Source organism: Protomyctophum parallelum (assembly GCF_964188405.1).
Source record: "Protomyctophum parallelum genome assembly, chromosome: 22".
Taxonomy (NCBI): domain Eukaryota; kingdom Metazoa; phylum Chordata; class Actinopteri; order Myctophiformes; family Myctophidae; genus Protomyctophum; species Protomyctophum parallelum.
In genome coordinates, this window is record NC_139714.1 from 2,741,539 (window position 1) to 2,885,717 (window position 144,179).

Consider the following 144,179-nt stretch of genomic DNA (forward strand, 5'->3'; position numbering starts at 1 on the left):
TGGACAAAGCGTTCCCCGGGTCTAACATGAACGTAAAATGAAGCCTGTAATAATATGCTAATTCCTGATGTAAGTCGCCATCTTTGGTACCAGCTGGCCATTGGCTGGCTCCGTTTTGTATACCAGCTGGTCATTGGCTGCCCAGACAACGAGGCGGGACTTCCCCCCTTCTTCTCCGTTGGTTTTTATTTTGACTCGAGTGGGAGGGGAATCCCGATCATAGACTGTAATGGTAGCCACGCCCCTCAGAACATACGCGATGTTTTTTTTTCTTTATGGTCATTTTTTTAATTAATGGGACCATAATTTTCCAAAAAGAATATTATGACATTAGAAATGAGACTTTAAACTAGTGACTGGAAGAAGAAAGTATTCATGACCATGTTTATTAAGGTAATACAGTCTAGGTGAAGTTGGGCCAAAATACATGGGCCTCTATGGAGCTATGGGGCTTTTTGGGTCCGGTCCAGCGCCACAACAGGCCATTATATGAACTACCGATTTCAAATGAGGCTTCACGAAATATCTGGCTGACTGCCCCCCTGGTTATAGCCCATTGTTTTTTGAAATTTTGAAAAAAAGAATTAACCTAGTTTTTCATCATTTTTCATCATTTTTGAGGATTTGAAAAAAATGAAAAAAAAAAAAAAAAAACATGGGTTATAGCCCATCGTTTTTTTTAAATTTGATTTTCTTTTTTAACCTCGTTTTTCATCATTTTTGATCATGGGCTATAGCCCATACCGTACGGCATACTATAGCACGCAGTTTTTCATCATTTTTGAGGATTTGAAAAAAAAAAAAAAAAAAAAAAAACATGGGTTATAGCCCATCGTTTTTTGAAAATTTGAGAAAAAAAATGACCTCGTTTTTCATCATTTTTGAACATGGGCTATAGCCCATACCGTACGGCATACTATAGCACGCCGTTTTTCATCATTTTTGAGGATTTGAAAAAAATGAAAAAAAAACTAAATATGGGTTATAGCCCATCGTTTTTTTTTTTTTTTTTGATAAAAGAATTAACCTCGTTTTTCATCATTTTTGAACATGGGCTATAGCCCATACCGTACGGCATACTATAGCACGCCGTTTTTCACCATTTTTGAGGATTTGAAAAAAATAAATAAATATGGGTTATAGCCCATCGTTTTTTTTTTTTTTTTGATAAAAAAATTAACCTCGTTTTTCATCATTTTTGATCATGGGCTATAGCCCATACCGTACGGCATACTATAGCACGCCGTTTTCCAACATTTTTGAGGATTAAAAAAAAAAAAAAAAAAAAAAAACATGGGTTATAGCCCATCGTTTTTTGAAATTTTGAAAAAAGAAATGACCTTGTTTTTCATCATTTTTGAACATGGGCTATAGCCCATACCGTACGGCATACTATAGCACGCCGTTTTTCATCATTTTTGAGGATTTGAAAAAAATGAAAAACAAAAAAAAAACATGGGTTATAGCCCATCGTTTTTTTAAATTTTGAAAAAAAAAATTAACCTCGTTTTCATCATTTTTGAACATGGGCTATAGCCCATACCGCACGGCATACTATAGCAAGCCGTTTTTCATCATTTTTGAGGATTTGAAAAAAATGAAAAAAGAAAAAAAAACATGGGTTATAGCCCATCGTTTTTTTTAATTTTGAAAAAAGAAATTAACCTCGTTTTTCATCATTTTTGAACATGGGCTATAGCCCATACCGTACGGCATACTATAGCACGCCGTTTTTCATCATTTTTGAGGATTAAAAAAATAAATGAAAAAAATAAAAACATGGGTTATAGCCCATCGTTTTTTTTAAATTAGATTTTCTTTTTTAACCTCATTTTCATCATTTTTGATCATGGGCTATAGCCCATACCGTACGGCATACTATAGCACGCCGTTTTTCATCATTTTTGAGGATTTGAAAAACATGAAAAAAAAATAAAAAACATGGGTTATAGCCCATCGTTTTTTGAAATTTTGAAAAAAGAAATGACCTTGTTTTTCATCATTTTTGAACATGGGCTATAGCCCATACCGTACGGCATACTATAGCACGCCGTTTTTCATCATTTTTGAGGATTTGAAAAAAATGAAAAAAAAAAAAAACATGGGTTATAGCCCATCGTTTTTTTAAATTTTGAAAAAAAAAAAATTAACCTTGTTTTCATCATTTTTGAACATGGGCTATAGCCCATACCGTACGGCATACTATAGCAAGCCGTTTTTCATCATTTTTGAGGATTTGAAAAAAAAAAAAAAAAAAAAAAACATGGGTTATAGCCCATCGTTTTTTGAAATTTTGAAAAAAGAAATTAACCTCGTTTTTCATCATTTTTGAACATGGGCTATAGCCCATACCGTACGGCATACTATAGCACGCCGTTTTTCATCATTCTTGAGTATTTGAAAAAAAATGAAAAAATGAAAAAAGATGGGTTATAGCCCATCGTTTTTTTATTTTTTTTATTGTATAGCAGTGGCTCACAGCCTCAGCCTGAGGCTGATACGATGTTGGCTTTCCACGTGGGAGACCAGGGTTCGATTCCCAGCTGTTACACTATCATATAAAAGAAGACCTCAACAGCGCTAAGAAACATCTGATTAATATGATTCTGTGTTATTTAAACTTTACTAACTGAAGGCTAACGCACAAAAGATCACTTCAAAATGACCAGGAGACTTTGCCTGAGAGTGTCTGACTGATGGTGCAATGGTCTAATCATCAGGCTTTCAGTACAGACATTCCATGTTCAAGTCCTGTTCCTCCTACAGCTCAATGCTGCAGTAATTTGAACTTTTCAAGGCTTGAATAAAAAATAAAAACTCAAAAGCACCAGGAGACATCTGCTGAATGCCCAAAGGTGCCTTGGCGTAATGGTGTGGAGCGCTTGACCCGTTGCCTCTGCTACAGGCAGTTGGCAGGTTCAAGTCCCATGTCATGACATCAAGGTGCTGGAGGACCATCGGGAGAGGGTGCTCTCTCCCCCTGTTTCCTGAGATGTAACGGTTGGGGCTTATGTCTGAAAGAACCCTGTCCAGCTAACCTTTTACCATGAAAATGTCCAATTTAACATACTCTTACCACCTCTCAGTGTGCCCTTTTCCAACTGGCCTGGAAGCCAGACATAAAAGAGGGACTTTCCAACCAAGTTTTGGGCCACCAATCAGGGCCCAGTATGCAAATACACAGACTGTCATCTGTCAGATGATGGGCCAAATTGCTATTTTATTTTTAAACGTTTGACCTAATTCTTATCTGTAAAATTTTAGGTGGACAGGGTTCTTTCAAACATAACCCCCAACTGCTACTTTTCAGGAAACAGGGGGAGAGAGCACCGTCTCCCGATGGTCCTCACTAGTACCTTGCATGGGACTTGAACCTGCCAGAGGCAGGAGGTAGCAGAGGCAACCGATCAAGCACACCACACCATTGAGCTAAGGCACCTTGGGGCAATCAGCACATGTCTCCTGGTGCTTATGAGTTTTTATTTTTTATTCTAGCCTTGAAAAGTTCAAATTACTGCAGCATTGGTTGAGTATTAGTTTTGAACCAGTAACCTTTGGATTATGAACCTCAGATTTATCTTTTGAGCCACATTGGCATGTAAGGTACAATCGGGAACTTATATTTAACCATCCGTTTAGAATTTAGATGGACAGTGAAAATGTTCTCAGGAGACTAGAACCCTGAATGTTCTGTTCATAAACGTCTAAAACAAGTCTAAAAATAGACGTGTTTTAGACGTCTATTTTTAGACGTTTTTTAGACGTCTATTTTTAGACGTTTTTTATCCCATTTTTAGACGCACGTCTAATAGCCGGCTATTGCTCAGTGGGATGGTAAAAAAATGATGTAAAACGAGGATTAAAAAAAAAATCAAAAAAACAATGGGCCGATGAAAAACGAGGATAATTTTTTTTCATCATTTTTGACCATGGGCTATAGCCCATACCGTACGGCATACTATAGCACGCCGTTTTTCATCATTTTTGAGGATTTGAAAAAAAAAAAAAAAAAAAACATGGGTTATAGCCCATCGTTTTTTGAAATTTTGAAAAAAAGAATTAACCTCGTTTTTCATCATTTTTTAACATGGGCTATAGCCCATACCATAGGGCATACTATAGCACGCCGTTTTTCATCATTTTTGAGGATTTGAAAAAAATGAAAAAAAAAAAAAATATGGGTTATAGCCCATCGTTTTTTTTTTTTATTTTGATAAAAAAATTAACCTCGTTTTTCATCATTTTTGATCATGGGCTATAGCCCATACCGTACGGCATACTATAGCACGCCGTTTTCCATCATTTTTGAGGATTTGAAAAAAAAAAAAAAAAAAAAACATGGGTTATAGCCCATCGTTTTTTTTAAATTTGATTTTCTTTTTTAACCTCGTTTTTCATCATTTTTGATCATGGGCTATAGCCCATACCGTACGGCATACTATAGCACGCCGTTTTTCATCATTTTTGAGGATTTGAAAAAAAATAAAAAAATAAATAAAACATGGGTTATAGCCCATCATTTTTTAAAATTTTGAAAAAAAAAAATAACCTCGTTTTCATCATTTTTGAACATGGGCTATAGCCCATACCGTACGGCATACTATAGCAAGCCGTTTTTCATCATTTTTGAGGATTTGAAAAAATGAAAAAAACAACAAAAAACATGGGTTATAGCCCATCGTTTTTTTTAAATTTGATTTTCTTTTTTAACCTCGTTTTTCATCATTTTTGATCATGGGCTATAGCCCATACCGTACGGCATACTATAGCACGCCGTTTTTCATCATTCTTGAGTATTCGAAAAAAAATGAAAAAATGAAAAAAGATGGGTTATAGCCCATCGTTTTTTGATTTTTTTTTATTGTATAGCAGTGGCTCACAGCCTCAGCCTGAGGCTGATACGATGTTGGCTTTCCACGTGGGAGACCAGGGTTCGATTCCCGGCTGTTACACTATCATATAAAATAAGACCTCAACAGCGCTAAGAAACATCTGATTAATATGATTCTGTGTTATTTAAACTTTACTAACTGAAGGCTAACGCACAAAAGATCACTTCAAAATGACCAGGAGACTTTGCCTGAGAGTGTCTGACTGATGGTGCAATGGTCTAATCATCAGGCTTTCAGTACAGACATTCCATGTTCAAGTCCTGTTCCTCCTACAGCTCAATGCTGCAGTAATTTGAACTTTTCAAGGCTTGAATAAAAAATTAAAACTCAAAAGCACCAGGAGACATCTGCTGAATGCCCAAAGGTTCCTTGGTGTAATGGTGTGGAGCGCTTGACCCGTTGCCTCTGCTACAGGCAGTTGGCAGGTTCAAGTCCCATGTCATGACATCAAGGTGCTGGAGGACCATCGGGAGAGGGTGCTCTCTCCCCCTGTTTCCTGAGATGTAACGGTTGGGGCTTATGTCTGAAAGAACCCTGTCCAGCTAACCTTTTACCATGAAAATGTCCAATTTAACATACTCTTACCACCTCTCAGTGTGCCCTTTTCCAACTGGCCTGGAAGCCAGACATAAAAGAGGGACTTTCCAAAAGTTTTGGGCCACCAATCAGGGCCCAGTATGCAAATACACAGACTATTCTGTCTGTCAGATGATGGGCCAAATTGCTATTTTATTTTTAAACGTTTGACCTAATTCTTATCTGTAAAATTTTAGGTGGACAGGGTTCTTTCAAACATAACCCCCAACTGCTACTTTTCAGGAAACAGGGGGAGAGAGCACCGTCTCCCGATGGTCCTCACTAGTAACTTGCATGGGACTTGAACCTGCCAGAGGCAGGAGGTAGCAGAGGCAACCGATCAAGCACACCACACCATTGAGCTAAGGCACCTTGGGGCAATCAGCACATGTCTCCTGGTGCTTATGAGTTTTTATTTTTTATTCTAGCCTTGAAAAGTTCAAATTACTGCAGCATTGGTTGAGTATTAGTTTTGAACCAGTAACCTTTGGATTATGAACCTCAGATTTATCTTTTGAGCCACATTGGCATGTAAGGTACAATCGGGAACTTATATTTAACCATCCGTTTACAATTTAGATGGACAGTGAAAATGTTCTCAGGAGACTAGTACCCTGAATGTTCTGTTTATAAACGTCTAAAACAAGTCTAAAAATAGACGTGTTTTAGACGTCTATTTTTAGACGTTTTTTAGACGTCTATTTTTAGACGTTTTTTATCCCATTTTTAGACGCACGTCTAATAGCCGGCTATTGCTCAGTGGGATGGTAAAAAAATGATGTAAAACGAGGATTAAAAAAAAATCAAAAAATCAAAAAAACAATGGGCTATAATCCATCGTTTTTTTCTTCTTTTTCATTTCTTCCAAATCCTTAAAAATGATGAAAAACGGCATGCTATAGTATGCCGTACGGTATGGGCTATAGCCCATGGTCAAAAATGATGAAAAACGAGGATAATTTTTTTTCATCATTTTTGACCATGGGCTATAGCCCATACCGTACGGCATACTATAGCACGCCGTTTTTCATCATTTTTGAGGATTTGAAAAAAATAAATAAAAATAAACATGGGTTATAGCCCATCGTTTTTTGAAATTTTGAAAAAAATAATTAACCTCGTTTTTCATCATTTTTGAACATGGGCTATAGCCCATACCGTACGGCATACTATAGCACGCCGTTTTTCATCATTTTTGAGGATTTGAAAAAAATGAAAAACAAAAAAAAACATGGGTTATAGCCCATTGTTTTTTGAAATTTTGAAAAAAAGAATTAACCTAGTTTTTCATCATTTTTCATCATTTTTGAGGATTTGAAAAAAAACAAAAAAAACAAAAAAAAACATGGGTTATAGCCCATCGTTTTTTTTTAATTTGATTTTCTTTTTTAACCTCGTTTTTCATCATTTTTGATCATGGGCTATAGCCCATACCGTACGGCATACTATAGCACGCCGTTTTTCATCATTTTTGAGGATTTGAAAAAAAAAAAAAAAAAAAAAAACATGGGTTATAGCCCATCGTTTTTTGAAAATTTGAGAAAAAAAATGACCTCGTTTTTCATCATTTTTGAACATGGGCTATAGCCCATACCGTACGGCATACTATAGCACGCCGTTTTTCATCATTTTTGAGGATTTGAAAAAAATGAAAAACAAAAAAAAACATGGGTTATAGCCCATTGTTTTTTGAAATTTTGAAAAAAAGAATTAACCTAGTTTTTCATCATTTTTGATCATGGGCTATAGCCCATACCGTACGGCATACTATAGCACGCCGTTTTCCATCATTTTTGAGGATTTGAAAAAAAAAAAAAAAAAAAAACATGGGTTATAGCCCATCGTTTTTTTTAAATTTGATTTTCTTTTTTAACCTCGTTTTTCATCATTTTTTATCATGGGCTATAGCCCATACCGTACGGCATACTATAGCACGCCGTTTTTCATCATTTTTGAGGATTTGAAAAAAATGAAAAAAAAAACAAAACATGGGTTATAGCCCATCGTTTTTTTAAATTTTGAAAAAAAAAATTAACCTCGTTTTCATCATTTTTGAACATGGGCTATAGCCCATACCGTACGGCATACTATAGCACGCCGTTTTTCATCATTTTTGAGGATTAAAAAAATAAATAAAAAAAATAAAAACATGGGTTATAGCCCATCGTTTTTTTTAAATTTGATTTTCTTTTTTAACCTCGTTTTTCATCATTTTTGATCATGGGCTATAGCCCATACCGTACGGCATACTATAGCACGCCGTTTTTCATCATTTTAGAGGATTTGAAAAAATGAAAAAAACAACAAAAAACATGGGTTATAGCCCATCGTTTTTTTAAATTTTGAAAAAAAAAATTAACCTCGTTTTCATCATTTTTGAACATGGGCTATAGCCCATACCGTACGGCATACTATAGCAAGCCGTTTTTCATCATTTTTGAGGATTTGAAAAAATGAAAAAAACAACAAAAAACATGGGTTATAGCCCATCGTTTTTTTTAATTTTGAAAAAAGAAATTAACCTCGTTTTTCATCATTTTGTAACATGGGCTATAGCCCATACCGTACGGCATACTATAGCACGCCGTTTTTCATCATTTTTGAGGATTAAAAAATAAATAAAAAAAATAAAAACATGGGTTATAGCCCATCGTTTTTTTTAAATTAGATTTTCTTTTTTAACCTCGTTTTTCATCATTTTTGATCATGGGCTATAGCCCATACCGTGCGGCATACTATAGCACGCCGTTTTTCATCATTTTTGAGGATTTGAAAAAAATGAAAAAAAAAAAAAAAAAACATGGGTTATAGCCCATCGTTTTTTGAAATTTTGAAAAAAGAAATGACCTTGTTTTTCATCATTTTTGAACATGGGCTATAGCCCATACCGTACGGCATACTATAGCACGCCGTTTTTCATCATTTTTGAGGTTTTGAAAAAAAAAAAAAAAAAAAAAAAACATGGGTTATAGCCCATCGTTTTTTTTAATTTTGAAAAAAAAAATTAACCTCGTTTTCATCATTTTTGAACATGGGCTATAGCCCATACCGTACGGCATACTATAGCAAGCCGTTTTTCATCATTTTTGAGGATTTGAAAAAAATGAAAAAAAAAAAAAAACATGGGTTATAGCCCATCGTTTTTTGAAATTTTGAAAAAAGAAATTAACCTCGTTTTTCATCATTTTTGAACATGGGCTATATCCCATACCGTACGGCATACTATAGCACGCCGTTTTTCATCATTCTTGAGTATTCGAAAAAAAATGAAAAAATGAAAAAAGATGGGTTATAGCCCATCGTTTTTTGATTTTTTTTTATTGTATAGCAGTGGCTCACAGCCTCAGCCTGAGGCTGATACGATGTTGGCTTTCCACGTGGGAGACCAGGGTTCGATTCCCGGCTGTTACACTATCATATAAAATAAGACCTCAACAGCGCTAAGAAACATCTGATTAATATGATTCTGTGTTATTTAAACTTTACTAACTGAAGGCTAACGCACAAAAGATCACTTCAAAATGACCAGGAGACTTTGCCTGAGAGTGTCTGACTGATGGTGCAATGGTCTAATCATCAGGCTTTCAGTACAGACATTCCATGTTCAAGTCCTGTTCCTCCTACAGCTCAATGCTGCAGTAATTTGAACTTTTCAAGGCTTGAATAAAAAATAAAAACTCAAAAGCACCAGGAGACATCTGCTGAATGCCCAAAGGTGCCTTGGTGTAATGGTGTGGAGCGCTTGACCCGTTGCCTCTGCTACAGGCAGTTGGCAGGTTCAAGTCCCATGTCATGACATCAAGGTGCTGGAGGACCATCGGGAGAGGGTGCTCTCTCCCCCTGTTTCCTGAGATGTAACGGTTGGGGCTTATGTCTGAAAGAACCCTGTCCAGCTAACCTTTTACAATGAAAATGTCCAATTTAACATACTCTTACCACCTCTCAGTGTGCCCTTTTCCAACTGGCCTGGAAGCCAGACATAAAAGAGGGACTTTCCAAAAGTTTTGGGCCACCAATCAGGGCCCAGTATGCAAATACACAGACTATTCTGTCTGTCAGATGATGGGCCAAATTGCTATTTTATTTTTAAACGTTTGACCTAATTCTTATCTGTAAAATTTTAGGTGGACAGGGTTCTTTCAAACATAACCCCCAACTGCTACTTTTCAGGAAACAGGGGGAGAGAGCACCGTCTCCCGATGGTCCTCACTAGTACCTTGCATGGGACTTGAACCTGCCAGAGGCAGGAGGTAGCAGAGGCAACCGATCAAGCACACCACACCATTGAGCTAAGGCACCTTGGGGCAATCAGCACATGTCTCCTGGTGCTTATGAGTTTTTATTTTTTATTCTAGCCTTGAAAAGTTCAAATTACTGCAGCATTGGTTGAGTATTAGTTTTGAACCAGTAACCTTTGGATTATGAACCTCAGATTTATCTTTTGAGCCACATTGGCATGTAAGGTACAATCGGGAACTTATATTTAACCAGCCGTTTAGAATTTAGATGGACAGTGAAAATGTTCTTCAGGAGACTTGAACCCAGAATGTTCTGCTTATAAACCCCAGGTTTATCTACTGTGCCACACCGGCATGTGAGGTACAATCGGGAACTTATATTTAACCATCCGTTTACAATTTAGATGGACAGTGAAAATGTTCTCAGGAGACTAGTACCCTGAATGTTCTGTTTATAAACGTCTAAAACAAGTCTAAAAATAGACGTGTTTTAGACGTCTATTTTTAGACGTTTTTTAGACGTATGGTCAAATGGTCAAAAATTATGAAAAACGAGGATAATTTTTTTTCATCATTTTTGACCATGGGCTATAGCCCATACCGTACGGCATACTATAGCACGCCGTTTTTCATCATTTTTGAGGATTTGAAAAAAATAAAAAAAAATAAACATGGGTTATAGCCCATCGTTTTTTGAAATTTTGAAAAAAATAATTAACCTCGTTTTTCATCATTTTTGAACATGGGCTATAGCCCATACCGTACGGCATACTATAGCACGCCGTTTTTCATCATTTTTGAGGATTTGAAAAAAATGAAAAACAAAACAAAACATGGGTTATAGCCATAGACTGTAAAAAATATGGACAAAGCGTTCCCCGGGTCTAACATGAACGTAAAATGAAGCCTGTAATAATATGCTAATTCCTGATGTAAGTCGCCATCTTTGGTACCAGCTGGCCATTGGCTGGCTCCGTTTTGTATACCAGCTGGTCATTGGCTGCCCAGACAACGAGGCGGGACTTCCCCCCTTCTTCTCCGTTGGTTTTTATTTTGACTCGAGTGGGAGGGGAATCCCGATCATAGACTGTAATGGTAGCCACGCCCCTCAGAACATACGCGATGTTTTTTTTTCTTTATGGTCATTTTTTTAATTAATGGGACCATAATTTTCCAAAAAGAATATTATGACATTAGAAATGAGACTTTAAACTAGTGACTGGAAGAAGAAAGTATTCATGACCATGTTTATTAAGGTAATACAGTCTAGGTGAAGTTGGGCCAAAATACATGGGCCTCTATGGAGCTATGGGGCTTTTTGGGTCCGGTCCAGCGCCACAACAGGCCATTATATGAACTACCGATTTCAAATGAGGCTTCACGAAATATCTGGCTGACTGCCCCCCTGGTTATAGCCCATTGTTTTTTGAAATTTTGAAAAAAAGAATTAACCTAGTTTTTCATCATTTTTCATCATTTTTGAGGATTTGAAAAAAATGAAAAAAAAAAAAAAAAAACATGGGTTATAGCCCATCGTTTTTTTTAAATTTGATTTTCTTTTTTAACCTCGTTTTTCATCATTTTTGATCATGGGCTATAGCCCATACCGTACGGCATACTATAGCACGCAGTTTTTCATCATTTTTGAGGATTTGAAAAAAAAAAAAAAAAAAAAAAAACATGGGTTATAGCCCATCGTTTTTTGAAAATTTGAGAAAAAAAATGACCTCGTTTTTCATCATTTTTGAACATGGGCTATAGCCCATACCGTACGGCATACTATAGCACGCCGTTTTTCATCATTTTTGAGGATTTGAAAAAAATGAAAAAAAAACTAAATATGGGTTATAGCCCATCGTTTTTTTTTTTTTTTTTGATAAAAGAATTAACCTCGTTTTTCATCATTTTTGATCATGGGCTATAGCCCATACCGTACGGCATACTATAGCACGCCGTTTTCCATCATTTTTGAGGATTAAAAAAAAAAAAAAAAAAAAAAACATGGGTTATAGCCCATCGTTTTTTTTAAATTTGATTTTCTTTTTTAACCTCGTTTTTCATCATTTTTTATCATGGGCTATAGCCCATACCGTACGGCATACTATAGCACGCCGTTTTTCATCATTTTTGAGGATTTGAAAAAAAAAAGAAAAAAAAAAAAACATGGGTTATAGCCCATCGTTTTTTTAAATTTTGAAAAAAAAAATTAACCTCGTTTTCATCATTTTTGAACATGGGCTATAGCCCATACCGTACGGCATACTATAGCAAGCCGTTTTTCATCATTTTTGAGGATTTGAAAAAAATGAAAAAAAAAAAAAAACATGGGTTATAGCCCATCGTTTTTTGAAATTTTGAAAAAAGAAATTAACCTCGTTTTTCATCATTTTTGAACATGGGCTATAGCCCATACCGTACGGCATACTATAGCACGCCGTTTTTCATCATTCTTGAGTATTTGAAAAAAAATGAAAAAATGAAAAAAGATGGGTTATAGCCCATCGTTTTTTGAAATTTTGAAAAAAGAAATGACCTTGTTTTTCATCATTTTTGAACATGGGCTATAGCCCATACCGTACGGCATACTATAGCACGCCGTTTTTCATCATTTTTGAGGATTTGAAAAAAAAAAAAAAAAAAAAAAAACATGGGTTATAGCCCATCGTTTTTTTAAATTTTGAAAAAAAAAATTAACCTCGTTTTCATCATTTTTGAACATGGGCTATAGCCCATACCGTACGGCATACTATAGCAAGCCGTTTTTCATCATTTTTGAGGATTTGAAAAAAATGAAAAAAAAACTAAATATGGGTTATAGCCCATCGTTTTTTTTTTTTTTTTTGATAAAAGAATTAACCTCGTTTTTCATCATTTTTGATCATGGGCTATAGCCCATACCGTACGGCATACTATAGCACGCCGTTTTCCATCATTTTTGAGGATTAAAAAAAAAAAAAAAAAAAAAAACATGGGTTATAGCCCATCGTTTTTTTTAAATTTGATTTTCTTTTTTAACCTCGTTTTTCATCATTTTTTATCATGGGCTATAGCCCATACCGTACGGCAGGGTTCCCCAATTAATTTTCCTCAAGGGCCATATTTTGACTAGCGTACGAGGCTGGGGGCCGAGTCTGCACGCGCGAGGTCGAGGTCTTGCCCTCAAAATTAATTTTCTGGGCAAGACCCCATTTGAAAAGGATGCCCAGTTTGACATGCATAGGCTACTGACCCCCATTTAATGCCATTTATATCTGGGACCCTTAAAAAAAAAGAAAAAAAAAAGAAAAAAATAACATTTTTTTTTTTTTGGAAATTATTTTATGGGCCACAAGGGGGCGCTCTGTGGGCCGCAAATGGCCCGCGGGCCGCCTATTGGGGTACCCTGCCGTACGGCATACTATAGCACGCCGTTTTTCATCATTTTTGAGGATTTGAAAAAAACGAAAAAAAAAAAAAAACATGGGTTATAGCCCATCGTTTTTTTTAATTTTGAAAAAAAAAATTAACCTCGTTTTCATCATTTTTGAACATGGGCTATAGCCCATACCGTACGGCATACTATAGCACGCCGTTTTTCATCATTTTTGAGGATTAAAAAAATAAATAAAAAAAATAAAAACATGGGTTATAGCCCATCGTTTTTTTTTAATTTGATTTTCTTTTTTAACCTCATTTTTCATCATTTTTGATCATGGGCTATAGCCCATACCGTACGGCATACTATAGCACGCCGTTTTTCATCATTCTTGAGTATTTGAAAAAAAATGAAAAAATGAAAAAAGATGGGTTATAGCCCATCGTTTTTTGAAATTTTGAAAAAAGAAATGACCTTGTTTTTCATCATTTTTGAACATGGGCTATAGCCCATACCGTACGGCATACTATAGCACGCCGTTTTTCATCATTTTTGAGGATTTAAAAAAAAAAAAAAAAAAAAAAAAACATGGGTTATAGCCCATCGTTTTTTTAAATTTTGAAAAAAAAAATTAACCTCGTTTTCATCATTTTTGAACATGGGCTATAGCCCATACCGTACGGCATACTATAGCAAGCCGTTTTTCATCATTTTTGAGGATTTGAAAAAAATGAAAAAAAAACTAAATATGGGTTATAGCCCATCGTTTTTTTTTTTTTTTTTGATAAAAGAATTAACCTCGTTTTTCATCATTTTTGATCATGGGCTATAGCCCATACCGTACGGCATACTATAGCACGCCGTTTTCCATCATTTTTGAGGATTAAAAAAAAAAAAAAAAAAAAAAACATGGGTTATAGCCCATCGTTTTTTTTAAATTTGATTTTCTTTTTTAACCTCGTTTTTCATCATTTTTTATCATGGGCTATAGCCCATACCGTACGGCATACTATAGCACGCCGTTTTTCATCATTTTTGAGGATTTGAAAAAAACGAAAAAAAAAAAAAAACATGGGTTATAGCCCATCGTTTTTTTTAATTTTGAAAAAAAAAATTAACCTCGTTTTCATCATTTTTGAACATGGGCTATAGCCGATACCGTACGGCATACTATAGCACGCCGTTTTTCATCATTTTTGAGGATTAAAAAAATAAATAAAAAAAATAAAAACATGGGTTATAGCCCATCGTTTTTTTTTTAATTTGATTTTCTTTTTTAACCTCATTTTTCATCATTTTTGATCATGGGCTATAGCCCATACCGTACGGCATACTATAGCACGCCGTTTTTCATCATTTTTGAGGATTTGAAAAAAAAAAAAAAAAAACATGGGTTATAGCCCATCGTTTTTTTAAATTTTGAAAAAAAAAATTAACCTCGTTTTCATCATTTTTGAACATGGGCTATAGCCCATACCGTACGGCATACTATAGCAAGCCGTTTTTCATCATTTTTGAGGATTTGAAAAAAATGAAAAAAAAAAAAAAACATGGGTTATAGCCCATCGTTTTTTGAAATTTTGAAAAAAGAAATTAACCTCGTTTTTCATCATTTTTGAACATGGGCTATAGCCCATACCGTACGGCATACTATAGCACGCCGTTTTTCATCATTCTTGAGTATTTGAAAAAAAATGAAAAAATGAAAAAAGATGGGTTATAGCCCATCGTTTTTTGAAATTTTGAAAAAAGAAATGACCTTGTTTTTCATCATTTTTGAACATGGGCTATAGCCCATACCGTACGGCATACTATAGCACGCCGTTTTTCATCATTTTTGAGGATTTGAAAAAAAAAAAAAAAAAAAAAAAACATGGGTTATAGCCCATCGTTTTTTTAAATTTTGAAAAAAAAAATTAACCTCGTTTTCATCATTTTTGAACATGGGCTATAGCCCATACCGTACGGCATACTATAGCAAGCCGTTTTTCATCATTTTTGAGGATTTGAAAAAAATGAAAAAAAAAAAAAAACATGGGTTATAGCCCATCGTTTTTTGAAATTTTGAAAAAAGAAATTAACCTCGTTTTTCATCATTTTTGAACATGGGCTATATCCCATACCGTACGGCATACTATAGCACGCCGTTTTTCATCATTCTTGAGTATTCGAAAAAAAATGAAAAAATGAAAAAAGATGGGTTATAGCCCATCGTTTTTTGGTTTTTTTTTATTGTATAGCAGTGGCTCACAGCCTCAGCCTGAGGCTGATACGATGTTGGCTTTCCACGTGGGAGACCAGGGTTCGATTCCCGGCTGTTACACTATCATATAAAATAAGACCTCAACAGCGCTAAGAAACATCTGATTAATATGATTCTGTGTTATTTAAACTTTACTAACTGAAGGCTAACGCACAAAAGATCACTTCAAAATGACCAGGAGACTTTGCCTGAGAGTGTCTGACTGATGGTGCAATGGTCTAATCATCAGGCTTTCAGTACAGACATTCCATGTTCAAGTCCTGTTCCTCCTACAGCTCAATGCTGCAGTAATTTGAACTTTTCAAGGCTTGAATAAAAAATAAAAACTCAAAAGCACCAGGAGACATCTGCTGAATGCCCAAAGGTGCCTTGGTGTAATGGTGTGGAGCGCTTGACCCGTTGCCTCTGCTACAGGCAGTTGGCAGGTTCAAGTCCCATGTCATGACATCAAGGTGCTGGAGGACCATCGGGAGAGGGTGCTCTCTCCCCCTGTTTCCTGAGATGTAACGGTTGGGGCTTATGTCTGAAAGAACCCTGTCCAGCTAACCTTTTACAATGAAAATGTCCAATTTAACATACTCTTACCACCTCTCAGTGTGCCCTTTTCCAACTGGCCTGGAAGCCAGACATAAAAGAGGGACTTTCCAAAAGTTTTGGGCCACCAATCAGGGCCCAGTATGCAAATACACAGACTATTCTGTCTGTCAGATGATGGGCCAAATTGCTATTTTATTTTTAAACGTTTGACCTAATTCTTATCTGTAAAATTTTAGGTGGACAGGGTTCTTTCAAACATAACCCCCAACTGCTACTTTTCAGGAAACAGGGGGAGAGAGCACCGTCTCCCGATGGTCCTCACTAGTACCTTGCATGGGACTTGAACCTGCCAGAGGCAGGAGGTAGCAGAGGCAACCGATCAAGCACACCACACCATTGAGCTAAGGCACCTTGGGGCAATCAGCACATGTCTCCTGGTGCTTATGAGTTTTTATTTTTTATTCTAGCCTTGAAAAGTTCAAATTACTGCAGCATTGGTTGAGTATTAGTTTTGAACCAGTAACCTTTGGATTATGAACCTCAGATTTATCTTTTGAGCCACATTGGCATGTAAGGTACAATCGGGAACTTATATTTAACCAGCCGTTTAGAATTTAGATGGACAGTGAAAATGTTCTTCAGGAGACTTGAACCCAGAATGTTCTGCTTATAAACCCCAGGTTTATCTACTGTGCCACACCGGCATGTGAGGTACAATCGGGAACTTATATTTAACCATCCGTTTACAATTTAGATGGACAGTGAAAATGTTCTCAGGAGACTAGTACCCTGAATGTTCTGTTTATAAACGTCTAAAACAAGTCTAAAAATAGACGTGTTTTAGACGTCTATTTTTAGACGTCTATTTTTAGACGTTTTTTATCCCATTTTTAGACGCACGTCTAATAGCCGGCTATTGCTCAGTGGGATGGTAAAAAAATGATGTAAAACGAGGATTAAAAAGAAAAATCAAAAAATCAAAAAAACAATGGGCTATAATCCATCGTTTTTTTCTTCTTTTTCATTTCTTTCAAATCCTTAAAAATGATGAAAAACGGCATGCTATAGTATGCCGTACGGTATGGGCTATAGCCCATGGTCAAAAATGATGAAAAACGAGGATAATTTTTTTTCATCATTTTTGAACATGGGCTATAGCCCATACCGTACGGCATACTATAGCACGCCGTTTTTCATCATTTTTGAGGATTTGAAAAAAATGAAAAAAAAGAAAAAACATGGGTTATAGCCCATCGTTTTTTTTTATTTTTATTTATTTTTTAACCTCGTTTTTCATCATTTTTGATCATGGGCTATAGCCCATACCGTACGGCATACCACAGCACGCCGTTTTTCATCATTTTTGAGGATTTGAAAAAATGAAAAAAAAAATGAAAAACATGGGTTATAGCCCATCGTTTTTTTAAATTTTGAAGAAAAAAAAAAAACCTTGTTTTTCATCATTTTTGAACATGGGCTATAGCCCATACCGTACGGCATACTATAGCACGCCGTTTTTCATCATTTTTGAGGATTTGAAAAAAAAGAAAAAAAAAAAAAGCATGGGTTATAGCCCATTGTTTTTTTGAATTTTGAAAAAAAAGATTAACCTCGTTTTTCATCATTTTTGAACATGGGCTATAGCCCATACCGTACGGCATACTATAGCACGCCGTTTTTCATCATTTTTGAGGATTTGAAAAAAATGAAGAAAAAAAACAAAACATGGGTTATAGCCCATCGTTTTTTTTTAATTTGAAAAAAGAAATTAACCTCGTTTTTCATCATTTTTGAACATGGGCTATAGCCCATACCGTACGGCATACTATAGCACGCCGTTTTTCATCGTTTTTGAGGATTTGAAAAAAAAGAAAAAAAAGAAAAACATGGGTTATAGCCCATCGTTTTTTGAAAATTTGATTTTCTTTTTTTAACCTTGTTTTTCATAATTTTTGATCATGGGCTATAGCCCATACCGTACGGCATACTATAGCACGCCGTTTTTCATCATTTTTGAGGATTTGAAAAAAATGAAAAAAAAACGATGGGTTATAGCCCATCTTTTATTTTTATTTTCACATCGAGATGAACCTGTGTAGTTTATGGCTGCTCAAACAGTAGTGGCAACATAAAAAATAAAAAAAACTGAATATCTAATATCCACCACGGTGGCTGAGACCAGAGCCATTGAGTAATGGTTGAGACGAAGCAGTGAAAGATACATAACGCCAGTCTTACCCAATACCAAATCTTTCTGTTTTATTAACACAAGGCTGCAGTACTTTATACCTCATACTTTAAAACCTTAGTATGAGGTATAAAATACAGCAGACTTGTGTTCATAAAACAGAAAGATTGGGTATTGTGTAAGACTGACATTGTGGGCCCAGGCCGTAGCGTAACGGTCTGGGCACCGGACTGGTGATCCAGTCACGGTGTGCTGCGGGTTCGACTCCCGGACCCGACACGGCCCTTACCGCATGTCATCCCCCCATCTCTCTCCCGTTTCCTGTCAGCCTACTATCTGTCCCTTAAAAAATCAATAAAAGGCGTAAGCCGCAAAAGAAATATCTTTAAAAAGACTGACATTGTGTATCTTTCAGGACCTTTCACTGCTTTGTCTCAACCATTACTCAATGGCTCTGGTCTCAGCCACCGCGGTGGATATTTTGACATTCCGTATTTATTTATTTTTTATGTTGCCACTACTGTTGGAGCAGCCATAAACTACACAGGTTCATCTTGATGTTCTGGACATCTTTGTAATGTTGTTAGTGTTGGTTCTTTTTAATAATTCATATTTTTTGTCCCACGATTTTGTAACCCGTTTTTCACCCCTGTGTCAATCATCCTGTGATGTGATCCTGGGCTCTACACACACCCTCCGCCAACCTAGGGAGAGCAACGGACTTAACTCATGCTTCCTTCATGCTTGAGTGTCCAAGTTGTTCCTTTACACCTGACAGGGGGGAGTTTCCCTGGTTGGACATAGCGCGTGGAAGGAACACGTTATTCCAACCAGTTCCTTTCCCCTCCATCAGGCGTCCCGGCTGGCCAGGGGGAGGCAGGTAGAGACCAGGATTTTGAATTTTGTACCATGGGCTATAGCCCATATCGTACGGCATACTATAGCACGCCGTTTTTCATCATTTTTGAGGATTTGATTTTTTTTTAAACGATGGGTTATAGCCCATCGTTTTTTGAATTTTTGAAAAAAAGAAATCCTTGTTTTTCATCATTTTGGACCATGGGCTATAGCCCATATCGTACGGCATACTATAGCACACCGTTTTCCATCATTTTTGAGAATTTGAAAAAAATTAAAAAAAAAAAAAAAAACGATGGGTTATAGCCCATCGTTTTTAGAATTTTTGATATATTTTTTTAATCCTCGTTTTTCATCATTTTGGACCATGGGCTATAGCCCATATCGTACGGCATACTATAGCACGCCGTTTTTCATCATTTTTGAGGATTTGAAAAAAATGAAAAAATGAAAAAAAATGATGGGTTATAGCCCATCGTTTTCTTTTTTTTTTTGAAAAAGAAATATCCTCGTTTTTCATCATTTTTGACCATGGGCTATAGCCCATATCGTACGGCATACTATAGCACACCGTTTTTCATCATTTTTGAGGATTTGAAAAAAATGAAAAAAACGATGGATTATAGCCCATCGTTTTTTTTTTTTAACCATTTTTCCTCGTTTTTCATCATTTTGGACCATGGGCTATAGCCCATATCGTACGGCATACTATAGCACACCGTTTTTCATCATTTTTGAGAATTTGAAAAAAATGAAAAAATGAAAAAAAAAAACGATGGGTTATAGCCCATCGTTTTTAGAATTTTTTATATATTTCTTTAATCCTCGTTTTTCATCATTTTGGACCATGGGCTATAGCCCATATCGTACGGCATACTATAGCACGCCGTTTTTCATCATTTTTGAGGATTTGAAAAAAATGAAAAAATGAAAAAGAAATGATGGGTTATAGCCCATCGTTTTTTTATTTTTTATTTTTTTTAAATATCCTCGTTTTTCATCATTTTTGACCATGGGCTATAGCCCATATCGTACGGCATACTATAGCACGCCGTTTTTCATCATTTTTGAGGATTTGAAAAAAATGAAAAAAACGATGGATTATAGCCCATCGTTTTTTTTTTTTTTTTTTAACAATTTTTTCCTCCTTTTTCATCATTTTGGACCATGGGCTATAGCCCATATACTACGGCATATTATAGCACGCTGTTTTTCATCATTTTTGAGGATTTGAAAAAAATGAAAAAATGAAAAAAAACGATGGGTTATAGGCTAAGCCCATCGGTTTTTTTTTTATTATTATTTTTATCCTCGTTTTTTAAATTTTGGACCATGGGCTATAGCCCATAATTATCGTACGGCATACTATAGCACGCCGTTTTTCATCATTTTTGAGGATTTGAAAAAATATAAAAAAACGATGGGTTATAGCCCATCGTTTTTTGGATTAAAATAAATATATATATCCTCGTTTTTCATCATTTTTGACCATGGGCTATAGCCCATATCGTACGGCATACTATAGCACACCGTTTTTCATCATTTTTGAGGATTTGAAAAAAATGAAAAAATGAAAAAAACGATGGGTTATAGCCCATCTTTTTTTTAATTTTTGAAAAAAAGAAAATCCTCGTTTTTTATCATTTTTGACCATGGGCTATAGCCCATATCGTACGGCATATTATAGCACGCAGTTTTTCATCATTTTTGAGGATTTGAAAAAAATTAAAAAATGAAAAAAACCGATGGGTTATGGCCCATGGTTTTTTTTATTTTTGAAAAAAAAAGAATATCCTCGTTTTTCATAATTTTGGATTATGGGCCATGAGTGGGGTTTGAACTCACCATCTCCCGATCATGTGGCATCATTCTAACACACTGAGCCACTGGGTCCAGATAATTCACACTGCTTTTTTGTCTGTTGTCTTCTTCTGAAATCAGTCTTCAAAGTAAAGATATGAGTGGGGTTTGAACTCACCATCTCCCGATCATGTGGCAGCATTCTAACACACTGAGCCACTGGGTCCAGACAATTCACACTGTTTTTTTGTTTGTTTTCTTCTTCTGAAATCGGTCTTGAAAGTAAAGACATAAGTGGGGTTTGAACTCACCATGTCCCAATCATGTGGCAGCGTTCTAACATGATGTTTTCAGTATTATCCATATCCATATTTGGAATTCTGGCCATTCTACCATACCAATCAACCATGATGTCAATATCTCTGTCCAATCGGTGCACCACCGTGATGCACCAACATTGGAGGTTTGTGAATATAAATACTGGTTGCACTGCCAAAAGTGGATAAATTAAGTATAGCAGTCAGTTTTTAGAGTATTCAAGTTTTCCAAACCCAGAGCAACATTAAATAAATCATATCTGCCATTATCAACGGACAACACTTCACCTACACTATTGGGACGATCAGCATTCGGTTTATGTATTTGCTTCCAATGCTTTGTGAGAACAAGCTGTTGTGCAGCTGTTGGAACCTGTTTTGTGGAAACTTGGGAGGAGGAGCTTTCAGTCACATGTTTTTCATGTCAGAGACCAAGTCCACTTCCAGTCATTTATGTCATCTCATTTCCAGACAGAGAATCCATCAAAATTATCTTTCAGGATCTGATTTTCTTATTGACAGTACTTAACATCAGCCAAAAAGCATGTCTATCAATATCAATCGCGGCGTGTCAGACCCATTCTACCGCTACAAGATGCCCCCTCTGTTTGCCAAGGTTGAAGGCAAAGGGAATGGAATCAAGACTGTCATTGTCAACATGGTTGACGTTGCAAAGGCATTGAAGAGACCTCCAACATACACAACCAAGTTTTTTGCTTGTGAACTCGGTGCTCAAACCCAGTGTGATGCGAAGAATGACCGCTACATTGTCAATGGCTCCCATGAGGCCAAAAAGTTACAGGACGTGCTTGATGGGTTCATCAGAAAATTTGTGTTGTGTCCGAAGTGTGACAACCCTGAGACTGACCTGCATGTCAACCCCAAGAAACTAACCATCAGCAACTCCTGTAAGGCTTGTGGATATTGTGGCATGGTTGACACCAGCCACAAACTCTGCACCTTCATCCTCAAAAACCCACCAAAGACAGCCGACAGTGGATCCACTTCTGTCCAGAAGGATAAAAAGAGGAATCGCAAGAAGGACAAAAAGAACGGTTCTGAGGCCGAAAACCATAGCGACATTGATGCTCCAGAGGCTGGGGATGGTGATGATGATGATGATAACTGGGTGGAGGAGACAACAGAGGAGGCACAGAGACGACGGATAGAGGATATCAGCGAGCATGTTAAAAGCTTTACCCTCAGTGAGGACCTGGAGAAACCCCTGGGGGAGAGGGTCAACTTGTTCTACACTTTTGTCAAACAAAAGAAGGACAATAAAACTATAGATGCTGCTGATAATGCAATCTTGGCTGAGGCAGAGCGTCTGGATGTGAAGGCCATGGGACCTCTCATCCTCAGCGAGCTTCTCTTCAATGAGAACATTGAGGACCAGATCAAGAAGTACAAGCGTCACTTTCTACAATTCTGTGATGACAAGAAGGCCCAGAAATATCTGCTGGGAGGTTTTGAATGCCTGGTGAAGCTATACCAGGCACAGCTGCTGCCACGAGTTCCACACATACTCGCAGACCTGTACGAGGCAGACCTGCTGCAAGAGGATGTCATAATATCCTGGGCAGAGAAGGTTTCTAAGAAATATGTCTCAAAGGAACTTGCCAAAGAGATACATGCCAAAGCCGCCCCGTTCATCAAATGGCTGAAAGAGGCAGAGGAGGAGAGCGATGAAAGGGAAGATGAAGATGATGACAATTTTGAAGTAGTGTACTCATCCTCTGCCCGAGAGCTGATGGTCGAGACTGTGAAGCCAGACAAAGCTGAGAAAGAAGAGGAAGACATTGATATTGACGCAATTTAAAACAACACAGCATCTAATAAAGGCGTGGCTTCCCATTTAATCTCTGTCCAATTCAAGGAATCATATTAATATTGTCAAAATAAAATCACAAAATGGTTTGTTGTGTAGTTTGCGAGATTAGCTGCAGACAGACACTGATGGACACGCAGACAGACACGGACACGCAGACAGACACAGACACACAGGGAACATACACACATACATTTTAATTGTGGCTTTGACTAAAAATGAAATCTTTACCCAAGTGGCTGGCCTTTTCCCTGCCAGACAGGATCAGGAGGAGGGAGGAGGCTAGTGGGGGAAGTCTGGTAACTGGGAGCCATGAGCACTTTACAAAGGCCAAGAACACAGTGAACATACTGTAAATACCCTACTGAAGCCCCAAGCAGACACACAACTGAGGAGCCCACAAAGAATAGGCCCACCTGGCAGACTCAGTCTACTCTTTTTATTTCCTGAGTTGAACTTGCCATGTAGATAACATCGGTAATGTTGTCTCTAGCAATAACCTCGACAGTCTGGCCGGCAAAGTGTTCTCGCTACTCATGTAATCCAGCTCATGGTCGGTTCTTACAACGGTGATCACTGATCATGCACCCTGCGGTGGCGATAAACAATCTCTGCTGTCGGGATCTCTCGTCCTGCCATGGATCAAGATGCATGAAGGACCAAGATGGTGGATCAGATGCCATGCTCCAACTCGACAGTAAACCTCACACGATTGGCTTCCAAAACTTCTCATGGATGAATGAATTCAAACGTTGACGGAGGGCCATTTGAAAACAAAGGTGGCTTGCTGTGGTTCGCCACAACAGAAATGTGCATGCATAGGGGTGACGGGCTGCCAATGTCTTTTGTTGTTTTTAGTTTTTCGCCCATGTCTTACAGATGCTAGACTGGGCAACATCTCATTTGACTGGACCTGTACCCGAGTGCCCCAATAGGACACTATGCTTCTGGTTTGAACCCCCACTAAGCTCTCAGGGTCTCTCCACCACAGCGATGTCATACCAATTGACTCAAACATAAACATTTTATTGCACTATAATTGCTCTAAAAAATGTCAAACCTTTAATTAACTATTAATTAATTAAATAACCTAATACTCAGTACAATAACTAGGTGCGAAACTATTTCTTCCATTTAAGAGGTGGCCAGGCTACTGAGTGTCCAGTGAGTGGCAGCAAGGAACAAGGACATTAAGAGAGATCTCCATATACATGCATTGGCATAACAAGGTCACTGGCAGACAGAGAATAGAGTGATATCCATACTGTCATTTGACATGACATGACAAGACAAACCAGACAGGTACAGCGGTGTCATTAGATGGCCACGGACTATTTCATAACAGTAGTTTTGCAGTGAACTACTGTGAACAGGAAGCTGAGAGAGAGACAAATGAGGGGGGCATTCAACATAGCTCCTGAGTCAAAATCAAAATGAGCAATGTTGCTGAATGTTGATCAACACATTATCTACTGTCTGCACTGCTCACCAACACTACTGTATGTACTTTCAACCTGGTGTCCCTATTTTATGTCATTATAGACAAAAACATTCAAAAACCTCTGTAAGATCAGATACAGTAGGCTAGATAGATAAATATAAGAAATATTAAAAATAGAATATCCACAAACTCAATGCATGATGATGCGATAGGTTGTGAGCTAGATTGTATATTTTCATCTATTTTTGCTATATTTAATTTTGTGCTCTACATTCAACCTTTCCTGCTTTTTAAAGCTATATGTATAGTACCCTGTAGGTCATATTATTACCTGCACAAATAACAAACCGCGATCTTCAGCCCAAAGTTTCAGTGGAATTCACCTAGAATTACACACAGATTAATATTTACAGCAGCCTACATAAAATGAAACAAGAACAACAACAACAATAATAATAATAATAATAATAATAATAATAATAATAATAATAATAATAATAATAATAATAATAATAATAATAATAATAATAATAATAATAATATTAACATGGTGAATCACATCTTGATGACATCATCAAGATGTGATTCACCATGTTAATGGTATTTGACTCTTTCAGACCTCTAGTTCTAGGAAACACAGAATGGGGGGACTTTTTTATTATTTCCACACAGCTCTAAGGTATATTAATGACAGTAAAATGTTGAACATTTGTGGTATATTTCCCTTTAATGTCAACGAAGTCAACACCCACAACACCAGAGGGAGTTCAACAAACCATGTTTGGCAGATTCGGCACAAACAAGGGGCTAAATGGCTCCTATGCCACCAAAATGTTGGAACGCCCTACCAACAGTCATTAAGACATGTGAATCCCTTGACTCCTTCAAAACTGCTCTCAAAGGGCACCTACAGCTACAATTCGAAACTGGCTCCTGTAAAATCTGAATCCCCCACCCTGATCCACCCCTTTCTCCCCTCACTGTATATGTTTCTTTTCCTTTTTTACCTCCTCTATGATGATTTCCTATAGAAGTGTATATATATTCGTACGTCTCTAATGTTTTGATGAATTGAAAATGGTGGGCCCTATTGTAAATTAGTACAAATGCTTATGGTATCGTCGACTCACAGTTAACAGTTTTTGTATTGAGTTGTACTTAAAATGTAGGCTACTGTAATTCTGCAAACTGTTAATAAATCAATAAATCAATCAATCAATCAATCAATCAAAAGCTCATTTAACAGCCCTGATTTAGGATTACTACTGTGTTCTATTGGTTCAATTTAAGCCACACATCTGTTCTGTATGCAATCAATATAGTTTTAAGAAAAACGTGTTTAATTCATAGTTCTATATTTAATTCACGAAGCTATTGAGAAATACTACACTACCCACAATCCTAAAGTGTAGCAACGTCGTCTGTCTCAGCCTATGGTCACAACAGATCCACACTGCCTGCACGTACGTGTTCTCGTGGACAAATAAGGGAGCTGTGAGTCACTGGGGTTGAAGCAAAGGACCAATGAGGGAGCTGCAAGTCACGAGGTGGGGGAAACTGACCAATGTGGAAGCGAGTCGTGGTGTTTAGGCTCAGGAATGCAAAACGTCAACATCTGATCGCTTTACTCTGCAGATCAGCTGTGACTGTGAGTCTTCTGTCTCAGTGTCTCTGACACCACAGGTACGTTTCATGCTTTTATTTGAACGAATTAGGCTGTTTATATCATTTAGCTAAATAAATAAATAATCAGTAAATTGACTGGGAATAACCACTTTCATCTTGATGTCCCTGGTATTTTGGGCGGGGAACACAGTGAATATAGCAGATCTGGCTAGCCTACCCCCCCCCCCCTATTCGTTGTATGACGTAATAGTGCTTAATAGCTAGGTTACAGTGAGTTTGGTTTGATGTGATCTCTGAAATACAGACATTTATATGTTTAAAGGCCACTGAAGTTATTAGACCGATTGCTCGTGTTGGTGGCACAAATCACTCTGAACAAATAAAGGTTAATGTGAATGTAGTGCAACAATTCAATGACGACTTTATTACATACTGTCAAATTGCTCATGGGGTCAAACTGTGCTTCTCTCACACCTAGGGTGAGGAGTGAAAGCAGCAATATGGCCACGGCACAGTCAGTGTTTCTTCTGGCAGTCCATATTCTGCTCATCTCAGAGTTCATCCTGGCTAAGAGAGACTACTATGACATACTGGGGCTCCCCAAGGATGCTTCGGAACGCCAGATCAAGAAGGCCTTCCACAAACTGGCCATGAAGTACCACCCCGACAGAAACAAGAGCCCTGACGCTGAGTCCAAGTTCAGAGAAATAGCAGAGGGTGAGTGAGTGAGCACTGTTGCTGCTTTAAATAGAGACAATTATTACTTGTTACCGGCAATTACCGATCAGGACTCTTCCTATGATGCATGACTGAATCAATATGATTCATTGATCATTGTTGGATTGTTTTTATTAGTGTGGTTGCAGCAATGCAGTAGGTAGGTAGTAAAGTAGCCTAATTGCCCAACTTTAAACGTTATGTTTACCTGTGAAGTCATGTGGGTCAATACATCATCATACATCATCATCATAATCTACTGTGAGCGGCTCGAGCATTGCGAATGTTTTAATTAGTATTTTTTGAGGGGCGCTCCTATGCAAAGATGTGTTTGTGTGAACACAAACATTGGCTTGTGATTGGCTGATCGACACCCCATAGCGATGATTTGACTGGCTGACATATTGAAGATAAAAGTGAGAGCAGAAAAGTGAAGATGCCAAAAGTGATTGGCCAGAACGACTTTTGTGATCATTTGATTCGCTGAGCATGGAATGTGATGAGAGCGCTCCTCACATTTTTTTAAGCAGTACAAAAAACGCTCCAACATCTGACTGTGTGTATGGGTGTGCATTAGTTAGTTGGATGTCTTATTAGTTGGGTAGCAGCCACGGTTACTGTGGTTACTGCATCTATACACCATCGTCATAATTCATCATCATGACAAAATGTGTGATTTTGTCTTCCTGGCATTAAAGGTATATTCAGTGATTTCACTTAATTCAAATATCACTTATTCTTTTGTTTTGTTGTGATAATCCTCTCTACTATAGAGTGTGCTGACCATATAAGGAGTTCCTCCCTGTCCCCAGTTAACCCCTGGGGGTCAAAAAACCGTAGGTTTCGTTTTTGACTCTCTATCCTGATTGGATGAAAGGCTTAGGTCCCAGCCAAAAAACGAAACCTAAGGTTTTTTGAGTGAAATCACTGAATATACCTTTAAGTTAACAACATACACTTTGTAGTGCCGTGGGAACACCTACTCAGCCACACTTGCATTAAAACAACATTGCGGGGACACCGATGGCTGAGAGGTTAAAGTGCATACCATATAGGCTCTGATGCAGCCTGACAGCTTGAGATTTTTAAAAATGTGGCATCTGGAGTTGCAATACCAACCCTTGACAGCCCATTCATCCAAACGGAAAAGTACGATCCGATTGTATTAGGCAATGTTAATTCATTAAACATTGCAGCTGTACGGAAAGCTTGGATTGTCCTCTTTGTATCCATCTGTTTTTGTTTAATAAAAATCCACCCTAGACATGTTATGAGCTACTAATTACATTCTGTGCAGATGATTATTTAAGTGTTTAAATCTTGGAGTTTGGAAACGCTCTTTGGAAATTCTCAACGGTCCGGTATACCACATGTTTTGAAATTGCACATAATGCGGAGGCAACAGAGCGTTGTGTAATTGAAAGCGTGTGCGAGAGAGAGGGATAGGCTATATTGTAGTTCAGTCAATAGTAGGCTAATAGGCTGCTTATGAATGTACAATGAAATGATCAATGCATCATCACCTGTGATTTGTAGTCCTTTGAGTTTACCTATGTTGTGGCTTTTCCAACAGTCAAACTAAAGCCACTGTTCTTGGTCAGGGGGTGTAGGCCATAGGCTGTTACTTGTGTCACTCTTTGTTTACAAATAATCAGAGATTGCATAGATCAGTCATTTATTTTTCAGCATCAAATAAGCATATCGTTGCTGTCGGGAGGAAACCACCTATCTCCATTTGAGGTTTTAGATTTATTTTTCCACAAATCAATGCTATTCCCTGTACAGTATGTCTGTGTTGGTTATAAAAAAATTGGAACAAATGAAAAGTATTAGTGCTTCAGACAAAACCTCTTAACTCCATTGGACCCTCAAACTGTCTGCTAAAGCAGCTAACCGCTCCCCCTCTCATGAAGTAATTGACAATACATAACTCACAATACTAACTCACTCACAATACCAACTTTGATAAGACAATAATATTACCTGATCAAAGTAACATTGTTTTGCTTTAAATACACGTTTTTCTTAATTTCCCAAGTTCAAGTTGTCCTGAAAAAATAACATTTTGGAGTTGGGTGGTTTCCTCCCGACAGCAGAGATATTAAAAAAGAGGCAAAACTTCTAACACTTATCCATGTCTCACCGTCATCCAATCTTATCAACCATTAATGCAGTCTGGTGATATTATCTTTCTATGCTACTCAATGACAGATGATGGAGGAGACCTCAACAAAATAAAACATTTCATATACCGGGTAATTATATCAATGAGAGGGAGAGAGCTCAGGGTATAGACAATTTATATTTTTCCTGTCCTTTATAATTGTGTAGTAGGCACGCTACTACATGAGAACATTAAACGATACCAACGGGCCGGCCGCACACCGTCTTAATGCTACCAAAGTAATTATTAATAGAGCCGTAAAAAAGAAAAATCACGTTTCGAAACCTCTGCGGCCTTTGTCCGGTGCACCAAGGGTTAACTCTAGATGCCAGATAGAAATATTTTAGAGTTGCTTGCGGCTACCTGACAGCAGGCCCTGGGTTTGATTCTTGAGCCCAGTGGACCTTTTTTTTTTCTTTTTAGATAATCCAGCTTTATTGATCCATTTTCCTTGATGCGATCTCCATCCGTGTGCTAAACATAATAAATGCTGTTTTGTCTCTACCAGCTTACGAGACCTTATCAGATGACAAGAGGAGGCAGGAGTATGACCGGTTTGGCCAAGGGCCCTCGCCAGGTGCGGGAGGCGGAAGAGGCAGCAACTACAACTTCCAGCAGCACTTCCAGTCGTTCAACTTTAACGACATGTTCAAAGACTTCAAGCCATTTGGGCAGCAGCAGCAACACCACCAGCACTTCCAGGCCCACCAGAAGAGTCACTTTGACGGCCACTTCAAGGCCCACCAGGAGGCCATGAACAGACACAAGAGCCAGTTCCAGCAGGGCTCGTTCGGCGGGAGAGCCTTCGACGATGTTTTTGAGGACTTGGAGAAGATGTTCTCCTTCAACGCGCACAGCACCAGGACTGGGAGCCAGTTTCATAGCTCAGGAAAGCAGCACTGCCGGACAGTGACCCAGCGCAGGGGGAACATGGTGTCTACTTATGTCGACTGCTCCTGAGGTCGACCGCAGTTAAATCAAAACATATATTTGCGGGCGCAGTTGTTGGGGACACCGATTAAGGCAAATATTTGTGGTTTTGAAATTGAATGTTAATTTATCGTTCAGATTTTGTTTTCACTATTTGACATTTGCCTCTAGGAACAAATATATATCTGGTGGAGCATATACGGTATGACGGCTTCTTCTGAACAATAATCCTCACAAATTGTGGTTCTTATTACAGATTGGACTTGGTTCTTGGTTCAAGCTACTCCACTATGTAGAATTTCAGTTTAATTTTGTTTACATACATTTTTGGAAAGGTATGCTGTGCTTATGTGAACATCCGAAATTCTCAGGTATGGCGGCCTAGAGTTTAACAGTATTTTTCCTTTTAGGAACAAGCATTTTTTATGGAAGCAATATCATCCACTCTGAAGCAATTTGTTATGCTGCGTACAGCATAATTACGAATGTGTTGCATCTTATTGAATGATACTGTCAAACCGAAGCAGGCTTAATCACCATAAAGTTAAACACTTTTTTAGCCCCTGTAGTCTAGAACTGGACTTGAGTTACAACTGTACCACTTTTTCCCAGTCTACACAATCGCTTCTCCAAACATAGCCGATATACAAGCTTACAATGCATCACAACGCATTGTGAGCTTGTAGATATGTTTTAGCCAATTTTCCCATCTGACACTCTGGACACTGGGGCAGTTCAATTGGTTAATTGGAAATTCAAGTCTAGAAAATGTCTACAAGGTACAGTAAACTCAATTTTAGTTGAATTGCAGCTGAACCATGTTATTCCTTTTTCTTTTTATCAACCGTTACCTCATTCTTTTTGTTCCTGAAGAGTTAGATTTGCCTGATCATAACGTGCAATATTTGGCACCTTTTACTCTTCATGCTGCCTACCTTTGACAGTGCTGTATAATTGTCCAATGTCTGCACTTTGTGTGTGTGTGTGTGTGTGTGTGCGTGCGATTGTGTGCGTGTGCTGTGCACGCATGTGGTGAGAGCACATTAAATATCGATTGATTGGTTGCAAAATATTTGGAATTAAAAATTCTGAAGAGCCAAATGTTTGAAAAAATGTAATGGTATTATGTGGAATTATGTAGTAAAAAAAACATTGTTAAACATGTTTTAGATTATTCAAAGTAACCACCTTTTCTCTTAAATCAGCCTCATGAGGTAGTCACCTCCAGAATGGGTTTCCAGCAGTCTTGAAGGAGTTCCCATAGGTGTTAAACTCGTCGGCTGCTTTCAGCCAATGGAAAAAGTACAATAATGTCTAACAATCATTTCCTGGTGGTCTTGGAGCGGAGCTCTCTGGTGACCATGAGGTGGTCGCTCTCAGACACTCGCCTGCATGGAGAATCCAACGAACCAAACTAGTGCGTCTCCTGCTGAAGCGATGAAATGTTACTCATAACTTCCAGATGTCAATAATTTACACGCTCGCCGAAAATGTCCTGCATGCAGTCATATATAGTCTCTTGAATAGTCTCTTATTTGCGCCGCCCTTGTTGAAAACAATGTATTTCTGCAGCTTGTCCCTCTCCAGACTGCATGAACAGTGTGTGAGTAGGTTTCTGGTTTCTCAGTCTCCTCCAGGCCCGGATGTAACCTTTCCCACTGCAGGAGAAAATGGTATGGGGGCTGCTTTGCGGTGCGGGCGGAAGAAAATTGGGAGGTTAAATCCCCCAAAATGCATAGAAAACTATGTATTTTACCACAGTTATACATATAACACACAATCATCTACAGTATCATCCATCCATTTTATTTAGCCACAAGATTTGTATCTTGTACAGGGCTTATTTAAGCAAGTAAGCATCAATAACAACATCAGTTATCTGCTTTTCTGTGAAAGCCCTAACAAATGCTTCCTTTGAAGTTAACATAATTGGATTTTCAACAATAATGTCAGTCACTTGGCATAGGCTAGCAGCACACAGCATGCATGCATTGTCAGGGAGCGTGTGAAATACACAACACAAACGTTAGCACATTTGTTTATTTGTGTTTCTTGTTGTGTCTTGAAATGAGCAGGGAAGTTATTAGGGCTGCAAATCTTTAGGTGTCCCACGATTCGATTCCGATTCTTGGGGTGACAATTCGATTCAAAAACGATCTTTTCGATTTTTCCGATTCTCAATTCAAAAAAGATTTTTTTTTCGATTCTAAAGCAGTTTTTTTTTTTTAATTAAAAACAATTAAATAGAATTTTAGCATGATCTACTCCAGTCTTCTGGCATGAAAGCAGAGTACATTTAGTAAAAAGCTTGTATAATTGTAAAAGATTTACGCCTACGGTATCAACTGAATGATTTAAACACACAAAGGTTAAATCCAAGAGTAAGAACATTTATTTAGCTTGCACAAATCCAGTACAAATCTCTTCTCACTCAATACATTAGTTGCACAAATTCTGTGCAAGAAAACAAAAAAAATATATATATTTTTGGAAAATGAGAATGAGAATGCCCATGCCTATATCCGGCCCTGGTCTCCTCAGTCCTTGGTTTGGAAGGTGGACGTCCCTTTGTCTCCACACCTCAGTTTGCTAATTAAAAAGAGACAATCACAATTTAGGACTATTGTGCATTACATTTCCTAGGCAATACTCTTGTTAGTGAGAAGTACTAAATCAATTATTAATATCAGTATGAATAAAATACACTGGGTTATGTTACCCAATTAAGGTCATCCTTTTATATTAAGACACTTTATTGATGTCCACAGATACTGTAGGGGGGTGGGGATAGATGTTGAGCTGGTAACTTTAAAAGTAGTTCTCATTCAAAAAACCCTCACGTAGTTCTCACGTTAACCCATTTTGGGCAGGAACCCCTGTTGGTGTTAGCATTACTTTATGCTTTAGCTATTGAAAGAAAATCGAAGAACGACTGACATAGAAACACAGCTTTTTCAGAAAACTGTCAGGATGTAGAAGACATTTTTAGAATCTGATCTCAGGTCAGAATGGGTTAAAAGAGTGTGGGCACCCCTGACATAAACACTCACCAGGCGATCGATGGTTCCTTGTAATTGAGGGCCTTATTCCTCAGTGGCCTCAAGGCTCTACCTGCTGTAGCAAAGAAAAAACAAATTCACATGAGCAATCTTGACAACTGTAATCATGAAGCACACATGTGGTTAAAGAAAGACTTGAACGGGGATGAAATATCAAAACCCAGTTTGAGAGACATTTGCCACATGACTAACAAGATCATTTGTACTTGATTTGGTGAAATGATTGCGTTTCTGTCCTAGTCAGGGGTCTACAACAGGGTGTCCTCAGAAAATCCCTGTTTTAACCACCGAGAACTTTTAGCCAAAAACAAAAAAAAGCTAATGATTGAAAACAAATAGGTGTTCCCAGGTCTAAATGGCTTAACATGAATCCAACATACACTGATGATAGTGCTGTCAAACAAGTGTACAAAGTTACTGTATCTATGAAATCTATCAAGAGCGTTGTGTATTTTTAATTATTCAGTTGATGTTGCACTACTTTTATTATACTCTCACTGTACTATTTACATTATTATTGTACTAAATTGTAGCTGCACTTTAACAATTAGTGTAATTTGTATGCATTTATTCGAGTACAGTGGTTCTCAACATTTTTATTTTCAAGGACCCCCATAACTCTGAGAGCCCTTTTCAGTTCATGAGCTTTTTCCATCGCAAGAGGCCTCAGGCAATGTGTGGCTGTTCTTCGATTTTGGGCCTCAATTTCTTTTGCACATAATGGTAAGTTTAAGTTATAATATTATATAGTAGTACAAAACCTCTCTCTATCCTGATTGTACACTCTGAGTTACAGACCTGTAAGGGTCCATTTGTAGTGTACACACCCTCAGAGGTACAGACCTGTAAGGGTCCATTTGGTTCCGTTTCTACTAGTGTACACTAATAGTTGCAGACCTGTTAAAGGCATAGTATCACACTGGCATATACTTTCTCAGTTTAATGACAAAGTTGTGATAATATTCGAAAATGCAACTATAAAGGTCATTACACACTGGCGAATTAGCGACGTGATGCGAATAAGCGATCTGAAAATGCGAAATATTGCATGTTGCAGTTCGCCTGCAAAATACGACACCAGAGCGAACAAATAAAAGCGAAAACGGTCGCATTTTCGCACATTCGCACATTCGCCACTGATGTGGAAGCTTGCATGGACTTCAATTGTTTTTTTTTTTAAATGCGAATTATTCGCACAAATATATCGCGTCGCCAATTCGCCAGTGTGTAATGACCTTAAGGCTGACTATACAGCCTGTTCAATGCTGTATGAAGTCAGAGCGGACTAGTGGCCACTACTCTGACAAATCCCTTCCACCACGCCGGAGAGGGCCGACCCAAAACAGCGTGTCATGGTGAGCTTCTATCCTACGTCATCCCATTGCAACCCATTGTAAAAGCCCTTTGGAATTTCACTATTATAGCGTCTTTATAATGAAGTAAATAAATAACTTTTTCGATTAACATGACCAATGACATGGCTGCTATTCACTCGAGATTTTTGTAGATAATGCGCCGGCCATTTTTTTCGTATCGATAGGGAAACAGAAATTGTACTGGCTTGGGGGCGTGTCCATCGCAACAGGCTGTTTCAGCCAGGGGACTCACGGCGGATCAGTTTGCCCACGATGAATGGTGTTCTCTGGGTGTAACTAGTGACATTACTCAGTGTCTTATTAATTAATACATATGAGTATGAGAGACAATTTACAATAAATAATTAAATAATTAGCCTATACTGTATACGTGATAACATATTTAATTTCAGTTTATATACCTTTCTTTTCATCGGATAGCGATGATTTATTTTTCTTTGAGAAACTAAAAAGGGATCCAGAATAGTTCTAAATCGATAAAACTGCATTTCTTTTATAGATAGAAACTTGTACCATACTTAATAATACTTTTTTACATGCATAAAGTAGGTAGGTAGGTAGCAAATAGTTCAAACTAATAATTCAACATTTCAAACGTTCCTTCACAGAGAAACTGAGATTTGACAGTTTGTAGCGGCCGAAAGTACTTGCGCGCTCTGCTTGCACACTAGTAGGCTATTTATGGCATACTAGTGTGCAACAAGCAAGCATGCACTCGACAGAGTGCAGTTCTAGTTCTGCCTGTTTTTTCCTGTACATTTTCCAGCCAGAGACCAACCATGGCAACCAACCATATGATAATGAATTATAAGTTATGCTGATTTTCCTGTTGATCTGAGTATTAATTGATTTACACTACAGCCTAATAACACCCTCTAAACCAGAATATATTATGACTGTGCTGTCATCGTGTCCTGATGAAAAAGTAGAACCCTGATGTAGTCTTAGTGCTTTTTTCTGTCAATCAATCAATCGTGACCTAGGGTTTTTTTTTTTTATAGATATGCATCATTATTTTTAAAAGGAAATGTCCCTGCTTCCCGCCGATTCTAAAAATAATTCCTTCTAAATCCTAACAGTTTTCTGAAAAACCTATGTTTGTCAGTGGTGCTCAACTTTTTTCATGTCAAGGACCACCAGAATTGGGAATGCAAGGCTGACGTCACAGTAGGCTGTCACACCTACCGGCGCCATTGTGATTGTGATGGCCTACAAGCCCTACATAGTAGATGTGCATCAAGTGTATAAAGTTGGTGTTTGAGTGTTTAGTGCACAGTGCTAGAGCTCTTTCAGTTCGCCGAAATTGGATTTATTGTTGTGTGAAATACAACAAGTAGGCTTCTGACCATAATTTTATCAGAATAAAGGGGATACAATAGATAATGGACAAAGAACGGCGGTGACAGTCAATGAGAGTCAAGCTCGGCTATAGGTGGCTAACACAACAAACTAGCCTGCAACATAAAACCTCTATTTATCTGGATGCAGACCCCCATCTAAAAATATGTTGTTCCAGGGACACCCCCAGAAGCAAAGATTTGAGTTCAAAACGTTCGCTGTGAAAGAATATATATTCAAACATTTGCGCCACATTTTCACGAAAATAAATAAATAAATAGCAGATCTACAAGCTCGTAGCGCGGCACTCGGTGCCGTGCTATGAGCTTGTAGAGCTGCTATTTTTCAATAGCTAAAGTATAACATAATGCTTAAAACACCAAAAGGGGTTCCCGCCCAGAATGGGTCCATTTGGAACTGAGAACCAATGTCCTAGATTTATTTTGTTTTAGGGGCGCTAGACCCTCCTATGCCCAGCTTTGTGTGTACCACATATTAGTGATGATTTGATTGGCTGAGCACGGAATGTGATGTATGATGATGTATGACGATAAATAAGACCACCCCGCACTTCACACAAGTGTGATTTTTGAGTGTCGCTAGCCCCTCTTATATACAGCTTTTTGTCCTAACTCGTGTCACATTTGCCAATGACAATGAAAGGAGCATTTACGTCATGTGTCTGAGCAAAATGGCTTTTTGTGCCAACACAAACATTAAATGCCATTGACAATGAACGGGGAATTTACGTCATATATGTCTGAGCAAATCAATATGTTACATCACTATGATGTACGATGATAAGAGCACCCCTCACTTCACACCGGTGTGATTTTTAATTACACACCGATGTCACATCGGTATCGGGAAGGAATACATGTTATCGGTACATCTCTATTGGTAAGTAAACCATGCATCATCACACCTGGAGATGCAGGTCTTTCCCTCACAGGTCTCGTCGTCAACGCCCTCTCTGCCATGACACACAGGATGAAACAATAAGTATTGTCACCATTTTGTTTTTGTACATATACAGCACAAATATAACCAAGAACTTTCTATCATCAGCTGGAAAGGGTGGAGACTATACACAAGAATGGTGTCACATGGACGCCTCCAGGAGGTCCCAATTCATGTTGTTGGGGGGAGGAAACAATTAAAGCCTGTTTAATACCTACAAGAAATACCATTACTGCATAAAACTTAAACAAACTATACTATGACAATTTGGCCGATCTACAAGCTCACAACGCCTCGCAAAGGAAGGCGTTGTTGTGAGCTTGTAGATAGGCTATATTGTTTTCCACAATATTCACCCGTGGAACAGAGTCATGTCATAATAAAGTCATTTTCCAAGTGACTCATCATCTTCATCACTTTCTCCTCCCTCTGTCGCTACCTCTCTTCCTGGCCGGTCCCTTCTCCTCTCCTCCTCCTGCTGCTGCTGCTGCTGCTGCTGCTACATGATTCGTCACCTCAATCCTGAGCCTCTTCAGCTCTGTCCGGAGCTCAGCCATCTCTAAACATAATGTAACACACATACGTTCACACAAACATTCAAAACAAATATCGAACATTATAAAGAATAGATTAAACACAGTAAGAGATGGATAGAGAAGGCACTTGAAAACACTGGTCATTTGTCTACCAGCAAACTCAGTAGGGGTGGGTCTGTGTGCATGTACGTACCTGCAGCTTGACGGTCAAACTGCTGCCTGCAAAAAAAACACACACACACACACACACACACACACACACACACACACACACACACACAGTTACATTCGTTCCCGCAACGAACTATCCCACAAATATTGTGAATATAGCAGATCTTGCAGAGCTTGTAGATCGGCTATGTAGCTCTAAATGTGTAGACTTCTTGTAAATTAAGCAATGCAGATTTTTAACAATAATTTAACTCTTGAGAAAATAACATGAAACCAAATGGACTCTCCTGGGTCAATTTGGTTACCAACTCTCCATAATTTAGCAGGGGACCACCTGTAACCCCCTCAAGGACCACTGGTGGTCTCCGGACCACTGGTTGAATACCACTGCTAAAAGTTACATACATGCAGTATGTCCGATTGGTTATTGAGTGCGTTTTCCTGTAGTCCTTCTCTCTCTGATGGAGGAGGACCTCCTCAAACTCCGCAACCGCCTCCGCTCTGACCTTGGCCTCCAGAACTAATGCGTCATTGCATTGACTGACAACGCATTGGCAGACCGACACAGCACCCGTCTGCTGGACCTGGAGACAGACAGACAGACAGACAACACATTAACATGGCTGAAAGCAAAATTTATAGGGGATTCACACTGAGACGGACTGAATCCGTTTCATTGGAACCGTTTCCGAATACGGTTGCCTGGTCCCCGATGGCCATGATTCACATTGCCCGAGATTCAACAACGCACCCGGGTACACTTGCATAACACACTTTAATCCTCCTGATGACGGTGTGCTTGATGGCTGGCGCGCACGGACACTGACCATCAACTGTGCGACATTGTCTCAAATAAATCCAGACACACTGAATTGCATTGCCTCTTTGGCTTTTTGCCGTTATACTACTTCACTGTCAGCCTGCCTGCTATTCACTGTGTCAGTCAGTTCTGTGCTCCAGTGTATTAGTTTGCTATGGATTCTACTTTAGCATTATTATTATTTTGTTTTACTTTGGAAACTGTGCCAAGCAAAGCCCAAGAGCCACGTGTAGTCCGCAGAATAAGATCAGCGCGGTGCTGCGCGTATAAGCAGATTCAACAGGAGAAGGGCGGCGTTGAGAAATGCGCTGGTGTTACGCATCGTGCAGAGGCTGTGTTTTTTTTTGTTGACGCTTGGCTCGTCGACTGCATGCATTCACATTGGAACGATCCGTATCTGAATACACTTCAACGGTGCAGAGACCCTCCCCCCATGCGGTCCCGGGGACGGTTGGGCGATCCGCTCCCGGGAACGGTACGCATCATTCACACTACCACAACATCTGCCAAGTGGTTCCGAGTGCGCACCCGGGACCATAGTGTGAATCCCCTATAAGTCTCACCGCTCAATCCTAATGAAGTCCAAATCTGTGATCATTAGAACGAAGGAGTTTCATAAACAATTTAGCACATCTAGAATTGTGTTCATGCACTCCCAATCTAAACACTTGCTGTTCTACGTTAAGCCAACCAGTTGAAGTAAGTAGACTGAGGTCGAGGCTTTAGCGGTTGTTTTTATGAAATATTTTTGAAGATGCTTCTGAATCTGAACGGGGCGTGTACTTTCTTTTTTTTTTACATTCAACTTTTGTTTAACTCTCACCAATGGCATGCCCAAAATATTAATTGATTATTAATCAATTTGAATAAAGTATCGGTTATTTGTTATAATATTTCAGTTCTATAAATATTGTCACCACGAGGCAAGCAAAGCTTTAGTACTGAGCCATGAACATCACCGTTTTGATCAGAAATCACAATCTAGGACAAGAATCCGAGATTAAAAGGTTTTAGATTTCAATTAGCATGGCAGTGGACGAGGGGGAATCATTTTTACTGGACGGATCATAGCCTAGCCAAACATTGCCTAGCAACGGACACTTAAGTGTCGCACCATCATAATTAATCATTAAAAACAAAAGAATCTCAATGGCCGCCGTCTCCCTTTGTTCCATAACAGTTACCTGCTTCACACTCTCTTCCTGTTTTTCCTCCTCATCTTCTTCATCTTCTTCATCTTCCTCCTCATCTCTCACGTCGTCCAGGCAGCTGGAGCTCTCCCAGGCGATGGTGTCCCTCCCCCTCGGTCGCCGAAGCCGACCCACATTGTCTATGTCTATCGACACTTCCCTGGACGCTCGCTGGGCCGCGACAGAGGGCTCGACGGGCCTCAGCGGCACAACCTACAGAAAGAGAGAGATGGAATAGGAGACAAAGTCAGAAATGGACAAAAAAATTAATAAAATGCTCAATAAGCCGTTGAGTTGAAACTGAGACTGAATTTGAGAGAAAAAAAAGACCATGCAATTAACATGATTCGTCACCTCAATCCTGAGCCTCTTCAGCTCTGTCCGGAGCTCAGCCATCTCTAAACATAATGTAACACACATACGTTCACACAAACATTCAAAACAAATATCGAACATTATAAAGAATAGATTAAACACAGTAAGAGATGGATAGAGAAGGCACTTGAAAACACTGGTCATTTGTCTACCAGCAAACTCAGTAGGGGTGGGTCTGTGTGCATGTACGTACCTGCAGCTTGACGGTCCAACTCCTGCCTGCAACACACACACACACACACACACACACACACACACACACACACACACACAGTTACATTCGTTCCCACAACGAACTATCCCACAAATATTGTGAATATAGCAGATCTTGCAGAGCTTGTAGATCGGCTATGTAGCTCTAAATGTGTAGACTTCTTGTAAATTAAGCAATGCAGATTTTTAACAATAATTTAACTCTTGGTTTCATGTTATGTTACGTTTCATTTTACACTCAAGATTTATAAGGATCCATTTAGTTACCAACTCTCCATAATTTAGCAGGGGACCACCTGTTACCCCCTCAAGGACCACTGGTGGTCCCCGGACCACTGGTTGAATACCACTGCTAAAAGTACATGTTACATACATGCAGTATGTCCGATTGGTTATATTTATTGACTGCGTTTACCTGTAGTCCTTCTCTCTCTGATGGAGGAGGACCTCAAACTCCGCGACCGCCTCCGCTCTGACCTTGGCCTCCAGAACTAATGCGTCATTGCATTGACCGACAACGCATTGGCAGACCGACACAGCACCCGTCTGCTGGACCTGGAGACAGACAGACAGACAGACAGACAACACATTAACATGGCTGAAAGCAAAATGAAGTCTCACCGCTCAATCCTAATGAAGTCCAAATCTGTGATCATTAGAACGAAGGAGTTTCATAAACAATATAGCTCATCTAGAATTGTGGTCATGCACTCCCGATCTAAACCTATGCACTTGCTGTTCTATGTTAAGCCAACCAGTTGAAGTAAGTAGAGGTCGAGGCTTTAGCGGTTGTTTTTATGAAATATCCCAAGACCCTTAGGGTTTTTTTTTAAGATGCTTCTGAATCTGAACAAGAGCGTGTACATTTTATTTTTTACATTCAACTTTTTTCTAACTCTCACCTATAATGGCATGCCCAAAATATGAATTGATTATTAATCAATTTGAATAAAGTATTGATTATTTGTTATAATATTTCAGTTCTATAAATATTGTCACCGCGAGGCAAGCAACACTTTAGTAATGAGCCGTGAACATCACCGTTGATCAGAAATCACAATCTAGGACAAGAATCCGAGATTAAAGGGTTTTAGATTTCAATTAGCATGGCAGTGGACGAGGGGGAATCATTTTTACTGGACGGATCATAGCCTAGCCAAACATTGCCTAGCAACGGACACTTAAGTGTCGCACCATCATAATTAATCATTAAAAACAAAAGAATCTCAATGGCCGCCGTCTCTCCTTGTTACCTCCTTCACACTCTCCTCCTGTTCTTCCTCCATGCAGCTGGAGTCTTCCGTCACGTTGTCCAGGGAGCTGCAGTCTCCCCTCACGTCGTCCAGGGAGCTGCAGTCTCCCCTCACGTCGTCCAGGGAGCTGCAGTCTCCCCTCACGTCGTCCAGGCAGCTGGAGCTCTCCCAGGCGATGGTGTCCCTCCCCCTCGGTCGCCGACCCACGTTGTCTATGCGCATCGACACTTCCCTGGACGCTCGCTGGGCGACAGAGGGCTCGACGGGCCTCAACGGCACAACCTGGAGAGACGGACGGTGGAGGGATACAGAGGAAATACCTGTCAGCCCATTTCATATGAAGGACGTTCATAAGACAAGAAAAACTTATCCAACAGTCGTTTTGTCCACGATTCCATGCTGTAACCCTTCTTCGGTAACCCTTCCTTTTACGGGACGGTAATGACCTGGTAATAATAGGTATAAGTACCTGGCATTACCGGGTAATTACTGTACCGTAAAATGAAGGGTTACCAATTCTTCTACATTCTCTCTAAATGTGTAGACTTCTTGAAAAATTAAGCAATGCAGATTTGTAACAATAATTGCTCTTGAGAGCGTAAAATTAAACCCCAGGAGGGTCCATTTAAATTTTTGAATGGGTGTCAATGCTTCCAACATTCATGAAATCACGCTGAAAGTGATTCAAATGAGATCATTGTCTATAGTTTTATCGTTACGCTGTCATCCATTTGAGTTAGAATCAATCTTAAAATGACATTTATAGTTATCGTCATTGTTATCCGGACCTTACCGTTAAATTCAAGGATCCATGAGAACCACTTCACTGGAGAAATGTACTGTGCATGGGGCACTGTGATAAAGCATGTGCTGTGCTCATCACTTGTACTTTACGTACATGTGGTGTGTGTACATTAATGTGTATGTCATTCCACTACATCATATCATACTATAATTAACCGAATGTCTGAGTGTGTGTCCGTGTGTGTGTGTGTGTGTCCGTGTGTGTGTCTGTCAGAAACAGTGCCGTAACTCCTTACTGCATGCACCCATCACTCCCACTTTTCACACAGGCATTGACCATATGCATATGGAGGGCGTAACGAAGCCCTTTTTTAGATTTGACACATTAATGATCATTAATTAATTTATTAGTCAATTACAAACGCACCCGGGCGCAGTACCCTTCACGGCCACAAGGGGGGGGGGGGGGGCAAATATCTCACAACGGGTAAGGACTAGTACAAATAACTTTTGCCCCCAACCCGATGTCAAGACCTACTGTACAGACGGCGGCATCACTTCAATGCAAAAGTTCTGAGTTGAAGGATTCATTTCTAACCAAGTCTCACAGAAGCAACTTTTTCTGTGAGTACGTGTGTGTGTGTGTGTGTGTACCTTCTGAGCGATGGCGGAGAACTTGAGAACATTCACTGTCTCATCGTGCGCACATGGGCTGGCGTTGACCAGCATGCATGCCTTTCCTCCGCCTGTGAAATAGGCCTGGATGAACCTTGTGAGCTTGGACTCTCTGAATGGGACATGCTGCTGGTTCCTAGAGAGAGAAAGACGTGTACGGACAGCGTTAGACGAGGATGAGGACTGAGGAGAGAGGCCCTTTATTTTATGCGTGCATTTACTTTGCCTGATGACTCACACACACAAAATGTGATCGCAACAAATGTTGTGAAATGGTGGTGTACAAAATATATTTTAAAAATAATTGTGGGGGAATATATATATATATATATATATATATATATATATATATATAGAGAGAGAGATAAAATGGTGATATTGATTTGAGGCCGTATCAACCACACACACACACACTTACTTCTTCTGTTGATTCAGCCTCAGGGCTTTCATGCACTTGCCCAGAGTGAACAGGGACATGTTAATGTTCCCTGCCTCCTTCAGCCTCTGTCCTCCAGTCTGGGTCTGAGCACTCCGTTCAGAGCCTGCCAGGTCACACAGCGAAAGCCTCACAAAACGAAAGCCACACACACACACACACACACACAGACACACACACACACACACACACACACACACACACACACACACACGTAAGTTACAACAATATGGACATGCATTTATACTGGTGATTTCACAGTGTACAGTAGGTTTAACACACAAACGTCTGTATTCATGATTTGTGAAGAGAGGACTTTGAAGTGATCGCATCATCGGATATTTTTCGGTATGTGACACCGACGCTCGTAGAATATTTAAAGATCTGTAAGCCTCGAACAAAGCCAACTCGGATCGTGACAAATCATAACAAACAATATTTTGGGCCGAACAAATAATTACAAAGAAGAAAAACAACAAAAAGTGTTGTACCCTGCACTTTTTTTCTTCCTTCTAATTATTTGTTCGGCCCAAAATATTGTGTTTGTTGTCATGATTTGTCACGATCCGAGTTGGCTTTGTTCGAGGCTTACAGATCTTTAAATAAATACATTTAGAAATGTCTATGGGAAAAATGCTTGGGGAATTATTTCCTGGGCCTGTCGTCGTCTTGAAAGGGTGCGGGACTGCAACGCTCTATATGGGGGACATTTGGTCCTCACAAGTGCAGTAATGCAAGTACATAAGCACACAGTGACTTACTCGCTGCTGTGCACTCCTCCTAACTCTATCCTGAGGATGCGGATGGAGAATATGCTGTGGCTGCAGAGAAAGAAACAATATTAATAACCCCACAGTGCTAAAGGTAGCATATCAGTGGGTTAACGCTGCTTCTGATAGACACATGGGGGACTACAAATTCACAGCCACCATTCTGGTCCGTTAGAACAGTCAACGGTGTACTGCAGCTGTCAATGCAATCCCTATATGAGGCGTCATAAACTACCGGAATTTCACAGATTACTGAGGCTGTAGCAATATTTGGGTGTTCTAATAAAAGTGTCCCATATGTTTGGTTTGTCGTTTTTTAATGTCACATACGGTACCTGTACCTGCCCCCTCAATATACAACGCACAATATACTCAGTGTGTCAAAATGCTAGCATCAGAAATATATAAAGTTGAAGTGGCCACATGTTACTGTATACACACCAAGGTCGCAATACCCAGATACATTTGTGTTTGGTTATAGGCTCATTTGTTTTTGGAAGATTATCCAAATAGCCTCTTGCAAGACTAATAGCAGTTGAGACGAATAACAGTCTAAGTCCATAATTTATTCTGACCCCTCCTCGAAAAGGCCAAGCTATCCTGACCCCTTATCCATGATTTATACATTATGGATAATTAGTGTGCACACTCATTTGGAAACCTTTTTATTCAAATCAATTGATTTGAATTTGTATTCTTATTTTAAAAGTAGGCTAACTACAGTAAAATTCCAATGGATTGGCCAGTACACCGTTCTAACGGACCAGAAGTGGTGGCGCCCGTGTGTCTCTATTGGCTGTGCCATGTCATACAAGCTGCTGATTGGCTGGTGTTACCTCCTGCTGGACATATGGTTGAGCCTGGTGGCAGAGATACTCTGGTTCCTCTTTCCGACCTTCATGACCCTGTAGGCCTCCTCTGATGATGTCACCTGCACCCACCGCAGGTCTGACACACACACACACACGCGATTAGTGGTGGAAAAAGTACTGCACGGTGATACATTTTACTTAAACGGATATTTTACTTTCATTTTAACCGGACAGTTTTTAAGTTGCTTGATTCAGTATTTTCACACACACACACACACACACACACACACACACACACACACACACACACACACACACACACACACACACACACACACACACACACACACACACACACACACACACACACACACACACACGATTAGTGGTGGAAAAAGTACTGCACGGTGATACATTTGACTTAAACGGATATTTTACTTTCATTTTAACCGGACAGTTTTTAAGTTGCTTGCTTAATTCAGTATTTAGAGATTTGGCCAATAATGTTATCAGACACACACACACAAGCAGCAGCACTCACACACACGGTCGGTGACTTGTGTTACCTTTGACAAAGGAGTGTCCCTGTTTGTCCTGAGACAGCTGCAGAACCGTCCTCTTAGAAGCTGTAGGACACTGTAGGACGACACCAAAGACCAAACATTCAGAACACTGACTGGAAATACTTCAAATAGCATTGCTGTCGGGAGGGGTGGGGGGGGTGGCTATATGCACAAAGAATAACCTTACTTCCGGGCTTGTGACCGATGAGGATGAATTAAGGCTCTGTTCCATTTGTCTGAACAGTGTGTTCTCGAAACCTTTTAATTTTGAGTTCCCCTTGAGTGTATAGAGCACCGAAGTCTGACGTCACTTTCCGTAGAGGGCGCCAGTACACAGGTTCATGTATTTTTTTAGTTGCATTATAATCCCCATAGGGGGGATTTTAGATCGCTTCATATAAGAACTATGTTTGAAAAATATTCCGACCACCCCGGCCTTTCGGTCAGGGGAGTGGCTGTGTGTCGTTAATGATGTTCATTAATATTTGATACAGCCAGTTTCTGGAGAAAATGGAATTAATGTGGCCGCAAAAGCCTTGAAACTTCATATGAAGGCAATGTCGCTGCTAATATACGTCACGCCCAGCAGTCAACACATTGCGTTCCTGAGATTCCTCGTTGACGTAAACTCAGCTGGTGGTGACTCAACTCGTACTAACCACGAAACATTAAATATCAATAAAATAAAAGTAAACGTAATTAACATTCAGTTTATGTTGTGCTACAGGCAGATGCAGCCACCCGCCTACCCGGAAATGTAGTCTCTGGGTTATTTGACTCGTTTCTAACTCTTATTTTGTTACTCTTTGGGTATATTTGTACATTTCCACCTTCAGTCGATGCTTCATATCCATATGAGTGAAAAGGCCGGGGTGATCAGTTTATTTTTCAAACGCAGTTCTTATGAAGAGATCTAAAATCCCCCTATGGGGATTATAATGCAAATAAAAAATACATGAACCTGGGGACGCCCTCTACCGACAGTGAGTCAGGACTTCGGTGCTCTATACTCTCAGAGTTATAGACCTGTACAGGGACATTTGGAACCCACTCAAGGACACCTTTAGACCCACTGGTGTAGCAGAGTGTTTCCAATGAGCCAACATGCACAATAGCAGCACCCTGACTCCGTTTGACCAAAATGGAAAAGAGCCTTCATTAGTATCATCAGTAACACCTGTGAAGGAAGTAGAGAAGTGGCCCAATTCTTTCCAAAATGGTGTGTATGCATAGAGCCCATTGAGGCCCTACTTGGTCATACTACAGCATCACACAAAAGTATGAAAAAATAGCAGATCTACAAACTCGAAACGCAGCTCGAAGCGACACGTTTTGAGCTCATCGAACTGCTATATATTTATTTTTATCCTGAAAAGTAACAGTGTCGGACATGAGGTTTCCACAGCCAGTGTTACGGGGACCACCAGTGGTCCTTGTAGAGGTTCCAGGTGGTTCCCAGATAAATGATGGATAGTTTAGTTGGTAACCAAATGGACCCTTATAGATCTTTAACTCTTGAGATTGTAACATTTTACATTCTCAACAGTTACATTATTGTTAAACATCTGTATTACTTAATTTACAAGAAGTCTACACAATTAGAGAATGTAGAAGAATTGTGATTCTTATCGTTTGCCCGTTATCTCTCCTATGGTACCAACATCAATTCAGTATGGAATTGTGCAACGTATGCAACAACAACAAAATATTCTTTAGTTTTGGGTCTGGGAGGATAAATCTCATCAAATGGTGGTCTGTAGCTCAAATGCTGAATAAATATGATATGAAAAAGGTTGAAAACCACTGCAGTATGACAATCAATAGTCAATACTCATGGAATAAAGCTAAATAAAAATTCTGGCTGAATGAGACCTACCATTCTAAACGTATGTTGCTGCTGTTCTAAACATGCATTCTAAGTTTGACCACTTCACAACATACCATTTCATCTTAAAATGACTAACGGAAAATAAGCCGACAGTGTAGATCAGTAGATCTGCAATTTTCGCTGGCGCTTTACAATCACATTTGTTTCACAAGGTTGTATTGTGAACCAGGCTGTGAATCAATACCGCCCCCATCTGGCCGAGTCAGGTTATGCTTCCACTGGGTTCTCCACACTTTACCAATGGATTTTCAAAACCTTTCCAGAATATTTAACCACATTTCCAGGCCTATATATAAAAATCATGCAGCGCAATAATGAGCCTCTTACTCCTATGCGCAATGCCCAAAGACAGTGTAGCAAAAATAAAGCTTAGAATATAGAATAGTGTACGATCATGCTGCAGCATGTTGTGAGATTGTAGATCTGTTTTTCGGTTACGTCCGGTACACATTAGGCTGCAATCACCCAGCCCTTTTCGGCAAAAAATGACTTTATGTTACATTCATGTAATGTTTTGGATGTTGTATTATTGAACAATGCATCGCCAAATATTTTTCCAGGGCCCTTGATAAATTCCAAACCTTTTCTAGGAAAATGTTTTGCCTAATTTAAAATATTTCCAGGAATTTCATGACCCTGGGGATCCTGCTTCCAATAGAAGACATGCAGGATTCTATGGAATCCAAATGACTGAAATCAGTCGTGGCGACAGATCCGCAGGTACTACAAGTAGGCCTAAGTAGTAATGGAAACAATACCAGTTGGAGTAGGAGCACTTAAATAAAACTGAACTTAACAGTAGCAGGAGTACTTAACGGTAGTAGTAAAGAGATAGCACTACAGTACATATATTAGTAGTGTTATCGCTAAATGTAGCGTTTTCCATCAGTAGCATTATGATAGTTACTTGTTCCAGCAGGTCGTGGATGTTCTCGTTGTAGATCTCGAAAAATGACACCCAGACAGAGAACTTGGATTCACTTGTGGCTCCTGCAACACACACACACACACACACACACACACACACACACACACACACACACACACACACACACACACACACACACACACACACACACACACACACACACACACACACACACACACACACACACACACACACACACACACACACACACACACACACACACACAATTAAGACATTTTTTCAAATATTACGTAAGATAGAGGCAAACATTGTGAAAATAGCCGATCTACAAGCACACCGCGCCTCTGTAGGCCTCCTCTGTGGAACCAGGGGAGCAGCAGTCAAACTATAATTTAACGTCTACAATTCCAAGTGCATGTCAGGGTGGGGGTCCCCAGTTCAAATATGATAATCTTTGGTGCGTTACGGACTAGTGGCCTGGAAAGGTCAAGAAGCACTGATCTAAGGTAACAACAACCCACAAAGTAAGCAATAAGCCATGAGGAGCACACAGATTACCAATTTAGGCATTTAGCTGACGAATATTAATTACATTTCCGTTTGCCTTTTAGGCACAGGGCAGATACAACGGATAACTGAAATATACCCAGACATTACTGACATTTTATACAAAAAAGGACAAATTAGCAGAAATATCCGATATACAAGCTTACATGTCACAGAGTGACGGCCTTGTAAGCTTGTAGATCTGCAAAATGTATGAGCAACCTTCAACATGGAAACGATGACGATATTATAATGACAAAAATTGCGATTATCTCAAATAATTGTGATTAGACAATTATGTAATAATTGTGAAAACCCAGGTCCACGAGTACATTTTAGGCTTATTTACCTTAAAGTGCAGTGCAAATACAAATATTACAAAAGTAAAACGTTCCAAAAACAAAATGAACACTTAAAGTTAACTATACTAAAGAAACAAGCAGGAACTGTTACAGGCTTTTCCCTGGCTTGCAGTTCTCCCCTGTTGTCTCTTACTAGACTCAAGTGAGACTGAACTGCCTTCACCTGCAGCAATCCTGCTCTTAAACAGGTGGGGCACACCGTCCTCTAATTAGTAAGTGGTCATTAGTTAACTCACCACACAGCTAACTAAACCTATCTGCCACCTGACATTAAAGGAATATTAAATTTACATTTCACAGGCCCAATTAATTGAGCCTAACACAAATAAGACATAATAAACATGAACAAACACCCCTCTTCCTCTAGTCTATGGTACTTGGCACCTTCCAATCTAGACCAACAGAAAATTTAATTACTTCACACAGTGACATTAAATCAACATTTAAAAAACATTTTAGTCCTTGTGGGAAATGTCAGATGTCCACTGTAAAGAAAACATGCAACACAACACCATTAACCCCATTTTAGGCGGGAACCCCTTTTGGTGTTAGCATTACGTTATAACGATTACAATAATAACAATTAGATAAATCAATTATAGCAAAAAATGAGGGAGGTGGTGGGACAGTTCAGAATAAAATCACTAAAGAAATCAGTAAATAAGTTTAACTGTAATTTATTAAATCAAATCTAAATAAAGTTTTCAATAGCAAAACGTTCACTTAATGAAATCAAAATAAAATAAAACTGCCTCAAAAAGAATGGGTGTAAATCTCAAGTGTCCTGGCACTGTCCAAAACTAACTTAAATGTCTCAAAATAAATCAAATGGAAACCAGTCTCCAGTATGCGCCGAGTGTAGCCAGTCTCCTCTGGCCACCCTTAAACTCCTTCGCAAAGTCTGGTCCAATATCCAATATCCAGGGAAATAATCCAAAATGGAAAGAAGGTCGGTAATCCAATGGTATAATCCACTATTCAGGAAAGTACTCCAGAAAGGAAATAAGGCAAGATCTTGGGAAATATTCCTCTTGCCTCTCCAGTAGCCTGTCTGTCTCTCTGTTCACCTTAGCCCTCCAAGCAGAACCCAAATGCTACTGAAGTTTCTGACATTTGTTCGACCCAGTGCATTGGGTCCTGTTCCACGTCGTCCATGCCACCTGATTAAAACATTTACTGGCTCATGTTTACATGTTTAACGCCTCCCCGCGCTCTTTGACGATATTCTTCAGTATGAGGCTTTCTGAATATGTAAAGTATAAGTACCCATACATGCCGCTGCGAATATCTCCTGTGGCGCGGAAGCCGTTAAGTATTTTTAATATATGTTTGCCCGATTTGGAAGCTTGGATTCTTCTTTTCCTTCCTTGTTTATTGACACCTCATTGTACCGCCTATCTGGCTAGCTAGTGGCGCTATAGCTATGACACAGCAGATCAGAGGCAGGGACGTAGCCTCACAAGCCAACCGCACACCGGGAGGCGGTACAATAAACGGTAAACAAACAAGAAGAAATAAAGCGACCAAATCGGTCAAACAAAGATTAAAAATACTTAACGGCTTCCGCGCCACAGGAGATATTCGCAGCTGGATGTATAGCTACTTAAAGTTACCGAATTCAGAATAACTCAAGGAAAATAATGGCGTCACATGCCGCGGGTCCTATTTTAGAGAGAATCTCCACATCCGCATATGGGAATTTCCATACGAAAATACAGTAGTGAGCAGGGACCCAACGTAATACTCAACAAAATATCAGAAAAGTTTTACGTAGGGTCCCGAAAGGGGCTATGTTCACCTCCACTCTGGACTGACAGACTCAATCTCTCCAGGTGGCCCAAACAATGTGATTGCCCCTCATCAGCCAGGTGAGCTGTGGGCGGGGCTTCACAATCACTGCCTGTTCTGTTACCATAGCAACACATGTATCTAGCTGGTTTCTAATGGCATAGTCCAGCAGATAACTAGAAAAAACGCATAGTGTGGCAGATAGGTGGAAAATAATAACATACATGAAAATAGTGCATAGCAAACGAACGTTTACAACGTTATGCTTTAGTTATTTAAAAATAGCAGATCTACAAACTCATAGCGCGCCACCGAGTGGCGCGCTACGAGCTTGTAGGTCTGCTATTTTTGAAAAATCAAAGAACGACTGACATAGAAACATAGCTTTTTCAGAAAACTGTCAGGATTTCGAAGACATTTTTAGAATCTGATCACAGGTCAGAATGGGTTAAACCCACACTTCCCAGCCGACTTGATGGTTTGGAATTACTATTGGAAGCAGCAGTGTAGTGTGTGTGCATGCATAGTTCCTCAGTACTACGGTCTATAGGGCATGAGCTGGCCTGTGACACACACACACTCTAACAGTTGAAATACACCAACCTTCCTGAAAAGTGGGTGCAGTGGAGGTCAGTGAAGACATGCCGCTGGCACCTTGCTGAAGGGGGAGAGACAGAGAGTAGAGAATAGATAAGAGTACTCTCATAAATAATAGTAACGCACAAAGTATAATTCAACTATAATTTAACGCCTTTACGTTTTTTTTAAGAGTTAAATATCTAATAATGGTCCATTTGGTAACCAACTCTTCATCATTTAGCTGGGGACCACCTGGAACCCCCTCAAGGACCCCCACCGGTCCCCGGACCACTGGCTGAAAACCACTGCTCTAAAAGCATGATATTAAATTATCAAATTAAACCATCTAACCAAAAACATATATCTAGCCATCCATGAAAATAAAATATCCATCTTCACCACACACGTCTATTCATATCTATCCAATCATCCATTAGTGATTGACTATAGGGGTGTAACGATACATTTTAACAGCGATACGTAGGGGTGTAACGATACATTTTAACAGTGATACGTAGGGGTGTAACGATACATTTTAACAGTGATACGTAGGGGTGTAACGATACATTTTAACAGTGATACGTAGGGGTGTAACGATACATTTTAACAGTGATACGTAGGGGTGTAACGATACATTTTAACAGTGATACGTAGGGGTGTAACGATACATTTTAACAGTGATACGTAGGGGTGTAACGATACATTTTAACAGTGATACGTAGGGGTGTAACGATACATTTTAACAGTGATACGTAGGGGTGTAACGATACATTTTAACAGTGATACGTAGGGGTGTAACGATACATTTTAACAGTGATACGTAGGGGTGTAACGATACATTTTAACAGTGATACGTAGGGGTGTAACGATACATTTTAACAGTGATACGTAGGGGTGTAACGATACATTTTAACAGTGATACGTAGGGGTGTAACGATACATTTTAACAGCGATACGTAGGGGTGTAACGATACATTTTAACAGTGATACGTAGGGGTGTAACGATACATTTTAACAGCGATACGATACGTATCACGATACATGGTTGACGATACGATACATGGACGATATTGGTTCATTATGGCGATACGATTCAATGATTTGAAATCGATACAATAACTATTTGAAATACATTGACATTATTTTAAACTACGGTAACTAATTAATCCCCTCTTTTTCTTTTATCTTCTAAAAATTGCTAAATACCATGCACAAAAATGTAGTATTGATACAATCGATTATTGGCATAGCAAAACGATTCGATACCGATTATTTGCATTGCAAAACGTTACGATACATAATCGATGTTGTCGTTTTCATTTCGATATACTTCGATTCATGAAATTAAAATCGATTTTTCGATGCAGTTACACCCCTACTATCGACCCATTCAAACATCTATCATCCATCCAATTATCTATCCATCCATCCAGTCACACATTTACAACTCAACAGCTCTCCACCCGGACGGTCCTCCTCACCTCCTTCACCAGACTCAGAAGCAGGTTCTTGGCATGGTCTTCCTGTGCCTGCTGCTTCTCACTGAGCCTGGTGAATTCGCTATATCGTAGCGGTTTTACGGTGCTCCGTGTGCACAGGGAGCACCGTAAAACCGCGAAGAGCAGCACCAGAGCCCTGGGCAGCAGACCGGGGTCAGTCTCTGGACCTGGAGAGAACGAGAGCAAGAGAACGAGAGAGAAAGAGCTTTCAAAAACACACAAAAAACATCAACCTTAATACTTAATTTTTGCCGGGGGAATTCTTCAAAATTATGGCGCTAGAGTGCCAGCAGATATGGTAGATTTTACTCTAAAAGCCCCGCCTTCTGTTCCCCCCCAAAAAAACCGGGAGGCATACTCTTACATTACTACTTCATGCTGGTCATGCTAAAGTCTCTCTAGAAGCGTTAATATTCCAAACGAATAAACTGCAGTCAGAAATGAAGAGAGAACCTTGTCCTTTTGGTCAAAACCATGGAGAGCTCCCTAGATTAGGAGTTACGAGCCATTCTTTTGGAGCCGTAAACAAGGAAGTGAACGGCAGTGTGCATGCGTGAAACAACAAGGAGTACACTGCAGTAGGAACATCTCTACAATATACGTGTTCAAACAATGTATCCGTGTCCCTGAGTTCACTGTTGTTGACAAAGGAACCGACTGTCTGGGTTTATGTAGTCTCCCGAGTCGCAAGCCAGACTGTTGCCTCCCACAAATTTAAATTGCAATCTGAAAATGATCAAGCGATAAAGCACATGCGACGCCTCCTCCCCATGTCCGTTTCATCCTTACTGTCATGCAGATTTATCCAAATATAAATCATCTAAGCATTCATTCATATATAGACCTATAGCGTGCTGCTTAGCAGAAATGAAAATAAAAAAATGCAATGTGAAGATATTTTAACTTCTTTTAAGATAAACTTTCCATGAATTGCGTCGGAAATGACGAACAGATAATAGCTTCCTGCCTCGGATGCCAGGAGGTGTAATACGAGAGAGGATAAATATAAAGCTGCATAAGGTTAGGCACAAAAGGTGGTAGCACTTTGGTAGGTCCGCAAAACAGCAACTATGTACATAGGACTAGACATTACAGCAATATAGCACCACTCAAAGGAATTATAACTGTGTGTGTGTGTGTGTGTGTGTGTGTGTGTGTGTGTGTGTGTGTGTGTGTGTGTGTGTGTGTGTGTGTGTGTGTGTGTGTGTGTGTGTGTGTGTGTGTGTGTGTGTGTGTGTGTGTGTGTGTCTGTCTCTACTCTAGGGACATAGGAAAAGAGAACACTCATTATGCTCCAAAAGATAAATGTATTGACGAAGTTTCGAGCCAAGGCTCTTCATCTGGTCAAACTCAAGATGTCAGTGATCCACCCACTTAAGTAGACACCCACGGGTCACGTTACTAGTCAGTGGGTGGAACCAACACAACATGTTGTTCAATTAATGAAATATCATTAAATACAGTGTTACACATTTCTCAAATCCACAACAGTGGAATAAGCAAAAGGACAGCATGATTATTATAGAATCCAAGACAGTGATTCACATAATCAGGTATTATTACTTGGGCAACAATTCAAATATATACAGCATAAAATAAAGAAATTATAAAAAATGGCTGATGGGGAAGTCCTCGTTCATTCCCTTTGGGGACATTGTATTTAAAGTGTAAATCCAAAAGGATTCACGTTGTAGCAACAATCTAATCTATTCAGATCCCCAACGTGAATCCTTTGGGATTAAAGTGGGTGGATCACTGACATCTTGAGTTTGACCAGATGAAGAGCCTTGGCTCGAAACGTCATCAATAAATGTATCTTTTGGAGCATATGAGTATGCGGGTTCCCTTCTCTTTTCCTATGACACTTTTTGAACGAAGCGCCTCCACGAAGTGATGTGCGTATTTCACTATAGTTTCTACTCTAGGGACCCCCTAGAGTTCTAGGGGGTCCCTAGTTCTAGCTAAATTAGAGATACCCTAACGGGTCCATTTGGTTCCATTTGTACACTCTCAGAGTTAAACCAGTAAGACTAATCTTGAGTGTACAGGATGTGATGAGGTCAGATCAAGATAATGGAATGTCAGAACAGGTCAGCTCCATATATGGAGATCTAAGGGTTGCAGCGGGGCAGTGTATAGAATTTACAGGGTTTGATAAGGGCCCAGGTATAGGACCAGGCCTTATTCTTCGGGCCTGTTGAGAACTCTAGTTTTCCCCGGCTGGCTGCACACATAACTTTGGGGCAGGCCCGTCTAGAGTATGAATGGACAGGGAGACATCGAAAAGGATATATGTCAGAACAGGTTCTGACATATATCTATATACTAATATTGATGACATCAGGGATCTCCATATATGGGCTTAATTGGGCGACTTGAGTTAGGTGACGTGTCAAAGTGACAGGGATTGTGAGTGAGGTGACAAAAAAGCAAGGTTTCATAGTTATCTGTGACAACAGTGATTATACAATATAAGTTGGGGTCGCAGAGATAGAGAAATACCATTAAATGGGGGTCCGTAGCCTAATGCATGTCAAACTGGGGGTCCTTGAAATGAAAATGGTTGATAATCACTGCTAGAGCCGTGAAAATCCTCTCTTATGGCGTATCTTTTCAAATGAGGGTCATGGACATGAACAAGTTTGAGAACCACTGCACTACAAGTTCAAATATGGAGGCCCGACGGCAACGATGTTCACGTTTGCAGCGTTACTGACCTAGAAATGTAAAGGTCTTTCCCGCATTTGTGACGCCATATGTGAAGAGGAGGGAGTTGCGTCCATCAATGGTATCCCTGACCAGGTGCTGCACTGTGCCCTGGAACAGCTGCTCCTGGCTGCACTCTGGTCCAAATACCTGAATACAGTGACAAACAGTGGTGGGAAAAGTACTCCATTTTGTTAAGCAAAAGTCAATACTGCTATATAGTAAAAGTCTGCAATTCAACATGTACTTATGCGTAAAAGTAGACATTGTGCAGAATGTCCCATTTAAAGATTTCAAATGAATTATGTTTTGAAAATGGCAAAACAAGCTGTTAATGCACCGCGATTGAGCTTGTAGATGTAGATGCGAGCTTGTAGATGTAGATGCGAAGTAAAAGTATTGGAAATACTCAAGTAAAGTATAAATACATCAAAATTGTACTTACAGTAGTTAAGTAAATGTACTTAGTTACTTTACACCACTGCACACAACATTAAACACCAGCTTCTGACTGCAGGAGGTAGGATGCAGTTACCCTACCAGCTAGCCTGGGATCAATACTGTTTTCGGTGTTACTGTTCTCAATCTCATCCAGTCTGGAGGGAAATAACTTCACGTCATCAGGTGGCCGGAACCAGCACCTCCACCAAAATGATTCCGCTAGTTTAAAATGTGTTTAGTTGGCATAATCATTTTAGTTCCTCTTGGTATTAAAATTGTTTGTTATATCCAGCTTTTATTCTAATCCAACTGACCCAAGAGCATTTATAGCTTGGTGAGTTCAGCACTAGTAAACACTGACTGGTCCTCGACCAATGAGAATAGAAGCACCGTGGTTACCGTTTGGCTTGGCGGTTTCTCTCATTGAGCCAACCAGTCCCAACGTATTACAGAATGTGAAATGAACAAAACACACCAGACACTGGCCACGAACATGGGAAACCTTGTCTTGTCTTGAGTTGGCTAAATCGCTTTTGTTGCATGCGTGTGGTTGTGTGTGTGTGTATGCGCTTACCTTTGTGAAGGTGAACCTATTTTCCACCCGGTTGGTTGGAGGCGGAGCATGGACCGTCACAGTGACAGCGTCCTCCACCGTCATTCCCTGCTGCAGAGGAAACCCAACATCAGCCTGTGTGCGCGTGTGTGTTTGTGCATGCGTGTAGCACTTTGCGGTTTGCACGCAGGTGTGTGTTATATTAGAGTCATCTAGAACATACATGGGCAACTGGCGGGCGGCCCAGGGGGGCCCAACTTCACTTAATGCGGCCCACAGGTTAATATCTGAATACCGATATATTAATGATTTCAACTGTTATAATTGCAAACATGGAAACATAACGCACTTTAATTACTGCAGTGTATATTAGTAGCTTAATGACTATTAAAATTGTATTGTCTTTTTTATGTCCAATATATTTGCATTTAAGTTCATAAAGTTAACATAAGTATAACTAAATGCATTTGAAAGTAAATACAATTTTTACTTTTCATGATTCCAATTAAAAAATAGCAAAAACAAAAATCAGGATTTCAATTCAAATATAGCAAAAAATAGCAGATCGACAAGCTCAAAATGCGTTGCAGTGCAACACGAGCTTGTAGATCTGCTATTTTTGATACTACGTACAGCATATGCAATGTGGCCCTCTGGACTGGAGTGAGTGTGGAACTATAGTGGAACCTCTCCATCTTCAAAGTCAAACCCACCCCTGATCTAGAATGTCTTTGATAGGGCTTGAAGATCGATTGAGAATTAATGCTGAAGCTTCATAGTGCGGTGCGTAAAGTTAAAGTATGCAGCATGTTAAAAGTGCAATCTGTCATTATTAGCTCCAAATGGGATTCGAACCCACCCAGGTCTACAATAAACTACAATCAAAATGCTGCTATAATATGCCTGTTTGTCACACTGCCTCACTAGCGTGTGTTGTTTTGTTGAGTGAATCTGTTAGCCTGAGAGTAACGGATGAGAGCTGAGCGCTAGATTTTGAAATGTAAAAATATCCTTACATGTTTATTTTATGAGGTGTGACTGTGTGTGTGTGTGTGTTGGAATGACCCTTATTCGGTGTACAATATGGATATGTGCGTGTGTGTGTGTGTGTGTTCAACTGTTTTACCTGCACTCCTTTGACTGTCTCCGAGGAGGTGAAGGGTCTGATTCGAAGGTACACCTGGAGGTTGTCCTTCTCCACCTCCCCGGAACTCTGATGAGAAAAACATTGATACCATTGTAACAGAGGGGAGGAGACAACATCAGACTTTTCATCGCCATTCTGACTCAGAGGTGATGAAATCAAAGCAAATCAAATGATTGCAAGTGTCAATGAACACAGCACACCTCCATCTCCTGGAATTCCCTCCATAAATTTCTCTTCACCAGGCCGAGGTCTGTCGGTCTCTTGGTTGTCCTGTATGAAAAAACAAATAATAATGAACCACGAACCACAATAAACTTGAGGGCCTCCACATAAAAAGCATTCACTGTGAAGAATATATTTAACCAAAATATCCTCATATGCCATGCCATGATTCTTTTCATATTTACTTGCCACAAACCTAGCCTAAAATCCTCTAAAAACGTTTGGACACAAAAAACCACAACCACCAATATTTACAAGCAATGTTACAGAACAACAAGGCCAACTTGTAATAGAAGTCACTTATAATAGAAGACATGGCAATACTGCTCTAGACTTGATTTATTTACGTGATCTTCTAAGACAAGGTAGTCCCCCGGTAAATGTTGGAGTTGCTAACCAAATGGGCCCATATAGATCTTTAACTCCTGAGTGTAAAATGGTAAAATGGTTTCATTTTACACTCTCAAGAGTTAAATTATTGTTACATCTCTCCTATGGTACCAACATCAATACAGAATGGAATTCTGGACAAAATGGCCTGAGAGGCCAAATGTTATCAAATGGTGGTCCGTGGCTCAAATACCCAATAAATAATGCCTTGTTAATATGAAAAGGGTTGAAAACCACTGTTCTAAGAAGATGAAGTCGTTAGAATAACATGATGTAAACATAATGTTGAAGGTCCACAATACAGTGGGGCACCCTTCATTGATTAATCAATTAAAAAAGAAATCACTTAATGTTAGAAGGTTCTATACTCTTAACCAACGTTCAAAGGATCACCTAAAACGCAGTGGTTCTCAAAGTGGGGGAGAGGGAGTTCCAGGGGGTCCCCAGAAAAATTATAGTTAGGAACCAAATGGACCATCCATTATGGGTCTGTAACTCGGAGAGTGTACACACGGAACCAAATAGACCCGTTAGTTACATTAACATTGATTTTACAATTTAAATTGGGGGTCCCATAGATAGAAATGCCATTAATTGGGGGGTCCGTAGACTAATGCATGTCAAACTGGTGGTCCTTGAAAGTAAACGGGTTGAGAATCTCTGCTAGAGCCGTAAAAGTCTTCTCTTAGTTATGGGGGTCCCTGGCACATCTCTTCAAATGGGGGTCCGCGGGCTAATAAATGTCAATTTGGGGGTCCTTGACATGGAAAAGTTGGAGAACCACTGACCTAAAACAACGAATGTCTAAGAATCATTCATCAGTTGTTGAGCAAACGGTTTTTTGAGGCGTTTGCTGGCCAGCAACTGGCCAGGCGTTTGCAACACAAAACCAACCAAAAACGACTGGTATACTGTACAACAAACAATAACGTTGCATAAACCACAACAAAGTAACAAACACCAACCAAAGGGCTAAAATCAATCAATATGATGTTGAATGCCGAACAACAAGAACAGAAATTCAAGCTAACGTTGTGTTGTACTATAGTTGTAAGTTGAAGACGTACGTTAACTGTCTTACACCATACTCGAATAAAGGTAAATTAACGGTAGACATTCGACAACATAACAAGCTTAATTTTGGTTATTAATTGTTTCATGGTTATTTTACTCACCTGTGCTGGGTGTGCCCACTTAGTTTGAGCCGTCCACCGTCCATCCATCTTGATCTTTTCCAAAAAAAACCCCACTAGAAACACGAGAAAAACTAGCGTCTAGCGGCCAGGACAGATGAGAGGAAAGTGGTGTTGCCGAACCTGGGTGCGCGGCGCTGCTAGTGCGCGTTCACGTTGAATAATAATAATACTAGTACTATACTACTACTACTAGTACTAATAATAATAATAATACTAGTACTACTACTAATAATAATAATAATAATAATAATAATAATAAATGTTATTTATAACACACTTTACATTTGAAACAAATCTCAAAGTGCTACAAAGCATACATATTCAAAAGGAGAATAAAAATGAAAACATGCATGCTCTCCCCGTGTCCCCTAGGGTAGGTACCCTCACAAAAAACATGCAGTAATCCTGGTCTCTAAACGATACCTCCCCCTGGCCAGCCGGGGCGCCTGATGGGGAGGAAAGGAACTGGCCGGGTAAGCTCCCCCTGCCAGGTGAAAAGAAGCAGCTTGGACTCCTCATGCATAGAAGGAAGCATGAGGTCACTCTGCTGCCCCCCCCCCCCCAGGTTGGCAGAGGAAGTGTAGCGTCCAGGATTACATTCGATAATTGACACTGGGTGAAAAAATGGGTTGCAAAATCGTGGGATAAAGTTTATATTAAAAAGAAGAAAAAGAAACGTGGAACCATTTGACGTGTAGTTGTTCACATTGTCCGACTATTAGGCCTACTAACTCTAGCCCACATTATACTTAAGTACTGTACTTAAGTACAGTTTTGAGGTATTTGTACTTTACGTGAGTACAAAATGTGAGTTTTCTAAAAAGTGCTGAGTCATGTTCCTACAGGGAGGCTCTAGGGCAGGAGCCTGAAATCGCACATAGACCCGTCCCACTCTTCTGTTTACCAATAGAATGACTACATAAGTGGGTTGCAATCCACCCCCTTCTCTCTCTCTCTCTCTCTCTCGCTTGTTCAGGCGCCTTTAAATCCCAGTTTTTACACACAGACTCGCAGAGGTGTCCATGAGAGGCTGATAGATTGTACTGGTAGTTCTACAGCAGCAAATCAAACCGACATCATGATACCGTCTGTCACACTCAACACCGGAGCAAAGATGCCTGTGGTGGGCCTAGGAACGTGGAGGGTAAGGCAAGACATTCAGTCGTTTCACTTGTATTCATTCAGACTTTGTCTGTTCAAGCTTGGAGCCTCATGTTTCAATGGTGCCTGTTGGTTTATTGTACATACTGTATGTCAATAGGTTACTGACATACGCTGCTTCATATTTAAAGTATGGTCTTTAACACTAAAGCCTTGGTCATATACAGCCATGCACTTGTAGAAATTCATAAAAGCCAAAGGGGACTTTTGTTTTCTAGCTGCAATATGGGCATTTAGTTTTAATTGACCAGAAAAAACAAAAAAAAACATTAGAATGCAGATTGCACACAGTAGTCAAAAGGATGACCCCAAAAAGTCAGTGAGCTTATTTCCATTGTGTAAATACCGAAGATGTAAATCTGTGACCTAGAAGAGAGGATCCGGATGCCGCCCCTCCCAAATTTCCACGGCAGTTGAATGTGGATACCCTGGCTAGAAATACTGTTTAGATTGACCTTTTGAGAAAAAATCTGAGAGCCATAGCCTACTCTCTCCAACTTATTGTCTGATATGCAATCTAAAGTGAGTGACGTCTCCCTTGACTGCAACACCATCTACCACTCTGAAACAAGGGGACCCCCCCCCCCCCCCAAGATGTAGCGATTGTCAGTGCAGTGGCGGTACATCAATCAAACTGATTTTTTCCTTCTGCATTTACTACTTGCACACATTCAGAACAAAGAATATCATTTCAAACTGATAACTGCCAAACACTGGATATGATGATTGATAGTGGCCACCACTGCCTCACAAAATAAAACAAGATTACACAAACAGAACAGCAGACTTAGAGACGACAAATACGCTACTGCTACTCAGTCAAATCCTCACAGTTAAACAGTGTTTTAACCTGTACGATCATTTTAGTCATCTGAAAAGTTGTAGTTTTAGTCTAATTTTAGTCGACTAAATAATATCATAAGATTTTATTTGACTAAATCTGATTTTGGTGGGCCTTGTGTCATAATGGCTTATTTTACATTTGGTTGAATACACACACACACACACACACACACACACAGTTTTAGTCGACTAAATTAACACTGGTACGATCTACGCACAAGCTGATAGAAATCTTGTATTCTGATGATTCCAGGCAGAGCCGGGAAATGTCCAAAAGGCCGTCACGGAGGCCATCTCTGCTGGCTATAGGCACATAGATTGTGCATACGTCTATGAGAATGAAGGGGAAGTGGGTGCTGGAATCCACGCCGTGATGGACCAAGGCCTGGTCAAAAGAGAGGAGCTGTTCATTGTAAGTAAGGTGAGTTGTGCAGAACGCAGTAATCGCAGTAAGTACAAGTACATGTTCATGTGGGAGTGCACCAAAGATGTGCACGGATGAATCCGACACGTTTCTTCAAGTAGGTCTTGGAATAGTTTGTTTGGTATGTCCATATTTTTGAGTGGTGCAACCACTCCCTTATGGAGCTATGTGTGTGGCTGGCTGGCTGGCTAGCTGGGTGGGTATGAGCACGAAAATAGCATGGTTGTTTTTCACCACCTGTGTGCAACCTAACACGCGCACAAACACACACACACACACACACATATTAACTGTATATATGATGATTTCAGGTGGGCCAGTACAGTACAGTGACAATACAGTACAGTACAGGGACCCCCACATGGTAATTAACTCACCGGAATCGGTCCGGCCCCCTGGGCACGTTCCTGGGGGTCTGGATGTTCCGGGGACTCCCCGGGGACCCCCACATGGTAACTGTCATTTCTCTACCGTTTCGGATGTGGGGCGGCTTGCCGGAACCGGGCCGGCACCCTGACCATGGTCCTGTGGGTCTGGAACTTCTGGGGACCCCCACACGGAGTTGCACCACTCACTTCACACGGGTGTGATTTTTTATTCCAACTCGTAGCGACTGGCGAGACTAAACACAAACGGGGTGGGACCAAAACAAAGGGTAACAGGTACGGTCGCCCCGTAGGATGGATGGGATCAACATATATGGATGTCAGAACAGGTCAGCTCCGTTTGGAGGTCAGATGTAGAGTTGCCGGCCAATATTGATGACATCAAGGATCTCCATCCCTGATGATGTCATGTGATGTCACATGCCTGACCAACACACTGACAGGAAATGCACGATTCCATAGTTAACTGTGACCTTCGGTGGAAAAAACGAGATAATAAGCTATAGAATTGAATGACAATGACAAAATCATATACCAATATAGTGTTAGGGCTATCTACTTGAAAAAGGGCTAATACTTTGCCATAGAATAATAATTATCATCGTTTCCACATGCATTAAATTCTGTTCATTCAAATATGCAAAGTGAAGCTTCAAAATGGGTTATACATAAAGTCATGGTGCCAGAAGGGTTCTCACCCAGGCCCGCCAAGTCTGTGTCAAAGTGTCCCTGAGACAGAGGGTATGCACGTGACATCATCATCATACCCGGAAGTTATGCGGGAACGCCTACTGAGTGGAAAAGAGTTACTTTCTGGCCTTGACAGCCCTTACATCCAAACAAACTATCTGATTGCATTAAACAACATTAAACTCACTTTGACACCATCAGCTGGGTGAAACGGAAACAATAAAGGTCTACCTCATTAATAGTTAACTATTAATAGTTGACTATTAATAACTATTGCACTGTATTATTGTTACACTGCCAGGTTTGATCTCATTTCACTACTACTAGTACTGTTACTGTATTACATACTGTGAGTCTGTGATTATACCAACAATCCAGAGAATTTGAGGCTTACTCTAATTCGGACTAAATCCAGGCTAAAACATTTAGCCTGGCAGTTTTTTTTCTCCACTGCCTTTAGTTACAAAGCATGCGTTTTATACTACCTTATTATGAGGACATACCTAAACCATATTTATTCTTTCTAAGTTCCATGATTTTTATATTCCACTAAGGGAGAATTGCTTTGCAGCTGATCTGATTGCATAGAGCCATAAGCCATATTGTTTATAAAGAGTCAGGAGACAAGATGTCAAATTATCTCCCGTGGAGTGACAAGCTTTGACTGCGAGGAAAGAATGTTGACATGCAACATGTCCTCCCTCCTTATGCAACTTTGAAACTATATAAACTAATGTTTTCTCTTATAGTTATGGTGCACCTTCCACATTCCTTCCCTGGTGAGGGGTGTGTGTGAGAAGACTATGAAGGCTCTCCAACTGGACTACCTGGACCTCTATTTGGTCCATTTTCCTATGGGCTTCCAGGTACAGACAGTAGGAATCAAAAAATGAAAAAGGTCAGGTATTTCTTTTCAACAGTGACACCATGTGGCGATGCAAGGTATCCCAGAACATCTGCTCTTATATCAAAATGCTAACACAGATGCAAGGTCTAGCAGAAATCTGTGGGTTTTTATGACATTGAGAAGTGGATGTCTGTGGATCAGATAAAGCTACACAAAATGGCAACATCATGATCACCACCACTACCACTACTACTACTACGACGAGCACTTATCCAAGCAAAGTTACAACAAAAACTGAAAAAACTATTCCATGCTACTGGCAAAAATTATTATTTGAATTATTTCATTTGCACAACATGTATACAAATACATATTCAATTAGTTATTATGTCCAAAGGAAAGATGACTGTTCAGTTGTTGTGCCGGTGAGGTGAGAAACACTAGAGGGGCTTATTTGAGAACCTCACCACTTACACTACATACAATTAGAATATATTAATCTGTACTTTCATCACTGCCCTCGGGCATGTGGTGTGGTGGCCTAGGAGGCTAGGAGTGAGTCCTGCGAGTCATTTTAATGTCCCTGGCATATTATATCTTAGGCCAATCGGGAAAAATGCAATTTCGTTTTTATTAGATTTTATTTGCTCAACATCCTGGGTTAATCTCTTGCTCTGACCTCCCGTTTGTGTTTATTATTTCTACATGTGCAGCCAGGAGACTCCCTATTTCCTCTTGATGAGGACGGCAAGGTCATTCCTGATGGCAGCAACTTATTGGACACCTGGGAGGTAAACAGTAAAGACTATAAAGGCAACTAAGGAGTGAGCGAATGAGTGAGTTTGGGAGGAAGTGTGGGGAAGCAACGGTATTAGTGAGGGAGCAAGTGAATGAGTGCACTGCCTTCACGCATGTGGAAGCATCACTGCACGATGAGAATGAGAAAGATACCACTCCACTACATTTTAACTGAAGAAGAAAATAATAATTCCAGCATTCCATTTGTCAAGGCAATGGAGCAGCTGGTGGATGCTGGCTTGGTCAGAGCCATCGGTATCTCCAACTTCAACAAGGCACAGACGGAATCCATTCTAAACAAGCCAGACCTCAAGTACAAGCCGGCCACGAACCAGGTGCACATAAAGTCATCAACACCCTTTATAACAGGCCAAAATAGAAGTAATTTTGACTCGTTCGGTCAAGGATGAAAGATCATGCCACGTGACGTTGATAAAATTGAGTGTGTGTCCCCCTCTAGATTGAGTGCCACCCGTATCTGACACAGGACAAGTTGATCAACTACTGCCACTCACAGGATATCTCAGTCACAGCCTACAGCCCCCTGGGGTCCCCTAACAGACCTTGGTGAGAGATGGCGAATAACCCATTCAGCCTGACCTCAGAATTAAAAAAATATATTCTAAATCCTCCAGTTCTCTGAAATAAATATTTTCACGATTTTTCAAAAAGAGCAGACCTACAAGCTCATACCGAGTGGCGCGCTATAAGCTTGTAGATCTGCCATTTTTCAATAGCTAAATTATAACATGTTTAAAACACCAAAAGGGGTTCCCGCCCAAAATGTGATAAAGCTAAAGTTGTGTTAGGTCAAATTGTTATGCATTATACAATAGTACAGCCTGATCTGCTAAGCTATGCTGTGTCATGTATTGTACATCTATGACATTTCCAAAAGGGCTCAACGAGATGAACCTACTCTGCTTGAGGAACCCAAGATCAAGGCCATCGCTGAGAAGTACAACAAAACCCCAGCACAGGTAGTAGAGCAAACCGTTGCTAAGTTTTAACATAATCATCATAATTTCGACCCCTGTTTTGGGTGCGTTTGTACAATTATTGTGTTCAGTCTTCTCTCCCAAGCTTGACATGAATTCAGCCACAACAAAAACTAATTTACCAAAACATATCTCCATTTTTTCATAGTCCTCTAACTCAAGGAAATCCCTACAAATACAGTAGAAGACATCTTGTTAACAAATACTTCTCTTTATGTCATCATATTTAGAGCAGTAAAACAGAAAGTGGATCTCATTTTCATATAACAAGCAGTATCTCTTCCTCTGGAGTGGCATTAAACCTGCCAGTCTCCAGTGCTAATGGCAATGTTCCAGACCGTATTTGAGCACAGAGGGATCGTTGTCTTTTGTTTAAGTTATACTACACACAAGATTCTGCAGTGTAGCTGCCCTTTATGAGACAATGCACAATTGTACATTTGCACAAAATGATGTCCTCTGCTTTTAAAGACGGTTTTAGCGCTGTCCCTGCGGTGTGATATGTCTTGTTGCACGTTGACCCACATTGACCAGTGATTCAACCAGGGGGGCAGTCAGCCAGATATTTCGTGAAGCCTCATTTGAAATCGGTAGTTCATATAATGGCCTGTTGTGGCGCTGGACTGGACCCAAAAAGCCCCATAGCTCCATAGAGGCCCATGTATTTTGGCCCAACTTCACCTAGACTGTATTATCTTAATAAACATGGTCATGAATACTTTCTTCTTCCAGTCACTAGTTTAAAGTCTCATTTCTAATGTCATAATATTCTTTTTGGAAAATTATGGTCCCATTAATTTAAAAAATGACCATAAAGTCGCGTATGTTCTGAGGGGCGTGGCTACCGTTACAGTCTATGATCGGGATTCCCCTCCCACTCAAGAGTCTTCTCCTCCCACTCGAGTCAAAATAAAAACCAACGGAGAAGAAGGGGGGAAGTCCCGCCTCGTTGTCTGGGCAGCCAATGACCAGCTGGTACAAAACGGAGCCAGCCAAAGGCCAGCTGGTACCAAACGGATCTAGAAAGATGGCGACTTACATCAGGAATTAGCATATTATTACAGGCTTCATTTTACGTTCATGTTAGACCCGGGGAACGCTTTGTCCATATTTTTTACAGTCTATGGCTTCAACGTATGGAACTCAATGGCCCAAACCACACCAAAGGGTCAAGACAGTTTTAGCATTAACTCCTTGCAACCGTTTGGACCCAAGGAGTTGCATGTGACCCTGTGGTGTGGTTAGGGCTTAACTCATCCTAACTATTGGGAGCAGTGGGGAAGTGCAGGGATGGATCTCACATATTACAGATGCATTCTGATGTCTCCAGTAGGTACATTAAAGTGTCTGTCCTTACAATAGAACGAAACGTTTCAGGTAATACATTAGCAAAAGTCACCCTTTAACCAATTAATTCTTTTTTTTTTCTTCTTCTAGCTAGTATTACTGTGTAGTACAGTAAGCGTACAGTACACTGTAATGGTAACCGGATAGGTGGGCTCTAGTCAAAGTAGCCAATCTACAAGCTCACAACACTTTGCATTGTGATGCATTCTTAGCTTGTAGACCTGTAATTTCTGAAGTGTAGAAAAACCTTGAGATAAAAAAGGAAAACATCATGCTCAATATGAACTACATAGCTAGCTGGAATCTCAAGGTCCAGGCACCTACCCATCTGAGAATGTGTTACTTTACTCTAGCAAATTTAAACTTGCATTCTGTAGCTACAGTACGAGAGGGTTAAACCTCTTCTCAGGAGGTAGTTACATTTTACTGTATTTAATATTTATTTAACCAGGCAGGGCAAGATTATTTAACCAGGCAGGGCAAGATTAAGAACAAATTCTTAGTAGTTGCTCAATACCATGAGGCTGTGTAGCTAATAACATCCCTAACTAAGCACACATGCATACAGTATAGGATCTTTACAGAAACATAATCAAAGGACGTTTTCATCAAACAAGCCAAAGCTGGCCTTTCACGCCGTTTGCATATATGAAGGGTCCCGTTATGTTTGTCTAGGCACCAAGCAGTCTGCGTTCAAGCCAATTTTAAAAGATTAGATTATTTTGTTTCTCTAGGTTCTTATCAGGTTCCATATCGAGAGGAACGTGATCGCCATTCCCAAATCTGTGACGCCACATCGAATCAAGGAGAACTTCCAGGTAATTGACTGTGCAATCACATTGTGGAACAAAAACCCCTGATGGAGGATGGGGGGGGTACAGTAAGTCATTGCATGATTGAATGTACAATAGCAAGAGATTCCTTAGCTCCTTATTGCAGATCTGCCGACTCTGTTGTCCTTCTGTGTCTGTCTGTCTGTCTGTCTGTCTCTCGCTCAGGTGTTTGACTTCAAGTTGAGTGAAGAAGACATGGAGACCATTCAGAGTTTTAACAGGAACTGGAGAGGTTTCCCCATGAACTGGTGAGTGGACATACTCATGTACTGTACAATAAATAATATATGTAATATTGTTTATTGGTGACAATGTATAATTTACAAAATGCCTTATGGATGTGGATGTATTTGTGTCGGATGTTTAATTTATTTTAATAGAAACTAGACCGTGCCCATTGGGCACCAATCTACTAGGGAACGATGCAAATTGGGAATCCATGCCCCGCCCGGTTATGCAATACATATCTGCATATCTATCGGATCGGTCTCCATATATGCCTATACACTACTTTACATGTAAAGGTGTGTTGCAGTAGAGACCTCTAATCTAAGTTCCTCTTCTGTTCTCTACAGGGGCTCAAACCACAAAGATTTTCCACTGAATGCAGAATACTAATTCATCAGGGGCTTGACCGCATTTAGGACCGAAGACTGAAGTTCTGTCCGTTTGCGGGAAAATAGTCATGTACCCTAGCGTCCCTATTCTGGGGCAAGAGTTAAAAAAAAAAAAGCTTGCATTGAGACGCATGGTGAGTTGTAGATCAGATACTTTTGGTGAAGAGATTTGGTGTAGAGGGGGCCGGGGGGGGGGGGGGGAGGAAGAGCGAACCAAGTATATAGCCATAGGTGACCCGGGTCAAGTACATTTATAAGGTTAGAAGTGATTAATGGACTGTACCAGCCAGATTTGTTGTTCCTAGCATAACCGTTGGGTTGTGTACAATGTACACATACAGTATGTGTATATGCAGTGTATTCTTAAATGCCACAATTCATGTTGAAAGTGTTTAAAAACACTAGTTTTTTTAACTATGTGGCTGATATTGATGTTTAGAGATTTAGTCAGTCGTTTGTATGAATATCTAGTTTGTTTTATATTGTGATGTTTTATGTGGCCCCCAGGAAGACTAGCTACTGCGACAGTGGACGCTAATGGGGATCCAAATCCGAATAAAGAATGAAAGAATAAAGTAGACAATGGAATGTAATAACACAGGCTTGACCCTTTAAAGCTGTCACAAACTTTCTCAAGCAAGTGCCCGACTAATTTGCTTGTATTATTGTTTCGTAACTAACAAAATAAAAAAACTGATTTGTTGACATTCAACATCTAGCTTCACTCTCTCTTGATATAATGTCCTTCCTGCACAATATACAAGAACCTTGCCCGACATTATTCCCCAAATTTAGGTCCATTACTTTCAATGACTATTAAATATTTCTAATGCCAGATCATGCCCATGTATTTATTTTCCTCAGCCATTTTAACCCCAATTTAATCGTCCATAATTCCTCTCCACACACATTTGTGTGATATCACTTATGTTGAATCCTACCGACTCACCTGCCAGTGAGGAGCCCCCATCGGAATGACGCAGAGCCTCATCCCAGCCCTACCGACAAGTGCCGCCCCAACTCTATGTTGAGAGAAAAATGGTTAGGGGCCTTTACAGAGAAAACTCATACCAAATATTTTTAAGCAAAGAAAACTTTATTCTGACATGAAATGCAACTGAACCTCCAATGCAACTGTTCCTCAACAAGACTACTATACAATGCATGACTTTGGTGAGGCCAGACATAAATCAGAAGAAACACGGATAAGTGCTTCATCATCCTAAGGCATATAGTGTTCAAATATTATGAACTAAACAAACACCACAAATATTTTTAACCTGACATAAGGAGTGTCTGTTCAAACAGTGCATTGATAAATGCATATAGCATTGTGCAAAATCACAAAGTCTTGTTTTGACCTAAATGCAACTTGTTAGTTTGGCTGACAGAACCCATTGTGTTTGTTTTCCCAGTTGACCGTAGACTTTGTCATTACTCTTTGTGAAATCCTATACAAAATAATATGTGCTCTTGTATAAGTTCAGTTGAAGATGTCTTTATCCTACAACGGAAAAATACTTTTAATTGTACAAAAGGTAAATTATATATTGCCAATGGTTTTCACATACAACCCACTGCTTATTAGGCTATATTTCACAACGGCCACTCCAAGATTAATTTGGAAAGCATGTCAGTGATGTCAGTCCATTTGTTTTGCGTTTGTAAAATATCCGGATCAGTGGATCTGTGTAGTCATGCGAAATGGAGCTTTTCAGAAACGATGATGTAACCGCTAAATAGCGCATATCATTTTTACTATAATTAGGTGAGAAATGCAGCTTGTGCTATTATTTTCTGTGCAGGACTTGCCAAGTCACCAGAGCAATGGTAAAGTGGCTATCATTTTTAAATTATATGGAGAGAAAAGTTGGGTCGGGATTTGGAGAGGTAAATATAAAATCAAATATAATATAGCCTACAATTGAAACACAAATGCGTTTCTGCGTTTGTTCAGATATCTCTGTCATATGGGCAGGGATTTCTTCTAAAACGGAGGACGAAAATATCAGTTTAGCAAAAGATCCATATTCGTGTAGCCTGTGTCTTAACGAAGGTCAGTCTCCAGCTAGTCTCGCGTAGTCAGGATGAGGATAGAGGGTTATATTCCAAAAATATAAAGTAGTAACTGAAGGGCGTGTGCCTAATTGTAAAGTGCACAAAGACACCATCTGCACTTGCAATACGAACCTATAAATAAAGTTTGTATTGCAAGTGCAGTCTGCGTGTGGGTCTTTGTGCACTTTATGTGCATCCTGCTGAATACATGTGTGTTTTATAACAAAGCAATGCTGGCAAAAATAGAAGTTTCAATGAGAAAATATTTCACACGTACTACAGCATCAACTGTGAAGCTGTGGAAAAACTCTTTCCATCTCAGAATTCAGCGTTGAAAGGAAAGTCCTTGTGTTTCGTGCTCCTGTATGGTGAAGAAACAAAGACGAAAAACAATAGAAATTGTCATATCTTGACAAGCCATATCACCGCTTAGCCGCAATTTGCAACTCTAGATTTTTTTACAATCTGTTGAATCTAGAGTTGCAATACCCTCCATCCACTTCCTATTCATGATTTTCGGTTTCTGATCTGCTGGTCTTAAATGACGTTAAACTCACCAACATTGCAGCTGTAGTCCAAGCTTGAATTATCCTCTTTCAATCTGCCGAGCTTGTTTTTCATAAAAATCCCCCGTAGACATGTTATGAGTTACTTTCTGTCCAAAATATTCCAAGAGTTCACAATCCGAGCCGCCATATTGTATTTTTGCAACGTGCCGTAAAACAAGATGTGAGGGGGAGCGCTTGTTTAATAGAATCTTACCTGCGCAGGTAAGACACCCAAAGAAGAGGCAGACGCAGTGTGACGCCCCATCACGCACAGCCTTCTATTAAACAAGCGAATATTTTGGACAGAAAGTAACTCATAACATGTCTACGGGGGATTTTTATGAAAAACAAGCTCGGCAGATTGAAAGAGGATAATTCAAGCTTGGACTACAGCTGCAATGTTGGTGAGTTTAACGTCATTTAAGACCAGCAGATCAGAAACCGAAAATCATGAATAGGAAGTGGATGGAGGGTATTGCAACTCTAGATTCAACAGATTGTAAAAAAATCTAGAGTTGCAAATTGCGGCTAATCACCGCTGTGGGGCAGAAAACTTTTATCTACATATATCAAATGTCACGCTTTGTTGCCCCCCCATCGCCATAAACTAATTAATCAGCCAATTATGAAAATAATCGTTAGTTGCAGCCCTAAACACTGCAATCTGTTCTGTGCTTTTGACTCCACTAATGCTAATTAAAACCTAAATTATAATACTGAACTCACCATTGCATTGGACACACTCTCCAGTTCCTGTTGAATCCTAATACGGTCTTCATTTCTTCCTCAGACAGCTCAAAATCAAACACCTGTGGTGATCATACATACATAGGATTTTAGCGGCACAAGGTGAAGTCAGAATGATGATTAAAAAAGGGCTAAAATCAATGTGTAAAAAATAAATATATATATATAAAAAAGCTGATCAACAAGCTGCGATCAGACAGAGCTTGTAGATTGTCTGGCTTAAAATGAAAATGTAAAACATTTAAAATAAAATAATAAAATCGAGGCACACCTGTAAGTGCAGATACTGTGATGACAGGGGAAAGAGATCCTGGGGAGAGTTCACCCAGAGTTGTGGGTGACCAATCAGAGCCCACTATTCAAAGTGACTTATTTGCTGTCGCGTATATCTATTCTACTTCCGAGCATAGACATGGTATTGGTAACGCCCCGCCTGCCTCCGATTGGCCTACAGACACTGCCGTCCTTTACCAGACTTTCCTCCGAGGTGGATAGCTATATGCTGGGTAGTCTGCTGCGAGGTTACTCCGTGGTGGGAAATAAATACGTACGATATAATACAAGAGAATGACAGCTTGGCGCACGCGACAGTAACTTTTATGTGTTGTAGAAGAGTAAAACTAATATTGTTTATGCCGTTTATTTGATATGTGTAGTGTAAACTTGAAACATTATTGTATTGTAAAAAGGTCTCTTTTCCCTTGATCTTTATCTTTTTTTAGTATAATAGTTTAGTTTACTATAATTAGATTAATACCATAGACTGTAAAAAATATGGACAAAGCGTTCTCCGGGTCTAACATGAACGTAAAATGAAGCCTGTCAGTCCTTGTATTGTAAGTCGCCATCTTTCTAGATCCGTTTGGGCCCAGCTGGTCCATTGGCTGGCCCAGACAACGAGGCGGGACTTCCCCCCTTCTTCTCCGTTGGTTTTTATTTTGACTCGAGTGGGAGGGGAATCCCGATCATTGACTGTAACGGTAGCCACGCCCCTCAGAACATACGCAACTTTATGGTCATTCTTTTCATAAATGGGACCATCATTTTCCAAAAAGAATATTATGACATTAGAAATGTGACTTTAAACTAGTGACTGGAAGCAGAAAGTATTCATGACCATGTTTATTAAGGTAATACAGTCTAGGTGAAGTTGGGCCCAAATACATGGACCTCTATGGGGCTATGGGTTTTTCTGGGTCCAATGACAGCGCCACAACTGGCCATTATATGAACTTTCAGGAAATCCCGATTTCCTCAGTGGCTTCACAAAATATCTGTCTGACTGCCCCCCTGATTAATACACGATAATCCACACTAACACTTTAATTTAGAACACACCCAAATCAAATCATACAACGTACGTGATCAATCAAAGCAAACGGCATAAACAATTACCGGTAGTTTGCCTCTTCTACAAAAATAAAAGTTACAAGTTACTGTCGCGCGTGCCAAGCTGTCATTCTCTTGTACTATTATTTCCCACTACATAGTAATCTCGGGTCTCGGAGGACAGTCTGGTGAGACCATTGGGGCAAGACGGGCAGTGTCATCAGAGGCAGGTGGGGCGTTACCATGTCTATGCTCGGACGTAGAATAGATAAACGCTTTGCTGTGACGTTGGAATCTGTTTGTAACCGCCCATTGGAAATAAATCTTCCACAACGAAGTTCCAGGCTAATATCTACTAAGGCCGTCTCCAAACGTTAAAAGTTTCGGACAATCGCTTGTTAAGTTGGCACTCGAACCTCAATGAATGGGTTGCACTTATTTCCTTTTTAGTTATAAAACAAAAAAATTACAGCGAAAATATGTAAGAATGTCCAGCCCGCACTGCAAGGTTCTGCAATATGTAATCTCTCTGACATGCACTTTCACAGCTACAGTGCTCTTTCACGCAGATAGCCTACATGCAAGCAGACCGTCCCATACACTTAGTAGCTAGATAAACGTGTTTGAGGCCTAACTGTAGGCATGGGATATATATTATAATAAACAGTTCTTCATAAACTGTTTATTTTTGCGTAGCGCTGGTTGTCATGAGTGCATCATGCTGAAAATATCCGATCTGCAAGCTCACAACGTGTCGCATCTACGAGTAGACGCGCCGTGCGCTTGCAGATCAGCTATTTTCAAGACGAGACTTCTAAAGTCTTTTTTCCCTCACATAGCAGCTTGGTTAAAAGCACGTTCTATCGGTGCTCAAACGTTTTGTTTTTTTATTAAAAATGTATTAAAAACGATGGACGTACGCTCGAAGATTCCTGCCGAAGCTCGATTCCTAGGGGACAGGCTTAATAGCTACGCATTAGTCTGGCCATGCCAGGTTAGATACTGATGTCACCAACAAAGCCAAGTCTGAACAACTCACCTATAGACCGATTCCGTACCGGTTTCATGGTCGCAGCCTACGTATTTCCTGTAGGCGGACTCGACATAGCTGCGGGAGTAAAACCCTCACCAGGCGCACCTCTTCCACTACAGTGAACGGCAGAGTGACTGATGTTAGTTTGCCTCAAACTTTACTCCTTTACCTGCTTTTTTACTAACACTAACGTTACAAAGATGCCCAGAACATCGAGATGAACCTGTGTAGTTTATGGCTGCTCCAACAGTAGTGGCAACATAAAAAATAAAAAAAACGGAATGTCTAATATCCACCGCTGTGGCGGAGACCAGAGCCATTGAGTAATGGTTGAGACAAAGCAGTGAAAGATACATAACGCAAGTCTTACCCAATACCAAATCTTTCTGTTTATTAACACAAGGCTGCTGTACTTTATACCTCATACTTTAAATGCTTATTATGAGGTATAAAATACAGCAGCCTTGTGTTCATAAAACAGAAAGATTGGGTATTGGGTAAGACTGAAATTACGTATCTTTCAGGACCCTTCACTGCTTTGTCTCAACCATTACTCAATGGCTCTGGTCTCCGCCACCGAGGTGGATATTAGACATTCCGTTTTTTTTTTGTTTTTTTATGTTGCCACTACTGTTGGAGCAGCCATAAACTACACAGGTTCATCTCGATGTTCTGGGCATCTTTGTAATGTTAGTGTTAGTAAAAAAGCAGGTAAAGGAGTAAAGTTTGAGGCAAACTAACATCAGTCACTCTGCCGTTCACTGTAGTGGAAGAGGTGCGCCTGGTGAGGGTTTTACTCCCGCAGCTATGTCGAGTCCGCCTACAGGAAATACGTAGGCTGCGACCATGAAACCGGTACGGAATCGGTCTATACAACATTCTCTCACTGGAAAACTATTTGAATGAGCCTAGACTTAGCCCAGATACCTGGAAGTTCTCCTGTATGCGCTGTGGTGTGATGGACTTGGGAATCACGATCATGTTCCTCTGAATCTGGAAGCGGATCAGGACCTGAAACAGGTAGAGAGAAGTAGGGAGTTAGGGAGAGTCAAGGAAGTGAGTCCCTTGTGTATCTCACAACAGCCATGTGGTTCATGCAGTCAGCATGGATTGAAGCAAGAATAAATCTCACAACTAAAAGGTTTTTCCTGGCTGATGCCAAATTAATGCAATCTTGCATGCAGCACACAACCGTGTGTGCTAACTCACACTGATGCATGCAAACACAGAACATGTCCCATATGCTAGGTAAACTAGTTGTAGTTTGATTAACTCCCGCTCCCTCAGGTCAAGCACTGCCAACCAACTGGAACCCCACAAGTCTCACACACACACACACACACACACACGAAAAAAGCTCATGACCTATTAATAATGTGTTCCCGACCTACTGTCCCTTGAAATTAGAGACTCGTAGCCCAACAGCATGCATAGCATGGAGTAGACCCACGTTTACCCAGCAGGAAGAAAATGCATAAGAATGCATAGCATGGCGTAAAGAATAATGCCAATTATATACGTACGTGATCAAGCAGCATAAGTAAGGAGCCTAATTCAAGTTTTATGATCTACCTTGCTTTTTTTGGTGTGAACTGTGAAGAATGATCTTGCAAACAAAATAAACATCCATGCCATTATGTAGGCATGGTACAATGAGTGCCTTATCTGAGCCCCATTAACTGTTTATTAAATAAAGGTGACCTTAGTCAACTAATCTACATTGTTGCACCAAGCGAGGCCAGTGTCTAACATCACATTGTGTCTGACGTCACAAAGGGTCAGCACTACCTGGGCGGACGTCTTCTTGTGCTTCTCTGCAATGGCCTTAATGTTGGGATCATCCAGTATACATGTGTGAAAATAGAACGTTAACGTTGGGTCTCACCAGGGCCTGTCGGGGGATCCCAGGGGGCTGTAGGCTGTCACGGAGATGCCCTGCGAGTGGCAGTAGTTGATCAACTTTTCCTGATTCATGTACGGGTGGCACTCAATCTGGGGACACACAAAAGACACATTAAGGTCACATTCTCACCTAATACTTCGGTAGACTCGATGCAAATGGGTGGAGAAGTTGCGATTCTTGCATATTTAATTTGCTGCGGTTTGCCTTCACACTGGCTGTGTACTTCGAGTAATAGTTAGGACTTTTGACGTAAAGTGAGGGTAACGGATGCAGTGTGTCGTCGGGGACTGTGTGTGTGTGTGTGTGTGTGTGTGTGTCAGCCACTGTTCTTTTGGGCACATGAACAAGCCAGACCGAATCAGCAGATGGCAAAAAATAAATTGCCTGACGGTGGATTACGGTCTGGAGAGGCTCAATTGTACGCCCATTTCCTACACCAGAGAACTGGTGTAGCCAATCGGGCTTTGGTACAGTGACGTTCAATGCTTGAGACCTTTGACTGACAGTAGCTCTGACCAATTGCGTCAAAGAGAAAATGTTTGAACCAGCCCCCCGGGAAACAAGATCCATACACAGCATCTCCAGACTCAAATACCACACGACAGTGTGATTTGAGTCTGGCTTATTAGCCAGGATACATGAACGAGGCACTGCAGAGACGGGAGCGCAAAATGATCCGAATGTGAAGAACAATATGAAGAAAGTCTCCACTCGGATCCCCACACACAGTGACAGCCCTCCATGTTTACGCACGACAGACAGATAGTGTGTTTTTATGCGTTTCCTTAAGCAATAGATTAATGTGCTCGTCCTCATATTTTGATGAGGGCTTCGGTCTCCTTATTTGACCACGTCACATGGTAACCTAACGGGACATCTTTGTACTGCGTAAAATTAATGTGTTGTATTTTGCAGTACAAATGGCATTCTAGTATAATCCAGAGGTTACCAAACCTTTTCAGCTTGACTAAATTATTTGATGTCTCCCTTGTAACCAAACTTACCAAAGAAAAAAGAACAATAATGTTGCTACAGTATATATGTATGTATGTACTGTATGTATGTAAAACTAAAATAAATTATCTATTATTTTCTATAATCAATTAGAACAACTACCCCTAACTCTGTGTAGCACAGAGACACAAAGCACAGGCAGCCTCCTACTGAAAGGGCTTGAGGAGGATGTTGTAATGCAATAAGAAAGCTGTAGCCAGACATAGAAGACATTTATGGTGAAGGGTGGACTGGATCTGGAATCGGGTATAAGGTCAATGGCAGCAGCTAATTGATCTACATAGCCCTGAGGGAGGCACTGCTCTGACTAGCTCCAAACCAACAGCCATCGATCTGCCAGCCCGGTCATTTTCAATTAAACTGGAAGCGGGCGGAAGGGGGTCTAAATACCATTGTGTGTTTCTGCACTTATTGGTAAAAGAGTGTGGCCATTTTCTTGTTGGATTTTGGAAATTTATAAAATAATGCAAGAACGCTATGTTGGATGTTGTTTAGACAGATGCTAGGTTTGAAATGTACCTTTGTAGCAATCAATTGTTTGTCTTGATACTCTCATTTACATGATCATTTACCGTGTCATTTATTTTTTCATATCTTATTAATATCCACTATAGATATAACATCAGTAGTGGTTATGATTATGTCCATGGTGTCTGAACCTTAACTACTTACTTTGCCTGCATAGGGAAACCATGAGCTGAATAATGTTGTTGGGAAAAGGAAGGCAGTCCGAACACTGTATTACAGCTCCCAGGATACTTTATTTGATAAGGTAGACACAATGTTTCGAACCTTACGGGTCTTCGTCAGGTATGGCTTTTTTTTGTTCAGCACCTGTAGATTCTTCTTTAAATGTGCGTACTTCCCTTTGGATTCGATTTCTGAATAATCTTGTTGTCATCTAGCTCACCTGTTGCAAACTCGCTGCAGCTGTAATAGATGCACCTTTAACCCATGACCCTGATTAATCTACTGCAGGCTATATCTTCTGAACCCTATATTTAATGTGAGCCTGTGTTTTAAGCAAACCATTGCTCAAACATGGTGTACAGTACCTGGTTGTTGGCAGGCTTGTACTTGAGGCCTGGCTTATTGAGGACAGCCTCAATCTGCTCCTTGTTGAAGTTGGAGACACCAATAGCCTTGACCAAACCAGCATCCACCAGCTCCTCCATGCCCTGAAAAAAAAAACATCAAACCTCAAGCATCGACCTCAAGATCACCATATCCTCACGTGATACTGAATTGGCAAACTATAATTATTTATATTTTAGTCTTGCATTGACTAGACACAGCCATGTCATGCATATATAAAATTAGTATAAAGAATATATTCAATCGTTTCATTACATTTGATTCATATGAAAATATTTGTAAAATGAAAAAAAAAAAAAAAACTTTAAAAAGCATGATACACAGTATTTGGGGCAACATGTAGAAATAAAAAGCATGAGGCACAGTATTTGGGGCAACACGTAGAAATAGCATGCCATCTAGTGGCCAAATGCCAATTAACAAAAGGAAGAGGAAGCACCAATTTAACCTGATGTTTGAACAAGATAAGACATTCAGTCAGGCTACAGTGAATGAGCTCACATGATTAATGAACCATTCACTCGAACTATGTCTGCCCACCACTACCTTCAACGCCTGTAACTCTGGCAAATAGACCAATTACTGTGTGAACTGTTGATAGCTAGTATTTACTGTTTTCTGCTCTGCGTTTTGGTTAATTTGCACCAGATAAAACTCCAGCGTAACCTCAGCCATTGATTCAACTACACCATATGGAGCTTCCGTGTATGGTAGCCAATTTTCATCCGTACGGTATTTTACATGTTTGTCAGGTGCCTTCTGCAGTTCACCACACAGAGCAGAGGTACGTGCGGACTGGTCAGCACTCATATTATCCCTGACAAATCAGCCTTTATTATCCTTTCACCCAGGACAAATAAAGACGGGCCAAAGCCATATGTAGATTTAAGCAATAAGCCACGAGAGGTCTCAGGTTACCGGGTATTTTACACTGGCTGGGGGCGTACCCCCCAGCCAGTGTAAAATACCCGGTAAGCTGGGGCCTCGAGTGGCTTATTGCTTTTCTAAAACGGTTACAAACATATAGCAATATTAACCTAATAAAACAATTGAATTCACAAAAGTAGCTACGCTTTGCGCCACCAGAGCGAGCCACATCACTTCCTTGTTTTGCTCGGCAAGTAGCCCCAGTGATTGAAGGAGTGGGTTATCGGTGGAATTTACACCGGTCATGTGACGGTAACCAGCCAATCAGAATCAAGTATTGGGACTACCCGTTTTAGAACTGCTATTTTTCAATAGCTAAATTATAACGTAATGTTTAAAACACCAAAAGGGGTTCCTGCCCAAAATAGGTTAAGTGGTTCCTCTCTAATGTCTAAGATGCCTTATGTCATTCTTTCCCACTCACCTCCCATGTGTCTACGAAGGAGGTATTGTCATTAATGGTTTCTCCTTCACTGTCGAGAGGGAAGAGTTCACTGCCAGCCTGAAGAACAAAAGAGAAGGAACAGTCTTGCATACATGTACAGTAATATACTAGGCATAGGAGAGGTAAGGTAAGGTAACACGTCAGGAACTCATGGTTGGATTAAAGCTAAATACTGAAAATACTGAAAGACTGAAAAGGCCAAGTCCTAAAATGGGATTTGTGAAAAAAAAAGATTATAAAATTATATCGGCCTACAGAAAAAACAAAAATCTTAAAGACTATCTAGTACACACACTACACAGCAAGCTAAAAGGAATCAATACACCAGCACGCCAGGGACCAGAATACTTCAAACCCAAACAATTAGTCAAAAATAGAACGCGTGTTGGAGATTAAACAACAAATAACAGCCAGAACCAGCAACTGCATTTATTTAATCATATGTGAAAAATGTGGTTTACAATATGTCGGAGAAACGGGTAAAACAATAGCTACAAGGCTGGGACAACACAGATACAATATTAACAATGCAAAAAAGACAACCACAAGGTTGGTTCAACATTTCATGGCTCACGGCATTGAAGCTCTAAAAGGCGCTGGACTTCAACACAATCCCAACTGGACAGTAGGACAAAGACGTTTTAATGAAAAACAGTGGATTAAGAACCTCAACACGGATTTTCCTGGAGGCTTAAACATGCCTAAAATCTGATCTTGAATACAACAAAACTTAGAAAATCTAAAAGTTTGGATACATGGCGAATGCATTCATTCCTTGCATTGTGCTTACACATGTTGCGACTGAAAAGCACAGTGCACTGCACTAGCCACTTAAAATACTTTAATCTTAAACAACAAATAAAATAACCGAAAAAAGGCTATCTATAAGATTACAACATGTCACAGTGCAACGTGTTTGTAAGCTTGTAGATGGCCGATTTTCGGTGCATGACATGACACTTCCATAGAAGACATGCTGAATTCTATATGGGATCCGAATGACTGAAATCAGTCGTGGTACTGGCAACTGAGAACTTTAATCCATGGGAATTGGCCTTGGGAGCCAACGGTTCCTGACTTCTGAGCCATGTGGCCCATTCGTCAGGAGCCGTTTCCGTAGCATGAGGCAGCTTTATGTACAAGTAAGTACATACACCCCCTGGACATGACACTAGTATTTAACAGGGACTTACTTTCAATCCAACCCTTTATGCTGAGAGCCAAGCAGGGAGGCATTATGTGGGTACCATTTTTATAGCTTTTGGTAGTTAGGACTTGACCAGGTATTGAACCCCGACCTCGAACCCCGACCTCAGAGTCTCATGTCGGACACTAACCACAAGGCTACTGAGCTGGTAATCTCATCAGAGACATGGTCTAAGATACTATCCACACGAACCACAACAATGACAGAAGCATAATGAAAATAATGGAAATGCCAGCAGGAAGCAGGGCTAAATGCAGATTATCACTGTGTATACTTTAATTTGTTTATATAGATGAAACAGTGCATACTAAAGAACAGTACTATTATGTAATGAAAATACAACAAAGATGCTCATTTTCATCCACAGGTCCCACAAAATAAACATGGAAACGGGGAAACAACAGTATGAATGTAAAATATTAATACAGACAGATATCAGATGGCAAGCAACAGAAAAGGGAATAGGCAAGGCAGAAATAGAAACAATATCTGCCTAAAAACAACATTGCAACAGTTTATTGGCTGGACAGATGTACGGCTATGTACACGTCAGAAACATTGATTGACTTAATTGCTGAGAATGACATTTCTAAAAGGTAAACACAGATTATTTTCCTCAGACGAGGACAGGATAAACGGCTGAACATACTGTACCTTAAAACCCATGGGCCAGTGTATCAGGTAGAGGTCCAGGTAGTCCAGTTTGAGGTCACTAAGGGTCTTCTCGCACGCTCCCCTCACTAGAGACTTTTCATGGAAGGTGCACCACAGCTGAGAGAAAACAAGAAAGTCAAAAGGTGTCATCAACCTAACAACCAAGTGCATCCGAGTAGGAGAAACCTAAAGCACAATCACTTCAATTAAAAATGGAAATTAAGTGAACAGGGCAAATTCCATGCCATGGTTAAAGGAGAATTCCATGCTAGAAGGCTTTCTTACCTTTATTTGTAGTTGTTACGTCCCCACCAAAGAGGTCCAGGTGTTATTTTGTGCAAAAGTGCATTATTGGCTATTTCCCCTAATATAAGCCCTCAATGGGGGTTGGGTTTTTGTGCTAAATTGCTAATTTTGCTAATGATTTTTGAGCGATGGAAATAAGCGAATTAGCCCCAATGCCAACACCCCAATGCCCCATTCAATTAAATTAATTGGAGGGCTTGTGGTAGGGGAAATGGCCAAAAATGCACTTCTGCACAAAATAACACCTGGACCTCTTTGGTGGGAACGTATCAACTACAAATAAAGGTAAGAAAGGCTTCTAGCATGGAATTCTCCTTTAATCTGACCATAGCCTGTTCAAAAGCTAGCATTTTGAGTTGCAGTTTCATTTGGCAGTGCAGCACTGATATGCACACTCACCCACACACGATGACCTACCTTGCTGACCATGAAAAGTTCTTCTCTTTTGACCACGCCATCTTTGATCATAGCCTGGACACCCTCACCCACCTCTGCCTCGTTCTGGTAGACGAAAGCCCCGTCAATGTGCCTGTAGCCTGCAGAGATGGCTGCTTTCACTGCCTCTGTCACTTTGCCTGTGGGAGACTTTACAAGGCAAGATTGTGGGGATAAATATGGAGGTTTTGATTGATTGAAGTATTTATTAACAGTTTGCAGAATAGGTACATGTCAAGCACTCAATACAAAAACTGTTAACTGTGGACAATAGGGTCCACCATTTTCGATTCATCAGAACATTTAGAGATGTACAAATATACACTTCCATAAAAAAAAAAAAAAAAAAAAAAAAAAAAACGTAAAAAGGGGATGGTGGGGGACTTTTACGGGGGCCAGTTTCGAATTGCAGCCGTCTGTAGGTGCCCTTTGAGAGCAGTTTTGAAGGAGTCCACATTTTGGTGGCATAGGAGCTAAATTAATTTAGAAGGCCTGCTTGAACATTTGAGACAGACAATAGGCTCTCTCTCAGTACATGCAATGGCTTAATTTACAGACAGTGCATAGTGGAAGTTGACTTGGCATTTCAGTGAAACAGGAATTCTATCTTTCATGGAACCAGAACACTACAGGAAAGTTGCCTGTAGGTTTATTTTCTCAGCTCACATCTGGTTTGACATCTAAATAAAAACACTCACCTACGTATCAGCAGAATTACAACTAGTAGTGACAACTAAAATGTATTTGGCAAACAGTGACAGAGCAACATTTCGATTTTGAGCCATATAACTGAAACTACAACTTAAAACAACTACCGGCGGGGGGTTTGCGACGTTAAAGTTTAATACATGACGAATTATACATCTACTAGCCGCATGGCCAGTACAAATAAGGCAAAACACATTAGCACAACGTGACGTCGTGCTACTAAATAATAATAATATGCGTGCAGCGATTTGTGTCGCTGGCCAAAAAGAACAGTTCTGTTCAGATGAAAAGGAACGCACGGCGAGTTTGTTGTTGTTAGCTTCTATCTGTTCGTTTTGGCCAGCGACACCCCGATTTGCAAGGACTGGACTAATCTGTCTTTGAAAGTTGAATGAATCGTATCGACTCACCTTCCACGTCCCGAGGCCCACGGCGGGGATTTGTGCACCGGTATTGAGTTTCACTGATGTTGCCATTGTTGCTCCAAACGGACGAGAACACACAGGTTTTTGTAACAGGACTCACAGGAGCAGCAACCCACATGAAAGTCTACTCTAAACTGACTGGTAGATGGTGGTGTGATTCGTCGTGTGACTGACTGAGCCGAATCCAACGCTGCCCTCTATGCACTCGGCACGTAGCCTACTCGGCACGAATCGGCAGCAGCATCGTCGATCGATTACTGTTGCCTTGGGAGCGGGAGGAAGGGAGGGGGGGGGGGGGTGGGGGGGTGCAGAGTAATAGTAGAATAGTAGAGTCAATGGGATAGTTCCAGTCATATAGGAGCAATGTTTGGAACTATAGCCGGCGAGATCAAAGCGTGTCGCTACTCTGATTGATTGATTGATTGATTGATTGATTGATTAACAGTTTGCAGAATTACAGTACATTTCAAGCACAAACTCAATACAAAGACTGTTAACTGTGAGTGGACGACCCAATTAAGCATTACACTTGTTTACAACAGGGTCCACATTGTTCAATTCATCAAAACATTTAGAGACGTACAAATAGACACTTCTATATAGTTAAAGAACAGAACAGGAATTCATCATAAAGGAAGCAAAAAGGGAAAAGAAACATATACAGTGAGGGGAAAAGGGGGCGGGGCGGTGGGGGTGGATTCAGATTTTACAGGGGCCAGTTTCAAATTGCAGCCGTCCGTAGGTGCCCTTTGAGAGCGGTTTTGAAGGAGTCAAGGGATTCACATGTCTTAATGACTGTTGGTAGGGCGTTCCACATTTTGGTGGCATAGGAGCGAAAATAATTTAGTCCCTTGTTTGTGCCGAATCTGGGTTGTACATGGTTTGTTACACTCCCTCTGGTGTTGTGGGTGTGGACTTCGTTTACATTAAGGAAGTATCTAGACAGGTACATGGGTATCTTGGTGGTGTATCGAATCTTGTGGATCAGACCCATTGCAAGATGTTGTACTCGGTCGTCGACCCTAAGCCATCCCAGCCTGTCAAAGTGGGCAGGGGTGAGGTGGGTTCGGGGGGTGAGGCCAAGTATGAGCTTGACCAGTTTGTTTTGGGAGGTCTGGAGTCTTGTTTTAAGGGCCTTTGAGGTGCTGTGGTACCAAGAGGTGCATGCATAGTCAAAGAAACCTTGTACGAGGGCTCCTGTTAAGGTCTTCAAGGTGTTTTTGTTGACCAATGACCAGTGAGGAGATCCTGTAAAGGAATCTTGTTCTTTGATTGACTTTTTTGATTACGTTGGTGGCCATTTTATCACCGGAAAGATTGGCCTCCAGGATGGAACCTAGGTAGGTAATTTCATCTTTTCGTGTGATAATATTGTCACCCACTCTAACCAAGAAGCCATCTGCCTTGCTGAGATTACTATTTGATCCGAAGAGAATGGATTCAGTTTTTCCCAGGTGTAAGGATAGTTAGTTTGTTTTGTGGAGGTCAAAAGGGGGGGGGGGGGGGCTAAAGAAACATATAGGCCTACGGTGAGGGGAAAAAGGGGTGGGGGGATTCAGATTTTACAGGGGCCGTTTCGAATTGCCGTCCATATATACGGCTTGGGATATCCGTGGATGCTCCTGAGGAGGAGGATTCTAAAAATGACTTATAAATCCTAAAAGCCTTGTTTATACTTCACTGTGCAACGGTCCTATGCTGGAAAATAGCAGATATGCAAACTCACAGCACATCTCATTCAAGACACTGAACTTGCAGATCTGCCATCCAAATGCATTATATGGTTAAATGGGCCGTAAGAGATGCAGAAATTAACTAGAAAAAGTGCCCTTCTGGGCACATGTCTCCACCAGGAGGATAAGAGTGTGTGATGTTTGGCAAAATGTTTAGGAGTAATTTAAACATGTTTGTTGTGTGTGTGTGTGTGTGTGTGTGTGTGTGTGTGTGTGTGTGTGTGTGTGTGTGTGTGTGTGTGTGTGTGTGTGTGTGTGTGTGTGTGTGTGTGTGTGTGACGCAACTTGGTCTGTTGTAGCGCCACCATGAGGCTGATTTGAAAACTGTCAAGTGGCATTTCTTCCTCAGCCTATAGTGGGAATAGGCTCATCTTGTCATGAACTGGCTCACATCATGACAAAAAGGGAGACGACACACAGGATTAAACTTAACATTATTTTATTTATAACTAAATAAGGCTTAAAAGGTGCAAGATGTATGAGGTGTGAGGGGTCAGTGACATCAGTAGTGTAAAGTGTGTATGGCTGTGTGAACATGGACTATATGTGCGAGTGCAGAAAGCAACAGAACCGAAACTACTTCAAACAAGCATAATCAAACAAGCAGTGTGACCTGTGCAAGGGAGAGAGAGAGAATGGCCTCAGCCAGCCTGCTTTTATACCCAAAGGGATAATTGGGACCAGGTGTGTCAATCCCCAAGACACACCACAGCAGGCTGGCACTCTCCTCCTACACAGGGACAGAGAACAACAATTAGGCCCTCATTTATCAACCGTGCGTACGCCAAAATATGGGCGCACGCCGAAATTACCGACATTTTCGGCATTTAACATTTCCGGCAAAGCTTGAAATTGAACGTGACAACGTTCAAAACCCACGTCTGCTCGGGAGCTGGCGTAGGCCTACGTTTTGTCCTCACTGTAGAACAGCGGAGCAGCATTGTTTGACCAGCTGAGTGGCTGCCAAAGGCATCGAAACATATATGGATTCACTCCTAAAATGTTTATATAAAAGGTATGTATAATGTATATGTGTCATATGAAATTAGTAGGAGATAAAATCGCGCAATTAAAAACAATGTTGCAAGAGATGCTTAAAGGTATATTCAGTGATTTCACTCAAAAAACCGTAGGTTTCGTTTTTGGCTGTGGGACCCAGCCTTTCGTCCAATCAGGATAGAGAGTCAAAAACGAAACCTAAGGTTTTTTGACCCCCAGGGGTTAACTGGGGACAGGGAGGAACTCCTTATATTATGGTCAGCACACTCTATAGTAGAGAGGATTATCACAAAAAAAAGTGATATTTGAATTAAAGGTATATTCAGTGATTTCACTTAATTCAAATATCACTTATTTTTTTGTTTTGTTGTGATAATCCTCCCTACTATAGAGTGTGCTGGCCATATAAGGAGTTCCTTCCTGTCCCCAGTTAACCCCTGGGGGTCAAAAAACCTTAGGTTTCGTTTTTGACTCTCTATCCTGATTGGACGAAAGGCTGGGTCCCACAGCCAAAAACGAAACCTAAGGTTTTTTGAGTGAAATCACTGAATATACCTTTAAGTGAAATCACTGAATATACCTTTAAGCCATTTAAACAGTGTTTTGCATGAGCGCATACATGCGAGGATTTGGGCTGTCTGTGCTGAAATATTTCCATGACGGGACGTTGGAGAGTATAGTGCAGCAGTGCTGCAGCTCAGCTGCGGAGTCCCAACGTGGTATAGCCTACTGTACCCAGCTAACATGTCCATATGGGCCCGAACATGGGTTTTGACATGGGCTATGGGCTACAGCACAACTACTGCTTATGCTTCGGGATTCTGCTACTATAGGGTTGGTTCGCCAGCCTCTCCACTAGATGGAAGCATGTCCCTATAAACCATCTGCCGGCAACCTGTGTGTGTGTGTGTGTGTGTGTGTGTGTGTGTGTGTGTGTGTGTGTGTGTGTGTGTGTGTGTGTGTGTGTGTGTGTGTGTGTGTGTGTGTGTGTGTGTGTGTGTGTGTGTGTGTGACACAGGAAGGAACAGTTTCCGACAGCTGTCAGATTGCTGAACAAGGCATGAGTCTGGTAGGCCTACCACACTTTTGAATTGAACAGAGCTGAGCCTTAAGCAGCCTGATGATGACTGGCGATGCCGTTAGACTAGCTTTATAGACTTTACTCTTCCTGAACTGATTTGTGGATTATGCCACTGGGGACATGCTGACTTGGCTTTAGCTCTCCCTTGAACCAATTGGAACTTGATCAACTGGATGAAGAAGTGAATAACTCATTGGAATACATGGATGCAATATGTGAGAGAAAGACGAGGATAAAACGCATTCTGAGGAGAAATGAGGAAGGAGAAATCGCATCCACATGGCCTCGGGAAATACAGTGACAAGACAACAGTCCGTCAAACTGCCTAAACTGACCATGGAGAAGTTCACTGAGATGTGAGTCAATAGTCATTCTTAAGTGGCACAGGCTATAAAGCCAAAGAGGTTCTGTTCCCCACCATGCAAAAAAGGTTCTTTGTTCCCCACTTAGAATAAACCTAAACCAGAAACCTAACCTAGTAATATTTTTTTGTAATTCTATAGTCTTAGTGTTATACTGTTAGTAGCAAATTCTGATTTAAGCTCAGTCTTTGAACAATCCATTGAACTTTAGGCCTGCCTAGGCTACTTAAACTATCTAGTCTTAGCCAACTAAAAATGAACACTGGCATAAAATAAAACATAATTGCTCATACTCTTCAACAAAGATGGCAAAACAAACATTCTTTGTTCTGTACTTATACAATTGTATAGTACAAAACACTGAAGTCCTTAAACCAGAAACCTATAACGCTAACCCTAAACCCTAAGGTAAGTGGGGAACATAGAACCTGGGGAATATAGGGATTCGGGGACCCCGAATGTATCATAGAGGAGGTAAAAAGGGAAAAGAAACATATTATACAGTGAGGGGGTGGGGGTGGCGGGGATTCAGATTTTACGGGGGCCAGTTTCGAATTCCAGCCATCCATAGGTTCCCTTTGAGAGCGGATTTGAAGGAGTCATGGGATTCGCATGTCTTAATTAATTAAAGTCCCTTGTTTGTGCCGAATCTGGGTTGCACATGGTTTGTTGCACTCCCTCTGGTGTTGTGGGTGTAGACTTCGTTAACATTAAGGAAGTATCTAGACAGGTACATGGGTATCTTGGTGTATCGAAACTTGTGGACCAGGCCCATTGCAAGATGATGTACGGGTTGACGAGTACATACAAAGACATGCTAATCCCTTGACTCCTTCAAAACTGCTCTCAAAGGGCACCTATAACGACAAAACAAAAAACCTTCAGTAGCACAGTTTGAAGCAAACTTGGTTTGCCACATACGTGGAGAAGCCCTTTTTGTACGGTTTGTGGAAAAGCTTTAAACTGTAACTCTTTTGGGAAAGCCCTTTTTTGTACGACCTGTGGAAAAAGCCTCAACCTTAAAATAAATCCTGCCTTGATCTCCGTGCTCCCCCCCAAATAACGCCAATGCGGGAACTATGCAAAAACGAATTTCACCCACTCTTTTACTGATGTGACAATAAAGTAGATTCTGATTTTAATACACACTTACAAGGGGGCAAAACGTTCTCATCAACTTGTGTGTGTGTGTGTGTGTGTGTGTGTGTGTGTGTGTGTGTGTGTGTGTGTGTGTGTGTGCAGGGGCGGCCTTAAGGATTGGGAGGCCTCGTTCATGACGTCATCATTTTAATAATTGATAATCATTATTATTATTATTAATACATATAATATATTATTGGACTTCAAAGCATGAACAGCATACAGCTAAGTAGAAAAATACACAAAAGCAGCTTGATTAAATAATTATTTTACTTTGTCTTGTCTTGGCTGTACAATGATGCAAACTCTCAGCCTGCTTGTGCAGTGAGTCCACAAGCGCACCGGGAAGTGGGAACAATTACAAACAAACAACACAGGTCAACGTGACGGGTCAAGAACCTGCAGTGATTATTAGCTGCTGCCAAATAGTGGTAAGTGGACGTTCAGGATGAGGCTGAAAAATGTACACAGCTGATTGGAGGGCTACGATGCAATGCAATATTACTACTAATACTACTACTACTACAAATAATAATAATAATTACAATTTTGGGAGGCCCCTGGAAGCTTTCAATTGAAACGATTGAAACATATATATAAGGCCGCCACTGCGTGCGTGCGTGCATACATGAATGCATACGTGAATACATTAACACAAAGGATTGTACTGCCTGGGGATTCATTTGATAATGAGCTTCATTTAAGAAAATAAGAATACGGTTGACGCATAAGACTCGTGGCAGACAGTTGCCACCAAAAGGTGTGTCTGTTGTGTAGACTATAGGGATTTCCAAACTGTGGTGTGTGCACCCCCTGTGGTGCGCGAGCACCTTCCAGGGCTTGCATGACATGAAAAGGCTAATGGTGGTGCTACAGTTTAGCATGCCGAATATAGGCCATATTCAGGTTCATATGTGCATATATTTGGATATATGCACAATTGCACATATGTGGATATAGAAAATATATGTCTACATAGATTATGCAACATTATGCAAGAAGGTGGCTAATTTCAATTATATGTCAAATATATGTTGTACTATATATAAATATATATGGTCATATATTTGATTTCCATGAGGGTGCGTCAACTAGGTCGGGAGGTAAGAGGGGGTATAACGATCAGTATGAGACACATTTATGGAGGTTTTGTAACCCAAACCATAAACCTAACTTCACAGGAAGCCACAGTTTAATTTTAACCTGCCACAGGTTAGTTTTAAGCTGCCACGCATGTTGGGAGCCATGGATTACTTTTAACCTGACCACGGACGGGGTGAGTTTGAACCGGCCACGGGTTATAGTTGTAACCGGCCATGCATGTCGGGTGTTGTCGGACTAATGCCTGTCGGACTGAATGTTAGCATGTATAACCAACGTATGCAGCATCGAAACGACCACCTTTTAGAGGACAACTTTGTTTTTGTTTTTCAACCAAGGTTCGTGTTTTAGATTGTTATTAGAGAAAGTGGACAGGTGGACATGCATTCACAGCTGTATTTGCTGTCAACAAAGAGGACGAGGTAGAGCTTCACTTCGGCCTTGTACTGTATTCTGTACACACTTTGTACACTGAAGAGAACCCAGCTCGTATTGTAATTGAGCTGACATGAAGTCCATGCACACAGTGTGATACACCGGCGCGCACGCACGCACGCACGTACGCATGCACGCACTCTTCCCTTTGCAAAGACCATAAGAGGAATTAAGAGTTTAATGGAGTCTAATTCTCAAAACATTTGTTTTAATTATTCACAGTACGCAAGGACACTTTGACACAAATCTTCCGACACTTCCACACAAAGTTATGACATTTCGATCCAAAGTTGTAGAACTATTATTTATTTATTTTTAAGCCAACATGTAAACGATTAAAGTGATGATACATTAACTACTTTTTCTGGGGACCCCCTGCTGGAACCCAGCTGAGGACCCCTGGAATTAAGCCCCGGGCCCACCTTGAGAACCACTGAATTAGACCATGATGATTGGACAGATTGAACAGGCCCTTCTCCATGGAACAGCTTCATAGTCAGTGGTCGTCCTTCTCTTTCTGTGCACAGTGGGGCACTGTTGCATCACGCTGCAGAGGGGCAGTGTGAAGAACTGGATATATTGTCCAGGCCTCAAATAAAACTGTGCCCACCTGCCCTGGGCAAATCTGCATTCAGCCTGCAAACCGCTTTTGTCAGTGTGTGCGAGTGCTAACACATCCGATTAAAGGAGAATGTCAACTGATGCTAAAATCAGCATGCACACACGAGGCATTCTTTTTCATGTTATCTGCACTCCAACCAGTGTTAATATAATGTTGACAGCAATTTAGCAATGTAGTTTCAGAATACAATTCCATTTAAGTCATCTGAAATGTTAGTCTACATTTAGCGGACTAAATATATCATCAAGATTTTAGTCATATCTACCGTTGATTTAGTCGACTAACATTTATGGCGTGTCTTGATGGCGTTGGAATTTGACAATTAAGTGCTAATGGCCGTGGCGATATGGCGGAGCCACCTTCAAGTCTGGCTGAAAGACATCTCCCATAATTTCTAAACAATTGTTGCTTGTGCTTGTAGGCACACACACACACACACACACACACACACACACACACACACACACACACACACACACACACACACACACACACACCAAACAATCAACCTCTCTCTCTCTCTCTCTCTCTCTCTCTCTCTCTCTCTGTGTGTGTGTGTGTCTTGGGTAGATACTAATTGTGCAGGGACGTAAACAAGGCAGTCAGGTGTGGAGGACGATGAATGGAGCGTGAATATCAATCTCGCTACATCAGTGTCATCATCAGATGACTTTGATGGGGAGGTTCCAGGGGGCGCTCATTAGGCGTCTGCGATAAGCCCACCGCGGGCCACATGATGCAGCCCAAGGTTATTATAGTTCAGAATCAGAATTTATCTTTATTTATTTATTTCATTCTTTGGGGGGAGTTTTGACTTATTTTTGACAACCTCGGAAACATTATTATTATTTAATTTTAAATGCACAATTTGAATAGGACAGAACACAAACCATCTCTACTTCATCTCAAAATGCTTTTGGTGTCCTCTACATGTAGTTAAAAAGTGCAAAGATCGATGGAAGTTCCTCCGGGATTACTATCGAAAGTTGAGGATGAAGGCTAAGATGAAGCCGAGTGGGAGTGCAGGGGGACGCACTAAGAAGTGGGCCTATGCAGGAATTTAAGTTTCTTAGACCCACACCTGGAGCCCAGGAAAACGACATCATCAATTTCAGCCGGACGTCTTCAACTGCAGGTCAGCATGTGCTTACTGAAAGATTGATTGAATGACATTTTCATTGACATTGTGGGGGACATTCAGTTGTCATAGCTCTACCTAATAAATGTTTGAACCTAACTTTAAAGAGAGCAGCCAACAGCAGGCTTCTGAGCCCAGTGACTTCAGCCCTGCTGAAAGTGCTATATCAGTCATGACGGTTTACTAATTATTAGTAAACCGTCATGACTGATATAGCACTTTCAGCAGTAACTAGTAACTGTATTAGTAACTAATACAACAATCATAAAGCTGTACACAATAATCTCTTTGTGTTTTGTAGTAATGTAGCCATGATGCAACTCAAAACCTTTCTGAGATATGTTCAACAGTTGCTCTATAATCCAGAATAGTCTCATCCATGTACACTGCACAAAGAAAGAGGAATGATTATGCCAATGTCTGACATTACAAACTGTTTTATATTGGACTTCCAATATGACAACTGGCAAGGTAAACGACACAACAACCTCTACTCAAGTCTAGTTGTGCTTTTCTAGTGTCTAGTCAGTGTCCCAGCTGTGGCCTCTGGGAACAAGACCACAAACCTACAAATACAATATAAATCCACTCCTGCTCAATAGAACACATCATTGAATCTGACTTCATAGTCTGTCCGTGTCCAGCAGCGCTGGGAATGGGAGCCCCCGGGTCCCTCACCACCAGCAACTGCTGAGGATTCTGGAAGTGGTAAGATATTCAGACCTTACATGAAAGTTATGTAATACCATCCAAAATCAAGTTCTGTAATACAATACACAATCCACTGCAGCTCAATATTGGTCAATGTTCAATGCTTGAACCTTACTAAATAGCATCCAGTCGGAGGAGGGCCAGGAACCTTGAGGGGGCAGGAGGAGTCTTCTCAGTCTCATCAAGGAGATGCATTTGAGCAGGCTGTCATTGCGGAGCTCCAGAACAGAGATGGGACAACACACTTTGGACTGTATATAGCCCACCAGCTCCGGGACCTGGATCCCCAGACCAAAATGGAGACAGAAATTTAATTAATGAGAGTCATTTACAAGGCCAAATATCCAGCCACACACCAGTGCTGCAGTTTTCTTTTGTATTCATGCGAGAATGAGAATCATGTGTCACTATACCTCACACTCAACGCCCTTTTTTATTTTTCCCCCCTTTTTTTGAGGGGCGCTATAAAATGACATAATGTTGCAGGTCAAGTATATGGACTTTAATGTTTGTTTATTCCAAAACAAAAAATAAAACAATTGAAGAAATGAAGACTAGACTGTTTCAGTTAATTGTGATTTGTTTGTGTGAAGATTGACATATGTTACAAAACACAATGCCTCAGGTCTTTACCGTTTGTCTGCTAACTAAAACCCAGAACAGAAATCTAAACTTGAACAATATAGTGGTGTCAACTATTTCAATACTCTCATGTCATGTTTGTTGCTCAACTTAGTGCTTAACCACTTAAACCCTATAGTCTTTGCCAAAGAAATAGTGCTCTACAAGCTCACAATGAGATATTTGGGCTAAAAGTCCTATTGGAATGGAATGGAATTGTCATTGCTTGGTCCAATAATTAAATAAACATGCATTTTTGCATAAAGCAAAGCATTTGTCTACGCCCAAGCTGATAATACAGGTGTGCCAATATATCAATATTACGAGATATCGCAATACTTCCTGCGATGAATAATCAATACACTGTTACAGATATCATGAAATAAAATGGGCCCAACTTTACAATACATAAAACAAGTTGGTGATGAATGAAATCGGTCCAAGTTCATTGCATGTTATGCTCAGCACTTTAATGTGTCCATCTTATTCTGTTTCTTGTCAATATTACATTTACACTACATATTTTAGGGATGGATTGCTTGATTAGTTAGTACTAAGTTGTGACACAAAAAATCTTTACAGATTTAGCCTTTTGTTTTTATTCTTAATTTTTTGCAATCTTGCAATATATAGAACATTTTGATATCGTTATCGAGGGCCTAATATCACCACATAGGCCTACATAGTATCGTGAGGTACGCATCGTCCCACTCCTAGTTGATAAGAGCTTTAACTTCAAAATACTGTTTATGGTAGAATTAGAACAGATGAAAAATGTGTGATTAAGCAGATTAAATATGTTTATCGATTGACAGCCCTAGTACTCCATACACAGACAAAAATATGGCTGTGGCAAGACTTCGTGGCAAATATTTGAGTAAAAAAAGGTAGGTGGCTAGCGCACATCCAGTTCCTGTCTGGTGCTGGACTAAGGTAAAGTACAGTGAAGAGAGGAGAGTCCGCACACAGGTTTGCTCCAAGGTGTTTGCTTTTTATTCAATACACCATAAATAAGGCACAACGTTTCGGCCGTGAACGGCTTTACTCAAATATTTGAGTAAAGCCAGTGTAGTGGCTGACTTGCCAGTCTCAAGGTATTCTTCAGAATGGATAGGACACTGATGTATTTTTTGTGTGTAAATAGCATACTATGGTTTGAAAATGGTAGCTCCTTTTGTATGTCTATGACAAAATAAATGTCCACCACAGTGAGGACCCTAGGACTGCTGGCATCAAGTTCTCGTCTACAGCCTCCCTGGGTGACAGCAGAGTGACTCCAGTACCAGGGAAATGTAGAAGTGACAAAATTACTGGGAAGGGGGAAGAACTTGGGATGAGGGAAGACTTAAAATAACCAGGTGAAATGAGAGATGTCATGTCATGTAGGTGGTAAGATTCCCTTCATGGAGGACGCCTGTCACCTGTGTGTTTGTGTAATGTGGGGAGACGCTGTCCTTAACAGATGTGGGTCAGGAGGTTCCAGTCACATGGAGTCCAAGCAAACTAGGGGCCCATGCAGTGACGTGAATAGGTTTTCAATGGAATGGGTCCCGGGACCCAGGGGTGGTCTTTTAGATGGGTCCCAAAGACATTTTATGAGTCCTTCTGTTACAGTTGAGTGCGGATGAGGACCCAAATGCAGGCGACAGGAGGCAAAACAGGTAAACTTAGAAATATTTATTATATAAACGGAGGTTCTTCCATATACAGGGCAAAGAAAGGCAGGCAGGTCAAAATCTCAGAAAACATACAGGGAACTACGACCCAACAAGAACACAAAGCAAACGCATAACTTAAATAGACACATAACAGGGCACAGGTGAAACCAAAATACAATCAACACTAGGATAGGCTGGGGGACTAACAGGACACAGGTGGAAATACTGGCACGTCACAAAGTAGGTTAGACAAGGTAAGTAACAGTAACTAGGCAGACAGGAAACACTAGGAGCTACAAATAAGATGCACAAAAAAACCAAGGCAACAACAGTGTAACAGAAAACCAAAACCAAACAGAACAGTCAGGAACACATGAGCATAGACCAATACAGATCATACTGGAACCAAAAGGAGAGAAGTGACTGCAGGACTGAGACACGCACCGGAATAATGTCACTGTTTAAAGGCTACTTAATATCCAAATCCAACAGATAAACAAGTACAGCAAGTGCCATAGGGTGTAAAAACATGTACATCACCAAGAGGGGGGCGGCGTCTGAAAAGCTAGCCGCGCCATTCTTGTTGGCTTTAAACTCTAGCCCACATCACTCAGAATAGAGTGACGGTGGTATGTTTTTTTGTAAATATTGAGCTCGTTCTTGGCGACAACATAGTGAACCAATACCAGGATGGATAGAAAATCTTTTACAGATTGTTTTTTTACGCATTTTCTTTTTACGGATTGTTTTTTTACGCATTTTTCTTTTACAGATTTCTTTTTTACGCATTTTCTTTTACGAACACACACATAATATTGGCATGGATTTGGCTCCATAGATGGCTCTCACAACTTTCTCTGCATTCTCGGGTTCAGCTTGATCACAGAGTGCAAGATGCAGAACTGTGAAGCCATCAAGCCAAAGGCCATGTCCACTATCATCCGTGCACAGGCCAGGCGGTAGTTGTAAATCCTCTGGGAGTGGGTCTGGAGGTATTTTCCAGGGACTGACCACATCATGTCCCACCGCAGAGGAAAGGCTTCATCTGCCACGAAGACATACGAGACAGGTCCGAGGTGCTCAGCGTTTGGGAGCGGTTCATCATCCGGGAGGTTGAGTGTTCAGTCCCTCAGAACTTCACCAAACGCTGATGCCCAGAGGATGCCGCTGTCATTGGAACTGCCATAACCTCCCACATCCACCATACGGAACAGGTAGTTGACATCTACCACAGCCAGAAGGACGATGGAATACTGGCCTTTGTAATTGTAGAGGCGGGGCCCTGAACGTATGGGTGCCTGAATGACATCATGTTTGCCATCCAGTGCACCCACACATTGAGGGAAGTTCCACTTCTGCTCAAAAACATTGGCTGCAGCCACTCCTCCTTCGTCGGCACAGGCATCAATTCTGGTACCAAACACTCCCAGATGGCTTTAGCAACGGTGGGCACAATCTCAGCCACAGTGGATCTGCCCACGCGGAAATTATAAGCGATGGTGGCAAAATAATCCCCATGGGTAAGGTATCTGAAATAGAGGTATAGACAACAATCATCATGTTAGCAAGCTAAACTCACATGTTACAAGTTTGGTTTATGACCCACAACTCCACTACATCTGAGGCAAAGTTAACCACTTGAACCCAGGCATCACTATTCAGAGAAAAAGTTTTTCCAAAAAGAGTTGATCTACAAGCTCACTCACAATGCGTAGCAATGTCACGTGGTGTGAGTTTGGATAACGGCTATTTGACACACACATTATTTCACAACTAGTCAGTGTTATCACTGACCAGTTGATATATTCTCCGATATATTCTCAGTATGCTTCTCTACAAAGACAAGAAGCAAGCAGTCAATACCATACAGTGTCTATTATCATTTCATGAAACACATGCAGCAGCAGTCCACCTAGAGAAACAAACGTATTTCGGCAAGCAGGCCTTCCTCAGTGTTTCAAACTAGGAAACGCTGGTTTATCCACACAAGAGTGCGGATTTTCCATTTTTCCAACAATCCATAACATGACAGTTCTGTGTAAAGAAATTTGTTTTGGATATTGTGTACCTGTTGGTTCCCCAGATACTTTTGCTGCCAATCCTCTTGTCATGGGGGGTCTGAGAGCTGGCCCAGCTCTCTGAGTGGCTAAAGGTAGACCGGCGCCCTGACGTTTCCTTAGCCCGGCAGCAGGTAGCGCGGCTCCTACAGCAGGAGCAATTGGGAAGACAAGAGATGGATCAACTACAATTTAGGCATTTTGTAGAGACTTACACGGCAAAGTCAGAATAACTGGCATGAACCCTAGTCGAGGTAAACAGTCAAGAAGTAAAGTGCAAAGATAATGATTTAGTATTCCAAAGAAACTTGGATACCATGTAAAGCTAGCATAATTATCTTATTCTAAACATCATGACATCAAGCTGAAGCAAAATAATAAGTGTGAAGACACTGAATTTACCATTTGACTGTCCATGGGAAAATCTACAGTATAGTAACTATAACTACTGCATACGAAATAGCACAGAATTCAAGTGAATAGTTACCTGTATCTGCGCTACGTGTTAGCATGGCCTTGGGGATTCCTTTGACCTCAGTGACAGACCTGGGGATTCCAGTGGCCTGAGAGTCGGAGTTAAAGAGAGAAAAAACAAGTTGGGCCAGGTGTGTACTTCTGTTAACTGTTCATTTTGACAGAAAATATTGATTTAGCCAGTCTTGAATAAAATTAATTTAGTACACACACACACACACACACACACACACACACACACACCTTGGTGCATATATTTTCTAGTAGAGATTGAGCTTTGTTTGAGCTCTTTCATTCAGTGCAGTGCGCCAACACGAGTGTGTATTTCTTTTGAAGTTCTGTCATGAAATTATTGGACATATAGATGGCAAGGTCAAAACAACTCTTGTTAATTAATTACAGGACCAAACCAGTCTAATGTTGACTTCTAGTCATTAGCCCAGGTTGTCCCCGTCTTCAACAATGATGTGCATGTAGGCTGTTAAATAGATCTTAGCATAATTGTTTTAATGTTATTCACTGCTATTCAATGTTGAAATTATCTGGGAAAACACTGCATTACTGGCTGATGATTACGACTTTAAAGTTGCTGTATAGGTTGATATTAAATGTATTGTAGGCTACGTATATTACTCTTATAAAAGTCACTCTACTGTACCTCTATCTGTCTCTCCCCTCTTTCTCTCTCCCTCTATCCCTCCCCTCCCCTCCCCTCCCCTCCCCACGGTTCTCTGATAGGGCCTAGTCTCCAGTGACCAACCACGTTCAAAACATCGGGCCAGAATAGCATGTGCCCCCTAGGTGAATACATATTTATGCCATGCGCTGCTGTACTAACCCAGCCGCAGAGCAGAAATAGAAATAGTCTGTGTTTTCAAGGTGAGCAAAACAAACAAGCAAACTTCAAAGGAATTTAAATGTAGTTGTAGTAAATTAGCATGCAGTCATTTGTTATTTGTTTTATATCCTGCAGCAGGAGCTGGAAATCATTGGCTGGAAAGTTGATGAACCCAGCAGTACCAGATCACCTGACTGTTTGCCGCAGGCATTGTTGGCAAGCAGGAATACCGCCACATACTGTACATCATGCATTCTTTAAAAAAATGTTGTCACAAATCACATATGTTTCCTTTTGTTTGAGAATAAAAGGAAAACAGCACCCTCTATATGCCACTAGACCACAGAAGTAACACCTCAACTCCTGTATCTCAGTAACATTATTCCATAAGCCATATCTCCATATCTCTATAAGCCATATCTCCAAAACTGTTATAATAAAACCTCACATTTGATCATGGTTTCCTGTTCCTCCTTCCTATGTTGCCTACTCATCTTACCCCTAGACATATGAGTTGTAACATGGTGGGTAAAAAAAAAAGTATATATATATATATATATATATATATAATTAATTTGTTTGTCAAGTTCGGTCACAAACGGATCGAGGGCAGACTTTAATTAATTAACTTTTAGTGTATTTACTCTTGAACAGAAGTGCGGTCTAAGAAATACAAATAAACATTCTCTTAGAATCCACATAATCAAAATACAGTTTAAACCCACCTACAGTAGGCATCACACATATAATTCTCCATAAAGTAAATCACATTCACATATTCATAACATGCACAAATATATAACAACATGACGGTACTATATATAAAGTAAAGCACCATATTCTACAATAAAGACTTACTTTTACTGTCATGAACACGCACAGTCAGAGAGGAAAATACAAAAACACAGCTCCTCAGGTCAAACTAAGCAGAAAACTGAGTGAGAAAAGCATGCAAGCTGAACCTAATCACAATTATTACTGGGGCAGCCAATCAGCCTTGCTGTGTCAATGAGTCCTTTCTTTCCTACAGTTGTCGTTCGGACCAATGGTATGTCGGAACTAGCGCATGCACCCGCCCAGTTCGCCTCATTCGTGCTTTGATTTGACTTTTTGTGTACCTTCACGTTCAGTGTGAACACGAACACGCACATTTGATTGATGTAGGCCTACTGCTTTTTTGTAATGTAGCACAGAGGAGGCCCTAGATTCTGCATTTATGTGCAGTGCATGAACTAGAGGGTCTCTTTAAGAGGGCGAGCTAACGAGCACGTGATCACAGTTTCCTCAAATTCCCTTTGATTCAAAGCACAGAACCTCACACTGTGTCACCTCAGATCTTTGACCCGTGCACACTTGTGATGGATTTGTGCTATAAAGACACAAAATGTGCTGCACTGGTGTATTTGCACACGCAAAAACTGGATTCATTTTCTGCATACGTAATTGTTCTTATAATCGCATACACGCACACACATACTCTTACCAAAAGCTCTTGCCTATAAAGTATGATGTCACACTGTTCATAATTGGAGGTGCTTTATTTGATTTGATCTAAAAGCAATAGCAGTTGCCATTGAAAACAACATTAAATGCTTGGTGGCACTTAAACCCCAGCATTCCTATTCTTGGGGGAACATTCACCAAAAACGCATAATATCCACAGGTTGACAGGTATGCGCATCATGCGCAGCGCAGCGCATGCATAAAGTGAATGGGAAATCGAGTGTCAAAGTGACTTGGCAAAGTGAGTTTAATGTTATTTAATGCAATCAGATAGGACCTTTCTGTTTGGATGTACTGTATGGACTGTCAAGGCCAGAAAGTAGTTTTTTTTGCCACTCGGTGTTCCCGTACAACTTCCGGGTATGATGCTTTTGTCACGTGCATACCCTCTATACAATGGTCAGTTAATACAATGCTAAAATAAAAATACAGACATTATCTTTATACTGTGGCATTGTATACTTGTGCTAAAACAAATTAAAAGTACTTCTTCCATCCCTGCCTCGGCACGATATTGTTGCCATATATTCCGTGCAGTGTTAAAACGTCGCCGGGTGCAAAGCTATATTTCCAATGCTATACACCGGCAGGCCCCACAGTAATAGAGAAGGTGTAATTTGTTGAGACGTTGCCGGGCCGTACACAAACCAATCTCACAGGCGTTTTTTTAAGATGCTGGCCTGGCTCCCGCGTCAGCATGTGCAGTGTGCACGGCACGCAACGGCAAACTCAGGTTGCCATGGATGTACGTTATTATAGTTTGTGTCTTGCCTGCACGTCTGACTGTGTGTGTGTGTGTGTGTGTGTGTGTGTGTGTGTGTGTGTGTGTGTGTGCGTGTGTGCATGTGTGCGTGTGTCCACAGACATGAGGAAAGACCCATGTGTATCACACATCTTCCTGTAACCTCCACACACATAGTTATAAAGGATAAAGGGTGGACTGCCCCGCCCCCTGCTATTCATTTTGATGGAAGTCACTTCCACCGAGAAGTGGCTCAGTGGTGTTTTGAAGCACCCGGAAGAACGCTCTACTATTGCATTTTTCGATTTGGACGCCAACATTTGGTGTCCAAAATGCGGAAGTGCTCAATGTTAAACCCCAGCTACATGGGGTTTCCTCGTGCTAAATGTCCCAGCTCTGACCAGTAGGGCCGAGCGCTTCAACATTGGCCAGCCTTTCTGGGGGCTTGCCGGTAACACACCGTTATTCACCATTCCGGAATTTCCGCATTATGCCCTGTCCCCTAACCATAACCCCAACCCTAAATGCACGCGGAAGCCACGTAATCGGAATGGCATTTCATAGACAGCTTCATAGACCTGTTTGACAGCACTATACCATCAGTGTCACATGGTGGATTCGTGTATTTTCAGACATTTAACAGTCAATACTTGACCTTTTGCTCTGTACTTTTTCCCCTCTACAACAGAGGTTGTAGACTTTTAATTATTTAGTGGGCCACTATATTTCCACAATCACTCCAGAGGGCCACATTGCATATTATTAGTCGTAGCAAAAATAGCCGATCTACAAGCTAAATATCACACACGTGTGAAGTGAGGGGCACTCGTATCTTTCAGCTATGATGATGATTAGGTGATGTAGGCTAATGATGTAAAACAAATTTTGAGAAAACATTAAATTACCTTTATTGTTAACGGCGTTTTTAAAACAAACATTGAACTAAAAACAAACATTAAACCTGTATATAGGAGGGGCTATCCATCCATCCATCTTCAACCGCATATCCGTAGTCGGGTCGCAGGGGCAACAGCTCCACCAGAGTGCTACCGACTTCCCTCTCCAGAACAATATTTGTGACTTCCTCCTGGGGGATTTCGAGACGTTCCAAGGCCAGTGAGTCGATGTGTGACTGAACTTCTCACCCTATCTCTAAGGGAGATGCCAGCCACCTGTCGAAGAAAACTCATTTTGGCCGCTTGTATTCGCAACCTTATTCTTTCGGTCATGACCCACACTTCATGACCATAGGTGAGAGTAGGAACGAAGATTGCTCGGTAGACAGAGAGCTTTGCCTTCTGGCTGATGAGATATTATACACCTTTTAAGTAAGTACCCTTACTTGGGAGAGTGTAAAGCCACACACAGCCCAAGGCCATAGGCCAACGGCTGGTTTGATATATCGGTGGTAAGAGATAACAGGTCAGAATTCTCCAGGACACTGAGGACAAGACAACCTCTTTGCCCTGTTCACCCAAGGGGCGCCCCGAGGCGATCTGATATGGAACGAATCTGATTCGCGAGATAACAGGTCGTGTTTTACTTTTTTCATATTCATGTGCTGTTCTATTCATTTCAGGGGAACTCCCCCATGTAATCAATAAATATATGCCAGTCTAGGGCTAATTCGGTACACCTGTGTGTTCCCGTGTATCATTATACCGTGGAATGATTTTAATAGTTGCCAGCCTTGGGTAGAGGGTGATCTGTGTGCCCCCGGACTTTAGGATAAACCGAACACACACTCTGTGCTGACGCATCATGGCTCAACTCTCTTCTCGTCACAACAGTGCGATACAGCGACTGCAATACTGCCCCTGCCACTCCGATTCTACGGCTGATCTCCTAGCTAGCACCAATCAAAAACGCATCACACTGCGACGCGTTTCGAACTTCTCCTTCTCCATGGGGAGCATTGGGGTGAAATAGAGCGTTGCAGTCCCACCTCCTTTCAGAACGACGAGGGCACCAGGAAATAATTACCAATTAATCTTCCCCATAGAAGTTAGCAAAAGTATTTATTTAACCCATTTAGGCCTGACCTCGAAATTAAAAGAAAATCTTCTAAATCCTCCAGTTTTCTGAAATAAATATTTTCACGATTTTTCAAAAATAGCAGACCTACAAACTCGTAGCACGCCATTCAGGAGACTGAATGCTGCCTTCCGGTTTGGTGGTATGGCATGGAAAGGAGGGGCATGTGCATTTCTTTAACCATGGTAAATGCTGCATTCAGGGTCTGGAAAGGGCAGTTGTTTTACAGACGGGTAAAAGGGCAGGGGCTGAAGCCCCCGTTGATGTCTATGTGTGCACGTCCCTGGTGAGCTTGAAGATCTGCTAATTTTGGCAAAGGGTTCAAGTGGTTCATGTACTGTACCAAAAGACAACAACAAAAGTCTCGATCACTGATGGCTTACGTCAGCTTTCCACTGTTTGTGCCATCATGTAGCCTACATAGATACACATTCTTACCAGCTGCAGTTTGTCTCAGCATGTATTATGGGAAATGCGGTGTGATTGAGGGGATCGGGAAGCTCTACATGAAAGCTCATTGTATTTCCGGCCTTCTAATTACTTTCGCACAGCTCCCCTGTGTCTTATGTGGATTCCCGTGAGCCGAAAACAGTGGATCAGCACTCTCTCTCTCTTTCTCTCTCGCGCACACACACACGCACGCACGCACGCACGCACGCACGCACGCACGCACACACACACACACACACACACACACACACACACACACACACACACACACACACACACACACACACACACACACACACACACACACACACACACACACACACACTATGGGGCCCTTTGTTATTAACCTTCTGTCTTCCAAAGCAAATAGGAGGCTCTCTCTCTCTCTCTCTCTCTCTCTCTCTCTCTCTCTCTCTCTCTCTCTCCTCCCTAAAACAAATTGTGTTGTTTCCACCATGTAGTTTTACTCCAGAAATGCAAATCCCATTGCAGTCCCGCAAAATTAGGACATGGTGCAATAATGCAGGTGGTGGGTGAGAGTAGTGGAGAAGACGATTTTGTCAGGAGAAAAACCACATTAGCCCTGCAAGGACACACTGTCACGAATACAAATGTTTTTTTATCATTATTGAAATCTACCAGATCTATAAGCTCACAACGTGTTACACCCCGTCCATATGTAAGCTTGCAGATCTGTTATTTTCACTATTCGTCATAAAACGACTAATAGTTACTGTAGGCCTACGCAGAGGTAAGGGAGTGTGTCTGCGTGCATCCGTGCACGATAGTCATGCACAAGCTAAACTGACATGAATTACGCTGAACATTGTAAAACAGCCTATACTTGTTTTTAAGTCTATACGTTTGAGCCTTGAGTCCTTACATGTCATGATGATATCAAGAAGTTGACCTCCAAATTTAGACATAGGCCCTACCTCAATATTTTCCTACAATTGTTTTTGTTATAGCCACAGTTGTGTGGCCAATGCCTCCCTCTCCTGACGGAGATTGGTAATTGCAACAATGTCTACAGTATTAGACTGCAAACTACAATAAAGATGGCGGTACATCTACAGTTTTGCCAAGGGAGGGCAAAACTTTCCCGAGATTCCTTGCGAAGCTCCGCGGAAGCATGCGCGTGCGTCACGGAGCGCATGTTTTTTTGTGCCACTGTGCCAAGGACCCCCAGAAGACAAGATTTGTGTTAAGAAATAGCAGATGTACGAGGTTGTTTATATCTGCTATTTTTGAGATCCAACGTAAAGTGGTTAAAATGATTGTGATGCTATATGTAAACAGGATGTTTTACTATGTTGGGCACACAGACATGCCCAATTAACATAGAGATAACCGCTGCACCAAGCGGTCGGTGCGAGGTCGCCGGAAGAATATCGAAGGGCAAGATGGTTTAGGGGCGACCGTACCTGATACCGCATGAATCAGTCGCAATAAGTCTCTGCGGTGATGGTCTTTGCCACGCTCCTTGTACAGTATACTGTATCTCCAAGTCAACTGACTGGACATGAGGTTGTTATGCCAATTGATTGCACTCCTCCTCCGCCGTTGTTGGCTCACCTGCCTGCCAGTGAGGAGCACATATTCAGGACATAATAGCCTCCATCCTATAGAGCGTCGCAGTCCCGCCCCCTACCAGGGCCCAGGAAATGATTCCCTGTTCATTTTCCTCATAGACATTTCAAAAAGTATTTATTTAAAGACCTTTTAAGCGTCGTACAAAGCCAACTCGAGTTGTGAGAAATCATGACAGTAAACACAATGTTTTGGGCCAAACAAAGAATTAGAAAGAAGGAAAAAACGGGAGGTTACAACACTTCTTTTGTTGTTTTTATTCTTTGTAATTATTTGTTTGGTCCAAAATATTGTGTTTGTTGTCATGATTTGTCACAACTCGAGTTGGCTTTGTACGACGCTTATAAGGTCTGTAAATAAATACTTTTTGAAATGTCTATGGGAAAAATGCATTGGGAATTATTTCCTGGGCCTGGTGTCGTCTTGAAAGGGGGCAAGACTGCAACGCTCTATGGCCCAATCCCAATTGCCTCCCTCAAGCCCTGAGCCCTGGACCCTCATTGACTTTAATGACGTCAGCTGTAAGTGCTTGAGGGTGAGAGGCTGCAAGGGCTCCAAATTGTTGTGAAAGAAATGGGACAGCACTTTGAAGATGAGTCCGCCATTCATGACACTTTGCATCACTTTATAAAGACTGTCCGTATTCACAGCCAGTGCCTACCTACATGCTTTGCCTATTTATACATGTCTATTATGTCTATTTTAGTATTTAAGCTGATCGTTTTATTATTAGTTTAATAAATACACTTTCTTGTGTGATATGAGTTGTAATATTAATATATAATAATATTCATTATACATTTAATTTCCATATTATTTTACTTTGCTACTTTTGTCATTTCTCATCATGTTTCCCTTATTATTATTATTGTTATTAAATATATAGCCTATATCCTTCCATTCCGTCTCCTTTTGAGAACAGTGAGAAAGCACTATTGTGTTTGTTGACATTCTAACCGCGATACATAACTAATTTGCATAATTAAATGATTGACGTTCGGAGGATCCCCCTCATTCCACTGGTAACGCTATGAACTGTGGGTAATTTATTTGCTAAAGTCAGCCCAAAGTCAGCATCGACGCTGACTTTGGCAAAGGGCACATAAAGGGGCGGGGCTGAGCCCTCACTGATTTACCGATTTCAAATGGGACATCCCTCAAGCCCTCGCAGACTTCACATGAACGCGCAGCTAAATCAGTGAGGGCTCATTGAGTCAGCAAGGGAGTGGATTGGGATTGGGCCATACACTCCCCCGAACAGAGGCCAATTGTGCTCTTATAGCTCCAGAAAGCCAGACGCACAGCAATGGATTAACACCCCTAGACTCGGCAGTAGTGGGCTCGCACGCACGCTCGCACGCACACACCCTGGAACCCCTTCAAGGACCCTTGGGGTCCCCAGACCTCACTTTGAGAACCACTGTGTGAGGTGATTGTGGCAGTAAAGCTCTTGTACAGAGGATTAGCTCGCTGATGCTTCCTGGGGGGATTCCATATACACAGACGGGGATGTCATCTTCTAACTGTCAGCTATTTATTGTTTATGAGACAGACCGCTGGCAACAACTGAAATGGGACCATCACATACACAGAGTAAATATGTCCAAAGGCACCAAACACACTATACAAACACATACACAATTACACACATAGGCTTCTCTCCCCCCTCTCTCTATCTCTCTCTCTCTCTCTCTCTCTCTCTCTCTCTCTCTCTCTCTCTCTCTCTCTCTCTCTTTCTCTCTGTCTCTCTCTCATAGAGGCACTGCGAGCCACTTGGGTGCGCTAAACGTAATTGCTTGTGTTGTCCCCCACATATGAATGAATAACAACAGTATAATATTATATGCAGAGTACAATAACTCCACATGTAATGTTTCAAATAGCGGGAGCGGAGGGAGGATGCTTTTAAAGGGTAAGACCACTTTTTTTAAGGTTTGGGTTGTGTAGTTACTTTGCCATGATGCAACTCCAAATGTGGACAAGAAATAAAAAATAATTGCTCCAGTGATTAGAAATTGATAATTCAAAATTTGCTCCTCATTGACTTACATTGTATCTAAAACAGCTCTCAAAGTCACTCTTTTAGTACGTAAACAAACACAAACAATGTTGATTCAGACAATATAGAGCATCACCAAAACTCATGCTGTTTTATTTTTTCATAAAAATGTTTTCTTCCTGTTGATTTGTCCATTTTATTGGGAAGAAAACCCGGACTGGATCTGTGGATCTGGATCCAGATCTTCAAATAGTAAAATCAACAGGAAGAAAACATTTTTATGAAAAAATAAAACAGCATGAGTTTTGGTGATGCTCTATATTGTCTGAATCAACTTTGTTTGTGTTTGTTTACATACTAAAAGAGTGACTTTGAGAGCTGTTTTAGATACAATGTAAGTCAATGAGGAGCATATTTTGAATTATCAATTTCTAATCACTGGAGCAGTTATTTTTTATTTCTTGTCCACATTTGGAGTTGCATCATGGCAAAGTAACTACACAACCCAAACCTCAAAAAAAGTGGTCTTACCCTTTAAAGGGGGATAATAGTAATACAATATACAATGCCTACTAAACTACGCCACCATTTTCTAGAGGGACGGTCCACTTTACTGTAACAATGCAATGCACAGGTTTGTGTAACAAAGCATGTGCATGGAAATAAGACATAATACTTTTTTATTCTCCTTTTGATCTTGTACACAACGCATTTAAGCTTTTAAAATATGGACTAGGCCAAAACCCAACTAATAAATAAACAATACAACATTGGGCTGACGTAACAGAGGAGAAGGAGCACACAGCTGCATGGAATAAGTGCATACATTTGACTTACTAATTCATCAGGTGGCAAATATGCCAAATTGCCAATAGAGGGTATGCACATGCATGAAGAGAATGGCAAATCGAGTGGTAAATTGAGTTGCAAAGTGAGTGGAAAAGTGAGTCGTTTAATACAATCAGACTTTTCTGTATGGATGTATGGGCTGTCATGGCCAGAAAGTATGTTTTTGCCACTCAGTAGGCAAACCCGCATGGAATGCCCAGATTCATTATTTTGGTTTAATCCATGCACACATGCATGTGATAGAGCGACGGCAGCCGTATCTGCAACTACTGTGTGTTGTGTCAGTCAGTCACAGGTTGGCCTCGGGGGACCAGTATAAAGGAGGCTCTGACTACTCTACAGGCAGCGAGAAGGACGATTATACATCCACAGTCTTTTTTGCCTCGGTATTTACGGTACAGAGAGGGGCACAGCAAACATCCACGGTTAAATAGCGTCGTCTGCTGTGGAGCCGTTCATTGTGGTCTCATTCAAACACCCTGAAGTGCTGTCAGCTTGGCTCCCCCATGGCCTCTTTGTGATGGCTTGTCAACCCATCACGCATTGCTGAATGCCACAACTGAAGGTTTTGTGTTCCCGCGTGTCTGTGTCTGTGAGCGCATGCGTGCTTGCGTGCTTGCTTGCGTGTGTGCGTGCGTGCGTGCGTGTGTGTTATTTACAGAATCACACACATACAGATTTTTTTAACTGCAGTATAGCGCGAGCGACAAAAGACAAAAGAGTGTGTGAGAGAATGTTAAACACTCTATAAAGCACCCGGAGCTGCTTCCTGGTTAGATGGCTTCTTGGTTAAATATAAACTTTCTCTGTCCCTGCCCTCAAGAAAATTTATAACACAACATTTTTGGTTTTTAGGACCCTACACCAGTAGTGGCCCCTCACAAGCTTTAGGCTCCATGGTCCCCTCACACCCTGCGCTAATAACTTACAGTTGGCTCCTGTCCTGTGCCCACTTGCACTATGAATCATGGCATCAGCTTTGATGGAGGCCTTACAACTATATAAATGCCAACTGTCGCCCCATATTCAAGTTGTTTGTCACGTCCTGTCCTAGGACGTACCACGCCTGGACCACCGTCCCTACCTTGGCCCCTTTTCCCCTGGCTGATTATGAGACTGTGTCCACCTGTGCTTCTAAGCTGAAGAGACTTTGGTTAATGAGCATGGAGGTATATTAGGGACTCTGTGTTATTGGTTAGGTTGCTCGATTATAAACTGTGTTACCCAAGAGTGGGAGTTTATGTTATATATGCCCTGGGAGGGTTTTCTGAGTTTAAATAAAAGTGCTTGAGTGCAAGTCGTTGTTGCCTGGGTTATTTTGCATACGGGTCCAAATACTGAGGTGTTCCTGACAATGTTTGTCTTTCTTCCGCAATCACAGTTCAAATATTCAACTTCATGAATCAGTCAAGCTATGACAGCCATCACAATATTGAGTAGAATCAGTTGAGCCGAAGAGTGATCTAATCTGCGAAATGGCATTTTACATGCTGAGATATTCTTTAGAATAAATCATTCAGGACAAATCTTGACTTGTCTTGACTTTTTTAGTTTGAATGAAAAGAGGCCTTAATGGGTTAACTCAAGTGCCAATTTGACAGAGCAACTTTCACTTATTATTACTAGACCATTGAGTACCAGAGTTAAATCCACATGGCTCCGCCCTTGTATTGTCCAATAACCTTCCCCCATATGCTGCCGAGTTACTTGTTTAGTCAAATCACCTTCCCCCGCACTGACCGTACACCCGCTCCCAAACAAATCCGGTAAAAAAAAGTGCCCTCTTCCGTCCGTGAGCTCATTATTTCCAATTTCATCCCGGTGAAAAAGTTAATCTAATGAGCATTATCTGTGGGGCTAATGGGGGAATCATAATTAGTCAGATGCAGCAGATCCACGCATAATTAGCCATGTCTGTCGTCTCTAATTAGCGTGACGGAAATTAGGGGACTTTTGGGGTTATGGGGAGAAAGAGAGAGAGAGAGAGAGAGAGAGAGGCGAGGAGGAAGAGTGGACTGAGTGAGAGGAGGGGAGAGTGGGAAAGGAGAGTGTGCATCACTCTCCTTTTTGAAGTAATCCGATTTTCATGGGGTGGCTTTGCAAGATGTTAGCCGTCTACAAGAGGGTCTGTGTGTGTGTGTGTGTGTGTGTGCGTGTGTGCGTGCGCATGTGTGTGGGTGCGTGTGCATGTGTGTGTGTGCGTGCGTGCGTGTTATTACTATTATGCTGGATTGGATTGTTCTTGTGATACAAATGAATAAAAAAAATGCTAAATTAATTTCTAACAAAAAAAATAAAAAATAAAGGATGCTGACATGTTGCTGTGTGTGTGTGTGTGTGCGTGTGTGTGTGTGCATGTCAGGTCCGATGTACATAATGTACATCGGACCTGACATGCACACACACACACACACACACACACACACACACACACACACACACACACACACACACACACACACACACACACACACACACACACAAAATCAACTAGACACATTTTCCACTCGCGGCTCAGGGTTACCTTGCAGCTTGGTGTCTGCCTGTCTGGCTGTGTTGTCACCCTGCCTGTCTGACAGGCCGGTGCACTGAGGCTGACAGCATGATGTCCCGTGACATGGCTCTGACAAGTTCAACACCGCTATAGAGTACACTACCACAACCGTATTGAGCCTGCTTACCGGTATATCTCCGATCACTCAAAAAACTTAAACTCACTCCCCGCTTTCTGGCATAGTCTGAAAACCTCTTCAGACTCCACCTCATGCCCCTAGCACTCACCTCTCCTTGTGTCACAACTGTCTACTTTTATGCTATAGGCGTATTTGGATGTCTTAGTAATTTCATACTTTGTCAAGACGACATGCTGAAAATAGCAGATATAGTTGTAGTTGTGGATGTAACTGTGAGCTTGTAGTTTGTGGCTATTTCCGCCGCATGACATTGTTCTACGACGGAGCATAATCGTATAGGCATAACTGAGGAGATAGATGGAGGTATAGCAGATGACAGGAAAGAGAGATGCTTAAGCCAGTGGTTCTCAAAGTGGGGTCTGGGGATCCCCACGGGTGCTTGAGGGGTTTACAGGGAGGTCAAAATGAGTTACTATAAATCATGCAGTTCAGCCACTTGAACCCTCTATGCATAGGCAATTTTACAATAGCAGATCTACAAGCTCACAGCGTGAGATTTGGCATATATAACGATATAACATAAAAAGGCGAGATAAAAAATATCCTGTTTGGCAGTTTGAGAACCACTGGTGTAAGCAACGGGACATGATGGAGTGATATGGGAGAGACAGGCTTGAAGGGCAGCGAGGGGGGTGGGGTGGGGAGGTGTTCAGACATGGATAAACAGCGGCTCATTTCCCATGGACACAGACGGAGTGTGCCAACAGCCGAAAAAGAGGCACAGAGGCAACAGAGATGGAGATAGAGGTCGTGACCCTGGCCTACGGTTGGTGGTCCGAGGTTCGAAGGGGCACAGCTGATTTTCTCATGCTGAAGGTGTGAACGTGCATGTGGAGGAAATCCATCTGTCCACCTGTTCGCCCGTCCTCCGTCCATCCGTCCGCCGAGTGAACATCACGCCCTATTCGTCTCCATCGACTGTTTTTTTTTTTGGGGGGGGGGGGGGGGGGGGGGCTTCTTTGCCCTGCAGACATGGCGAATAATTGCATCCATGAGGCTGCATAAATTATCTGCCGCGCTTCCGCCGGCAAATCCATAGGCTGAGTGTCTGAGGCGTGAGGGATCAGTATACCTCTTCAATTTCCCCGAGTTCGGCGAGCTTCCGAGTCTCGGGCCAGACTGGAGGGAGTGGATGGGAATTGATGGGAACACGGAGCCCTGGGGGGGATGAAGTATCATTTCCATTTCACTGCTGTCAATACACATTTGATTATAGGAGAGAACTGGTGGCTTGGAGGGCAGGATTCGCTATTGTAATAAGTCGAGGCTTTTATGAAGATATTTAGTGTCAAGGTGACGGTAAATTGCGACAATGGATGCACAGATGGCTAGAAGCCGCTAGATGCTATTCTTGGGGTGGGACGTGGGTAGGTGGGGAGAGAGGAGAGGAGGGGTAGAAGGGAGAAAGAATATCTGCATTCACCCAAGGGAGCATTGAGCGGATACATTTATTCACGTGTGAACACATTTCTCACAACCGAACAAAAAATACAGCTGCCCTTCGGGAAAAAGGAAATGTAAGATCAAAGTCGATAAATCATTCCGCTCCACAAGCCAATACAACTTAAAATCAGACAATTAAATGCATTCACTGGACGCATTTGATGCTGAGTTGTACTAGAGAAGCAACAGACCATCACGATCATGACACTTGCAGAGTTAAAAGCACACTCAAGACACTTGCAGAGTTAAAAGCACACTCAAGACACTTGCAGAGTTAAAACCACACTCAAGACACTTGCAGAGTTAAAAGCACACTCAAGACACTTGCAGAGTTAAAAGCACACTCAAGACACTTGCAGAGTTAAAAGCACACTCAAGACACTTGCAGAGTTAAAAGCACACTCAAGACACTTGCAGAGTCAAAAGCACACTCAAGACACTTGCAGAGTTAAAAGCACACTCAAGACACTTGCAGAGTCAAAAGCACACTCAAGACACTTGCAGAGTCAAAAGCACACTCAAGACACTTGCAGAGTTAAAAGCACACTCAAGACACTTGCAGAGTTAAAAGCACACTCAAGACACTTGCAGAGTTAAAAGCACACTCAAGACACTTGCAGAGTTAAAAGCAAACATTTACATCGGTTGGACCGTTGCTTGGGGGGATCCTGTATTTTGTTCTGTTTTTTTCTTCTCCCGCCCCGTCCTGTTTTTTTTTCTTTCTTTTTTTCAGTCAATTGGTCCTTAGTTAAAAAGAGCTTTAAAAGATTATCCCCCGGCTTGCATGCCATTATCATTAATCAGTGCGTTATTGACTGCTCTGTCCTTTCCACTTTCAAGTTCAGGCCTCCCTTAATCCACAGATACAGCACAGAAGACACACACACAGTCCACTGGGCACTCGAACCCTGCCCACGCTCTCAGCCAGCAATTGATTGATTCCGCACGCGAGGCCCGGCTCCCAAAACTACCAATCAAAATGCACAAACATATTGATCGGCAACACATCCCCCCCCCCCCCCCCCCACACACACACACACACCTTTATCCCCCACAGACATTTTGCAAATGGGTTTGCAGAAATGGAAGAGGATTTGGACATCCATCCTGTCATTTGTGATGTAGGCCTAGTTATGAATATTATGGTGAATATTATAATATAATATTTCAACTATTTAATAATACCAGTAAGACGCCCTGAGGGAGAGAAGCGACCTCGCCCTAAAGGTTGAAACAACAGGTCCGGGAATGCCCATAGATTCACATTTTATTTATTTATTTAATTGATGACATTTTAGGGCCGGGTAGGGTGTAAAATGTATGCAAATTAGAGTTTGAATGGACAGGTATCAGTCCAAAGGGCAGTGGTGGAAAAAGTACAAACATATTTTACTTAAGTAGAAGTACTGATTCTCTACTTGAAAATTACTTAAGTAAAAGTACAAAGTACCCATTGAGAAAGTTACTTAAGTAAAAGTACAAAAGTACCTCAAATTAAATGTACTTAAGTACAAAAAGTACCCGGTGTAAAATGTACTTAAGTATAAAAGTAAAAATTACAAAGTACAAGTACAAAGTACAAGTAAAAAGTACAACATGCTTTTCAAAATGCCTACAAAGAAATGAAGTCCAACAGTGGCTTTATTTCAACACTCATCTTGAAACTGGCCAATGGCATTTAATGTTTGTGTTGGGATAAACACTAGAAACTGTCCATTCATTATCAATGGCATTTAATGTTTGTGTTAGGATAAACACTAGAAACTGACCATCCATTATCAATGGTATTTAATGTTTGTGTTGGTATAAACACTAGAAACTGACCATTCATTATCAATGGCATTTAATGTTTGTGTTGGGATAAACACTAGAAACTGACCATTCATTATCAATGGCATTTAATGTTTGTGTTGGGATAAACACTAGAGACTGACCATTCATTATCAATGGCATTTAATGTTTGTGTTGGGATAAACACTAGAAACTGACCATTCATTATCAATGGCATTTAATGTTTGTGTTGGGATAAACACTAGAAACTGACCATTCATTATCAATGGCATTTAATGTTTGTGTTAGGACAATGTTTGTGTTTACTATCATTACAAACATTACAAACAACTCAGGTTGCAAGCAGCTCACACAAAAATATATTTCAGATGGGGGTAGACAGTCATTTAGGGGAGAATGGGGAGAGCCATTGCAATTTGCAAAACAGACATAATTGCGTGAATTCACACATTATAATTAGTCCTTAACTATTTAAGCCCCACCCACTCCACTCTGTGAGGGCAAACTGTCTCCCATTGAGATGCATGTAAATGATTTCTCCATAAAAATAATCGGTCATTTTTTTTTGATTGATTGAAATATTTATTAACAGTTTGCAGAATTTACAGTACATTTCAAGCACAAACTCAATACAAAGACTGTTAACTGTGAGTGGACGACCCAATTAAGCATTACACTTGTTTACAACAGGGTCCACATTGTTCAATTCATCAAAATTTCAGTAGCAAGAGCTTGAAAATGTCTTCTAAATCTAGTCAAAAAAGCCTACAGTAGGCTATAGGCCTATGCACAAATGTGGATTACATTATTGGGGAGAAAGTTAAAACCGATATCAACTTTAACAACCATCCCGTTTGACAGACGTTTACATGCAATGCACTAGGCCTACAGTGATTATTATTGCAATCACCTGGATCGGTGAGTGTAACGTTCCTGAAGTTAAGCTGTGTATGTGACGAAAACAGAACTGCAATAACCAGCAGATGCAGCGCACGTCACACACACACACACACACACACACACACACACACACACACACACACACACACACACACACACACACACACACACACACACACACACACACACACACACACACACACACACACAGCGCGGCTCGCTGTAATTTATTCACGGCACCAGAGAGAGAGACCGAGAGAGATAGACGGGCGCTTCTGTCCAGCTTTTTCACCAACATGCTTCTGCGTGAATGTGAACCATAGAGTATTAAAAGGATAGAGACTGAACTGGCGCGAAGCTCCGCCCCTCCGCTATTCATGTCAGTGGAAGTTTCTCAGTGGCGTTTTGAAGCAGCCCCTTGATGTGAACGAATGAGTGAGGCGATCAAGCGAGCCCCGCATATTTCTCATATTTTGCGCGGAAATGTGTAGCGAGTAACGAAAGGTGTCCAATTTTAATGTAGCGGATTAAAAGTACGATTTTTTACTTGTAAATGTAACGGAGTAAAAGTAAAAATACAGCAAAATAAAAATAGTAAATAAAAGTACAAATTCTCAAAACGTGTACTTAAGTACAGTAACGAAGTAATTGTACTTCGTTATTTTCCACCACTGCCAAAGGGAGACATCAAAGAGGAAGGATGGGTGGGGAGGGATCAACATATGGATTGTCAGACATTTTCCACATTGAGTAACAGCAATGTTAATCTCCTGAAAGCACCTAACAAAAGTATAGGGGCTATATGACTAGTCGCCAAAGACCCCATCGTCTCTCTACCACCGGCAGTGACCCAGATCAGCTACTCTATCTTTTTTTTTTTTTTATCGTCACCGGATTTCACCCAGACTCAACTATATGCAGATTTGTTGCCAGTTATGTCATGGAGGACATGCTGCCCATCCCAACAGTTGAGTCTGTTGTTTTCAGAGAACTTGTCAGCAAAATACCAGTGAAAGCAGGGCCACACTGCAGAAAGACGTTTTCCTACTACTAACTATAGTTACTATAGTTACTTTTATAATCTAGTACCTAAAGTAACTAGTTACTTTTGAAAGCAGTAACTATAACTATAGTTACTTTTTTTAAAGTAACTTGCGCAACAATATAAAAGGCCTGTGTGTACAGCACACTCACAGGTGCATCTCCATCGCCTCCGTCCCCATCCCCACACTACAGCACACTCACAGGTGCATCTAATGTCTGATCTATACTTACATGCAGTTCAAATATGAATCGATTATCCTTGAGGTGTCACGTCCTGAAAAGGTTGAGAACCACTGACGTGGCTATATGCAACATGATCACAACGTGCAATAGTGAGAGGCCGTTGTGAGCTTGTAGGTTGGCCGTTTTTCCAGTGAGCAACACAATGCACAACCAAGTATATAAACCAGGCATTAGTTCAGCTTGTACCTGCCCGCTTCTTCCCATAAGGTAGACAGACAGTCACTGAGCAGCATGTGGGCAGGGAAGCAGGAAGCACATATCGCATTGGGGTCCCTGCATGGCAGGCTAGGCTGGAAATGCAGACAGACAGAAAGACTAAAACTAAGACGAAAAATGTTTGACTACCTTTTTTCACTGACGAAAACTAAATGAAAACTAAGCTATGATGACTAAAACTAAGACTAAATATACTGACAATTTCGTCAACAAATACAAACTATAGACTAAAATGTTAGGAAGGGACTAGTGCATGCTGAAAATAGCAGATCTACAAGCTCACAACGCGTATATAAAGTGAGATATCATATAATTCATAATGAGGTCACACTAGATTTGAGAAATCAAGTCTAATCACTTTGCAATCTGACTAGTGAGCTTTCAAAATGGAGTGGCACGCGTCGACTATAGCGCACCGCTGACGTTGGCGAGCCACATTGGACGTAATCCGTTTTTGTCCATTTCTAAACAACCATTCTTCTTTTCTGCCACTCCCGTCTATCCCGTAATGCTGTGAATCTGACGCTTGGAGCCCCAAAGACTTTGTACTCACACGGACCGTGTTTTTCTTCCTTGTTCGTTTGTACGATTATTGCCAGAGCATTAATTTGTTTGTCAGAGTTGCTGCTGTTTTTCTTGAGTTTTGTGTTTTTCCCCAGAAAAGTCTGATTTAGTTCAATCCCAGTTTTGTGTTCTGCTCTTGTGCACAGACTGCACACCGCCAGAAGACCAGAAGTATGCCTACAGAAGTCAGATTTAGTTTTTGGGAGCATGGTAGGAAATATTTATACGCAAATGAAATCAATACATATTGAACAAAGAGGATTTAAACCACTTTAATGTTGAATATCCTCCTCATGCAGCCTCCTTGTGACCTATAACCATGGTGTACCATGACATTCTCCATCTCTCTCGGCAGAAGCGGGCCGGCAGCCTGGGCGCGTTCCTGTGGGTCTGGAACTTCCGGGGACCCCACAGAGTTGCACCAAATCACTTCACACGGGTGTGATTTTTCCTTTTGTTCCTGATCTTTCACAGACACTCTCTCTCTCTCTCTCTCTTTCTCTCTTTCTCTCTTTCTCTCTTTCTCTCTTTCTCTCTTTCTCTCTCTCTCGTTCACCCCCCACCCCCTCTCCTTCCCTCTACAGTGCTTTGCCACGGCTGTTACCTTTTCCCTCCCGTAGGGCTGCGTGTCTGCTGTAATGAATGGTACTTAATTGCCAACTGGGACCTCCAGCCTTAAATATAATCCTCAGGACACTTAACCCAGGTCACTATGAATGATAAACACACTATATTGAATGAGCTCAATGCTCTGAGCAGAAAACACGGCCATTTTTATCACCCCCCCCCCCCCCCCCCCCCCGTTTCCCTCCGGCCTCCAAACTGTAGCCCAGGTTGGGGGAACACGTGTTTGATTGCCTCAATTATCTGTATTTTCTTTTGAAATTGAATCACAATGTTGCGGTATATGTATCGAGGGCAGAATGCAGAGGGCTTAATGTAATTCAGCTATTCCGGTGCAATCTGTAAAGTGAAATTTAATTAATTCCCCCTGAATTCATTCCTCCCTGCCTTACTCCCACCTATCCACAACCTGCAACCAGTGAACGCTAAGTGAGATCAAAGCTGGCATATAGCCCCTCATGAATAAAAGAGTACCATGCACCCATCTGTGTCGGGGGCTGCAAACGAGAGAGCGACGGTTGAAGTATTAGTAGAGGTCCCAGAAGGGGTCCACGCACACTCCCCTTTTTTATTTATATATATATATATATATATATATATATATATAGGCCTATTGTATTATTATTATTGTCTCCACCAGGCCGAAGGCATGGGGGGAGAGTATGTTTTGCACTCCGTCCGTCCGTGTGTCCGTCCGTGTGTCCGTGAGCAGCTAATCTCGGCCACCATTAACCCGGTCGATGCCAAATTTTGCACACACACTCCCTGGATGCCAACGATGAACCTCTGCCCCAAACTTTCCAGAACGGCCTGTTATAGCGCCACCAAGAGGCCGCTTTGTGCAAAACAAGTTTTTGCACAGTACACCTACAGATTTTGTCCAAACATCACGCAAATTGGTACACAGTCTCTCTAGAGCCATTCAACGAAACTGGTCTTTCAGATTTCTCACACTCCATCCTGATTGGTTAAGATTGGCTTCCAAAGTTCACAGGAGTGCTCAGTTTCAAACAAAATGCTGCAAATCATGAACACATCGCGTGATTTCCGTGAAATTGTGCACCCACATTCCCACTAGGCCGAGGACGAAATGCCACATGAACAATTTCAACTCAGCCTCAAGGTGGCGCTGTAACTGGCCGAAAAGTGTTTTTACCTCTAACTGCACGGATCTGTGGATAACTTTGTATGCCAACTCCCTAGAGGCCAAGGAAAAACCTTTGCCTGGAATTCTTCACATCTGCTCATCCTGGTGGAGACCTGTGCCCAGAACTTTTTCTAGTTGTGTACTGTATACCCCTACTGTATGTCTCGGCTGATGTGCTGTCGCATGAAGTTCTTTTTGACTGATTATGACATGGACCCCATGATGGGGGCCATCATGATGGGGGCCATCATGGGGTCCATGACACGAGCCATGCACACTCTTAAGGCTCATACATAGTCTGGATTTTCGGTGGTGAGGTGACCACCGGACTACAGCATGACGTCACGAGCCGCGGTGAAGAGCAAACCACCACCACCGCCCCAGCCCTTCTCTCTGTTTTTACTCACCACTCGCTCAACGTTATTTCAGCTCCGGTGGTCAGCTCACCACCGGAGCGGTGGTCACTTCACCACCGAAAATCCAGACTATGAATAGGCCTTAACGCTCCCCTCCCCGGCCTGGCTCCAAAACTATGGAATGCACTTCCCATTACAATCAGAACTGCAGCCTCACTCCCAATCTTCCGCCTTAAGGCCTATTCATAGTCTGGATTTTCGGTGGTGAGCTGACCACCGCTCCAGTGGTGAGCTGACCACCGGAGCCACCGAAAATTCAGACTATGTATGCCTTTAGTCTCAAAACGCACCTTTTCGATCATGGCCCATAGCACTCGCCCTATAGCCCCTTAGATAGCACTTTATGTAGACTTCTTAGATAGCATTTTATACAGACTAGCATGTTACGTAGATAGACAGCACTAGAATTGCATTTTATGTAGTCATAGCACTCTACAGTACATATGTGTAGTAGGCTATAGTAGTATAGTATATAGTTTATATAGTTTCATTATATAGATACTCCACTGTTACGTTCTTAGCTTACGCATGTTTCATGATAACTAGCCTACTTTTTATATATGTGATGTAAATGGGCCTGTAGGCCTACGGGTCCATTTGGTTTAATTTTATGCTCTCGAGTTAAAGATCTATAAGGGTCCATTTGGTTACTCTCCATCATTTAGCTGTGGACCACCTGGAATCCCATCAAGGACCACTGGTGGTCCCCGGACCACTGCTTGAAAACCACAGGTCTACAACTACAAATTATGGTTTCACTTCCAGCTTGAATGAATTCATACGTTTTTTGAGCCCCTCCTATATACAGGTTTAATTATTTTTTTTGTTCAATGTTTGTTTTAAAAACGCAATTGGCAATGATTTACATCATCTTGTCCCTACCACAAACATTAAATGCCATTAACAAAAAAGAGAGAATTTAATGTTTGTGTTGGCACCGTTTGTTTTACATCACCATTAGGCAGCAGGCTACATCACCTAAATCAACATGAGTTAGACTTTAATATATTAGCGCCCCTCACTTCACACGGGTGTGATTTTTTTTTAGAGACACAGCTCCTTCTCTTTAGTTGTTATTAATAATATTAAACGAACGTGTGTTTTCTTATTTGTTTATTGTCCCGTTCCGGGGGGCGCATCATCTTCAAAACAAAATAATAATGCAAAAACAGTGAGTGAATCCACAAAATCATGGACGTTTTATTGTCAGACACTCCCTAGAAGCTAGACCTACGTCACAGTCACACCGCGGGCTCTTTAAATCCTCCGGTGTCTCCGCGCGCCTCCCCCCCTCCCGCACACACACACACACACACACACACACACACACACACAGACAGACACGCTCCGGTATTATTTGGCAGTAAAAGTGTGAAATAAACATCTTCTAATGTCACGTTACACATCATGGACGTCGAATAGAGTTGCCATGTGTTTCCAGGCAGTGAAAGCAGTGCTGAGTGACTGAATGTTGTCGAGTTGAAGGAGATGTTTTCACCTTCAGGACAAACCGCTGCGGATAATTACTGTATTCTCCACAGGTGAGTTAGCTGTTGCCTGCTAGCCTACAGTTAGCTTCTTTAATATAGCTTTAGTATTTACCTGGAGCTCAGCTGAATGGGTGTGGTGTATGCTTTTATAATTTTTACTTGGTAAAACAAAAAACTAGTCAGGATAAAGTAGCCTACAATAGGCTAGCCTCAATTTGCAAAACTAGGTTTATTTTTATTAAATGGGTTGAGAGAGTTGCAGCAACACCCTCCATTGACAGGCAGCCCATTCATCCAAATAGAAAAGTCCAATGTGCTTGTATTAAACGACATTAAACTCATCAAATTACAGCTGTAGGGAAAGCTTGAATTAGACTCTTTCTATGTGCAAAGTGTTTGTTTCACAAACAACAAATGTTATGAGCTACTTTTGTTAAGAAATTCTGTGCAGGCCAGGTGATTATTTTTCTAAGTGTACCACCTGTTTGAATTTGCATGCTGAGGGAACATAGGTATGACCCCCAAAGGGGAAGCAGCACTGCATAGCTTCCTCAAAAAAAACTAACTAAAAATAATCGCCTGCACAGAATTTCTTGACAGAAAGTAGCTCATAACATGTCACATATCTACAGTGGATTTTTATGAAACAAATATCCATTATATATACATCTAGTGTTGCAAATTGCAGCTACGGGGGTTCATTTTGTTTTTCTTTGAGGACTTATTGCATTGGTTATCAATATTTATTTCAAGGCATACCCTATCCCATACCCAGAATTCTAGGTGCTGCTGTTTAGGTGTGTAGGGAAAAGAAACATGTTTATTATTCTACTATTTATTGTATTTGTTTGTTGAAATGAAAGTCATAGTTACTCCTGCAAACGATGACAATAATGGTAACGGCTAGCGGGTTGTTGACAGTGTAGAGTTAGTAGACTATATATATCACTTTGGTTCTCAAACGTTTTCATGTCAAGGACCCCCACGTTCATGTGTGTTTGGTTGCCAACCCTATAGCCATGCAGCCGGAGACCCCCCACGCAAGATTTGTGTTAAGAACATAAAATAAATCACATTTTATTATGATATACATTTTTGATATAGCATTAGCAGACCTACAAGTTCATCACAACATATCACTATGTGGCACGTTGTGACTTGTGAGCAAAAATAGCAGACCTACAAGCTCGTAGCGTGCCACTCGGTGGCGCGCTATGAGCTTGTAGATCTGCTATTTTTCAATAGCTAAAGCATAACATAATGCTATAACACCAACAGGGGTTCCCGCCCACGTTTAATGCTATATTACACATTTTGCTGCCTGAGACCCCCTGGAACCTCGTCAAGGGAGCCCACTTTGAGAACCACAGCTGTACATTATAGTTATACATGTCTTTCTTTCTTTCTTTCTTTCTTTCTTTCTTTCTTTCTTTCTTTCTTTCTTTCTTTCTTTCTCTGCAGGGGGGACACCTCGCTTGCATGGAGGCCCCCCCCCCCCCCCCCACACACACACACACACACGCACACGCACACACACACACCCACCCACACACACACACACAAACACACACCATACTAAGCTCAGCTTCTTCTCGGTCCTGTGGAGTCCGTTCTCCTGTACATGCGGTGAATGCTGGACCCTAAAGCCTGACCTACAGAAGTCCACTGTGCTTCACCAGAATGCTACAGGGTGTGAATGCTGGACCCTAAAGCCTGACCTACAGAAGTCCACTGTGCTACACCAGAATGCTACAGGGTGTGAATGCTGGACCCTAAAGCCTGACCTACAGAAGTCCACTGTGCTACACCAGAATGCTACAGGGTGTGCGTGCGCTATACTGAACATCAACCAAGATGAACATACATGACGTGTTATCAACCAAAAAGCATCTGCAGGGGATGGATGGGGGGGCCACCAAGGGCAGGCTGAGTGAGAAGATGGCAGCCGCCTGGGAGAATGAGGCTGGTCGGTCACTGCCATTGACACCGGGAGCTCCCAACAAACAGGACAGGAAAGCAGTGGAGAGCTGGCCAGGTGTATGGAGGATGACGATGACAGACTGGAGACGCTCAGACGCCATTGGCCTGGAGGGCTCATGCGAGGATGAACTAGAGAGAGGAAGGCTCGATCTCTTTCCATGGTGGGTTCCAAACTTTGACCGTGGTCGTCATTTACACAACTGATGAAGTCAAGACAACTCAAGGTACGAACCTTTTATTTATTTTTTCTCTCTCTCTCTCTCTCTCTCTCTTTCGCTCTCTTTCTCTCTCTCTCTCTCTCTCTCTCTCTCTCTCTCTCTCTCTCTCTCTCTTTGCTGCTGCTGCTTGTGTTTTAAGCTGTGTATACACTTCAAGCTGTTGTACTTTTGCGGTCATTTTGGGACCCCGATTTGGTGGCAATGAATGAAACATTCACGTTCAGTGACTGTTTCTGGCTCTGGGATTGAAGACTGGTGTGGAATCTGCAGTCTGTGTTGTGGCCTGTGGGTGGTGTTGAAGATACTGATTGTGACATGGTGGCCTTATTGGTTCATGCCTGGCTTGGTATAGAAACTTGTTTTTTGATTGCCTTGCGTAACTCATGCTTGTGTTGCTGTGTATACATAGAGGGTATGCGCATGCTTAAAGTGAATGGCACATATTGAGTGGCAAAGCAACAGGCAAAGTGAGTTTAACATTGTTTAATGTTGTTTAATGCAATCAGATATGACTTTTCTGTGTGGATGTATGGGCTGTCAAGGCCAGAAAGTAGTTTTTTGCCACTCTGTAGGCGTTCCTGCATAACTTCCTGGTTTGATGATGATGTCACGTGCATACCCTCTATAGTTGTCATTGTGTTGTATGTTGTGAACTACCGGTAATGTGATTCAAGCTGTTATTGCTTCATTCATAGTGTGTTTTAACTTTTTACTAATGTGATGCATGGCTGCATGCAAGCTTGTTGCTTTTTCTGGCTCTGGAATTGTGTGAGTTGTGTTGTTTCTGCAGTTTGAAGGTATAGTGAGTTGTCACTGGGAACAGTATTTATTAGCGGCAATTTGCAACTCTAGATTTTTTTACAATGGGATGAATCTAGAGTTGCAATGATATGATATATGATATAGTACTTTATTGTCTTGCGACACAGCAGCCAAGTATGCAGAACACATATACACACATTTGACATAACACAAAGAACAAGACAATTTACATACATAAAGACATGAGCAATATTCACCGCTGCATGGCCGTCCGTCCGTGTGTCCGTGTGTGTGTCCGTCCGTCCGTCCGTGTGTCCGTCCGTGTGTCCGTGAGCAGCTAATCTCGGCCACCGTTAACCCGGTCGATGCCAAATTTTGCACACACACTCCCTGGATGCCAACGATGAACCTCTGCCCCAAACTTTCCAGAACGGCCTGTTATAGCGCCACCAAGAGGCCGCTTTGTGCAAAACAAGTTTTTGCACAGTACACCTACAGATTTTGTCCAAACATCACGCAAATTGGTACACAGTCTCTCTAGAGCCATTCAACGAAACCGGTCTTTCAGATTTCTCACACTCCATCCTGATTGGTTAAGATTGGCTTCCAAAGTTCACAGGAGTGCTCAGTTTCAAACAAAATGCTGCAAATCATGAACACATCGCGTGATTTCCGTGAAATTGTGCACCCACATTCCCACTAGGCCGAGGATGAAATGCCACATGAACAATTTCAACTCAGCCTCAAGGTGGCGCTATAACTGGCCGAAATGTGTTTTTACCTCTAACTGCACGGATCTGTGGATAACTTTGTATGCCAACTCCCTAGAGGCCAAGGAAAAACCTTTGCCTGGAATTCTTCACATCTGCTCATCCTGGTGGAGACCTGTGCCCAGAAGGGCACTTTTTCTAGTTATTATTATTATTGCATCCATAGGACCTCTAATATACAGATTTCTTTAGCCCTATGAGACCTGCGTAATTGGCTGGAACACCGGTCTTCTGGAGATGGTGGCAAGCTCAAATTTAGAGATAGACCAAAGACGATTGTAGACAATCTCAGGTTTACAATGGTTCCAAACGTCCAACTTTGGCCGGGTTTCCCAAAGAGAACTTGCGCAGTGTGCTTACGTGCAGCCCTTATGAAGGCTCTGCCACGAAGGGTGCCTTACGTTACGTTTTTATAGTGAGTTATGCTGCCCAAAGCCCTCTCTCTCTCTCTCTCTCTCTCTGTCTCAATGTGAGAGAGAGGACAGAAAGAACATGATTGTGTGACTATCAGTTTGTAGGCCTACTATTGAGAGAGAGACCATGTCAGAGATGCGCTGATTATAACCTCTTTCAATGTACAATCAGATGTTATTCTATTTAATTTACTTGCATAATTGGGACACTTATGTCCCTAAAATGAGACAGATGCTTTCCCGGTTTTAATAGTTTAATGAGGTCACAATGAGGATGATGCGGCAGGAAGTTTGAGGGAATTAAGCAGCAGGCGTATATCGGCTGATATAATTCACGCCAGCATTTCCCCCCGTTCAACTCTTATTTTGAAGAGCCAAAAACCCAGACCGGATGTTATGATCTTATGTTAGTTTTAGTAGGTGCATAAAGGATCACTCGACTAAGAGAGCAGAAGAATAATTTCTATCTAAAAACCCCACGATCACTCCTCCTCCAGAGGGATAATGATGATTTGGTCTCCACATTTGAAACCCATTTGATTTTGTTTCAATATCACAGCGCGTGGGCTGCCTCTGCAGATAAACACCATTACCATGGCCTCTCGTTGTCTTCATTCGCTCGCCCCAGAGGAGGAGATGGAGGGAAAATAAGAAAACAAACAGAGAGAGGAAAAAAACAAGTATAGGGCTGGGAGGAAGCTGTGATGCGATATTGCCAGCACAGATGTGTTTACGCTGTGTTATTAATGATGCAAAGATCATTTGCTCCTCCAAGACGCCCAGGAACTAAAGTCATTTGTTCCCAATGATTTAATGGGCATAAAAAAAATGAAGCACATAGAAAACAAAACACGTGGGAATGGGGTGTCGGTGGGTGTTTGTGTGTCCGTGTGTGTGTGTGTGTGTGGCGGTGGAGGGTGCACAGGCTCAAAACCAGCTATTGATCAACAGGTAAATTGTACTACACATGTATGATGATGGCGTAAGCCTAAATGGCGGCCCACAGAGGCATGCGATACATCGGAATAACGTCTCATGGGCTCCGTATGCTAAACACACACACACACGCACGCACGCACGCACACACACACACAGTCACACACACACACACACACACACACACACACACACACACACACACACACACACACACACATATTAACGAACACCCACCGTCCTCTCGTCCTCGTAATTAATCTCTCCGTTCATGTTGGCGGCGCTCTCCAAAGGCCCTCGCCAGGAGCGCATGACAACGCCGCAGGGTAACCCCCCCCCCCCGATTCCCATTCCTCCCACACCGCTCTGCAGAGAGAGTCAATTATGAACACCTTGTGACCTCTGACCTTCCTGCTTATGAGCTGTTATTCCCAAGCACAGAGCCGTGGTATAGGAGGCTAGCACCTTGTGGTGTGTGTGTGTGTGTGTGTGTGTGTGTGTGTGTGTGTGGCGGGGGGTCTCTCTCCGTTGGCTCGCACGCAAACATTGTTTACATGAATTACACGCCTATAGGAGATGATTAACTACCCTGGCCAGACCGGGCCTCATGTCGGAAGCGGTCCTGCAGCACAATTTGTTGTTTGTTTAGTGCGTTCGCGTGCATGCGCGTGCGCTCGCGCACGTGTGTGTGTGTGTGTGTGTGTGGGCGTGCACCCACACAACCATAGGGTTAATGGAATAAAGGGTGAGATTGTTGTTGTGAATTGGCCAAGCAGGAATGAATGTGTGTCAGTGTCGTTTTGTTCAAGGCAGTGTTTTATTATCCTGGAGACACAAATAATGCCAATTTATAAACTAAGGACATTGTTTTGGCAAACCCTAATGCCTGTTGCATAACATAAAAAACAATTTATCTTGTGCAAACTAGGGAAATTGTTCTCACAGAATTAAAGACTATACTTATGGGGATATTTGGCTCTCACAATACTAAGATGTGCGCACACACGCACTCACTCGCTTCGCTTTCTCTACCTACTCAACACACAGCAATATTATTGGTTTAAGATGTGTGGATTGAGTATGTGAATGATGAATGGCTTACCATTTAGGCATATTTTAGACATCTACTGTAATAGCCTGAAAAATGCTCAGTGTGTTGGATTAATAGTTAATAGTCTCTCTCTCTCACACTTGTGCCATGCAGTGACCATGCACCCTCCCCTGTGCCAATGTTGGCACCCGTGCCTAAGGTTGACTACCCCTGCTGTAGATTATCCCTTGCCAAAAAGTACAGTTCTGGGATGTGAAGTGTTTGTAGCTTGTAAATCTGTTCTTTCTGCAAGCAAGTTAGGCTGGAATGCAGTATAGCCTACTGTATAATTTCCCCTGCCACGCCAGAGGCCAGAGGGATTCCAGGCAGCCCACTTTGGTCTGCCTTGGGCGCAAAAACTTTGAAAACCACTGGTCTACGGCCCTCCTGGGGACAACAGTGGGAGCAACGGAAATCGAATAAAAAAATTTAAAAATGAAAAACATTTGAAAAATAATGTGCTCCAAAATGATCAGATAGAGTGAGAGGAGTGCTATATCCGTGTCCAGGTGATGTGTCTCATAGTGTTGGTAGTGGTGGTACTGCTCACAAACAGCATTTCAAGGCTCTTATTAGTTGTATTCTCTTGTTTTATGTGTAATAAAAAATTGTAGCTCCTGTTTCTTATCTAGACATGATACATGACTTTTCTTGTAACCACTGCTCTCTGACTTCTGGTGCGCTATCCACTTAGATCAACATCATAAAAATAAAGGTCCCATCAACCATGGGTCGCAGCAGTGGCAAGAGTGAATTTTAACTATTTTTATTTTCTATCTAGTCTGGTTACTTCTAGCGACTCAATGATCTGGAACGCCTGCTCCACGTTGTTACGATGTCATCTCAATGTCAATCAGGTCTGGCCTGATTTTTTTTACATAAAAAATTGACCTGAATTGAATTGTCCTTGAGTTTAAATAAAGGTTACAATGACGATGACGATGACGATGACGATGATGATGATGATGATGATCATGATAATGATTAAAGAACAAAGACTACCCGAGGTGACAACTCCAGTCCAGGTGGTGAAGAGGTGCTCACCAAGTCGGAACATTTTTTTTAACTATTCATAGATGAAAGGAAGTCCGATGGGTGAACTCCAAGCTCGCTCCTGAGTCTGACAAGCAAGGAGCGCACAATGTGTGTGCAAGCAAGGCCTGCACACACATTTTTACTTTAGATGTGTGTACAGCAGGGCTTGAGACATAAAGGCTGGCTATTTGCGTGCCCTATGACACATAATATCTTTGTAACGTTTTAAAATGTTTTGAAATAATAATAATTGACAACAAAATGTACGAAACAAAAAATAAAGGGACCCATAAGAAAATCGTCACCTATGGGTGACCGTTTAAAATACTGTTCAAGTATTTGAAACGAGACTCGCGAATTGACGAGACTCGCGACTGACTAGACCTGGATTGTGTTGTTATTTTAATTTTTTTACCCTTGCGTTTAAAATACTGTTCAAGTATTTTCTTTGTGAAGTTGAGGGCCGACAACGCAACCATATTTACGTGAACATTTCCTGTGAAATTGACGAGACTCGCGACTGACTAGACCTTGATTGTGTTGTTATTTTTATTTTTTTACGCTTGCGTTGTCGCACCCCTCATAAGCAGACCTGGAGACCTGTCGTTGATTCAGGCGACAATATCTGTGTCACACGCTGCCCATCTGAAAGGACCTATTCTTGTGATGTAGATGACTATGATACAATTAGAATAATAGATGGAGCACTGTCTTCTCGTGAAATTCCCTCCCGTTCCACTGCTATGTTTATGCTAATTTGACCTGCACGGCAGTCCATTTTACTCTGAAACAAATCAATATAATTGAGCACCGTTCCGAAACGGCATTGCACGAGGAGAGCTGCAATTGCTCCAATTTACCCCAAAGGTAAACAGAACATTGGAATTAAAAACAATTTGGTTCGAACTTCCGACATACTTCTAGTTTATCTATTAGACTGGCAGCTGTCAGGCTTCTTTTGTTATAAGTGGGACATTTGGTATATGGTATTTTTTATTGGCCTAAAATATAGTCTATATACATTCATGATTCCACTTGCTGACCGGCTATCGGTATTGAGCAATTATTTTATAGGGGTTTATTGGGGTTTCTTGTGAAGGCAAAAATGTCAAACTTTCCTGCATGTGACATGTCAAACTAGGGGATTTTCATGATTCTGAATCCATTCCAAGTATTATGTTTGCTTTAAACAGTTACATGTGGCAGCCACAGTCGGCGTCCCTCACTTCACACAAGTGTGAACCACACCACCATATTCAGCGGCGCAACACGGACCGAACGCTAGGGGGGGACATATAGCGGCGCCGCGAAGCGGCGCCGCGAAGCGGCGCCGCCGAAAAATCCGTCCCCCCCGTCCCCCCCACCACCCGGAGAGGGGGGGATGGGGGGGTCTAACCACAAACGTGGGGTTATGGTTAGGGTTTGGGGTCGAACTACAGAGAGGTTGTTCCAGTGACTCAATGTACATACAAAACTGCGTTTTGGCACAGTTATTATTATTATTATGAATTACCTGGCTGTGATTCCTCCTCCTCCCCATTTGTCTCAAAACGTAAAAGTTTAACCACATTATCAGCAGCGCCTCGAACAGGTCAAAACTCACTGACCATCTGATCTGTAAGTTAGCCTATCCTATAAAATGTACAACACCTGGGAGGTTTTCAGGAGAGGATGTTTTAATGTAGTTTAGTTCAACCCATGCAACTCGAGAGGAAAGAAAAACCTGCAGCGCCTTACCTGGTCTTGACAGTTAATAGCGGCGTCGATCTCCTCCTTTCCCCAAATCCCCCAAAATAATAATATAATTCCCAAAGTGGGGTCCGGGGACCCCCAGAGGTACAACTACATGATAGTTTGTGGCATGTCATGTGGACGCTCTCAGTTTTTTTAATTAACATTGATTATCAATTGGAGTCCCACCGCTAGAAATGGTTAAAATAGGGTCCGTCCGAGCTGTATAAATCTTCTCTTATGGGGGTCCTTCTCTTCTCTTCAAATGGGGGGGGGGTCCGCAGGCTAATACGTGTCCATTTGGGGGTCCTTGACATGAAAAGGATAAAGTAAATCCATTCATCTATTGATCGTCTGACGGTGCCAAAGTGGTGCGTGACACCAAAAGTGGTGTCCTATTGAATTCTGTTCCTGTATTATTAGAATCATTACAGAGTGCAAAGCACATTGGGTCACTGATTGCGGTGTAACAACTCCCAACTTCCGAAAGTTGAGAGAACGGGCCAAACCATTTTGGGATTTAAACAGGGGTGGATCAAATATATGCTTCAAAATATATCGCGTTTATGAACGCAGGATTTCAAAAGTATTACTCCTAAGATAACTTTGGAGCCAGGGGGGGACCCCCCCAGCCAGAGGGGACCCACTAACACATCTGGGGTTGGACCAATGTGAGGCTGGCAGGGGACGAAACCCCTCCGTCCCCTACCCTATTGCGCCCCTGACCATATTAACCACATCAACCCTATCCACACTTTTCCTGTGTGCTCCAGTTCCTGTCGATTTCATTGGATATCATTGGTCATCTGACCAGTTTCATTGGCTTTCATTGGTCAAATCGACAGGAACTGGAGCACGCACAGCCCAGGAAAAGTGTGGATAGTGTGGAAGTGTGTTTGTGCATCCCTTTTCTGACCTTAATATTAGCAGAAAATAGCCTGCACGGTGTAGGTCTGCTATTTCTGGCAAAGAGGTTTGGTGTAGACGGGGAAAAAGAGCAGAACGTTTTGAGGGTATATATAATTATGTCGTTAACTGCCTGAAAATACAGATAAACATGAATCCAACACAACACTACACAATAGTAGTGTTGTCAAACACGGCTATGAGTTTAATTAGCACCACAATTGTATACAATAGTAGGGGATCTCTGCTTCACCTCTTTGTCAATAAAGGGGTCTTTGGCCCTAAATATGTTGAAGAGCACAGTTCATGTAGTTCATCGATATTTGACTTAAAATAGCAGTTCCGCGACCACCTAGCTGACACTTTCCAACTACCACTCGACACTGAGTCGACAGACTGCAACACCCCGACTCCCCCCGGCAGCAGATTCCCAACTTCTCCCTCTAATTATTCATCTGTTCTTGCGTTGCCAGCCAAGAGATTCTGTAATCATTCTACAGAGGGAACACATTCCCCTTCCCTGTAATCCAGCATTGCGTATGTATGCTAGGTTTCACTCCGGGATTCCATTCAGAAGGCGGCACTAACAGCTTTGCCTCCTGGGGCTTATGCGCTCTAATCTCAATGGCTTTCTTTTTTCTCCACGCATGTATGCATTTCACATTTTCTTTCCCCTTAGCTTTCATTGTCAACACCGCTCGCCATTCTGCCTCGACAAACCAGGTTTTGTGTGGGCGAGGTTGAAGGCTGTTCATTGCCACAGACTGGTTCATGCTATTTTATTTCAATAGCTATTCCTATTTTATTTGTGTGTGTGTGTGTGTGTGTGTGTGTGTGTGTGTGTGTGTGTGTGTGTGTGTGTGTGTGTGTGTGTGTGTGTGTGTGTGTGTGTGTGTGTGTGTGTGTGTGTGTGTGTGTGTGTGTGTGTGTGTGTGTGTGTGTGTGTGTGTGTGTGTGTTTTGTAAACATTGGCATATTATGCCAATGTTAGTCAGACCTTAGGCTTAACACTGTGTTCACACAAGCCCCAGTAGTAGTATTCAAACACTCTCCAAATTTAAGAGACCAGCTGGTCAGATCTTATACTCCTGAGCCGATTTTTTTTACATTTTAGATAATATTCCAGAGGGGAACTTTAGGTGCGTTAACTGTGCCCAGTGTGGTTTCACTACCAAATGTCAGACATACACAAATCCCCACAGTGGTAAATCAATAAAGATCCGTGGGGTGATCACATGCAGTTCCACAAATGTGATCTATCTCATTAAATGTCCCTGTGGCTTAGGTTATGTTGGCAAAACTAACCGAGCCCTCCAAAGAGAAATGTTACAAATGTATACAGTCTAAATGAAGAGTTTGACATCAAACCATTCCTGTAAATGTAAATATGTATTATTTTTTAAGTATGTCTTTAATACGTTATTACATTTATAAATGACAATGCATGACGTAGGCTATACTCTCTGTATAGTTCAGTGAGCTTTGTCTACACTTAGATCGGGTTTTGATATGATGTTTGTATATGTGTGTATGATTCCTTCCACTGGTGGCCACACAGGGATAGCCTAATGGCTTCATTCTCTGTCCACTCCTGAGTGTCACAACCTTGTTCAAGCCCAAATAAGGACTGTCCACAGGTGTGAGTGCTTGTCATTGATTTGTGTCTGCCCAGATGGGGGAGAGAGAGGCCCTTTTTTGTACCCCGCCTTGTTAAATAAAGTTTTTGGGGAGCTTTCAAAACATTGTGCAGACTTATTCTACCTTTTGGTGACCATGGTTATGACCACCACGTACTGCCAATATTCTGAGTCGGTTATTGGGAGCCTCAGGCCCTCAGGCGTTACCCTGTTATTCGTTTGGCATTCAATCCGGCAAGAATTTTATTCCCAGCTTGAAATATTGACTGTGACTTGCTTGATCTGCACCTGCATGGTTGTGAGTCATAAGTCCTGAATCGAGTAAATTTCTTGAATAGATGCCTTTTCCTCCTTTCTTTATCCCTCTGTCTGGATTGGCCATGATAAACACAGTACGCAGCGGCTCATTTTGACACATGCATTATTATCCTTGCTATTTTCCAACCGGTTGTACTTTGTACTTTTTAAAAGTTGTACTTTTGACGCCCATCGCTAATGTTGTATAAATATTACGGCATTTTGAGCTCATGGTCTTAAAATGATGTGTGGACTGAGCATTAGGCCTATACTGCAGTATACATACTGATACAAGAGTAAAAAAGTAATCACATTACTTGGCCTCACTCCCCGAACCCACCTAACCCCTGCCCACTTTGACAGGCTGGAATGGCTTAGGGTTGACGACAGAGTACAGCATCTTTCATCCCACTCCTATGCCACCAAAATGTGGAACGCCTTACCAACAGTCATTAAGACATGTGAATCCTTTGACTCCTTCAAAACCGCTCTCAAAGGGCACCTACAGACGGCTGCAATTTGAAACTGGCCCCCGTAAAATCTGAATCCCCCCCACCCCTTTTCCCGTCACTGTATATATTTTTTCCCCCTTTTTACCTCCTTTTATGATGATTTCTTGTTTTTGCTTATATAGATTCTAGAAGTGTATATTTGTAGGCCTATGTCTCTACATGTTCTGATTAATTGAAAAGGGTGGACCCTATATTGTAAACAAGTATAATGCTTTATGGTGTCGTGACCGAACATCACGCATTTTAACCAAACCATGGAGAGCTCGGTAGATTAGGAGTTATTCAGCTTTTTAGTCAGCCTGTATAAAGGGAGGTGGACGGCAGCGCGGTTGCGCTGCTCTTTAACTATATAGAAGTGTCTATTTGTACGTCTCTAAATGTTTTGATGAATTGAACATGGTGGACTCTCTTGTAAACAAGTGCAATGCTTAATTGGGTCGTCCACTCACAGTTAATAGTCTTTGTATTGAGTTTGTGCTTGAAATGTAAATCGTTGTCTCCTAATAATCCATTCTATCCGTTTCTTTCAATCGCCTGTATCTCCTATTCCTTGTCCCAGATTCACATTGTCAACAAAGGTTGTCTTGGCAACGTCTAGCTGGCAGAGATAATACACTTCCGGTCGAGTGAAAATGTGGCTTTTCAAAATAAGAGCTCGACTGGAAAAAATGCTGGCGTGAATTAGGTCCTAATTTTTCAATAAATTATAGCAGTAAATGGGTTAATAATCTTGGCCAGATCATCATTATTGCTTGAGTGAGTACCCGTTTTCAATGGGCCGAGACAAGTGGTGAGGAGAGAGGGAGGAAGAGAGAAAGCGACACATATTCACTTGGTGGGGCGGCTTTGGCATGATGCTGATTGGGATTTTGTGTTTATCCTCCTGTGTTTATCCTGAACTCTTTAAGCAAACGATAGTCTGTCCCCCCCCCCCCCCCCCCCCAGGTCAACATATGAACTCCTGACTGTACATAAACTGTTTTTTTCCTACTGTTTTTACTCTTGCCAATACTAACAACTATTGCAGTACTATATGACCATTTCTTTGTATTGCATTGGATTGATGCCAACAGATTAATTTCGTTGTACACTTGTGTCCAATGACAAAATAAAATCCATCCATCCATCCATCCATCCATCCATGTATGAAATGCATGGCAGAAAGGGTCTGGAAGCTAAAAAAATAAATAAATGCAAACTTTTTCTGTGGACACTGCACCTGAGACACGTGCACAGTAAATTGAAGTGGACAGGGTTAGAGACAGAGGTTTAGAGTCTCTCTCTCTCTCTCTCTCTTTCCCTCTATTTCCGCACTGACACACTCAATCACACACTCGCTCGCATGCACTCACACACACACACACACACACACACACACACACACACACACACACACACACACACACACACACACACACACACACACACACACACACACATGCACACAGACATAGAAATGAAATGCTGGCTCCCTGGCAGGGTTATAGAAAGGTTTAGTGTCCTGTCTAGCCTCGCTGTGAGATTGACCGTCTCAAGTCCGAAGACGATATCCCACGCAGGCCTGTAACATAGTCACAACAACACGCTGGCATACTGACAGGAGAGCACAGCAGAATGGGGAAGTTAATATGTTTATGTCTTCTCCAGTACAGACAGGTACTTATAAAACTTGATGGCTCTTCCTCCAAATCACTGTGTGTGGAGAGTATACAAGAGGTTTTAGATTAAGTACAACACTTAGCAGTTGGTTTTGAAGGAGTTTAGTGAGAGCGTCCTAGATTATATATAGAATGTCATCAGTGGAAATCAATTTGCAGAGAAAGTACAGAACTCAAGTAAACGCTCAAGTCTCAATCGCTGGATTGAATTGGATAAGATCAGATTGGATCTTTATTGATCCCTGTGGGGAAACTCATGGAAATGCTCTTACCACAGTAGGCCTACGCAGTAGCATGCTGTCAAATTAGATTCAATCCAGAAGCTTCCACGTACAGGAGTTAGTTGTAACAGTTTGTTGCTGTTGATATTCAGATGCAGTATATGCTCGTTGCCACCGGCCCTGTCACTTCCCTTCCGTATAATTGATTCAGCCGCTGACAACCGTGAGGGACTGTGAAAAGGAATGCAGCTTCCAATTTCCCAGTTGCGTATGAACTCGGCAGTATACTGTACGCTGACGCTTAGTGAAAACAAGTAATCTTATTCTTAGCCCAGTCAGATCTCTTAGCCTGCCAAGCGCAGGTGGCCACCATTGTGTAGTAGGCCTATATATAATATTTGTTTTAATATTCTCATATTAGGCTACTTTAGTCCCGATACACTTTCAAGCTGGGAACACCTCTGTGTAATTTTAGTATATCACTGCCGAGGCTGAAACCTACAGTATCTCCGTATTATGACTTTTTTCTATTTTCGTAAATGAACGCCCTACTTGATCATACTACAGCTTCACACAAACGTAGCAGATATAAAGCTCGAAACGTGGCACAAAGCAAAGCGACAAGTTTTGGAACAGTGTTTCCATCTGACAGAGACGATACAGCAAAAAGAAAACGTAGTGCTTCTTCCACCTGCCAGATTTGAGCACTGATTTGAGCGCTTGACCAACAATTACAGAATCAAATGATTTCAATAAATAAATAAATATAAGAAGTAGTGAAAATAGCGGATCTACAAGCTTGTAGATCTGCTAGTTTGAGTCCCAGGCAAACGTCTAATTTGTTTAACAGTTTGGGACCCACCAGGTTTATATTTGTATGTTTGGCCACGTCTGCATTCCACTGCATTTCAAAGATAAATTGTAGTTTTCACTCACTACATTTCTAGGAAGAAAAGAATCATGCATGCATAGATGCTACTTAACCCTTTAGACCTGAAAAACTGTTTCTATGTCAATGGTGCTCAACCTATTTCAGGACCCCCAGAATGATTAGACCTTCACCGGGTTATCTTCAACCAGGTGACCCTATGAGATAGCCAGGAAGGGGCTGTATATATTGTATATTCACCAAAGGATAAACATACGCATTTGGAATATAAAATGGGATAATGGGATGGAGAGAGACAGCGAAATGCCTTCACGACGGACGACGTACGTCGCGACGTATATTTTTCCGTCGCAATGTATATTCGAGTACGTCCTGGCGTAAATATCAATTCGTCCCGGCAGAACGGACTCGTCGCGGCTATATCTACCCGTTTGCGACGTAATATGTTGGCTATTATTTTCCGTCGCGCCAGAACGGGACTCGTCGCAGCTATATCTACCCGTTGTGGCGTGAGCTGGACTCGTCGCGGCAGAACGTGACTCGTCGCGACTATATCTACCCGTTTGCGACGTGCGCCTCGCCGGTCCGGTCTCCAGGCGAGCCTGCGTCCTTCATATATATTTTTTTCTGCTCTCGTTGGACTTAACTTTAAAAGTCCAATGGAACACCTCTTTGTAACGGGTCGCTGTAGTATAGTGGTCTAATTCCTCGCCTCTCTATTCTTTTTTGCTGAGGACGCTGGTTCAATTCCCGCTCGCGGCAAACCAAAATTATTATATTTTAGACAGACAGACAGACAGACAGACAGACAGACTGCCTGTCTGCCTGCCTGTCTGCCTGCCTAATGTATTGTAAATAATGTATTCATTCCATACGGCTATTTTTTTTTAATATAAAAACTTTTGTCTTTCGCGCGATTCGAACCAGCGTCGTCAGCACCAAAACATTGAGAGGCGAGTGATTAAACCGCTGGACTACAGCGGCCATACGTTACAAAGAAGTGTTTCATTGGACTTATAAAGACAATAGCACCCAGCTGCAGTCTCGCAAGGGGAGGGACCGGAAGTGCTTTTATTTCCGGCTTCCACGTGCACAAGCGCACATACACGCACGCGAAATATAATGCAATATGTAATAATCAGCTCATACATTATAAAGACATTATTGCATTATGAAGTTTTATTACAGTATGAGTCGCCTATGTGGAGGTTCTTAATGTAACACATTATTACATTATAGAAAAATCTATTAAGTTATGTGCTCGTCTTTTAATTACATTATGAGCTGATTATTACATTATGAGGTCAGATGTAGAGTTGCTGGCCGCCTCAGCTCCATATATGGAGATCTAGGTGATGATCCAGTCTTTTCAATGTATGGCTATCCAGGGTTTGATGAGGTCAGTGTCGGGATCTTATATCATATGGAAACGGCCATATATGGCGGTGTGACGTGTCATGAGGCGTGACCATATATGGAGGCATGACACGAGGCGTGACATGACACACTTACTGACTGACTGACGGGAAATGCAGGTTTTCATAGTAAATTAAATGCATATGGTCGTGTGTCTGTGATCTATGGTCTGGACATGGTGTGTGTGGGACAGGGGTACGGGGTTATAGCAACTTATTACATTACTTAAATGCCTTGATATCATTATGTTATAATCGACCATATAGGCCTAGCCTATTATTGCATATCATTTTATTATTATTAGATTTGCATTTCTTCAAATATGCACACTTATACCACCAACTAATAAGCTTTCAATTAAAATATTACCTACAACAAACTACTTCAAACTTTTCCAAACCGACCACGTAATTATGTTTAAGCACAGATGGTACTATATACACCCGGCATTTAAGCGCGCACCAGCAAGTGCGTGTCGTGCACGCGCATTATATTTCGCGTGCGTGTATGTGCGCTTGTGCACGTGGAAGCCGGAAATAAAAGCACTTCCGGTCCCTCCCCTTGCGAGACTGCAGCTGGGTGCTATTGTCTTTATAAGTCCAATGAAACACTTCTTTGTAACGTATGGCCGCTGTAGTCCAGCGGTTTAATCACTCGCCTCTCAATGTTTTGGTGCTGACGACGCTGGTTCGAATCGCGCGAAAGACAAAAGTTTTTATATAAAAAAAAAAATAGCCGTATGGAATGAATACATTATTTACAATACATTAGGCAGGCAGACAGGCAGGCAGACAGGCAGTCTGTCTGTCTGTCTGTCTGTCTGTCTAAAATATAATAATTTTGGTTTGCCGCGAGCGGGAATTGAACCAGCGTCCTCAGCAAAAAAGAATAGAGAGGCGAGGAATTAGACCACTATACTACAGCGACCCGTTACAAAGAGGTGTTCCATTGGACTTTTAAAGTTAAGTCCAACGAGAGCAGAAAAAAATATATATGAAGGACGCAGGCTCGCCTGGAGACCGGACCGGCGAGGCGCACGTCGCAAACGGGTAGATATAGTCGCGACGAGTCACGTTCTGCCGCGACGAGTCCAGCTCACGCCACAACGGGTAGATATAGCTGCGACGAGTCCCGTTCTGGCGCGACGGAAAATAATAGCCAACATATTACGTCGCAAACGGGTAGATATAGCCGCGACGAGTCCGTTCTGCCGGGACGAATTGATATTTACGCCAGGACGTACTCGAATATACGTTGCGACGGAAAAATATACGTCGCGACGTACGTCGTCCGTCGTGAAGGCATTTCGCTCCACCTGGAGATGGATGTCTCCTATATAGGCCATATAACCTGCAGAGGAAAGCTAGGATGATGAAAACACACAGTCCATCATGTCCAGATGCACTTCCCTCTAAGGAGGTTAGTTGTTAATGGTTGTGGTGAATATCTTGAGAGACTGTGTAGGGGTCGGGTCAGTATACAGCTGCAGCGGTCTTCACTCTGGACATATACTGCATAGTGTGTGTGTGATTGGGTGGGTTCAGGGAGTGAGGCCAAGTAGTAGCCTGACCATTTTGTTTTGGGAAGTAGCCTTGTTTTAAAGGCCTTTGAGGTGCTGTGGTACCAAGAGGTGCATGCATAGTCGAATAAACCTTGTACGAGGGCTCCTGTTAAGGTCTTCAAGGTGTTTTTGTTGACCACTGAGGAGATCTGTATACTAATCTTGTTCTTTGGTTGACCTTTTTGATTACGTTGGTGGCCATTTTATCACCGGAAAGATTTGCCATGCGTGCGTGGGCGTGTGCTGTACTTTTATATGAGCAGAGGTATGTGTGCGAGTGTGCTTGCAAGTCTGTCCTCAGAGGAATGAAAATCGTTTGAACATTGCCATGTTCTGCTGTGAACGTACAGCGTGGTCACTAGTCAATAGAAACCCTTGGCTTGTGTATTTTACTATTTGCGGTACCTTGAAGTGTTCTTATGAAATGACACTCTCACAACACCAAAGAGTTCCAAAGCTGCTGTGGTGCCGTGGTGGAGCATGCTAAGTTAAGAGAGAGCATTCACCATATCCACATGGCGACCATTTTTCGATTAAGTTAATGCCACCCCAGGTTGCCACCCCATTTCTTCCCAACCTACCATATGACGTGAGAGCAACATGGCCACTGTGATAGTCTATTCTAACATCAGGGTGAAGACACTGTACACCTGCAATGACTGGGATGCGGCTGACGTTGTGAGCTTGTAGATTGGCTATTTTTGCCACATAGATACTTATATCCCATTAAGAACTAATACTGATTCTTTGTACTAACTACAATTACCCTTTATTCTCCCCTATACCAAAACTGTTATTATTATGTTCACCTAAGCATATAGGCACACTTTTAGCCCTCTCTCTCTCTCTCTCTCTCTCTCTCTCTCTCTCTCTCTCCGTCTCTGCAGTTTAAAAGCCTAACTGTTAATAATTCATACTCATTAGATATGGGACAGTCGTGGGTATATAAAGAGGCAATCTTTATTCATTCAAATAGAGGTCACCTGCACCAGGTGTCTTCGGTAGACTCTTCTCGCACGGCGCACGCAAGTGCATGCACGTGCGCACACACTGTCTGCGTCTTTTCCTCTCTCACACTTTTTCTCCCTCCGTTCTTCTGTCTCTCTCACAGCGCTAGACGGCTGAATTTAAATGGGATAAATCATAAATGTGATTAGGTAAGTATTCTCTGTGATCTGACTGGGAGTCAATATGGGGCGGTGGTGGGCTGGGGTGTAGAAATGAAAATGAAGAGTACAACCCCCCTACTCTTTCAACCCCCCTCCCCCCGCCATTAGAGTGGAGTTTAGCTGAATAATTTACTAGCAGAGCAGTATAATGTGAGGGGATTCATAGGATTATTTTTTAATACTACAGTCATTAAGCTACATATATAGATTCAAGTAATTCAAGCGGGTCATGTTTGCATGTTTGGAATTGTAACAGCTGAAATAATTAAAAGTAAAAACTTTGATGATGGAGAGGGCCACTATATTTCCACACTCACTCCAGAGGGCCACATTGTATATTACTGTCGTAGGTAAATGTATCCAATCTATAAGCTCAAAGCGCGTAGCAGTGTGACGTATTTGAGCTTGTATCAGCTATCTTTTATATTATTTGAATTGAAATCCTGAATAATGTTTTGCTATTTTTCAATTGGAATCCTGAAAAGTATTTTTATTTATTTAATTATAGTTATATTAAATGTATAAACTAAATACAAATACATTGGACATAAAAAAGACAATAATTAATACTACTCATTAAGCTACTAATTTTGACTGAAGTAATTAAAGCGGGTTGTGTTTGCAAATCAATAATATATCAGTATTCTGATATTAACCTGAGGGCCACATTAAGTGAAGGTGGGGGCCGCATGTGGCCCCCAGGCTGCCAGTTGCCCATGCATGTCCTATATCATGTCATGTTTTAAATAAATCTTACGGGCTAACGGGCTGTCTGGTTTGATTCTCAATATTTTGATTGATTGATTGAAATATTTATTAACAGTTTGCAGAATTACAGTACAATTCAAGCACAACTCAATACAAAGACTGTTAACTGTGAGTGGACGACACCATAAAGCATTACACAAGAGGCTATATACCGGTATATATATATATATATATATATATGTATATATATATATATATTCTCGCCCGAGGTTATCCAAACTCAAGCAATAGCAATACGCATTATGTTGGTCCTAAATTGAATGTCAAGATCTGACTTTTAATCTGTGTAGCTGTTAGATTCTCCTGTGCTCCTATGTTTATTGACGTGAGGACCAAAGCTAAATTCACCATATAATTCACATTGTGTGTGTGTGTGTGTGTGTGTGTGTGTGTGTGTGTGTGTGTGTGTGTGTGTGTGTGTGTGTGTGTGTGTGTGTGTGTGTGTGTGTGTGTGTGTGTGTGTGTGTGTGTGTGTGTCGACAGCCTTGTGAACTTGTAAAGAGACATATGTTCACATGATAGGGGCTGTGCATTTGCTGTATGCATTATACCAGTGCGTGCCCTTGGGCTATATGACATACTGTGTGTGTGTGTGTGTGTGTGTGTGGGGGGGGGGGGGGGGGCATGGGTTCATCGCAGATGTGTAACTCCTGTGTCTTTAGTGGGCGTGGGCTTTGACTTCCTGCCAGTGGTGGAACAAGTACTCACATTTTCTATACCTTAAGTAAAAGTATCAACGATACTGCAATGAAACACACTGTTACAATAGCATTCTGGTAATCAAAATGAGTAAATTAGCAAAATTATATACCTAAAGTACCAAAAGTAAAAAAAAAGAAAAAGTTAAAATCATTATGAAGAATGTCTCATTGCACAAGCTATCATCGTGTCTAAGATGTCTAAACATATTCTAAATGTCACGCGTTGTGAGTTTGTAATGTATATCGGCTATTTTCACATTTCTAAGTGGTTAATATATGTTTAGTAATAATATGATGATCCAGTCGGGAGCGGATGATATGGTTACGTCATGTTGTAGTCATCAGACCCTCAATCTGGAACTGGAAAAGTGCCTCAAACTTTTACTTCTGTGAAGTACTTGAGTACATTTACCTTAGTTACTTTTGTTTACACCACTGCTTCCTACACGTTTGAAGTGTCTCGTTTTACAAACTGTCCATTGAGTTGGGATAGCAACATGGCCTAGCTAGGAACTTATGTCAATGTATTAATTAACACTATTTTTACTGTAGGCTACTCTATCCAAACGGTATGTTAATTAATACACAAGCCTGGAGGCGGATACATTGGCTATTTGAAAATAGCCAATCTACAAGCTCACGAGTATTTTTTAAACATAAATCTTGTATGGAGATTGGGGGTTCCTGGCAACATGTCGTGTTAACAATAACATACTGCATCATTATTGGAGTTCTTTGACAAACACGATTTAGGAAACTAGCCAAAATAAGCAACACTACACTTTAGAAACATGCCTCCCGCCCCTCCCCCCACAAATATAATAATAATAATAATCCGTCTCCCGATGTGTCTCTGAAGCCATTGGATTGGATGGTTTCGGGGCTCAGCTGTGTCCATGGCAGTCCAATTACCCCCACAACGCAGCAGGCATCCATAAACCATAAGACCATAAGCACTTGCATCATTTTGTTTACGTCATGTCTGGAACGTTGTTTGACGATCGTTAAGGGCCCATTGTGAAAAGAAAAGGATAGTTGTACCCATTTCCATCTCACCCATTTACAACTGGCCGTGTGCGTGCGTGCGTGAGAGAGAATTTTATATGTCTGTCATGATGAGAGCCAGATGTCCGCACCAAAATTGGACAATAAATGAAAAACAAGAACCCAAATTATGACATTTTGCGACAGGAACTTCCCCTCGGGGGTCACAACGAATTCCCTTGAAACAAAAATCCTAGTTAACGTAGCCTGCAGTGGCTCAGGATGTAGCTACATGGGAACCGGAAGGCTCCGGTTCGATCCCCGGCTCCCGCTTTGCGCTCGTGTCTGAAGTGTGTGAACTGCTCCCGATGAGTCTGTGGTTGGTGCTTCGCATGGTCTCCTTCTCATTCAGTGTGTGAAATGTGTGAATTAGTGTAATGCACATTGTGAAGCACTTTGTTATACAGTCACTAGTTGCAATTTCAACCCATTAAACCTTCCATGGAGTTTTTTTTACCCATTTCCAAGTTTAAATAGATAAAAAGTACCCTTTACATTTCATTTTTGGAACAAAGCTTCATCATATCCTCATTAACAACTATTGTAATGCAACACAATGTATTAGCACCATTTTCATTAATTGACCCGTATACATTTTTGTCAGGAAAGAAGGTAACAATATTTTACTCCAAATAGCAAATGCACAAGTTTCTCTCTCTCTCTTTGTGACTCTCGTCTTATGGTAGGTATTTGAGTATTAAATACTGAACACAGTGATTTGTGAATATTGTTCCAAAATACCTGCAGGGCACTCCCAGAAAATGTGAAAGTGCATTGGCTTTCTTTGCCCCACACTGCCTCCACACGACCTATCATCACCTTTGTGTTTTTCCTGATACGGGGTCTTAGAATATCTAATAATATTTTTCCAACAATGCCTGCCTGCCTGCCTGCCTGCCTGCCTGCCTGCCTGTCTGTCTGTCCATCCGTACATTCATCGGATGTACGGAGCAGGACAAATGAGATGCCCCCCCCCCCATTCCATCCTGTCACATAACAGCCAGAACCAGCAACTGCATTTATTTAATCACATGTGAAAAATGTGGTTTACAATATGTCGGAGAAACGGGTAAAACAATAGGTACAAGGCTTGGACAACACAGATACAATATTAACAGTTTCCGTGCTTTGAATGGATTACTCCAGGTTAATGTCGCTGCCATATCGGACATACTCGAGTTTTGTTTTATGTGTTTAATCCGCCGTAATGTAAACAAAAAAAAGAAAATTCTTCTTCGCCGCGGAGAAAGAGAGTAGGCGCATCTGTTGTGATAAAAAAAACCGGAAATCGTCACATGCTGTGGGCTGCTAGGGCTTCTGGGAAATTGAGGCCAATGCAAATGAATGGGGTACAACGCCTCATGGAGACGAGTCTTGTGTGCGTCTTCCGGGTGCACCAAGATGGTGGATGGTACGATTGGATCACAACAAACCGAGGGACCTTTTTTCGCTGGATTTTCGCGGATTAAAAGCCCAAATAATTCAGCGTATGCTCTAAAGGTAATACAACAATCTCGGCAGTGAAGGGGGGTTGATTAAAAGTCCGATAAATCGTTTTCCGCAGTCAAACTGTTAACAATGCGTAAAAGACAACCACATTTCAACAACATTTCATGGCTCACGGCATTGAAGCTCTAAAATGTGCTGGACTTCAACACAATCCCAACTGGACAGTAGGACAAAGACGTTTTAATGAAAAACAGATTAAGAACCTCAACACGGATTTTCCTGGAGGCTTAAACATGCCTAAAATCAGATCTTGAACACAACAAAACTTAAACTCAGGATTAAACTGGAGAAATCTAAAAGTGATTGGATCAGACTTCCTTCGGATACATGGCGAATGCATTTATTCCTTGCATTGTGTGCACTGAAGTTTTTTAATTCCCGCCATTCCATCCTGTCACATATGACGACAGTCACAGCACATGTGATCTTCTCAGCCTCAGGATATCTGAGACACAGTCATATTATGTCACAGATGGGTGTCAACTCTTATTTAAAGCGGTGGTGGTGGTGGGAGGGAAGGGGTTGAGTGAAAACTCACTTACACTGTGAAGACATGGCTGTGAGGTTTCTGTCTGTCTGTCTGTCTGTCTGTCTGTCTGTCTGTCTGTCTGTCTGTCTGTCTGTCTGTCTGTCTGTCTGTCTGTCTGTCTGTCTGTCTGTCTGTCTGTCTGTCTGTCTGTCTGTCTGTCTGTCTGTCTTGCAGCCCTTGTTTGCAGTGCAATGAACCTGCTGATACGATATAGGGGCTGGAGATTCAGCCGCGGTGAGTCTTAACCTTGCCTGGGGGTCATGGATGAAGGTGTGCTTCACATTCACGAATGCTGTTACTGTAGTTGTGCCGGAGCCGAGGAACAAAGAGACAACAATTCAATAAGCCGCAGGAGCCGCCACGCCTTGTCGAAATCACTTGGCGTACACATGTAGTAACACAAGGTCAGCCACTGCATGCAGTCGGTGCATCTTGCTTTGTTTGAGATGTCTTTGTGTGTTATCTGCTTTGCACCAAAACAACATAACAAACCTCATTAGGCCTAGTTAACATAGCAGATCTACAAGCTCACACACACCATGGTGCGAAGTGACGTGTTGTGAGCTTGAAGATCTGCCATATTTACTAGTTTGGATGCCGGGCAAACATCTCATTTCTATTTGGGGCAAAACATTGTACTGCCTCATACAGACACCTGGTGCTAGAATAATATTGCACATGACAAACACACAGCTCAAATAGTGACTTTGTGTG

General features: G+C 41.3%; 6 protein-coding genes across 6 annotated transcripts; 3 read left to right on the plus strand and 3 right to left on the minus strand.

The window, feature by feature from the left end:
* Positions 1-21,568: 21,568 nt before the first annotated feature.
* On the plus strand, positions 21,569-22,843 carry LOC310853350 (eukaryotic translation initiation factor 5-like; the record flags this gene model as incomplete). The annotated part of the gene is made up of 1 exon (XM_083757662.1): positions 21,569-22,843. The coding sequence occupies one exon, from the start codon at positions 21,569-21,571 to the stop codon at positions 22,841-22,843; it is 1,275 nt and encodes a 424-aa protein (XP_083613788.1).
* A 3,050-nt stretch (positions 22,844-25,893) lies between these two features.
* On the plus strand, positions 25,894-30,852 carry LOC310853794 (dnaJ homolog subfamily B member 9-like). The gene is made up of 3 exons (XM_083758254.1): positions 25,894-25,976; positions 26,398-26,636; positions 29,309-30,852. The coding sequence occupies exons 2-3, from the start codon at positions 26,420-26,422 to the stop codon at positions 29,758-29,760; spliced, it is 669 nt and encodes a 222-aa protein (XP_083614380.1). The 5' UTR covers positions 25,894-25,976; positions 26,398-26,419; the 3' UTR covers positions 29,761-30,852.
* Positions 30,853-32,267: 1,415 nt separating this feature from the next.
* On the minus strand, positions 32,268-39,576 carry LOC310853610 (uncharacterized protein; the record flags this gene model as incomplete). The annotated part of the gene is made up of 7 exons (XM_083758002.1): positions 32,268-32,319; positions 32,781-32,844; positions 36,903-37,022; positions 37,193-37,218; positions 37,576-37,754; positions 39,175-39,393; positions 39,535-39,576. 7 exons carry the CDS (start codon positions 39,574-39,576, stop codon positions 32,268-32,270), a joined length of 702 nt encoding a protein of 233 aa, XP_083614128.1.
* Positions 39,577-40,179: 603 nt separating this feature from the next.
* Positions 40,180-57,688, minus strand: LOC310853611 (kinesin-like protein KIF20B; the record flags this gene model as incomplete). The annotated part of the gene is made up of 14 exons (XM_083758003.1): positions 57,620-57,688; positions 57,399-57,485; positions 56,294-56,383; positions 55,290-55,428; positions 52,555-52,739; positions 51,092-51,152; positions 47,817-47,896; positions 45,025-45,094; positions 44,483-44,594; positions 43,638-43,697; positions 42,859-43,005; positions 42,420-42,576; positions 41,022-41,303; positions 40,180-40,323 (listed from the first exon to the last, which is right to left on the minus strand). The coding sequence occupies exons 1-14, from the start codon at positions 57,623-57,625 to the stop codon at positions 40,180-40,182; spliced, it is 1,620 nt and encodes a 539-aa protein (XP_083614129.1). The 5' UTR covers positions 57,626-57,688.
* A 2,550-nt stretch (positions 57,689-60,238) lies between these two features.
* LOC310879710 (aldo-keto reductase family 1 member B1-like) lies at positions 60,239-68,237 on the plus strand. Its single transcript, XM_083794534.1, has 10 exons — positions 60,239-60,371; positions 61,485-61,652; positions 63,481-63,597; positions 64,292-64,369; positions 64,589-64,711; positions 64,837-64,943; positions 65,275-65,356; positions 67,456-67,539; positions 67,720-67,802; positions 68,130-68,237. The coding sequence occupies exons 1-10, from the start codon at positions 60,306-60,308 to the stop codon at positions 68,170-68,172; spliced, it is 951 nt and encodes a 316-aa protein (XP_083650660.1). The 5' UTR covers positions 60,239-60,305; the 3' UTR covers positions 68,173-68,237.
* A 2,205-nt stretch (positions 68,238-70,442) lies between these two features.
* On the minus strand, positions 70,443-83,218 carry LOC310879682 (aldo-keto reductase family 1 member B1-like). The gene is given in 10 exon segments (XM_083794488.1): positions 70,443-70,590; positions 71,504-71,586; positions 74,814-74,897; positions 75,675-75,767; positions 75,771-75,878; positions 77,859-77,981; positions 79,250-79,327; positions 81,132-81,248; positions 81,855-82,022; positions 82,991-83,218. Coding segments are annotated over 10 exon segments (963 nt in total). The 5' UTR covers positions 83,057-83,218; the 3' UTR covers positions 70,443-70,547.
* Between the last annotated feature and the right edge of the window lie 60,961 nt (positions 83,219-144,179).

Excerpts from the sequence above, each read along its gene's own strand:
- LOC310879710 (XM_083794534.1), top strand. The coding sequence starts at position 60,306 with ATGATACCGTCTGTCACACTCAACACCGGAGCAAAGATGCCTGTGGTG. Across the intron at positions 65,357-67,455 it reads ACAACAAAACCCCAGCACAG|GTTCTTATCAGGTTCCATAT; the intron begins GTAGTAGAGCAA and ends TTGTTTCTCTAG. Across the intron at positions 67,540-67,719 it reads GAATCAAGGAGAACTTCCAG|GTGTTTGACTTCAAGTTGAG; the intron begins GTAATTGACTGT and ends TCTCTCGCTCAG.
- LOC310853794 (XM_083758254.1), top strand. The coding sequence starts at position 26,420 with ATGGCCACGGCACAGTCAGTGTTTCTTCTGGCAGTCCATATTCTGCTC. Across the intron at positions 26,637-29,308 it reads GTTCAGAGAAATAGCAGAGG|CTTACGAGACCTTATCAGAT; the intron begins GTGAGTGAGTGA and ends TGTCTCTACCAG.